Here is a 115,891-nt window from a genome sequence, read left to right as displayed (position 1 = left end):
AATGTCAAAATACACAATGTCAACACATGTACACACAGTAACTAATGGCTTTATAAACAGTCAATAAATAGTTAATCGTTATTGTTCATAAATCATTTAAAAAAGCATAAATAAGAGCAAGTTTCTGGTTGCTATGTTGTGAAGAAACCCCTCTGGTTTGTGTTTATCCTTTCTGTTTGGCAATAATGCAGTTATAAATGTCTGTGTAGCATTAATGGGTTTCAGTAAGTCATTAATAAAATGTTATTGTTTTTTTTTTTTGTTTTGTTGTTTTTTATACAGAAATCCATCTTTCAAAAGACAATGCAGAATGTTTTGTTATCCTGGGGGGAGAATAAACATCACCAAAAGGGATTTTTAACAACTTGGCAACCCTAAAGTTGTTCTTCTTAGGAGCTCATAAATCATTAGAAAATGATTCAGTAACCGTTAGTTAAGTAATTAGCTGTAACTTGAAAACTGTTTATAATATATATTTATGCCTGTTGATCCTGAAAAACACAAGCAGATGATTTTCCAAGAGGCATGTCCAGCTGTAATTTATGAAGGAGTTATTATGAAACTACACACACACACACACACACACACACTACACTCCACAAACATCAAATTCTGTGCGACGTAACTCAAGATTTCAAAGCAGGGAATTTCCTGTTTTCTGCATATTTTTTATAGGCTCTACGCAATGAATTTCATCGCCCACTGCTGCTGTAACCTTGATGTAAACAAGGTTAATCTGCAGTAGTGTTTTTATCAGTCAACAGTGTGACTACACCACTCCTGTAGCCAGTTTTGTGTAGTTTAACATGGCTCCAGTGCAGCCCAGCAGGACTCCCCCTCTCCCTCATGACTGTGTGTAAAGCCGTGGGAGAGGACTGGGAACATTAATCCCTTCAAAGGAACAGATCTAATTCAAAATCTGCCGCTCCAAACTAGTTGAGAGGACAGTGATTGTTTCTGCAGGGAAGCCAGATAAAGATCAGAGAGTTGATATAGAAAACTACAACTTCCATTTCCACTGCTCTGACACAAAAGTTTGGATATTATCTTAGGAAAACAGCATACTTTTGCCTTCATTAAATGTTCTGAAACAAAAAAGGGACAAAATATGATATTATATGACAGTTTAGCCTTTGTGTTAAAGTTCTCTTACCTTACAAATACCTCTTTGTATAGTTTGGATGCTGAGATCCTGCTTTTTTCTGAATGTGCGTCTCCTTACAGACATGACAGGTTTATAAGGAAAACATAATAGAGACATCAGCATTTCAAGGTACCACTTAATTTAAATGAGAGGTTCTTTTTGCCTTTTGTGTCATATTAGTAACATGTTGGAATTTGAATGAGCTGCTGTGAATGTCAAAGCTGACATTTTCATGCTTGACAAAGACAGAAAGGGAAAAAAAACTCAATTAGAAGCAAGGTTCTGATAAAACGAATGAAAAAAGTAAAGGAGAAACGTGTATTTTAATTTTTCAGAGAGAGCATGAGCTGGATAAATATCAGAGTCGACACAGAAAACTACAACTTCAGTTTCCACTGCTCTGACACAGAAGTTTGGATATTATCTCAGGAAAACTGCACACTTTTGCCTTCAGTAAATGCTCCGAAACAAAAAAAAAAAAAAAAAAGGAGAAAATATGATATTATATGACAGTTTAGCCTTTGTGTTGAAGTTCCTTTGATATTATAAATAGCAGGGGTGGCCAAAGTACACACATTCTTTACTCGTGTACAAGTACAGATACTTGAGTAAAATAAAGGACTGGTAAAAGTATAAGTACTGCTTTAACTTTTGAAGGCTCTGAAAGTTTAAAAGTAAAAAGTTGTCCACTGAGGGACATTTCTACCAGCTGTTTCTGTGCAAAGCTAACTGAACCTCACCTTTTCTCCATGGTCGAGTCTTCCTCTCTGTGTTTTTTCTTTTACATTGGTTTTCTTACATCATTTTCATTTTGTTCACATCTTTTATGATGATTTCGTCTGGTTACATCTTTCACATCTTGTTACGATGTTTTTTTCTTGTTGCATCTTTTATGTCGTTTTCATCTTGCTATTTGTTATTGTTCCATCCATTTAGGTTGAAATCAGGATGATGTTGTTGCAAAGATGCAAAATAGAAATAATCAATAATTCCCCTCAGAGTAGAAGAAGAAAGTGTGTTAAAATGTTGGGAGAAAAAGTAAAAAGTTGTAAGAAAAATAGACACTCAAGTAAAGCACAGATACCTGAAAACACTACTTTAGTACATTAACAAAGTATTTGTACTTAACTACTTCCTACCTTTGTGAAATACCTCTCTGATCCTTGTGATTTTCCTGAATGTGAACCTCCTCACAAGTTTACAAAGGAAACATAATTGAGACATCAGTATCTTGAGTTGCTCTTGTCACCTGATTTAAAACAGAGGTTTTGCTCTTTTGTGTCATGTTTAAACAACATGTTATAATTTGAATCAGCTGCTGGGAATTCATCCTGCGTCTGTAAAAGCTTAAATTTTGATCCTCAGAAAAGAAGGAAAGGGGGGAAAAAATTAGGCGTGAGGATCTGAATGGACAAATGAGCGAAGGAGAAACTACAACTTCCATTTTGACTGCTCTGTCACAAAAGCTGGGATATTATTTTAGGAAAACTGCATATTTCTGCTTTTATTGAATGTTCTGAAACTAAAACCAGACAAAATGTGACATTATAACAGTTAAGCCTTTGTCTTGAAGTTCCTTTACATTATAAATACCTCGCTGTTCAGTTTCTTGCCTTCATTAAATGTTCTAGAACAAAAATGGCACAAAATATTGAATTATATGCCTGTTTAGCCTTTGTGTCGAACTTTCCTTATATGATAAATACCTCCCTGTTCAGTTTGGATGCTTTTCCTCAGCTCTTTCCTCAGACATATTGACATGACAGTTTACAGGGATTGAGACATCAGCTGCTCTTGTCACCTGATTTAAAACAGAGTTTTTTCCCCCGTTTGTGTCATGTTAAGTAAGGTGTTATAATTTGAATTAGCTACTGGGAATTCACCCTGCGGCTGTAAAACCTTACATTTTGATGCTCGACAAAGAATAACGGGGAGAAAAAAAAAACTAAATTAGGAGTAAGGTTCTGATAAAACAAATGAATGAAGGAGAAATAAGTATTTAAATAATTCAGAGAGGGCATAATTAAGTGTTTAATGCTGTGTTGTACAGTTCAAAGCCACAACAAAGAATTTTTTAATTCAAATTAGAAATGTAAAAGAGATTCTTCAGAGATGAGAACTTTGTGTCGAGTCACTTGATTTGGTCTCTTTTCCTCCATCAAACAGTCAAGCAACGCTCTTGGAGATCTCCAGAGATAACAATGTCACATTGTCACATAGGGTTCTGCTACAAATCCTTAATTACAAAAAGAGGATCAGATGACTACAGCATCCAATACCGGGGTCTCCAGGCGGCATGGGGGTCTTTGATCAAGAAAATCCAATTATTTGTGTATATACATTTCCCACATAGTGATTACTTCATTAATTGTCCCGCCTTTATCTCCTCCCTTCCCATCCCCCCTAATAATCAGCTCCTTTATCCAGACCAACAAACACACCATAGGAGCTTTGTGGATTCAAAGGATTTGCTTTCCCCTCTCAAAGAGCCGCTATTCTTTGATGATTGGGCAGCGGCAAACTTCAAAGTAATAAATCTTATTTCTGACTGGCTGGCGGCCCACCAAAGTCCTTATCAAATTCTAAGAAGTGATCCCTCACTCTTCAGATAGACCAAGGATATCTCGGAGAGAGGAAGCACTGAGGAGTGGAGACCTGCAGCTCGACGCGATATTTTCACAGCGAATGCACATATTTTATCTAAATTAGTGCTTTTTTTTTTATTTTTATTTGTTTCCATCGAGAGGGAGGAGGACGTTTACCATGGCAGCAGTGGCTGTACTGCGGAATGAAACACTCCAGGCTTTTCTGCAGGTTTGTGCGCAAGTTTCTGTTTACTTTGACGACTTTAATAACTTCTAAACTCACTCATGCGAGCTGATTTACGCTTGCTTTACGAGTCTTTTATATCTAACAAAGATTAAAAGTCCAGTGTCACATAATTTAATTGCTATCGCTAATTGTTTTGCGCGTTAATGACTTTTGTTGCAACGTAACGCCAACTTTTTGGGGGGGATCGATTTTACGCACGTGAAATTTAGAGCATTTCATAATTGTTTGGATATTAAAATATCTCATTGTTTGTGTTTTTATCTGGTAAAAGGTGTGTTAGAAAATGATTGTAATACAGAACATGTGTGTCTATGCAGGATCGCACTCCAAACTCTTCTCCAGAGAACTGTAAGCACTCTCCGCTGGCTCTCTTGGCTGCCACTTGTAACCGGATCGGGCACCACCACGGATCAAACCCGACAGATTTCCTCCAGGTTCCCTACGACCCCACTCTGGGCTCCCCTTCGCGCTTGTTTCACCCGTGGACTAACGAGGGCAACCCTCAGAGCAGCCTGGCCAGCAACTCCACTTTCGGACTATCCTCCAAGCCCCAGCTGTCTGCGCACATCCAGAGCTCGTTCAGCTCGCATCACGAACTGCCCCTCACCCCTCCGGCGGACCCCTCTTACCCCTATGACTTCTCCCCTGTGAAGATGCTACCTTGCTCCATGCAGTCTCTGCAGTCTACCTGCCCTCCCACCTACGTCCCCGCCGTCAGTTACGCAGCCCCAACTCCCATCCCGCCCGCGATGCCAAGTTTTGTCACGGGACCGTCCGGCCTTGTGCACCAGCAGCAGAGACAGTTGTCCCCAAACCCTGGGGAGGATATTCCGTGGTGGAGCCTGCAGCAGGGGAACCATGTCAGCCACTCTTCCTCGCTCGGTCCCCATCGCTTCCAGCTGCAGAGGGGCTTGGTGCTGGGACACACGGACTTTGCGCAATACCAGACGCAAATCGCGGCTCTGCTGCACACCAAGTCTCCTCTCGCAACCGCGCGGCGGTGCAGGAGGTGCAGGTGTCCGAACTGCCAGTCCTCCACGTCCAGCGACGAGCCGGGCAAGAAGAAGCAGCATATTTGTCACATACCGGGTTGCGGGAAAGTTTACGGGAAAACTTCTCACCTCAAGGCGCACCTGCGGTGGCACTCTGGAGAGCGGCCGTTTGTGTGCAACTGGCTGTTCTGTGGGAAGAGTTTCACCAGGTCGGACGAGCTGCAGAGACACCTGAGGACTCACACGGGCGAGAAGCGCTTTGTTTGCCCGGACTGCTGCAAGAGGTTCATGAGGAGTGACCACTTGGCAAAACATGTCAAAACTCACCAGAACAAAAAGAGCAAGTGCCACGACAAGACACTTGACCACGTCAAAAGGGAGGACACGAGGAATATGTTGTAACACACCTTGTAGTCGTTTTAAAACAGTAGAAATCACTAGTGCAATACAGTCAGTCCTAGTTAAAGTACACAGTGAGCTGCATTTTTTATAGGCTATTTTCTTTATTCTGTTGGTTGATTTCTTACATCCTGACAAGTTTCTAACATTGCTGGTCTGTGTAGCACATTTTTGTATATATATAAAGTTTCATAAGTTAATTTGGGACCATGGAGAAGTTATAAATCTCATGAGTTTGAATTCACTGTCTATATCATATCAAGAAGACAAGTTTTCAACTTGTGTTTTGATCATTGTCTTCGGTGGAAGATTTCACTCCCCTGTAAATTATATTTAATAGCTTTTGTTGAATGAAAGTGTCCGTTTTTTGCTCCTTATGGGGTGTTTTTAAAGCATGCTCTTGAAAAGATCTGCTATTGTTGATATGACCCAAATACTGTGTGAGAAGAATAAAGATTATAACATTTTCCTCAACTCAGAATAATTCATTTAATATCCCTCAGTTATACATGAGTGATGAGACAATCAGGTTTCATGTGTAAAGGAATAGATTCGGTGCTTCCTGGATTAGTGTGCCCTGTGAATTCTTGTTAAAGTTAATAATTTCCAAATATTTTGTAAAATCTAGAACTTTATGTGTTTTGAGAACCTGCAGGAAAAAATGTGCTAATATTTAGTTTCCAGCTGTTGGTGATGGTCAGAAATGCAAAATCCAACCAAAATAGAACAAGGTTAAATATTACTGTGGCTGCACTGAAGATGAAAGAGATGTCTCAGATTTTTTTTATTATTTCAGTTTCTTTCCCTGCTACTTTACTGCTGTTGTTGTTGTGAAGCAAAATTTAAGTAACGTGCAGGTGACAGAAGTTGAAAAATGTCTGAATTGTAATTGAAAATCTTGGCAGAAATAGGCCTGCAGAGTCTAAACATTTACAATAGAGTGTTGAACAGTGAAATATAGCCGAGTGAGTCCTGAAATTTGACCGCCAACTGAGTAAAAACTGACGTATAAAGCGTGCACGAGATTCCTCTCCATCATATGTAGACCTGAGCGCTTCAGTTGTGCATACAGGTGCTAATATTCTGAAACATAATTTAATTAAACTCCAAACTTCCAAATTAACCTAAGTAAATTATGAGGAGAGAGGTTTTTCTAAAAACGCAAACAGCCCTCAAAATTAATAAAAATGTATCTGACATTAACTTGCTTGGAGAAAACCACACATTTTCTCTGCAGTTGATGTTAATTTTTCTGCCATAAGATTCTGCTCTAATTTGTTGATGCACTCTGATGGATGTGGTGTGTTTGTTTTGTGCGTTTTACATTTCAGTCTGAGGACTTTGCAGTGACACCGTGGGCTGGGATGAGACATTAACAGACAAACACTTTTAGCTGGAACATCACTGGATTCATATTACAGTCAGGATGTGCAGCAGGTTTAATGTCTCCTACCTGTCTGACTGAGTTACTCGTTGTCTTGGTGGACACTTGACGACGGTCCTTCTTTTTTTTGACCAAACAAACTGGCTAAGACCTCAGTGTTTTTGTGCAACACAGCGAGGAAATAACAGCAGTTGTAGGACAGGTTGCACACTTATAACACACTAACACCTACACTAAGTGTCGTGTAGTATTGAGCAGTGCTCCACAGCAGCCTTACTCAAAGTGCAGTAGATTATCTGCTACTTGCTGATTTTATATTGATGTCCTCCATTCAAATTGTCCCATGTTTGATTTAAAGTGACCTTATAAAAGAAAAAAAAATAGCTTGATTTTCTAACTTTAAAGAAACTATTTAAATATAAACTCATCAACAAAGAAAAGTGATCAGCGTTTCAGGATCTAATATCCAGTTCTTAACTTGGAGTAGTGTTGCTTTCCAGCAGGGACACTGTCCCTCCTGTCTGTCTTCTGAGGGATCACTGGAAATGTCACTGTGAAGACAACAACCGCTGCCATTCATTGGTATTTTGAACTGTCAGTTTTCTGCCTCAACAGCGCCCCCTTTTGTAAGTTGCCTCAGTGGTTCCTGAGAGCAGACAAATATTATTCTGACCAATGTAACGGATTACTGTTGAGGTCCACGCTTTACAGACATTTAAAATCTGACAGGGATATGTTTTTTCCCACTTTTTTCCATCTTACATGTTGACGCACATTTTGTCCTGGAAGAGTCAACATGTCTGAGTCCATTTGTATTCAACTGTATTATTACTCTTATTGTTCAACCGTTATCTAACAATGCAAACACAATTTATTTTGGTTTCCTTGTTGTATCGTTGTAGGTTTTACTGCAATAACAGCCAGAAACAACAACCAGACAGTTTTGTCTATTTGAAATCCAGTTAATAATACATCATAATCATGCAAGACACGCTATTGTTCAAAAGTTTGGAATCGCTACAATACCAACCAGACCGTTTTGTCTACTTGACATCCAGTTTAGTTTATTTTAGTTATCACGATACAACTTATTTCATCTGGTAACTTAAAGCTGCAGTTTAAAATCCAAATATTCTGTAAACATTGTGGCTGCTGCCACACTAAAACTCAAAATGTAGTGTTTGCGCCTGCTCACTCCAAACTGGGTCAAAACAACCCATTAGTACTGGATACAGTAAACCCAGTGTTGCACTGAACAGTGATTTTTAGTTGGCAGATGATGAATGACTGACAGTGTAATAATATAATAATATATCATGATCATACAAAATACACTACCGTTCAAAAGTTTGGAATTGCTGCAATAATAAACAGAACGTTTTGTTGATCTGAAATCCAGTTTAGTTTAGAGAGTTATATCTCATACACAAGTTATTATGTTCTCTCAAGGTGGTTCCCAGCCTTTTTCCTTAAGGTTCCCATTTTCTATCGTTGAGTAAACTGACTGAGAGACATATTTTCTGAATATTTTATATTTTAATCAATGCATAACAATAACAATAACTCAAATGGTCAATGCAATAACTGCAGGAAATTTGCAAGAAATTTGTGATTTGGATGAATTATTTCCTGTGAATATTACATCAGAGATGAGTTTATATGATTTATATATGAGATGGAATTTTTAGGAACTTTTAATACAATTCTCTTTATGAATTTTGCATGTTTTTTTATTTTTAAGAATCATCCACACATAAAAGTACCCCCCCCTTTTTTTTTTTTTTTTGACAGTTTCAGTGTTTTCTTTCCTTTCTTCTTCTTGACACTTGGCCAGTGCTTCTTTGAACTGTGTACCTGTTTAATGCAGGACAAGGCTGTTTAGCAGAGAGTCAGAGAGTGAAGGAATATAGCTTGTTTTCAGGTCTTCACTGGGCACTTATCTTATACATTTATAACAGAAATAATTATCAAAACTTTAAAAATAATTTTATTCTTACACACACACACACACACACACACACACACACACACACACACACACACACACACACACACACACACATATATATACACAGACACACACACTTTTTTTTCTTAAACCCCTTTTAGGAGAAAGCTGTAATATATTTACTGTAATTTATTATATAATTAAAATGATATGTCATCAGAGATTAAGTTGAAACACTCGCTACCTGACAGCAATTCTATGGCCGTTGTCTCCTCCTCCTTTCTATTTAATTAATAATTTCTATTGCAGGCTGTAATAACTGTTTTTGTTTGCCCATTTCACATTAACTTGAGTTCAAATTAATGCTGAATGTTTGCTGAATGAATATGCACCTGGTTATGAGTGTTAAGAAATCATTAATAATCTTTTAGATGGAGAAGATCTATATAACGGTTAAATTGAGCAATATGTTAATGGAGTCTGGTAAGCAGTGAGACAGTGAGTCACTTAACTCAAACTCCCACCCCACCAGCCCCTGTGAAGCTTTAGCGACCCCTCATGGTTCCCTGGCTGGGAATCAATGCTTTACGTCAATAATATGTCTAAATAGCAGCAAATCAGATCTTTATTTTTAATGATCATCAACTTCAACTACATACAGCATTAATATCTGTAATTTATAGAGTCAAAAATTACTGACTGAACCTTTAACACAAACAAACCTTTGTTTACTCCAGTTTTCTGTTATATTTATCAGCTGTAGTATTTGATAAATTTGACATATAATACTGCACTGTACTGTAGTATATCTATATATACGGCGTACATGTACTGCTGTATGCACTGGGTAGTGGGTGTGTATGTGGGACTGTGAAAGTTGTATCCATTTCTACCAAATACCAAGAATGAACAATCTGCATTCATTCATCACAAAAAGAGGAAGACGCTACAGTAATATGATGAGATGTGACCATTTGAACTGTCAAGTCTTTATCCAAATTTTATGATCCTATTATAAAATGATGCCTATGGACGGATATGTTGAAAGCAGCAGACTGGCTCGGCACAAAGGCATTGTTCAGCTCTGATTCTTTAACACTGCAGGAGGCCATAATGCTTAATTGTTCATAGAAAGGATGTCATATGTTGTGGCTTAAGTTTATTTTCTGAAAATGAATGAAAGATTTAAGAACTTCAAATATTCCTATTACAAATTCCTGTCCATGTAGGATTTAAAATTATTTAATCTCAACTGTCCGACAGAAAGAAAAGCATCATTAATATTATTAGTATTAGCATTATTGCAGATGATGAAATGCTCACTCCTAATTATCTCATCTGGTTTGCTGGGTTGCACTTTTGCGACCCTGTAAAGAGCATGAATAAGCTGATCAATGATTAATAACAGATCATAATGTAGCATAGGAAGATATACATTTTTAAATGTTTATTAATACTAATAATAATAATGCAAATAACTATAACTCCTGTGAAGCATCTAAAACTGGTGTATACACACAAGAATCGTGGGGTCAAAATGGACCATTATGGTAAATATTGCACCAATGCAATAATGCACTGACTTCATCCAGTACCATCGGTACAAATACACCGAAATAATGAGCAGTTTTGACCCAGTAGTATTATTTTTCTTTTATTACTTTTAGGTTATTTACTGTTATGAACTGTTATGATCAACACTAGCTCTTTTTAAACTTATTATTAATAACTTATATATACAGTTTGGAATATCATATGTAAATAATTATATACAACTAACAATATGTTTTTTGACAGTGTCAGGGTAAAATGTGAGCTTGTTGTTACGCACTGGGTCAATAACAGTAAACACCAACACTAATACTGGGTCAAAACAACCCATTGGTGCTGAGTAAAGTTAAAGCAGTATTGCATTTGGTGCAACCTGTCTATCTTCAACTGTCTAATCCATTAAAGACAATAACCCCCTCAAATAAATAAATAAATAAATAAATGAGCTGTGAACTGAAGCTGGACTGTCTGAAAAACATCTTTGTAATTTTTGTCAGTGCTTCTGTGCCTCTGAAGCTACTGAAAACATGTCATGTCAAATCTTAAAGGTATAATCTGGAACATTGTCCTACAAGAAAAAAATGTATAGACTCATAAATTATATAATTCCTTGCACTCATCACCTATGACCCTCTGGAAGTGTGCGGCAGTGTTGGCTGAATCTGCAGAGCTCTGCCTTCTGTCTGTAATTTTGCATTTTTTCTCATTATTTTGCTGCGCTGGGTTTCATCAACCCAAAACGTGGGTATTTGACATTCTGATGCATTTAAGAATGGCTTGGACAAATGCTACTAACTCTACCTGTAAGTATTTCAGTGGTAAATCCTGAGTATCTGAATATTTATCATTATAATTAACCTCACCAGGGGAAGATGCAATTGCTTGCGTCTGTGTGAGTAATCAGTGGACCTGCATCTTGTCCCACACCAGCAGCAGCTGTAGCCTGAAGTATTATATTTTCAGGTCACTCCATTTTTGTGACCGCGATATCTCAAAAACACCTTGAAGAAATTTTGGTCAGCTTGGTGCAAATGACCACTTCGACCCAAGAATGAAATGAGGTCAAAGGCCAAGGTCACTCATGTTCCTCCTGTTCTCATGAAGGCAAATATTTCAAAATTCTTGGATGGAATTTTTTCAGACTCGGTACAAGCGTCAACTTGGACTCAAGAATGAACTGTTCACAATAAACTGATTGCGAAAATGTTTCCAGGGCGTTTAAGGAAAATATGACAGTGTTGGTGAAACATCAGTTCAAAAGGAACTGAAAAGTCTGTCATTATCTACTTACCCTCATGCCAATTGAAGGTCGGGTTTAGTTTTCTAGTCCACAAAACAGTGCTGGAGTTTCACAGGATAATAGCGTTGCATAGTCTCTCAAACAATTTAAGTGATGAACACTGGTGGTGTAAGTCCTGCCATTAGTTGCTTGCTCCAAGCAGCCTGGTGGCGTTTGTGTCTATGTTTTCAAAGTCCCCGTGAAACAACAAAAAACTTTTGAGCTGCAACCTAGACACTGAAAACGTCAAATTAGCGCCTGGGACGCTAATGGTATAGAGGTAAACATGCTAACAGCTGTTACTGGTGATGTAGTCATTTTAATGCCAGAACTTTCCTCCTGATGTTCAAATGCTCCACCAAAACAGGTTTTCTTCTTGACGGCAGCAGCGTCACTGCCTCCTGGGGTGAGATGTTTCGGTTTCATTTTATCCCCTATAGCAGAATGCGTATGTGTGGCGCCAGACCTTTCGCCAGCACTAATGGTTTTCAAACAAAAAACAACAGAAAAAAAACATAAAATACCCCCACACTACTCTTCTGATGTCATCCCAGCCTCCTAAAGTCACAGCATGCTGTTCACTTGTGTTTGCACACCGTCACACAACACACACACGGTTCAGACGGTGTGCAAGCGCATGTGAACGTGGCTCCAAGCTAAGGATCTTCAGTGAAGATTTAGGCTAAAAACAAGGTTTTTCGGTTTGAAAAACCGGTCGACATTGTTTGGGAGATTCTGCAACTCTGTTTTCCTGTGAAACTCCAGCAGTGTTTTGTGAAGTAAAAGACTAAACCTGACCTTCAATCAGCTTGAGGGTGAGAAGATAACGACTGAATCATCATTTTTGGGCAAAATGTACTTTGAAGATCAGAGTTTCCCCATGTTCACCTCAGAATTTAGCTGAGAAAAGGCAGAAAGTATAAATGTATCTATAATTTTGGGCTGACGAGGGTCTAAAATGGCAAGCAAAAGACTAAACTGAGAGCACAAGTAGAGCAAAATGTTTATTTGTCATTTTTGATCATATAGCCGGTACTTAAACCTCTGTGCAAATATTTACACATTCATGCATGATGAACAGGCTGAGTGAAGAACATTTCATTTCATTTATGTTTGTTGCATTCACACCTGGAGTTAATATAATATTCAGCTAATTTTGCTTCTAAACAGCTCACTTTGTGGATTTGAGGTTTATTTTGTTGTATAACTCGTTATTCTTTGCTGGGAACTGTGATGTCTGTGCTGTGACTCATATCAAAGAGGACAGATCAGGACTATTTCTGGAGCCCGTCTTATAACCAGCAGAGTGAGGCCTGGTGGTTTTGTGACAAACCTGAAGCAGCTTGATAAACCTGCCTGCTTAGTAGAAATGTTTTGTCGTGTTGACGCAAAAAGGGGCATTTTAATGAGGGAAAAAAAATTGGCTCTCTATCAGGCTTTGGGCAAAAAAATGTACAAACAAATCTTTTAAAACGAAATTTTCAGACTGGACTGATTCATTACCCTCAGTGACTGAATCAGCAGCTTTTAGCAGAGGAGCTCCCCTCACTGGTGACTGAGAGCACCGGTGCCTTTATGTTACCTCCTTGTTAAACATAAATGTTAAAACCCTCTGCATATGGGTCAGGATGGACGGATGGATCAATACAACATAACCACCATCGTTACTATGACGACAAAGGGCCCCTAACCCCTGTGGAGTAGTTATTTTAATCAAACCACATTGTTTCCCTAAACCTTAAAGTACTCATTTTAACCTTCCCTCAAGACATTTTTGTGCCTAAATGTTAACAATTGTGTTGTCACATCATGAAACTGATTTACTTTTTAACAGTGATTTATAAAGGTTTTGGAAGGAACTGATCTCTATCTCAGATAGGATTTTCCCCACTTTGGTATTAAATAATCCCAAATAATTTGTAGGAATTCTATCATGTCTTACTTCAGGCTATAATGTCTGGTTAGGAAATCTGAAATACTCAATCCATTTCAACATCGCTTATCAACTTTTATGTCTGTTACCTAGCAACCGACACTACTTTTCTCATCTTGCAGAGCTAAACTTTGTGACTGTTGATTTTTCTTAGAGGTATTGGTAACATCTGTTGTGAAATCCAAAGTTGTTCTTTTTGGGAAATTTACTTCAACACTAACTCTGGAGATAAAAGAAAGTATTAGTCTAAGAAAGCAGATTCAGCCTCCTCCATATCCGAAATCCATTGTGTAAAAGCAATAAAAAAGCAGCCATACAGATTAAACAAGTTAGCTAATGCTCCCATTACTGTTTGCAAACAGTACCATTAGCAATTGCCACCTAACACTACCATTAACTACTGTTAGCTAACACTGCCGTTACCTACAGTTAGAGAACAGTACAATTAGCTACTGCCAACTAATACTGCCATTAGCAACTGTTAGCTAACACTACTGGCAACTAACACTACTGTGAGCTACTGTTAGTAAATAGTACTGTTAACTGCTGTTAACTAATGCTGCCATTAACTACTGTTAGCTAACATTACCCTCAACTACTGTTAACTAACGCTACTGCTGACTACTGTTAGCAAACACTACCGTTAACTACTGTTAACTAATACTACCATTAGCAACTATTAGCTAACACTACTGGTACTGTTGGATAAGACTACTGAGAGCTTCCAACAGAGCTTCTGTTAGCAGGCACTTCTATTAACTGCTGCTAACTAACACTATCATTAACTACAGTTAGCTAATACTACTATGAGCTACTGTTACTGAACACTACCATTAGTTACTGTTAGCTACCACTACTCTTACCTACTGTTAGATAAGACTACTATGACCTACTGTTAGTGAACAATACAGTTAGTTACTGTTAGCTAACACTACTGTTAACTACAGTTAGGTGTGAGCTACTGTTAGTGAACAGTAGAGTTAGTTACTGTTAGCTAACACATCTGTTAACTACAGTTAAATAAGACTTCCATGAGCTACTGTTAGTGATCGTATTACTTACTGTTAGCTAACACTAACTACTGTTAACTACACTTAGGTGTGACCTACTGTTAGTGAACAGTACTATTATAGCTAACACTACTGTTAACTACAGTTAGGTGTGACCTACTCTTAGTGAACAGTACTGTTAGCTCCTACTAGCTAACACTACTGTTAACTACAGTTAGATGTGGCCTACTGTTAGTGAACAGTACCGTTAGCTCCTGTTAGCTAACACTACCAGTAACTACTGTCAGATAACACAACTATGAGCTATTGTTAGTGAATTATGGGAGGTCAAGATGCTAATGTACGACACTTTACCTATCTAGGTTAGGATCTTGTGTTTTTTTTCTTGTGTGTTGAAGTGAACTGAACAAAACTATTTGAATCAGCCAAGTGATTCATATTTTTGACCTCTACCCTGGACAGATTCTCTTTAAAGTGGACTATAAGATTCAAGTTCAGCTCTTCTGTGTGCTCACACAAGAGCTTTAAGGTGTCTCTAGCGGTGAGAAGCTGATAAAGGATTTTTTTTTTTATGCCACACAGGAGACTCATTTAAACTCCACTAAGTGGTCAGGGCAACACAACAGACTCATTCAGTCAAAGACACTAAACCTTGTTTTGCTGTATAACCAAGATGACCCAACACTGCAACTCATCCCATCTGGAAAACACAACAACAGAAGAGTCCCGGTTGTTCTTTAGTTTATTGAATGTGTTATCTTAGACAGAGATGTCATTGCTTTATACTTTCATGGAGACATTTAGACATTTATTTTCCATTGTTGAATAATTTCTTTGATTGTAGGTAGCCATTTTGAGTCATTTACATTTTTATGAGAAAATTAAAGGATTGTACTTTTGCATATTTTAATTGGCTTTTAAGGGGGAAAGGGGGGTATTGGATATTTAAACCATGAAAAATTGTTAAATTAGATTCTAACTTTGACTTGTTATATTCTAGACATATAAAACTGTTGTGATAAAGAGCAAATTTCATGCCAGTTCTAATTAAAGTGGTGACTCTTGAACAGAGCTTTATGTGTAAGAGGTCAACAGTCAGTCTCATGCTGAGCTCCATGTATTAAACATGAGTGCACAGTGATTAAAATGTAATTAAAACATGTTATTTTCCTTCATAACTGATTTTCATCTCTTTATTGAATACATAAGTATGTTTAGATGCAGATAAACATTTACATAGCTTCACAGTGTACGCACAATGATACAACACAGTGCAGGCACTTGAACCATCTACTCCCCGTGGATGTGTTTTTATTCAGGATCCAACATCATTTACACGCCGACAGTCCTTGACCCGCTTAGAGCTTTAACCTTATTCAAGCGGTTGGGGGTTTTAGCAACCTAGATGAGTTTACATTTTACAATTAAAGGAAATATTCACTCACTAGTAAACATTTTATGATTTGATTATTTAATCAGAACAAAAGTGCTGGTTAGTGTGAGCTAAGCTAACCTGCTGCTACCAGCTTACCATACAGATATTTCCCAAAATGTATAACTTTTCCTGCAAGAACTTACATATACTGGGTATTTTATGCGCTCAAAATATTTAAGTTGTCTCGTCAGATCGAGAATTAGGTGCCTAATTATCTTGGAATGACAAAGTGTTTTTCCTAAGCAAACTATTTAAATAAATTATCAAACAATACATATTTATGATTTTTTGAAAATAGTATTTGTGAGTCACGTTATATATGTCATCATTGGTGAAAACATGAGAAAAGACAGAGAACTATGTAGTACTGAGAAGTTAGACCGTTAAACTGTTATTCATGATTTCTGTGTTCAGGATTTTTAGGTGGACCTGAAACTCTCACCTTCCCTAAAAGTCAGTTATGAACGTGCCTGAGACCTGATTTTATATACTTTTCTTTTTTTTTTTAATCATTCAGATTTGGTTGAGTGGTTAATATCGACTAAGTTACAAGTTGCAACTTAGCTGAATTTGCAAGATCTCGTGAGAATCCATCCTGCCAGGCTTCAAGTTATCTGTTTGTGTCCTAAAAGTTTGACCCAAATTAACGCAACTGAAGGTTAAGTCTGAACTATCTGGGTGAGCTGACAAACTCCTGAGCTGAGCGTGCTGCTCAAAGAAAGATTCTCTTCCAGATAATTTGGTTTTATAGCGAGTTTTCCTGCGAGAGTTTCCGCCATCGATTCAAGGTCTCAGTGATGGAACGTGCATGTGCAGCTGCACTGGCAGAGCAACCAACAGATTGGTTTAAGTCTACCGTCACAGGCCAGATTTCCTAAAGCCTGAAAACAGAGCCAAGAGGAGGTAGAGCAGTCTAGTTTTCTCTCAGACTACTTTGTTTACAATATTCTGAAAGGTTATCATGGAATTATTGCTCATTGATGCCAAAAAAAATGTTGCCTACCACAGCTTTAAGTGACTCTTTTGGCCCAGCAGTTACTGCTCACTTCAGTTTCAACAACCAGACGCTAAAGAAAAGAATTACTATCCTGTTGCAGTTTGAGAGGAACAAAATAATTCTCAGGTAGGCCACTGTGCTGTGGTTCTAGTGGCTCAAACGTGTCTGTACAAGTCCAATAAAGCTGCTCAAGTGGGCATCCATCAGGTTGAAGAGGTATTTGACACCAGAGAAAGATAGTTGATTCAGAGCAGAGGAAAATACTCATTTTTCATGATTTTGAGACTTAATATTATATATTTTATAATTCAAATTTGGCTGAGTAGTTAATAACACTTTTCTCTGTGGTTTGACAAACATTTATTATTGCGTTACATGGACTTTAATGACAAACTACAAACAGCAGGACCAGTTTGTTCAGTTCACTTGTTTACTGCACCTCCCAGTGGTGAAACTTTATATTTTCTCTCAGCATTGTCATGTGACTCTGTCATGTGATATCTACAGGAAGTAGGTGTTGTAAATGCCAGGTAGGTCTGTCTGTGGAAGCACCGAATCACTGCTGCTCAGCCACACCAAGATGTCTGTCTACAATCCATCTGTTCCTGCTCGCATCCTTCGTCCTGTGGTGGCATCATCTGTATGTACTGGACTATTTTCATCACATCTATTTCTCTAGAAGAGTATTTTAGTAAAATATGCTACTTTTTTGAGATTTGTATTGGTATTGGCTCAAATGTTTAATGCTGTCTTACTTCTTTTTGTAAACGGGGATGGACTTTGTGTTTCACCCTTTTCTAACTGTGTGGATAAAAGACGATCTGTTAGTGAAGTTAGTGAAAGAAAGGCGTTTATCTGACTGTCAAAGCACATGGTTTGTGTGAAGGACGGTACAATGATTGATGTGTAGTAGTGAGGGATCAGCACTAACTCTACTTTACCTGTGGAAGCCCAACAAGAAAAGGTAATATTTAAGCACCATCAAGTAGAAATTAATGAGTTGTTATGTCTTGTGCTGCACATCAGGTGATTCAGAGGTAACCATGAATGATGATGTATACACATCTTTAAATTAATCTTTAAAGAACAGTGGTGTAAGAAGTAATCAGATACTACAAAAATCAAAATTACTACACTGAAAGAATACTTAATTACCAGTAAAACTCTTGTATTTATAATCCTACTTTAGTCAAAGTACCGAAGTATCATCAGATGAAATTGCAGAGTTCATTTGCAGAAAATCAGCCCCTGTGACTGACACAATAAATTACATCATTGCACTGATGCAACAGTGTGTAAGTAGCATTTTACTCTTGCAGCTTGTCAAGGTGGAGGAAGTTTTTATTACTTTATGCACAGATAAGTAGTTTAGTAAAGTGTAGGGCTGCACGATTTAAGTAAAAAAAAGTCACATTGCGATTATTTTGACTGAAATTGCGATATGCAATACAATTAATGGAAATGAACAGTTTTGCATTACAATTTTGATGTTCCCTGAGAAAAGCTATTAAAATTGTGCTGATGTGATATTAATCAAGGACTGTACAAACAAACATGTTTTCTCTCACCTTGAGAACAAGATTTTTAGGTCAGGTCATCTCTGCAGTGCATCGTTATGTTGTTTTCTCATACATTTTTCCATTTTCCAAAAAAATGTGATTTGGTTCTGGTTCTGCCATATGGATATTGCACTTGGCCATAATGTGATTTTATTGCAATTGTGACAAACTTTGCAGCACTAGTACAGTCATTCCCAAGCTAAGATAAATCAGAGGGGTCATGAGATGATTAATGGGGTCAGAAAGAAGAGAAAAAAGAAAGCTCTGATTCATAAATTTGGATTAATTTTTCAGACTTTTTTGTGACATATTGAAGAGTTTTACTTCTGTTGGCATTTTTTTTTTTTCCTTGTTGGTCTACTTGCCCAAACTCAATTTCCACTTGCCCCTGTACAAATTCTTTTATTTATCAAATAACAACAAAGACAAAAGTTTAATCTAGGGCTGCAACATCTGTAAAATGTAAGAAAATAGTGAAAAATGTCCATCCAAGTTTCTTTAAGTCCAGAGTTATGTCCTTAAATGTTTAGTGTTGTCTGTCTAGAACCACAAAGATATTCAATTTAATATGACAATAAACAAAGAAAAACAGGAAATCTCCATATTTGATGCCATTTTTGCATGAACATTTAGGTTAACCATTAACTGATTATCAAACTAGTGGCCAGCCAGATAAGTGAGCTGCTAGATTTTCTGGCCAGACGTGACATTTTACTTGCCCCGGGCAAGTGATCAATCCATATTGCTGATAGGTCCAACCATGTTGTTGGTTTTAGCTGTTCAGCGGTTATTAGGTTGTCTGATTTGTCCCTTACTAGCCTCTTTTACACAGCTTGTTCAAGGTGGGAATGTTGTGCTGTTGTTCCGCTTCACTGTTCTGTGTAAAAGGTATGAACACGCAATAGGGATCAGAGTTGTGGAAGTTCACACTTAAAAAGAGCGAGCTCAAAGTTCAGTTCAGTCAGATTAAAATGAACTAGTTCATAGTTCTCATAGTTCATCTCTTCTGTTTTTTTTTTTTTAATCTGATTTCATGCAGAGCCTCCTCCTACCTTGGATGCTGGAGTCTTTCTGTATATTGTTATCATACTAAGAGGTTCATGATATTCATGTTTTAATTTGAAGTACCAGCATTAATCATATCTATACTTATTAACGACAATTTACAACAATTTTAGAACATTTTACGCTACAGTAAATGTGAACACCAACATACTGTTGAAATTTCCAACTTTACAGAGCAAATTGAACGCCCCATAACACAGGAGAACTGCAAGGAGATGAAGAGGTGGACGAGACAGAGAAGAGCAATATTTAACGCAGAGCTATCTGACTGTTTGTTGCTGTAACACAGTCTCCAGTCTTCAGTGTAGTTCACACACTTCATGCTGCATGATCAACCAAAGTTTTTTTTGCCACGCCAACATTTCTGTTCCCATTTGCACGTTTTTCTCTCTGCTCAGTAGTGAACGTCGCTCACTGTCACGTTCATTTATTGTGAACTGATCCATTCAGTTCACCATTCGCAAGAAATGTGAGCACGTTCATGCACAACATGGGTGCTGTTATTCTACCTCTGAAGAAGGGGTTAACGGCACTGTTGTGTTACACATTACATTTATTTCCACATATGTGTTAATAGTATCTAAACGGAGCGAGAGAGATGAGCAGTCATTATGTCATTAATTCACCAGGTTATCAGCACCACAGGTGATGGACTGAAGGCACCAGCTCATCTAAAATTCTGGCTGCGGCCCTGAAACAGTCCCAGATGATGGCTGCTGATGTTATCACAGCTTCACCTGCTTTAACAGGTTTTAGATCAAAAGGGGCTTTTCACACGCTGCAGCGTTAGCCAATTTTAACCTTAATCCTCCGTGCTGAGCTCTGGGTTAAGAGTCAAACGTCACCAGCATGCGTCTTCTCTCAGCAGGTGACTCTTTGAGTTTTAGACTAGCTGTCTAGACTGATTATTGGAATGTAACTTTTATAAAACTGTGCCACCTTAATCAAACTTTTTTTGGGGGTAAATTGTCACATACAGTTCTTTATTTATCTCTTTATTTTTTAAACATAATCACTTTCCTTGACTCTTTATAGACTCATAAAGTCAGATTTGTTTGCGGGTGCTTCTTGAGTTGAAGACGGGTGAAGAAAAAGTTTATAAGACGAGGGAGACAGTGAGTGACAGTTGGGTAAATTTCACTGAGGGCTGCAGAAGAGAAAAAAGAACAGGAGATGAGATGAGATGAGACTTCTAATTTTTGTTACTAGTTTATTTTCAGTCCCTGGTAATTCAGAGAACGACTTGTTTAAGTCAGATTTCGCTCACAGAGTGTAGTGAAAATAATCAGAAATACAGTAAGACAGTCTGTCTCACTGACACCCCCTCCTCTCTCTGTTTTTCTCACTCTCTACATTTGGATTATGCCCCATCTTGTGGACAGTTTTATACAGCTCCTGGTTGAAAGCAACCCCACCCCTTTTTCCCTTTGGTTTGTACATCTTTTGTTGTGTTTTTTTTTTTGCAGCTGACAAGCAAAAAATAGAAAAACCTTCTTGTGTGTCATTGCCACTGTAGGGTGGCCACGTGACGAGGTATTGTCAGAGGACAGGTACACAATAGATGTGTTACAGGGAGAAATTCACTCGTTGTAAAGAGCATTGATTGTACACAAACCTGGACTATCAAACAGACAAAGTGGGAAACCGTCCCCTAAGGACCAAAGACCCTCAGGGGCCCCAGAACCCTGGGTTCTGTGCGTACTGTGTGACTATTAGTTTGTGATAATCTCACTGTAAACTGAAATGATAAAGGCCTTTAAGGGAATAATTTAATACAACATGCTCATGTTCACTGAAAGAGTTATTTGTCTCCGTAATGATTTTTTTTTGTCCACACATTCTGTGAAAAGATTCATTCATAATCTGAAATCAATGTGAGAACTGGGAGGAAGAAAATACAGAGTTCTGAATTTGTGCGAAAATGTAGAGCTGCAACAATTAGTCAATCAATTGATTAGTTGATCAAAAGAAAATCAATTAATTGCTTTGGTAATTTTTAAAGCACAAATGTCAAACATTTATTGGCTCCAGCTTTTTAAATGTCTTTGGGTTTTGAACTGTTGGTTGGACAAAAGAAGCAATTGGAAGATGTTGCTTCGGCCTCTGGGAAATTGTGGTGAACATTTTCACATTTTTTTGACATTTTATACAATAACCAATTGATTAATTGCAAAAATAATTGGCAGATTAATTTATAGTAAAAATAATCATTAGTTGCAGCCCAAGAAAAATGCATATTTATGTTCTGCTGATGCTAATATGAGTCTTCAGTGTGGATATCTTTTAAATTTATGATATTTTTAGTATTAAGTTCCCTCTTTGTGTTTCCAATCAACATGTTTCTTTGCAAAGCAGTGGTGTAGGAACAGTAACAAAAAGGGAATTTCATGTTAAAAAGACAGGAGCAAGTAACCCTTTCAAGGTACATATGTGCATGTGAATATTGTTTTCAAATTAAAGGTACAGTTTGGATTATTTGAAGTGGGGTTGTGTTAACTGCTTATCCATAGTCAGTGTATTACCAACAGCAGATGGCGGTTGACATGCATCCAGTTGGGAGAAGCAGCAGGAGTCCCAGTGTAGGAAGCAAAACAGTGTACTGCTATGGACAGACGGTAAACCGCTGTTATATAAGACAAATATCACTCTTGAAAACAACCAGACTCCACTGGCAAAATCAGCTCTGATTGAGTTAATGTGTGAAAAAAGTTTCTATGCTGAGTTCAGTTACAATAAAAATCAGTTATCAATAAATAAAAGCATTAATATCTCTGTCCCCTCTGACCCCGTGACCTCTGACCTCTGTGACCCTCAGGGGACGTGGACGGCTCGGTGGCCCTCACAGAACACAGGAGTTCCTGGTTTCCCGCTGCCTCGACCTGTTTGTTTGTGTTAAGGTGTGACTTCTTTGTTTTTAAGGGTTAGTTTGGAATCACCAAAGTGACAAAATAACACAAACAAACTAACAGATTGAGGCAGTGGTAGATCAACAACCCCCATGCTCAGCAAGGTAAAATTATTGATTTGCTAATGGAGTCTGGTTGCTTTGGAGAGAGTTATATTTGGCTTGTATAACTGCAGTTTCACATCAGAAAAGGCTGTCTGATGGCCTGAATATAGCATACACTTAATGTGATATAGATTTTTGACTTCATTTAGTGACTAACATATCTTATGCTGCTGGCCTTGTCTACACCACAAAAAAAAAAAAAAAAACTGTCAGCCTTTCATTTAAGGCAGGGGGCTCTAAAGTTTTTCAGGCCGTGAAACCCTTAGCTGTTAGAGAGATCATGTAGGAATCCGTACTACATATACTGCGTTTGCATTTTCACGTCTTCTCTTGTTTGTATTTACCCATATCCACTAAGTCATTTTTTTTTAAATGAAAAGGCTAATTATTTTTGCTCATTTGCATCTAGTCTTTATTACTTATTTTATCAGTCAGTATAGTGCATATTCCTAAATTAATATATATTTAGTGAAATTACCAAATCCTAACTGGTACACAGCAACTCTGGAGGCTTCTAGAAGGAGGAACCATGGAAACTGAAAAACAGGGAATGTTTATTACATTATGAACCGAAGCTCTAATGGTCTTCTTTGTGTCAGACTTCAATGTGAGTTCTATTATTATGAGAAATGTATGGAGAAACACACAAAAACACAACATATCTGCGTCATGTGACCTTTGCTGAAAAAATGCCTCTAAAAACATGAAAGCACGCACTTATGAAAACAGCATGCTGAGTAGTTTTACAAAAGTGCACGTTAGTTTATTTATTTTTGGTCTCCAAATAGTATCCAAATATATTTTGCAGGGCTCATGCTGAGTCATATTAAAATGCTCACCATAGCATTTTTTTTTACTTTTTTTTTTTTTGAGTTGCAAGTTAAGCGTCCCTTGAAAATGTTGAGTTTAGGATAAAGACAATGATTGACAGAGCGATTAATAGCTCATAGTATATACAATATACAATGTGCCTTTTGTTTTAAGGGTTAGTATAAATCCTATCAAGGCACAATTAATTATCAGAGGAGACTTGTGAAAGGTTTTCATTAGAAAATAACAAAGCTATTTTTAGCCCTGTCAATCAAAGCGGCCTCTGGGTCCAAATAAATGGAGGAGAGTAGGAACGATACAGATTTTCCCATGGTGAGCATTTTTAATTTGACTCGACATAAGTCCTTCATCATCCTTGGATGCTATTTTGATACTAACATTTGAAATAACAGTCAGTATGTTATTCTCTGAAGTGTGTTCTTTCATTTTTTTTACAGCCGTTTCTTCATCAAAGCTCAGATGACGTAGACATGTTGGGATTTAGTGCGCTTCTCCATGCATCTCCCATAGGCTTCAATGGAAACGGCACCAAGCAGAGCAGAAAATGTTGGTTAATGATGAAGTGACCTTTCCTTCATTTTCAGTTTCCTTGGGAGGAACCAGGAAGTCGAGGGGGGCCCAAAGCTCAATTTTGCCTCTAATCCACCCCTGAGAACTTTTAGAGGAGTCATGGAGAGTCAGTGGAGCTGTCCAGTGCTGAAAATACTTCACACTCAGATATTGTCCTGCAACATGCAGTTTTGGGCCACACTATTAAGATGCAACAGTCCTTACTTTGCATCAGAATAGATGTTAACAATTAATATGTTAGTTATTAGACAGTATTAGATTACTGGACTTTCTTGGAGGTCAATTTAGGACACATTACAGCAGAAACTAAAGTGAAATCACAAATCTGCTACTTTGCTATTTAAAAATAATATGTGAACCAGATCTACCAAGTAAAGACCAAAGTTAAAGAGGCAGAGGAATGTTTTGGCTATTCTTGACGTCACAGACTTAATGTAATACTGTAAGCAGATAATGTGATTTGATCAAGGATGTACACATCGGTCTCTGCTACTCTGCCAGTTGTAGGGAACCAGACAAAGATGTTTCTCCAGTACCCTCATTTATGTTGTCATGTGTCCCTAAATGCCCTCTAATAAAGTCTACTAAGAATCTAATAAAGGGTCTAATACTCTCTAATACAGAACATATTTCTAATTTTATCCATTTTAACACAAAGTACATGTTGTTGCGTCTTATTTGTGTGATGTAAAATAAAGTGTGACCCAGTTTTGTGTTTAATATCAGCAGTGTTACAACATGACAAAATGACCTTTAATCAGATCCATGATATAAGAGATAACACATCTCCTCATGACGTATGGGTGGTTGCTCGTGATTGGCTGTTTAATGTGTGTCCCGGTGTTCATGTATGATGGACACGTGTTCCAGATTAATGACTCGGTTTATAATTAGATCCATGAAGTATTTCTGGAATGGCCCATTTGTGCTCTGCTCCTGCAGGAGTCATTCTTGGTTTCTCACTGCCACCTTGTGGATTTCGGAGGTGTTGGTCCTTTCAGTGTGACATGATGTCGTAGGTTACATCTTCACCATTCAAACAGCGTCCTGTCTGCACAAAAAAGTGGAAAAAATAACGTTTATTCTCCAGATGTAAAGCAAAGGAGCTTTAAAAATCAACTGCAGATGTTTCTTATTGATCTCAGTTAATAACGCAGAGATAGAAAAACAGTTATGGTATTTAAAAGGGTAGAAATAAATAAATAAAATCAATTAAATGAGTGTTTAGGCTCGTGATTGTTCTTCACTGTTGTCCTCTTGTTTTTTTCCACAAGAACAAAAACCAGAGATCTCTCCCCCCTCCTCCCTTCCTTGATCCTGATCCCTCCTCACGTAATGTGTTGCTCATATCATCAAACTTCAAGTCCATGTCCGTGACCAGGATTCAAACCAGAGCTATATAGATCCCGAGACAATCAGCACTTCCAAAAAAAAAAAAAAGAAAAAAGTCACACTTTAGGGGCCGAAAGCGGCGCCATTCAGTGTCCAACCTGCAGACAGCCTGCAGACGCAAACATGCAGCATGCACCGGTGGAGGTATAGAGGGCTACTCGCCGTGACTCATTCGTATACGCAATGACAATAAACAGACAAGGCTTGCTTTAAATATCAGCAAATCAAACCCACTTCAACAAAAGCAAGGTCACCTTGTAGCCTGTGGGATCTAGCGGAGAACTGAAGCTCAGGTCTGTTTTTTCTTTCTTTCTTTTTTCTCTCGGAGTGTACCAAAAAAAAAAAAAAAAAAAAAAAGGCGCAGCAGGCTCTCCTCCAGGACTTAATTTGGTGGTAAATTCACTTTCTTTTTTTTTTTTTTTCTTTTGGACTGCACCTGTTCACCTGGACCCACATAATCACGGTGAGTATTTTCATTCATTTCATTTGTCGGGAGTCTAAACAAGTAATAAGAACTCTTCTTTATTGTCACTGGAGATGCTCTAACAGGTGTTTTATACGGTTTACTCCCTGCAGAAATGCAAGGTTTAAGTGACAGTATCGGCCTGTAGTTTGTGCGTGAATTGCATGTGTGTAGAAGCTGTTGATGTTGCACAGGAAAAAAAAAATCTAATTTAGCTGTAAATAATGCAGAAAGGGATGCATGGCGTCTTTGTCTTTTCTGTGGATGACTTTAACCTGCATCACGGTCAACAATGCAACCTTGAGCTGATATTTGTCATGCAAGTTTGTGCAGCTAAAGCCGAGACACTTATGACCACACAGGCCATATTATGATTTTTTTTAAAGTAAAAAAAATAATAATCTGCTCTTTGTAGGCTTTTTTATGCATTTTTTTTTTTGCACCTCCAAATATTCAATGTGAGGAGCAGTTTTGATGTGACAGCTGTGTTTGTCAGAGAACAATTAGGGATGTGCTGTTTTATGATGACAAACATGAAGCCATCATCCATCCTGAGCAGGATGAAGATATGATATGATGCTGTCAGTGGCTATCAAATGGTTAAAACAGGTGCACAGGCTGATTTTTCTTTTTCTGTTATAACAATTTTTCTTCTTGGAAAATGGTCCGACTAATTGAATCTCAACTTGTAAGACAGACCTTGTCCTTGTCTTGGCGTCTACAGGTCTGTGTCGCCAAGTTGAGCATCTCTTTTTTTTTTTTAATGTTAAAGAGCAAGAGGCTCATATTTAAAATTCTGCACACTCTATTATAAGGGATGTGTCTTCTTTCCCCGCCTGTGAGCCTTTACTTTCTCATCTTTCATAGCGCAAAGAGGGATTTTGGGGGCATTTAAGGAAAGAGGAAAAAAAAAAAGTGACCAGGCTTTTTGAGGTGAGGACTTTGGCACAGGGTCTCTCTCTCGGGAGTGATGGCGGCGTCTGCACCCTCCTCCTCTGGCGGCGAAGCGGATCCCAACTCGACAAATTTACGACCACCGGGCTCAAGTAGGTCCATCACAGATAAAATGCTATTTCACGTGTGCTATTTACTTTGTGGGCAATGCCATTAATCATTTTTCATCGAGAGGAGAGGGGAGAGAAGAGAAGAGGGGGTGGTGGGGGGGGGAGCAAAGGGAAAAAAAAAAAAAATCCGCTGCCATTTGAGAGAAAGCTTCCTTCGCCACAAATCACCGCTGCGTTTCATTCAGCATACGGACCTCCCGGCATGTGCGTGACAGACAGACTGAATGCTGCTGTCAAAACCTGATGTCCTCTGCTAACATTACACTGAAGGCAATTAGCCTGCAAAACAAGCCCGAGGCTGCACCACCCGAGCAGAACAGAAACAATTAAAATACATCAATATTTATTAGCTAAATTATTATTGTTATTATTATTATTATTATTATTATTATTATTATTATTATTATTATTATTATTATTATTGGTGGTGCTGTGTTAATGCATTCACCTGTTTTTCCCTCCTGTTTTTTTTTTTTTTTTTTTACCAAATGTGTTCTGGCTGAATAAAGTGGCTGCATGGAAAAAAGCATGGAAAATTGCCCCTGAAGTGGCTGGTTAATTCAGCCACACTAAATTGCCCCTAATGGCACACTTAAGCATTGTAGCTTTCCCAAGAAGGGGGCACTGTAGAAACCATGCAGCCACCACAGCCCCTTTCATTGTCAGATGGTAGCAACAATAAGCCTGATCCTCCCCATGAATACAGGTCTAAAATCACGTTACAGGTGTAGCTGTGCTCCTGACACACACAAAAAAACAAGCAGATTATTGCTGAATTTTAAAAGAAAAATCTCATGCATTTGCATTTCTGTACAATGCAGACATAAGCCATCTTCTTGTTAAGATTTTATTTTCATATTGGAACACATTTGCATGTGTGTGTCTGATGAAAAGCAGTGGTGATATGTTGCAAAAATAAATAATTGAAAGTCTGTCAACTAGGGCTGCAACAATTCTTTTCATTGTTGATTAATCTCCTGATTACATTCTCAATTAACCGATTAGTCGTTTAGTCTATAAAATGTCCAAAAACAAAAGTCCAATCCATTTAAGAAGCTGAAACCAGCAGATGTTTGAAATTTTGGCTCAAAAGATAAATGAGATGAGTAATTGATTGTAAAAGTAGTTGGTAAAATTTCCTTTTGACTGACTAACTGATTAATTGACTAATCATTGTGGCACTATTGCCAACTATTAAATTAAACTACTATATCAACTATTTTTTATGATCAGTGGATTGTTTTGAGCCATTTTTAAGGAAAAATGTCAAAATTCTCTGATTTCAGCTTCTTAAATGTGAATATTTTCTGGTTCCTTTACTCCTCTATCACAGTAAACTAAATATCTTTGTGTTGTGGACAAAACAAGACATTTGAGTGAACCACCTTGGGCTTTAATCAATATTTTTCACAATTTTGTAAAAACATTTTATAGGTTCTCCCCATGAATAGAGGTCTAAAATCATGTATGGCACAAGAAACATACAGATAATGGTGAATTTTAAAAATAAATGCACTTAAATTTCTGTACTGTGCAAACATGAGCAGTCTCTTCTCATGAATATTTGTTTTAATATTGGAATGGTTTATTATCATATTTTTAGAACTGCAACAATGCATCAAATAGTGTAGAATTGTATCATTTTTAAGAGGAAATGTCCAAAGTCTTTGATTTCAGCTTCTCAAATGTGAATATTTTCTGGTCTCTCTACTCCTCTCTGACAGTAAACTGAATTTATTTGACAAAAGAACACCATTCAGACACCACCTTGGGGTTTGATGGGCATTTTCTGACATTTTATGGCCCAAACAACTGATTGATTAATTGAGAAAATGACTGACAGCTCAGTCGATAATGAAAATAATCTTTGGTTGCAGCCCTGTGTATTACATTATTAGGCCCACGCAGCCTCATGCCTTCAAGCAGCACCTCTGCAAATGTGTAGTCTGGTGTGAATGCAACGTGTCAGCACATCTCCTCTTGTTTCTTTCCTTCTCTTTTCTCTCTCTTTGTATTTTTTTTTTTATTTATTTTTTTCAGTTTTACTCTCTTTGTTGCCCATCTCATCTCCTCTGGCTCGGAGAAAATCATTGTGAGGGCTGACTTAAAGTGCGTCCAATGAGCTGAGCAGGGCAATGATTTATCTAATGATCCAAAGCAAGGGTTAAATTGGGATGTGGGAATGGGACTGCCACCCCCCCTCTCCATCCTCCATCCTCCTCCTCCTCCCTCTCTCACCCCTCCTCCCCTCCCCTAAATTGCCGCTTTTGAGGATTTCGTCTATATGCTTCACCCATCCAAGGTGCCCCGCCACCATCCCCTCCTCTCTGGCTGGAAGCCCTTGATAACGCAGTAATTCTCTATCTGTCACCGGCCAGCCGCTTCATGTCTACTGATGGCTCTCGCATTTTAACCAGCATCTTTTCACTCAATTAGATCTTTAGGCTGGCGTGGATCCAAACGGCTAATTAATTTTAAGTCCTCGCCTAGGTCATGAACGGTGACATACAGTGTGGAAATAGGCTAATACAGATTCAGCCAGGGGCCCGGGGAGGAATGTTTAAATAATCCCAAGACACACAAACGATGGCTATTTTTGTTGCATCGTCCGACCTCTTACACCTCTCCATTTATTCTCACCATTTAAGATAAAAACGTGACAGTGAAATTGATTTTTTTTTTTTTTTTTTTTTTTATTCTTAGGCCTCTAATTTGGTTTGTTAAAATTATTTCAGGCTATGATGCTTGGTGTGGAGTTGCTCATGGATGTACTAGAAAACTGGGAATGAAGATATGTGGTAAGTGCGTGTTTTTGCTCTATTTTTAATAGAATTGTGCACAAAAGAAAAGAAAAGAAAAGAAAAAAAAGTCAGAGATAGAGTGAGATATGGGTTTTTAGTGTCTGAGGCATGACTGAAGGCTGTGGCCTGCATCGTTTCACCCGCGGCTCAATGGAAAATAACGGATTTCTGGACGAAATAAAATCGAAACAAGGGTTAACCAAAAAAAAAAAAAAAAAAAAAAGATTATTTGGATTAACCAATATTGTCATCACGTCTGATTTTGGTAATTTGATCTAAATAAATAAATAAATAAATAAATAAATGAAATAATACAAGGAACTTCACCTGCTAAAACAAACCAATATATGATTTAAATTTTGAATTAAAGGGGAAATTATGTCTACACTGTAAAAAAAAAAAAACAACTGTATTTTTGTAGTGGTAGTAATTGAAGTAATGTTTTGAAAGAGTCCCATTCAGCGTGGTGCTTTAGTGTATTTAGGAGGAGATTATAACAACCTGAAATTACATCCCTTCCTTTAACCTGTCAGTCTAAATATAGTACGTCTGACGTCATGACGTCCTAGTCTTTCCCAGATGTTTCCCCCCTGCACTTGAGTCACTACTTTTTCTTCTGACTTATAAATAAGGACAAATCAATTGTAAGACCAAAAACTGTTTGTGATCAAATTGTGTGGTATGTTAGATATAAAATAGCAGCTGAATAAGTTAAATTGTGTTGTTCAAGTTCTCTAAAGGTATGTTTAAGTCCGGCTAATGTTAAGTCATGCTAACATTAGCTATTATATTCATAATATTTAACAAACTGAAATGACACACTAACACTTTACTGAAACCATACTATTAGGTTGTCAATGGGTAGTATTTTACTTTTGTAGTTTTTTTTTTTTTTTTTAAGTTGGTTAAATAGCTCAGTTTTGTCAGTGTATTTCAGTCTCATGCCACACTAACCAAAGACAGACTGACATCTACCATAATGGTGAATGTCACGCTTCAGTGCTCAGTACAATTTTCTGGTATTTTTGACCGACACGTTCTGCTGGTTTCATTATGAGGCCATTTAATTACCCATAAAGGACCACAAAGCTGCAAAACACAACGGGGGAAAAAAAAAATCTATATTTTTATAGCCTATATATAATTCTGTATTCTGGTTGGGTTACTATAAAACAGAGGACTAGGTTTAATGCATCAAATTGATCAAAAACAGTAGATTTAATGTATCAAAATTCTCAAAAATGTAAATATAGCGCGCTGCACAAAATTCCTATGAGATTTCTGTAAATTTTACTCTTGGACTACATTTGCCCCATGCAGCAGGCTTTACTGATGAATTCACGTCTATTATCTAATGTGTCTTTGTGCTGTGTCGTTATCGGCTACTTGTGCTGTTTGCTCCTCACACGGTCGGAGGAGATTTAATAAGAATTTACAGCCGCTTCAACATGACAGCGATTTGTTTTTGCTTGGCTGGAGTTTGATGCTGATGTCACCGAGCTCAACCTCCCACAGGGCCCTCCGCCCATAAATAGGACTCCCCCCTGTGCAGGATGGGACCTTTTTCTCATAGAAAAAAAAACGCGTACACACACAGAGAGAGAAAGTACAGTGTAGATCTCCGGAGAAAGACAGAGAGAGAAGATAAAAATCAGACATGGGAGAGGAGAATTATTAGTTGGCCTGTTTGTTAGAGTACAATAATAAAAAAGAAGCTGCTCAACATGTATGGGAAATGTAATCACGCCGCGGACTCCTCTTCTTCTTGTAAACGTTTAGGGTTTTTGCAGAAGAACAACAGCCTGGAGGAGAGGAGCAGGATTGTGAGTTCCCTGAAGGAGCGCGCAGCTAAGAACCTGCTGTCCTGCGATAACGCCAGCGGAGGAGGAGGAGGAGGAGGAGGAGGAGGAGGAGGAGCGCGCTTCAGCCGCACGGAGACCGATTTCTCCAACCTGTTCGCCAGAGGTAGGCTGCGGAAGTAACTCAAAGCTGTTGAGTTGTACTTTGATATTAAACTTGCACATCTGGATTGTAATAACCAAACATGCAAGTATAATGCCATGAAAATAAATAAAAGTAACGACAACGATTAATAGATTATTAATCAACTATAAAATTAATCACCAGCTATTTTAATAATTAATGAATCGTTTAGAGTCATTTTTTAATAAAAAAGTGTCCAAATGACTGATTTCAGCTTCTTAAATATGAATATTTTCTGAGTTCCTTACTTTTCTATGACAGTAAACTGAATATTTTTGAGCTGATGGCAAAACATTTGACATTTGAGGATGTCATCTTGGATTCTGGAAAACAGTGAGCAACATTTTTCACTATTTTCTGACATTTTATGGACCGAACAATAATACATTAATCAGGGTTGCAGCCTTAATATGCTGCCGAATCAGCCAGTGCCAGATAATACCAAAATAATTCTCTAGATCAGGGGTGTAAAACTCATTTTAATTTACAGTCTATTGATCTCATGTGGGCCAGACCAGTAGAGCCATTGCATAATTGGCTACAAATAACAACAACTGGAAATTTTTCCATTTTTTTTAGTGTAAAGAAGTGACAGTATATTCTGAAAATGTCCAGAGATGTCAAGAAAAGTAAGTGCAGTTTCAAGAATGTCTCGTTTTTTTTTTCCATGTTCATTACAACATACAGATAACAGTGGATCTACAAATACACAAAACATTTATGCATTTTAGAACTGAGCGAAAGTATAGATTTTATTTCTTTATGATTCAAACAACTTGTTGAGATGTAGAAATTATTTTAATTTTGGTGCATCAGCACATTAAAACCAACTAAAGTGGAGGCTAATGAAGAAGAATGTTAGGGCTGGGGAATATACTGATATTATATGAATATCGTGATATGAAACTAGATATCACCTTATAATATGACATGAGTTTTTTTCTTGGTTTTTAAGGGTGCATTACAGTGAAGTGATGTAATTTTCTGAACTTATAAGACTGTTTTAGCTGTTCTGTTATTTGCTGCTTAGTCATTACTGATGATCATTCATCAAATATCTCACTGTGTTAGTATTTTGTGAAATCACCAATCTCTACAATATTGGTGCAGCATCAGTAAATATCAGTATTGAGGTATTTGGTCAAAAATATTGTGATATTTGATTTTGTCCACATCGTCCAGCTCTAATCCCCTGATTTACAATCCATTTACTAATCTAAAGTTTTGGCAGTGTTTTAAGATAAAAGTCTGAATAATATCTTTAAATACGAATACAATAAATATTTGATGTTTTATGGAATTAATGACTGCTCTGCAGTTTTTTACACTATTTAAAGATGTCCAGTGGGCCTGATTGGACCTCTCTGGTCCATATGTTTGATACGCCTGCTCTAGATGGTTATAATGAAACAAATTCTGTTCAGACTACCTTTATTGCATTTGTTCGTAGATGACAAGTCCTCAGGGGCGTTTAAACCCACCTTTTGAAGAATTAGCTCAAAATAAATGAGTCAACTTGCTGAGGTCACAAAAAAATTCGACAGTAAATCGTAAAAACGACCTTTGGAAGTTCTCAGCATGTCACGAACCAGAAGAGAAACAAACAAAACATTGTTTTAATGGTAGAATCCATCTCTGCAGATACAGACGCCATGTTTATGTGGGTCTATACATTTTTTTTTTTTAATAGAAAAATATTGCATATTATGCCTGTCAGCACTTTATTTGGAGGGTCACAATCATGAGGAAGTCATGAAGAAGTAATGCTTTATTAATCATGATTACAACACTTGGAATTCAACACAATACATGAGCATTTTTGTCCTGTCCCTTTAAATGCAGATTCGTCTATGAAGAAGACATAAACATCATTAATAACTCATAAACCATGATGACCGAAATACCTCAGTTGTTGCATTAATTAACTTATTGTTCTTGCATTAATGATGCATGAGATACTGTTAATCCCTCTACATGATTGATAGTTCATGAAGTTCTTCATGAATGAATTCAAGCTTTTCATAGATAAAGTCATAATTATTCATCTATTCTTACCATAAAGTGTAAATTAATGCCAAAATGATTGTCTAGATGATTATGTTCAAACTACCTTTATTGCATTTGTTGATGGACGTTAATTCCTAAATGTTGTTTTAACCGATCTTTGGAAGAATTTCTACAAAATAAGTGAGTCACCATCCTGAGGTCACGGGAAATTCAACAGCAAAGCGTGAAAATGACCTGTAGTCAAATTCTTAGTCATGTCAGGTCTTTGGATTTAAGTTAACCCGGAGAGACACAAACAAAACATTGTTATAATGCAGCGGTTTCCCCAAACATTTTCATGTCAAGGACACCTACAATAGCTGCACAGAGCCCCAATTTGAGAGGACTTCGTCTAAAGGAATCCTTTCTGAGTCATTTTTAGGTTTAAAGATAAAGTCTTTATAGTCCAGTAATGATCAAATTAGGATCCCCAGCTGAATATCCCTATATCCCTTACAAAAAATGTGCTAAAAGTCCAAATATTTTATTCCTCCTTTTGCTGGGGACCCCCTACAACTCACTCAAGGACCCCTATTCATCCCCAGACCACAGTTTGAAATCCACTGATTTAATGGTTGCATTTTATTTTGTAGATCTGTTACCTGCCAAAAATGGAGAGGAGCAGACCATACAGTTCCTGCTGGAGGTCGTGGACATCCTCACCAACTACGTCCGGAAGACGTTCGACAGATCCACCAAGGTGCTGGACTTCCACCACCCTCACCAGCTGCTGGAGGGCATGGAGGGCTTCAACCTGGAGCTCTCCGACCAGCCCGAGTCTCTGGAGCAGATCCTGGTGGACTGCAGGGACACCCTGAAATATGGAGTGAGAACAGGTGAGAACAAAGAGGCCTGAAGGCGCTGCTGCGATCAATAACTCTCATTAGCTTACATGCCAGTGTAATGATTACAGATAAGCCATTTTCTCCTGCAGACTCTCACATGATTAATTGTTTTCTGGGAATTATGTTGCTTTGTTGTCTCTTTATCAATCACAGGTCACCCCAGGTTCTTTAACCAGCTGTCCACTGGATTAGACATCGTCGGGTTGGCAGGAGAGTGGCTTACCTCCACAGCCAACACCAACATGTGAGTCCTGTCATCAAGGCTGGAACAGTTACTTCAAAAATGTATTCTGATACAGTTACTAATTAAACAATGTAGTCAGTAACATAATCCAAACACAATATTTAAGTAACATAGCTTAGATTACCTCAATATCAAATAATGTTTCATGTTTGTTGTAGGTTTAGTAGTAGTTTGTGCAGCTGTTCCTTCCATTGTAATGCCTGAATATATATTTACATTAACAGTGATAATTAAACACATTTAAATATACTTTGTTAAGTAGCTATTCACTCTTCACACTCAAAGTAAACTGCCATTAACCTATTCTGGGTCTTACAGTATGTTTTTACCCTCACACCAGCTTAATATTGTTCAGTAGTAGCAGCAGTGGTAGTATTGACAGGTCAGCTAGCTAGCTGGATTTCTGTTTAGCTACCATTAGCAATTGGTCTTTGTAGCTACTGTTAGCAATTGTTTTTGCATCTAATGTTAGCGGTTGGTCTGTGTAGCTAACATTAGCGGTTGATCTGTGTGGCTAATGTTAGCGGTTGATCTGTGTAGCTAACATTAGCGGTTGATCTGTGTAGCTAACGTTAGCGGTTGATCTGTGTAGCTAACGTTAGCGGTTGATCTGTGTAGCCGATGTTCGTGGTTGGTCTTTGCTGCAAATGTTTCTTTAAATTAGACGTTGAGTTCTTGGATTATGACATAATTTTCACAGGTGAAGGCAGAACGGTCACTGTACTGTGATGTTGTTCCTCTTTTCTGATTTAAAGACAAAATAATGTTGAAATTTCCACCCAGTGAAGCATTTTTCACTAGAGGCCATGAGAATGAACAGACTGTAAGATTAGTTGGTTTCACTGAGACCGGAGTGATGTTGTGAGACTTGGGCTGCACTGCATATGGTAGTTCTTTATTTTAAAATGTTTTTAGTTACCTTTTTTTTTTATTATTATAGTGTAACCCCCTTACATGTAATCTGTTTCTCCCCAAGCCTGCCTGTGATTCATTGATCCGTTAAATTCTTCAACTGTCTTTGCAGTCCACAAACACAGTCATGCAGATAATGACTGGGATACAAGAATTAGATCTAGTTTGGAAGTCATTAGGTTCACTTTATTCTACTTTTTAAAAGCTTTTTTGTTTTTAAATGGCCCTTATAGAAGTGAGAGGCTCTCAGTTAGAGGAATACTTGAAGTGACATACAGTAATTACTGTCTTTGGCTGAAGAATCCCCTGCACGCTCTAATAGATTGTCAATCAAGCAAGAAAATAAAAAGCACAAAAGAAGACATTTGTAGAGCGACTCCCTGCAGTATTGTCAATGTTGGCCTGTTCTCAGGCTGTGGTCACATAATTCAGCCTTGCAGGCAAACTAAATTGCATATTGATTCACATTCACAGCTTACATGCTGTCTTTGTTTCATGTAATGCTAGTTCCTGTGACATAACAGTGCCAGGAGGGGACATGACATGCCCCATGGACCATCTGTGCACAATATGGACGCAGGGACGCAGCAATGAGTTTTTACCATTACTGTAAATCTTTTGTTTTTCACAAGAGATGTTCCTGCCTCTCTGTCATCATTCTGGAGGATGAAATTGGCCGTGGCATTGTGTCCCTTCATGTATGTAAATTGAGTTGAATAAATCATATTTCATAGGGTGATTTTATATGATTTCATTTAACTGTACTAGTGAATCTTAGAGCTCAATGTATGATGATTAACTTAAGAGAAAAAACTTGGCCCGTCCTGGTGGAATAGTGGTCCAAGATACATACCGTCTGTCCCAGTCCATTTTCCTCTCAAGTTCAGTCAGAGACACGTCACAAATCATATCCCTTTCTCTCCCACCACGTTTTCAATTTCCATTGACGTATCATGGTCATTTAATTATGATTATACAACACAGGGTTGCTCAATAAAATTAAAGGTGTAGTCCCATCGTGCTACACAAACAGAACAGAACGAATTTGCAATAAGACTAACACAAATGACTTATAAATGGTTTATAATTATTAAACAGACCTGCACAGCTAAACAACAATTATTTACAAGTGATAGCACAGTTTCTATTTGGCAAGGTCCAGTTACTGCTGACTACAAATTAATCTTTCACATTTGTTGATGACAACGATTGGGTCATCAGTACACCAAATAAATGAGATTATAAACTGTGCCACATGATATGCCAAATGAAATTGTTTGACTGTTAAGCTACGGTGACGGTAATTAAATGCTAGTAACCTATTAAATGATTAAATATGTGATGAATCTGATGGGTATAAAGGCTGGTGATGGAGAACTAAAGTAAGCAATGAGATTTGATCAGATAAATGTGAGCTCACTATTTGGCAAGCAACAGGTCACTACTGCTCTTTTTATCTAATGTGATTTTATTTTAGTTTTAGTTTATTAATGATTTATAAGGCTTATGTTTACAACTTGATATGTAACCTTATTATGAACCATTTAGAAATCATTAAAAGGGGTGGTCTTGTTGTAAATTGGTGCCCATAGAACACATAAACAGAAATTTAGAACAGAATAGGACAAAATACAAATACATTAAAATGAATTCATCTATACTAATTCTGTCGTGCATCTCTTGAATTTGCCTCAGGTTGAATGTGAACAGCAGCAGCCAGATGGTGATGGCAATATGGTCGACATCTTCCTTTCAAAAGTTCAATTCACTCGAGGTTTCTGCCTGTTAAAAGCACGTTTTTCCTCACCACAGTCACTTCAGTGCTTGCTCTTGGTGGGAACGAGTGGGTTTAGAAACAGTTTGGTCTATAACTTTTTTATGATTTGGCTCTATAGAAATAACTTTAATTGAACTGAATAAAACAATCTTGGTTTACAGTAAACTGATGCAATACTGGTTTAGTTTTTAAACAAACAAATTAGTGGGGTCATATGCATCTTCAGGGAACTTTTTACTGCTTGTTCCATAATAGTAGTTCCCTTTTTGATACTCACAAAAACACAAAATTCTATATACTAAATTGGTTGAATAGTAAGTCATAGAAATAAAAATCTAATGAAGTATTTTGCATGGTGAGTGCTGAGGATGAATTATGTCAGGCATGTCCAAACTAGTCCATAAACTATTCCATAAAGAGCCAAGTGGCTGCAAGTTTTTATTCCAGCCAATCAACAGCACACCTGGTTCGACTAATCAGCTGTTTGAAGACTGAAATCAGCTGATTAAATGAGTCGAGCCTGGTGTGCTCCGGCTTGGTCGGAGTGAAATCAGCAGTCTCATAGCCCTGAGGGAAGACGCTGCTCTCCAGTCTGGTGGTACAGCAGTGGACACTTCTGTGTCTCCTGCCAGGCTGGGGTGGGTATTGGCAGTGTTTAGAAAGTATCTAGTACATTTCTATCAAGTTTATGGAAAGTCCAAACACCAGAAAAGGGGAATTTGTCCATTTTATTTGCTTACTTAAAGGCTTACAATTGATATATAATACAGGACAAAATTCTTTACTTTACCATTAATAAAGTGAGAAGTTATAACTTCTAAACTCTTTGTAAAGGCTGCCATATTAGAAAGTGGTGCCATCATTTCTGCTGTGTGAGAGTGTAAGAGAGGTTTCAGGTGTCACACCAGTTTGAACCTTTATTACAAGGCTCTGCTACAAATCTTACACTTATACGACTCATATGAACATGTCTCCATAGCTTTTTTCAGCCATCAGTCTGTCTCTCTCAGCCCATCTCAAAGAAACACTGTAGTTAGCTTCTGTGTCTTATTGGCGACATCAGCGAAGATGACTTGAACCAGAGGGTGGAGGTTGCTTACATACTTGTAATTTACCTTTATTAATTACTCCATCAACCTTAATTACCCCTGGCAGATATTGACTGACACTAATAGACTGACAATCACATCCAGGTCTTACATAATCAGGACAAGTGAGCGTCGTCTGCATGAATGAATGCAGTGAAATTAATGTGCGACATCTGCGAAGTGGCATCTGACTTGTTTATTCTTTCCCCTCCACTTTACTGTATGCTGAAGATGCTGTGGGGCACAATGCGACATTCTGTAATGTTCCACTGATTCATTTACTTTCTTTGCATGAATAGACAGATACTTATGTAATTAGAAGAATATTGGTCAGGAGAAGATGGATGAGCCTGCCTGTGCTGTAATTCCAAATCGACTGTACTTTTCTCCGAGGCAGAGAGGTTTTTAATGTACTCTGATGATGTGGAAAAAATTATATAGGCTACTTGAGAGGATAAAACATGGAAAAACAATCCTGCAAAGAAAAAATTAAAGGCACCTGAAACAACTTTGTTTTGTCAGTGTACCAGCAGGCCAATGCTATTATGTCCAGTGTTTTTAATGATGCTAATAATCACATTAAAAGTACATTGTTCATGTTTTGAATGTTGCTGCACCAATGAGCCTGAGACTGTGTCATTGCACTGCAGCAAAAGACCATCTCTAAAACAACAAGATGGTGTTGTCACTGAGGTGTGACTGTGTACATAACTCTGTATCTGTTCCTTTTTTTGCTGCCGGAGCAGCATGCTCAGTAACCATGCTGTGCAATTAGAGTATACAAATGCATGTTGTTAAATATTATATTGATCCCATCAGTTCCTCCTGCAGTCTGTGGGTGAAATGGAATTTTACTCTAATAAAACTATTTATATACCACCCTTCAATTAACACACAACAACAACAAAAACAAATAAAAAGTCAAGATTATACTGTATGTTCAATCACGAATGAAAAGTGTCTTCACTTCACTGCTTTATTGCAGGTTTACCTATGAGATCGCCCCCGTCTTTGTGCTCATGGAGCAGCTGACGCTCAAAAAGATGAGGGAGATCATTGGCTGGCCAGATGGAGAGGGCGATGGAATATTTTCTCCAGGTGAGAGCCGAACCGGTGACTGAACAGGAGCTCAGTAGCTCTGAGCCATCATATCATGCTTCACCAGATAACAGCTGATGATCTAGTGCAGCTTTCTTCTGAATCTGTGGTTTTTCACTTCTAAAAGATTTCTGTATTCTAGTGGCTGAGATCTTTTGCTTAAAAGTGGCAACTTAAAGGTCCAGTTTGAAGGATTTATTTGTTCAGAAATTTCCCAGCAGAAATGGAAAATAATATTCATAGTTATATTTTCATTAGTGTATAATCACCTAAGAGTAAGAATCATTGTCTTTTTGTTACCTTGCACCACCATGTTTCTACAGTAGCCCAGGATGAACAAACCAAATTCTGGCTCTACATGCAGCTTTGCGCTTTGCACAAGTTTCACAGCCACTGCAGGGGCTTCTACACACTCGTAAGGGGCAAGTGAAACAAAGTGTTTGCAATCTGCCAGCTCACTGCTAGATCTCACTAAATCCGACACACTGGTCCTTTAACGATGTCGCATGTAAAGGTGGGACTAATTTTAACCATCTTACATACTGATGGGTAGTTTTGTCATCATGATGTGTTTGTTGATTACATTTTGTAGTAATAATGTAAAAAAAAGTGTAGTATAGTATAAGGTACCATAAAATAGAATTACCACCACCATAAAAACCACAAAATCTAACATAAAAATAAAATGATCTAAATAAAAAGCTTGTCCTGCTTCATTTTAACTGGCTAATGTTCTCCTCATATCAGTATTAAATTGAGACCATTTCAGAAAAACTTCTTGCAGTAGCTTTATGAATTTAAGTACAGTGTTTACTCTCTGCCACTGTTGGTTTCTGCAGGAGGAGCGATCTCCAACATGTACAGTGTAATGATCGCCAGATACAAGTTCTTCCCTGAAGTCAAGACCAAAGGCATGGCAGCTGCTCCTAGACTGGTCCTCTTCACCTCAGAGCACGTTAGTCTGCCTCTGTGTTACTGATTATTGTTATCTGACCCTTTAAGCACCTCTATCATCAAAATGTGACAATTAATATCAGTGTCATGAGTGTAAATCCGACCTGTGACGGAACAACATTTGTTCTTGCAGAGCCACTATTCCATCAAGAAAGCCAGTGCAGCTCTGGGCTTCGGGACAGAGAACCTGATCCTTCTGAACACAGATGAGAGGTTTGCTTTATATTTGACACACATGCAGATAGTCTAATAAAAAAAAAAAAAAATCAAATATCTGGATGACTTACTACTGTCTCCTTCTTTTCCAGAGGGAGAGTCATTCCTGCTGATTTGGAAGCCAAAGTAATAGAGGCTAAGCAAAAGGTGAATGTCAGCAACAAACTCTGACATCAACTTATTTATTTGCTTCTTAGTGACAGCACACAGTGAGAAACACTCGTCTGAGCCGTGGAGTTTACTTGTAGCAGAGGAAACACCAGAGCAGCGAGGTTATTTCAGTAAGGTTAATGCATCTGTCTGCTCACATGTGATGCTGCTCCGGTCTCTGAAGTACCTCTCCTGGAAGTGTTCCTTCAACAATAAAGTGATGTGCAGACTAGAAGAAATAGAAAAACAGCACGTACAGACGGCAGAGTGCATTATTTGAGAAAAGATGTTTTAGTGCATCTATTTTATGTCAACAATCAGAAGTGGAGAGTGAACATAATGCCTTGATTTCAGACCAGACCTGCAGCAAATATCTTTTTTTTTTTTCTCCCAATGTTCTTGTTTGCAGGGGTATGTTCCGATGTTTGTAAATGCCACTGCTGGTACCACCGTCTACGGAGCCTTTGATCCCATCAATGAAATTGCAGACATCTGTGAAAAGTACAACATATGGCTTCATGTGGATGTAAGAGAATATTGATCGTCTTCAGTACAAAAAAAAAAACAAAAAACATTTCAAGCTACAGTTATAGACATTATCATCCTCACTGTTGTATGTTGTCTCCTGTGCAGGGTGCGTGGGGAGGAGGGCTGCTAATGTCCAGGAAACACAGGCACAAGCTGAATGGAGTAGAAAGGTAAAAGAATGCAACACATTAACACATAAATGACAGTTAAAGCTTGGGTATGTAATGGATTTCAGAGCCATCCTGACACCAATTATTTAAATCAAATGGTCTGACATAAAAAAAAGGAAAAAAACTCAAATATCTGTGACTGTCACAGGGCTTTAATATGACCTTTAATAAACATTTTATTTGGCCTGAATGAAATTATTGGATGGTCTACCTGCCTACCTGCGCACAGGTGGAGGCAAATATATTGTTAAAGCTATAGTGAGTTGGTTGCATGGCAGAGAAAGTGCAGCCAAAATGCTAACATGCTACCTTGACAGATGTATTGAAAGCTGCCATGTTTGTAGTTGGATACGGTGAGCAACTCATCTTTCAGCTGTAGTCAGGCAGTGTGCGTTCATGTGTGTTGGTGAGGTGGCTTTGACGGCAAGGTGTGTCTTTTTTTTTTCTTTTTTTTTGGTTGGATACTTTCAAATTATAGTTTATTCTTGCTGGTTTACAGGAAAACATGTTTTTTAAAGGGGGACACCAATTTTTCTGCATCAAGTTCAGCACCTGTTGTGTAACAACATCTGTAAAGAGCTCTAATGACATCAACAAGCTATATTCTAACCCTGTCGAATACATGTTAGGACAAAAACCAATGTTAAATTGTGGGTGAGCATTTATCAGATCCATTTACGTCGGAGGTCAGGAACTGGAGTTCGAACTGGGAATGACATCACACCCGTTGACCACGGTCCAGTAAAACAAGTCAGAAAAACCTTGTTTGTGCTTGATAGGAACACATTCTGCAATATTTATCCGTACAAATACTGTAACACAGACTGATTTAAAAAGACACAACTGTTAATAAATAACTTTAAGCAGTCATATTGGATTTTGAGATCATCTTATCCTATCCTTTTTTTCCCTAGTCATTTTTTAGATTTACATTTTATTCTTTTATTATGTTGCAGACGGTAGATGGAGCAGAAGAGAGACAGATGGGGAATAACATAAAATGAAAGTCTGCGAGGATGGAACAGGTGGCTTTGTAGCTCATGGTTGGCACCTCAGCACTTTGGCTACAAGGCCACCCCAACTCCCCAGTCTTCATGGAAATACAATTCTTTTTTATACTGCTGCAGTCCTTCCTTTAAAGTCTGGACCACAATAATATACATGACCACAGATGTTTCAATCTATATCTTTGAAAAGATAAACATGCACAGTTATTTCATTAAAACAGAAAGGCTCAGTGTCTTCTTAGATTGCCACTTGTGTTCCTAGACACACACACACACACACACACACACACACACACAGTGGTGTTTACTGTTTCAATATCTGTGCAGGGCCAACTCAGTCACCTGGAACCCTCATAAAATGATGGGAGTGCCACTGCAGTGCTCAGCCATCCTGGTCAGAGAGAGGGTGAGACTGTGTTTTTCACTCGCCTGCTGCTCATGATAACACTCCTGCACATATAGATGGTTTTCTGCTGCTGTTTGGTTACCTCACTGTTTCCTTCACCGTGACTGTGTCCGCTGCAGGGGTTACTACAAGGCTGCAACTCCATGTGTGCTGGTTACCTCTTCCAGCCAGATAAACAGTATGACGTCACATACGACACAGGCGACAAGGCCATTCAGTGTGGACGCCACGTCGATATCTTCAAGTTCTGGCTTATGTGGAAGGCAAAGGTGTGCAGTTTATTTTCTTCTAAAGCCTCTAACAATCATGCTGTCATGTAATGCGATGGTAACAACTCTCTATTCTTTTCCTTTTTTCAATCTGCCCAAAAGGGAACAGTGGGATTTGAGCAGCATATTGACAAGTGCCTGGATCTGTCAGCGTACCTCTACAATAAGATAAAAAACAGAGACGGCTTTGAGATGGTGTTCAACGCAGAGGTGAGATCCTTATCGCCACATACAGCTGCTGCCTTTCAAATGGACAGCCAAATATTTCCCTTACTGAGTTATCAGTTGAATACAGGCTGTAGCTACCACTGAGGACAGTGATGTCATGTCCTTTGTATTTGTCCAGGGTCTTTTAAAAGTTTTAATATATATATTTCTTAAAATGTGAACTTAAAGTGGCAAAGTGCATCTCGCCAGCAGAGTTGAACAACCCTACATGTGGAACTTATTATATATTGCATATTACATTGGTATATATTTTATTAAAAGAGATTTAAGACAAGATAGGACATTTTACATTTTACATTTACATTACATTACTTTTTCGCTGTTATACCATGTGCAACTTTTAGATTATGGCTTATTGTTTGGATAAACTTGAATAATTAGGTTTAGAACACTTGAGAGGTAATTAAGGGCAAAACTCGAAAGATAGTGCAGTTTGTTTGACAGCCAAAGTGACTTCAGTGCAATAAAAAACTAAACTCAGGAAGTAATTTCAAAATTAGCCATATTTTTGACTGATCTTGTGTTGAAATCCAGTCCACTTTTCATCTATGTGTTGGCACTGACATCATTTCTTAGTGATTATTGTTTAAGGGCCCTCCACACCAAGAACTATAACTATAGCTATAAAAAAATATTGATCTAAAATCATTCTAACTCAATAGTTCTTGGTGTAGATGGGCCTTTAAAATGCATAGATTTAGACTATAATCTTCAGGAAATTCTCAGGGGGCATACCCTCGACTCCCCCTGGCATGGCTAGGATTCATGGCCTCAGTATTTCTAAAATTCTGGCTGCGGTCCTGGATGAATATAAACCAAAATTCATTCAATACTCAAGACAATCAGCTGCAGCAACACAGGCAAACTGTCTAAACACTTCTTATCTGGGCTTTTCTGCTTCACAGACAAACGACTGCAACAATTTATTTAATATCTTAACTCGGTTTCGGGATTGATTGAGCCATTTTGCATTGCTGACAAGTTGACAAGAAAAGCTGAAATTACAGAAGGCAGTTTTTTATCGGTGCTCATTACAAATGTTGTTCCCATTTTCTCTTATCAGCCGCAGCACACTAATGTGTGTTTCTGGTATTTTCCACCGAGCCTGCGCGGCCTGCCTGATGGTGAAGAGAGGCGGGAGAGGTTGCACAAGGTAATGACTCATCAATCTGCTCATTTCGAGTTCCTGTGCCCTCTTAGATTGATTCACATAGTGTCTACCAGCAGTGGAGGAAGTATTCAGATCCTTTAATTAAGTAAAATTGCTAATAACACCCTGTAAAAATACTCCATTACAAGTTAAAGTCCTATAATTAAAATGTTACTTAAAGCTACTACAAGGAGTTTTAACTGGTTATGAAACAGTCTTGGTCTAATACTGATGCCTCTGGAGGACCCATGTATGAAAATAAGACCATCCATGAGAGGATCAGCCATTTCTATATAGTCGTTCTTAATGACCACCACAAAGTCATACTGTCCTTGAAATCAGATGAAACAAGCCTGTGTTTACATGTGGCAAAGTCACAGTGAGTAGTTCATAAGCCAGGTAAAAGGAGGAAAGAGGAGATTATTTAAATAATTCTGTTTTGACAAAATATTTGTGTTTATGGCTGTGGAAACACTACCACTTTTTTCCACTGGGGTCTCCAAAATTAACAAAATATGAAAGTTTATTGTAGTAGCTTTAAGTAAAACTAAGTATAATCAGGAAAATGTGCTTCAAGTAATAAAAAGTAAAAGTACTCAATGCAGAAAAATGTTCCGTATGACTGTTGTACTATTATGTATGATATCATTAGATTATTATTATAAATAGTGAGAAAAGCCATCACAATTACCCAGAATCCAAACCTAACACTTTGACAATGGTCCAAACCACCACATTAATGAAATGATTAAAAGAAAAGCCACAAATCTTCACATTTTAGAAGCTGCAACCATGAAATGATTTCATATGAAAAATGACTTTCAAGCAAAAATCTGTCCAATTAATTTTCTGTCAAACCATTAACTGATTAATTGAGCCAATCATTTCTGCTCTTCTTGTATGTACTGATTTAATGGTACTGATGGTTAATTTAAAATGAAACATCATATGTTAGAAAACTTAGTGTGTTTTTTAGGCAAAAATAAAAAATGTAAAAGCAACTAAAGCTGTCAGATAAATGTGGTGATGTAAAAGGTACAATATTTCTCTCTGGATGGAAATTAAGTAGAAGTAGAAAAAGGCATGAAAAGAAAAGACTCAAGTTAAGTATAAGTACTTCAGATTTGTAAAAAGGGATAGCTGGGATTATTTGATAGACGCCCAGCACAACAAAAGGTCTAAAAAAAATCTAGTTTACACTGGTGTACACTATATGTAGAACATCTGATCCCACCTACAGCAAACTATCCTTTTTTAGTACAGTACTTGAGTGAATACATTCGGTTACACTTCACCTCTGGTGTGTACTTAGATTTAAAGATTCATACAGTAAAGTCAAGGACAATTGTGTGTGCATAGCTTGCAGAGTTTGGATGGTAACACTGTGTGTTTTCCACAACAGGTGGCCCCAAAGATCAAGGCGATGATGATGGAGTCTGGGACTACGATGGTGGGCTACCAGCCACAGGGAGACAAGGTCAACTTCTTCCGCATGGTCATCTCCAACCCCGCTGCTACCAGGTCAGACATCGACTTCCTGATCGAGGAGATCGAGCGACTGGGGAATGACTTGTAAGAGTCACACCTAAACCCCTTTTTTTGTCTCCCCAAACACTGGCCTTTTCCGACTCTGGAGAGCCTCAAGCTTGGCTTCGTGTCCCTTTTTGTCTCATAAAGACATTGAATTTTTTGCTTACAGGTCTTTTCTGGCAATGCACAACAAATAATATGCCATGTGTGTCTCTTCTCTGTCTCTTCTGTCTTTAGCAGCGATGACATATATTCAAAACATCTGCACACAAGGTTATCTGAGTAAAAAAGGACGTAAGTCAAAACATGAGAGAATCACAGAAGATACACTGGTGTTCTTGCTAAAATGTATGTTTAAGGGACAGTTCACCCCAAAATCAAAAATACATATTTTTCCCCTTACCAGTGGTGCTATTTATCCTTCTAGACTGTTTTGGTGTGAGCAAGCTTTAGACATGTGGGCCATACAGAGATGTCTGCTTTCTCTTGAATATAATGGCCAAAAAAATACATTTGAAAAAAAAAACTCTTTCCAGAAATCACAACACAGTTACTGAAAATAATTCACAGACCTTGTTGTGAGTAGTTTCATGTAGAAACTATTTTGTTTCTATTGAAAATCTAATAAAAAAGAAATGGGCAGAAATGGAATTTCATGCCTTGGTTGGTGGGGACTATAAACATGTCCCAGCTGCAGCTAAAACGACGGGGCAGTGGGTTGCATGGGGTGATTTCGTCTCATCACTACAAAGTCTGCTGCAACTGGGTTCTCTACCACCATACCTTGTTCTCCCTCTGTGGTCTGTTCTTCTGTTTCCCGTTGCCACTAAGTTTCAGAAGGACACAGACTCAGAGTGTCTTCATAAGCAAAGTAAAAGCTGTCAGTTTCTGGCACATGCTGCTGCCAGAGGAGTGCTGACTAAGATTACAGCACGGGAGTCAATTACAAAATAACAGATTTGTGTGTATCACATTTCCCCTAAATGACTCACTTTGTTACAAGCTGCTTACTTCATTTTGCTGCTGTCCAATGAAAACCACTTACTTCCAAAAATTTAAACTTTTCAGGAGCAAAGAAAACAGCCATGTTTTCAGCTTTGTCGCAATGCATTTTTCAGACGATCTAGTAGCTTTGTGAATGGTTTGTTTGGCTTCAGAAATAGGAGAATTGTCTCAACCCATAATGGAACTTTTCCTCCTTCAGTTTTATCAAAAAAAAACAACCATGAACCAAATAAATAACTAGAACTGGGACGTCCCAGTTTGACATGAATGAGTAGTTCCAACATGAAACTGTCTACAACAAGGTCTGTGGATTATCTTGAGCAACTCAGTCATGATTTCTGGAAAGAAACAGCAGTGTTGAATTTTTCAGATGTATCTTTTGGGCACTTTGAGCACCACAAAGTGAGTGCCATTTAGTCCCATTATATTGGAGAGAAAGCAGATATTAAAATCTACAGCAACTCACACCAAAACAATCTAAAAAGATAAATAGCACTACAGGTGAGAGGAGAAATATGCATTTTTGATTTTGGGGTGAACCATCCCTTTAAGTTAAAATAAACTTTAATAAAAATGTATGTAAATATGAAATGGCAAGAATATCTGATCCTTTGAATGATTCTTTCTATAGCAGCTATAAAAAAATGTCATTTTACTGTTGTACTATATGAAAATCAATGTTAAAAACAGAACAAGATCAAAATATTTTTTCACAAGAAACAGAGCACAATATAGAGAACCTTACTGCATTGACATAACTGGTATAAATGTAAAATATATACAGTATATATAAATATGATGTACTGACTGTTGGTGCTCCATGTCGTCTCTGTAATTTTCAAGCCAGATGCACCGCCACATTGTACCCTAGCTGTTCCCTTTGATATTACATAGGTGGAAATAAATATATAACACAGTCATTGTAACAAGTACTGTACTTGGTTGCTGTGTTTTTAGAGATTTTTGTGTAGATTGTGTATAGTATTGTCACATTGCCTTTGTGCCAAATGTGTCCTAGTTTTACAGTGAGAAAAACCTATATATGTAAATCAACCATACAGTATAGTATGTAATAGATTAATCACTTTATTTATATCCAGAGATTATTGATAATTGTTAATAGGTTATCTGCCGTTCTGTTCCATTTGTAATGTATTCTCCTTCCTATTCGGAAACTCTGCTGTACAATATCATAATGTTTTGATTAACATTGAAGTCTTTTAGTGTATTTGTGAACCAAAGAAGGGTCGAGTTACATTTATGAACATGTACATGGCCCTTATTCTCCCTTATGGATGGATTTATATAAGAATACTTAACTTGCCGCCCTTAACTTTAGTGCAATCTATGTTGTGTAACTGTGCAATGTCATTGTGATTCACTGACTGAATGTTGTGGAGACACTTGGCTATAATGTGGGAGGCATGACTGGCAGTGCGGCTGCAACTGCCGGTGCTTTGTTAATGATAAAAAGCACAATGCTAAACCATGATCATGGGGCAGCTTTTATTCTATATGGACATACGATTGTCTGTATTATAGCCGTGTTATTAAGTGGAGTAAAACTATAATATGCAAAATTTTGTTTGTCTTAACATGCTCACTGTAGGCACATGTTTATGTTGAGAAAAACAATGTTGATTGATTGATTGTTGATGATTATTTACTATCATTAAGACTCTTTGCTTGAACAATGAAATGCACAGTGTTTGCTACTGTAATAAGATTTAATGAACAAATGTACATTCCTGAATTAGTGGGGTGAAATAGCCCTTGTTAAATTCAATGTAGGCACTTTAACTTCATGCCATCATTTGCAGAGTATTACTGTTGTATCCACAGCACTAATAAAGACATGAGCTGTAGAACATCTGTGGGCACAATTTCTGAACTTTACGAATAAATATGTATGGCCACCATCACTGGAGAAGACTTACCTTAACTCATGTGTTTATTTGAGTTTAATCCTTCAAACAGTCTTTCCTTTTATTTTGCTTTTATCAAAGGACCAGAGGATTTAGTTGCATCTAGAAGTGAGCTTGCATCTTGCCTCACCCTCCCCTTCCAAACATGTAGGAGAACCTATGGGGTTTTTTTTATAGCTAATTCTAAGTAATATATCATTTTCTGTAGTGGACTTAATTAATGTCATTAGTTCAAAGTAATGTTTATGAGCAATTCTTATAAAAACTTAAGTATCAACATGATAACAATGTTAAGTACGTTTTTTGAACTAATAACAAGAGCCCGGTGTATGCAGCCCCATTACACACTAGGAAAGGTCTATAAAAGGACTGCTCTCAATTTAGGATAGAATTAAAACCTAACTAACTAACACTACTGTTAGCTACTGCTAGCTAACACTACTGTTAGCTGCTGTTAGCAAACACTAGGGTTAGCCACTGTTAGCTAACAGTGTCATTAGTTGCTGTTTGCAAACACTACTGTATAGGTACTGTTAGCTAACAATACCATTGGCCACTGCTAGCTAACACTACTGTTAGCTACTGTTATTACATGGCTTGATTAAATACTTGATTCTGATCAGTCAGTTATAGCATTTGAGGTCTGTTAGTTCTGTATAACAGGCCATTGTTATGAAGAATAGACCGTTGCTTTTGACACTACTTTTAACTGCTGTTTTGGCTGTTTTACCTTTAGCTACCGTTAGCTAACACTAGTATTAGGTACTGTTAGCTGACACTACCCTTACTGTTAGACAATACTACCATTAGCTACTGCTAACTAACACTACTATTAACTACTGTTCGCCAAAACTACTGTTAGCGAACACTGTTGTTAGCTACCATTAGCTAGTTCATAAGTTAGCAACTAATACAGATGGTAAAGTGAAAAATAGAACAGCCTAATGGCTATACTAAAGTTAGATGAGTTTATTTAAGATTTTGTGAAGTTTGGTTGCATATGTAATACACTTTTCTTGTCTTTAGTTAGGACAGGAACATCAACTTAGGAACTTTTCATGTATAGTGACATTTTTTCTAAATCAGGTCATAACCCTAATTACCGTGGTTACCAAACAGTAAAGGTAGGATCTGCACGTTAGGAAGTTTCTGTCATCCGACATCAGGACCACAAACAGAACATTATGGACATTCAAATCTGTGTCCATCACTCACTGCCAAAGACGGGTTGGTGTGAGGACATGAGGAAACTGTCTCTGCACTGGCATCCAACCAAAATAAGTAGAATTTATGGAGAAAAAAAATTCACAATGTAGTAGAATATATAAAATGCTATGTAAGATATAAGTTTGGATAAATGTGCTTTTTTTGCCTTTTTTTTTTTCTCATACATCTTTTCGATGCACCTGACTGTCACCAGCCATTGGTCAGATTAATCACCCTGGAGGGACTTTTTATTGGCTGATCATCTCACAGCTGAGATTTCACGAGCACCCCCTGCCAATTCCTTCACTCCTCTCATTACTCACACTTTTAAGATATTTATCATAAAACGCATTAGACTGTGCTCTCTTAACATTTTTTTTCTGAGGCGCCTATTTCAAGGCTCTGCCTGGCTGCGTTTTATTTCGACACAGCACATAGAGGGACTGGCTGTCTCAGTGGCTCCCCTCCCCATCCTCCACCAGGCAGGCAGACGCTGCTGCTTTGTTTCATGCTTCAGTGCAGCGATCATTACAGACCCCCGGTGTCACTGGCTGCTTTGTAAAGTTACAGGGAACAGAGGATTAGAGGAATAACTACTCATATAATGGGGTAATAGAAATAATAACCCCTGACTTCTTGCCACATCTAAAGGGAGAGGGATTTTTTTGGGAGGGGTGGTTTTAGCTCAAAGGACGGCATTGAAGGTTAAATGTGCCAAAAGCGTAATGACAGGACTAATTTGGCAGCAGGTGTTGGAGAATCTCACAATGATTGAATGCAAATTTAGCTCCTATAGTTTGTCACAGTAACTCGCAGGACATCAATGAATGGCAACTCAGCGTAAGGAACAAAATCACTGAACCGATCAGTTTATACAAATATCAGTCAGTCTATTCAGTAGGGATGTAACAAAATATTTAATATCGTGATATCAGAGTGAAAAAAACACAACATATTTTTATTTTATTTTATAAAAGAGCAGCTACTGACTGCTGCTTTGTTTTCATTTTGCGATTGCACGAACATAATTCAAACATTCATTATCAAAGACAATTCATGCCAGGTTTTTGCACCTGCTTAGATCATAGCTACTTCTGTTTTATTTTATTAAAGGAAGGAAAGCAAAAGTACTTCAAGTTAAAAGCAAAAGCAAATTTTCTACGAAAAAAAAAAATTGTACTCTGATTTATTATTTAATCAGTCCCTTATCTTGGAAAAGTTAAAATGCCTAATTTCACAGCAGCTCTTCTGAAAAAAAAAATTGCGATGCATGTTGCATTGTTTGTAGGCATTTTTGCAAATTGCATTGTTTTTCTTTGTATAATTCATTGAAATTAAAGGGAAGCTTTCTAAGTGTTCTAAGTAGCCTCACCAAAAAGCCCCAGGATTACAAAATTTTTAACAAAATGCCAAGTCAATAACAATAATGAACATTATGTTTTTTTCAGTACCCATGGCAAAATTGGCAAAATAAAGATGAAAAAGAAAAAAGCGAATAATAAAACACAAAGTCGGTTCATTGAGATGTACATGAATGACTTTTGTTTTGGGGGGATGTTGTGGGACTAAATTGAAATGTCATGCATGGAGATTGGTTGAATTTGCATTAATTGTTGCGATTGCAACATCAGAAGTTCCCAGAGTTTTTCATAGCGTTATTTTTCTTTGTATCGTGGACTCTTTAGTGTGGTATTATCATACCTTGAGGTTTTGGTATCATTACACTTCTACTCTCTAATATACTGCTAAATGTTTCAGAGAAGTATTTAGATTTGGTACATAACAAGGTTCTGATAGTTAGGTAAAACTAGATGTGGGAAAAAACATTTTAATCAGTGGAAATAAAAAAAAACAACAACTAGACTTTAGACAAAAGGAGAAAACTGAAATGACTGCGTTCTTACAAAACTTTCTTTGTCAGTTTGGTCAAATTTGTCAGCACAACAAGCATGAAGAGGCAGTGATGAGTATGTTTGTTGACAGTCAGACGTCTCCGTGATTGTGAGTCACTTGCCTTCACAAAGTGTTATGTTTGTATTGTAATATTTATTCTGAACTTCTTAAATCTTTACCCTGACAAATACCCCCACATCATAATTAGAAATTGAAATTAACACTGAAACCAATAAAAAATAAACTAAAACAAAACACTTTTAAATAATAAAAGCTAAACTGAGACAAGCAAACCCACTCTACTCAACTCAGTAGATAATGTACAGTGAGCAGGTCATTATTGAGAAATAAATCCTTTCTTGAAATTGCCTGAAGAGTTTATTTCACAATAACGAACTTATATTAAAACTTATATTGTTACTACCACCCCCAAAAAAACCAACAAAAAATGACAAAAAATATCAATTCTAAAATGATTTTATGAATTAAAAATGAATTTTTATTGCTCCAGAGTCTATGATTAGAACTGTGTCCATAGCAACGCCTGTTCCTCATACCAACGGTCTGTTATACATAGCGATGGTCTGCTATACAGACATAACAGACCTTAGAATGCTGTAATTGACCAATCAGAATTGAGGATTTAACAAAGCCATGTAATAAAAGTCAATAAAACTAATGATTAATGCAAAACTATAATAACTCAGGTATATAACGGTAAATAAAGTATGGAAAGAACATCCATCAGTATCTCCATCAATTCTAATTACAAGCATTATTAAACTTTGATCAGGAGGAGATCGGGCCGGTGTAATAATAAGGTGCAGGAGCAGTTCTGTTTTTGCAGTAGCCTCGGTCTCTGGAGGGTGGGTGGGCTGGGTCTGAACACCAGACTGTGAAACACTTAATGTCTGTCTCTGCACTAGTCTGTTCACCCTCCATTTCACACCTGGCACTCACGCACAAAGGATTCAGCACCCATTAGAATACAGCAAATGAAACAAAGGCCATCAGCTATATGGGGTTCATTGCATTGCACTTCTCTGCTTGTGTGTTAATTGTATTTGTACAGCGGACACTTTTTCTTTTGAGGTAAGAAAAGTTCCCTCTCACGCAGACACGCACATCTATTCTCTCTCAGCTGTGTTACTCCTCTCTCTTATATATCCATGAATCTTGTCAGTGGTTTCCTGATGTGCCAAATATATCTCCCGCCCCTGGGAATCACTGCCACATTAGCTTCCTGATAGATACTGACGTTCCCATTGTGTAAGGCAAGTCTAATGAAATGATGATGATGATATTGACTGCGGGCTGCTTGCCAGCCCTCCCCCCGCTCCCCTCGTCTCCACACATGCAGCGGCTATGGCCACAATTTAGCCTGAAAACTATTTCTTTCTTTTGTTTTTGTTTAACCTTTTCAACTTCATTTACCAAAAAGGTAGGATATGCAGGATTTGTCAGTTGCTATTTGTAAAAGACAGGGTGTCGAATACAGATGCTTTCGGTTGGTTAAGTGTCCCGAACACTGGGCTTGTTACTTTAGTTTTAATGTAATTTGAGAGGAATTATTGAATGTTTTTATTGTGCGTCATTGCACGCTGCTTTCCCAACATCAGGACCGATATCAGCCTAAGTGGATGGGACAATAACACGTACAAACGATGATTCCTTGGTGTGTCCATCAGTGTATATCACTCCTGACTGACTGGACAACAAAAACTAAATGAAAAGATGAAAAAGAGGTAACGACAAAAAACAGTGCAAAAGACTTAACAAGACGAACGACAACATAAAAGACATTACGAGACAAATAAGATGTAATAAAATGAAAAAAAAAAAAAATACGTTAAAGATATTACAAGACAGAAAAAAAACAACATAAAAGACATTACAAGACCTAAAAGAAGTAACAAGATGGACAACAGTGTAAAAGATGTATCATGACGAAAAGCAACGTGAAAGACATGAAAAACAAAAAAGACATAACAAGACAAACAATAACATAAAAGACAAATCAAGAAAAAAATGACGTGAAAGACATTACAAAACAAAAAAGACATAACAAGACAAACAACAATGTAAAAGATGTAACCAGATGAAAAACAAAGACATTACAAGACAAAAAAGATGTGAGTCCTTTGACTTGAAATGATGAGTTGAATCCTGTACAGAGTTTAAATCAACTCAAATCAAATTTCTGAAGACACGTGATCAGCAGACTTCTCAGCATGCATTGTTTGTGAAAATCTGTCCTTATTTTTTATAGTTATTTGATGAAAACTTTCTGCTTGTCTCTAATGCACTTTATGATAAGTATTAGAGCCATCTCAAGCAATTAAAGTAGTTTTGGCAGCACCTAGTGGTGGTTTTTGGTGCTTAACCAAGAGCACAGCGTCATGTGACCTCACAGCCACAGGAACCACTAAATGAAGGCAGGTGTGGTCTAATCAATGACTGACACCACATGGATACAGTCTTCAGATGTCAGGGTTTTGGGTTATTTTTTTTGTTTGGTGAATTACTTTATCACCCACCAAGTTTTTTGCACAGGCCTGTTTATTTTGGGCTGATGATTGTTAAAGGTTTTTAATTAATTTACAACGCAACAGCCAGCAGCAACTGTCAATACATGACTGAACAGGCGTCAGACCACCCGGACCACTGTGGATCATCTGACAGTAAGTAATAACCAAAAGTCTGTGCACTGAAAGTTATTGAATTCAGTTGTTTGTAATGTTTGTGTGACTGAAGAGTTGTTGGTTCAGCTTAATATCTTAAGCCTTGTCTCTTTCCACTGACACTTACATTTGTCCAAAGTACGGCAGCTGTGAGGAGAGGGAGTTTGCCTCTCTATACATTGTTTTTTTTAGGAAAATCCTGCTTAGTATACCTTTAACAACACAAGCAGCATTTTGTCCTGTATAGCTGTTCAATTTAAGGGTCAATAATGATGTGTTCTCATGCTTTAAAAAGGTGTTTATGTGCCTCCAAAATCTGTCCATTTTGGTCTGAAATTCAAGCCAAATAGCAGGCGTGCTTGACATTAAAAAACAGTGATAAAAGAATCAATTGCAACACCTTAAGGCCTCTGACTTCTAAAGTAATTATAATGGGTTGCACTTATCTAAATAGCCTCCTCTTATTGACTGCGTGTCCACGGCTTGATTAATCTTGGCAGAAAGTACATTTTAAGCAAGAGATTAATAGTCCAGAGACTGTAACTTGCCTGTCTTCATGGCTGGGGAGTGTAAACCTAATGTGGCGCTTGTTAAAGTTGAAAGGCTGCTAGTAAATGTCTCTGTTGGACATCTTCTAAAGGAATAAGCATGAGCCCAGGAGCAATTATGTTGCAGCTAACCAAGTCTGTGTGTGGTGATTGCTATCACGCATGCTAAATGAACAAAACAACCTCGAGCACGTGGCAGTAATCTGGTGCTCTATAGACTCTCAAGTATGGTCTGCTGTTTTCTGCTGGATGACTAACATGACAGTTTTTTTCTTCTCTGACTACAAACTACACTCTTATGAATAAGGGTTCCAAAATGGTTCTTCCTGAAGGGTTTAGGTTCTACCCAGAACCATGTCTTTTTTTTTTTTTTTTTTTTTTTTGCTTTTTAAAATAACAAGGGTTTGTCAAGGGTTCTTTGTAAGACCAAGGGTTCCGTTAAGAACCATTTTCATCCAAAGAACACTTTCTGGAAGACAGACTTCTTTAAAGATTGTTGAAAACCTTGAATAAGTCTTTTGACAAAGGTTCTTTGTACCATAATAAAAAGGTTCTTGGTAGAGCCCCCTTATTGGGTTCTACATAAAACCCTTGGAACGTAAAAGGGTTCTTAGTAGAACACCCTGCATGGGTTCTGGATAAAAACCATGGAATATTTAAAGGGTCTTGTAGAACATCCGGAGTGGGTTCTAGATAAAAACCCTTGGAATATAAAATGGTACTTGGCAGAACCCTCTGGGCAAGTGCTGGATAAAAAAAAAACTTGGTATATAAAAAAGTTCTAATATAGTTGTAGTATTGTTAAGTTCTATAGTATAGTTCTAGTATGAGTTCTAGGTAAAACCCCTGGAATAAAAAAAAGGTTCTCAGTAGATCCCCCTGGTTGGCTTCAAGATAAAACCCTTGGCATATAAAAAAGTTCTTGCAGAACCCCATGGGTGGGTTCTAGCTAAAACTATTGAAATATAAAAGGGTTCTTGGTAGATCCTTCGAGTGGCTTCGAAGATAAAACCCTTGGAATTTTAATGGTTCTTGTAGAACCGTTAAAAGTTTTAGATAACACCATTGAAATATATTGTAAAATCTTTAAATTCCCCTGAGAATGTTTTGGATAAAACCCTTGAAATATAAAAAAGGTTCTCATAGAATATTCTGCTTGGGTTCCAGATAAAACCCTTGAAAAATAAAAAAGGTTTGTGGTAGACTCCCCTGGCTGGGTTCTAGATAAAACCATTGGAATATAAAAAGGTACTAGGAAGAAGCCCCTGGATGGGTTCTTGTGAGCACCTTTGAACCATTGTACCAAAAAAGTTTTCTCATGGGGGGTTCTATGTATAACCCTTTGTGTTGGGTTCCAGATGGAACCTTTAGAAAAAGTTCTAGAAACCAAAAAGGCTTCTGTTCTGGGGACAAGCCAAAGAACCCTTTATGGTTCTAGTTAGTTTGTTCATTTGTCAGTGTGTGACAGGACAGGAAACCTTGTGTTTGATGTCGGCGAAATTAAAATGATCAATAACAACAATAGTGACGCGATAACCGCTTGTACAGCTGTTTGGTTCTGCTGCTCTGTCATCTTAACGCCGGCTTCACTAATTCATTTAGCATTTTATCTCTGCGTCCCAGCACCACACAGGACGTTATGTCAGCACAGAGCGTGTATTTATCAGAGAACCCTTTCATCCTGCGAGAAATGACCTCTCACAGACACGACATTAAGCAACTAACCCTGACAGTAACAGCTTATGATGTCTGTCGCTGAGACTTTGCTTACTGTGTGGAAACGCAGCGCACGTGCGGGACCCGCTGGTATTCATCAAATCATGGACATTTTAATTTCTGACCGCTTCTTTGTTAATGTCTTCCTCGTCTCCTGCTCAGACCTGGTATCTGTGGCGCAAAACGCCTGAAATAGAGTCCAGTGCTTTGCAGCTTTAGTTGTAAATTCCTCGGAGGACTGAAGACGTATAAATCTGAGGGAGCGATCCACAGCAGTGATCGCAGAGTTTTAAGGCGTCAGCAAGCTTCTGCTGAAATACAGAGTTTATTTATCTGCTTCTTCGAGGAGCAAGTGTCACCATGTAACGTATATTTCTCACTGATGGTAAATAATGGCTATGAAAATCTGTTACAGTACAGAACGATGAGTGACTCAAGTTTTTATGATAATGATAATGATAATAGGGAGGCAACTAATGATTGTTTTTTATTATTGATTAATCTGCTTATTATTTTCTTGACAACTCATTCTATATAAAACATTAGAATACAGAGGGAAATGCCCATCTTCATTCCAGTGATGGAAAAAAAGTACTGTTACATTGCTAAAATATTACTCAATTACAAGTAAAAGTACAAAATATTTGTTGCAAAACCTACTCAGAGTAATAGTCACTGTTAACTGTTGATGTCACAGACACCTCTCTGAATTAGGGTGCGTTTTCCTGAATGAAAACACTAACAGTTGATTAATCGTTAATAATTTATAAGTTGCAAAACACATTTTTCCCCTCATTTTCAACAAATGGCTCCGTCAGACAAAACAATATCAAATAAGGTGCAAATTACCGCCATGTTTATTGATTAAATATCAATGAGTACATTTTTAATTGGTTAAATTCTTAACAGGAATTAAATGTTAATGATTAACATCCTTACTCCAAATATGTGCTGCTGCAAGTGTTTTGTTTTGTTTTTCTTCCACATGTCCTGTTTTCATTGGCCTGTTTGTGATCAGATCACCTGATTGGCTACTAAAATGCAGATCAAAGGTTTAAATAAAAGAATATTAATTGAAATTGTATTCAGTGCTCAACTATGGTTTTAAAAAGTAACTAAGTAGATTACATCTTGTAATGCATACTTAAGTGCGAATAAAAGTGCATACTTGAAAATCTACTCATAAAAGTACAAGTACACCTAAAAACTATGTACTTGTAGTAATTTGAGTATTTGTAATTAGTTACTTCTAACCCTGCTTAATTCCCATCAAAGGTTTAGTATTTTTATAAAGATGACATAAATTATCATCACATTAGTTGACAATTTTCTAATCAATTAATCAACTTATCGCTTCAGTTCTATTTACATGATATACTGTATATGTGTGTGTATGTGTGTGTGTGTGTGTGTGTGTGTGTGTGTGTGTGTGTGTGTGTGTGTTTTAATAGTTTTTTTTTATTTATCACTCACTGTTTTTCAGCCTCTACTTTTGATCCTCATGCTGCTGTAACAAATGAATTTCCCCGATGTGGGATCAATGAAGTTTATTTTATTTTATCTTTATCTTGAGCTCCTCACAGCAGCTCATGTTTCTAGTGTCTCGTGAAGCTGAAACATAAATATGTGTCGCTGCATCAGTGTCTCCAGAGATGTTGTTGCAATTTTGTGGTGAATTATTGAGGTTTTAGTGTTGATGCAGGAACTTCGATACTGCTTGTCTGTCATGATCCAAGTCTCATAAAGCCCCGACATGCTGTTTGCACGCCGTCGCACCACACACACCCAGTTCAGACAGTGTGCACGTGCAAGTGAATGTGAATGTGGCTCCAAGCTAAGGATCTACTGTGAAGATTCAGGCTAAAAACATGGTGTAGATAACATTTTAGTCAATGTGGCATGTGGCAAATTTGTGGAAAATTTCCTTTCCTGTGAAACTCCAGCAGTGTTTTGCAGACTAAAAAACTAAACCTGACCTTCTATTGGCATGAGGGTGAATACATAATGACTGAATTTTCATTTTTGGGTGAACTATCCCTTTAAGAAATGTGTAATTTTGAAAAGTCATATCAATGTGGTGACTTTTAGACATATTTAGATAATAGTCACATGAATAGGAATTGCCTTTTTTACCTGTCACTGTTTGCACATTTTAAACAGAAGACAAAGGGTAAAATAATAATACTCATTATTCTAAAGTGATAATATGAATCACAGTGTTGGTTCAGGCTGCAATATCAAGAATAAAATCTACTTGTCAGGATATGTCACACCAGTGCCTGATCTCCTCTCTTGAAATTAGCATTTTAAGCCTGAAGCAGCAGCCTGCAGACAGATGAAATCAAGGTGAGCTAATAGACTGACAGGATAACTGATGATTGATGAGGAGAATCACAATGCTGAGCTGGTTTATTTCAAATTATTTGATAAGAGCCGCTGCACTACAGAGATATTCAGCTACATATACATTAATCTACTCCTTGAGCCCATGATCTTTATAGCACTGATGTCCCTTACTATCACATTTTGATCCAAGAGACAATTTTGTTCTCTCACGTCTTCCCTGGCTCCCGTTCCTGCTCTGACGTGATTACATGATCCAATCAAAAGCAGGTGGGATCTGAATAATAAAACTTTGGTTATCTGAGATTGCTCTGCTATGTTAATGGTTACAGATGGTGACAGGATGTTACTGGCTGAGAGGCTCGTTCCTCATCTTCCAGAAAGTTTAAGAGAAGGTGTCGTTTTTCTACATCAGCAAAACTGAAGTAGTTATTATGAAGAATACCACATTATGAATTATTGATGCATTTTGACATTTCAGTGTTTTATCCGGTGCTAAGTCAAACTGTATATTGAGTATTATCATCATCATCATCATCATGTTTTGAATAAGCTGTTATCTTCAAAGTAATGATGCCTATAAAAAACAATCAATTAGAAGGAAAAAGTAAAATGTTTTCTGCAAAAATTTACTCCTGGCGAAGTTTCCATTGCACACGGCAGATCAGAGGCCACCAGGTTTTCTGCAAGATTTTTTTACGGTAAATTTGTTAAAGACACATTTCTTTAAGAATATGCAACATTTGAACACAATATAGCCTGAAATAATTATGGTCCAACCCTAGATTTTGACATAAGCCCACAATCAGGCCAATTTCTAATTAAAATTGTATTTTTTTTTTCAACAGTAGAAAGTAATTAAGTGCATTATATATATATATACATACACATACATATATTTGATGCTGCAACACTACCCAATGTTGTGGGACTAATAAATGAATATCTTATGTAAATAATCTAATGATATAATATATAATAGTATACCAGTGACAGGGGACATTTTTATGCATTGATTACTTTTAATTTTAATACTTTATGTACATTTTCCTGATTATACTTACATACTTTTACTTAAGTATCCCTTTTAATGCATGACTTTTGATTCTAATGGAGTACAGTATGGTATTTGTGCCCAACTTTTACTTAATTAGGGGATCTGAATACTTTTTCTATCACTGGTATTTTGAGGAATTTCCATGCAAATATCCAATATGAAATGCAAGCAGATATGAAGTGCACTTGGGGCATTTGGGGAGCCTGAAGCAGCCTTACAATTTGCAAAATCCTTTCTAATTTATAAACCTGGGTGATGATCAACGTGCTTTAAAGCAGGTGAGCCTTGCAGCAGACATCTGTGTAGTCATCAGAGGGTTACACCTCCGCGGAAGTGCGCGGAAACAGGAACCGCAGGAAAACACAGCACTGATGGTCGGCTGGAGAATCACCTGCTAACCAAAAAAAAGACAGCTAGCCCACCCTGACCGACACATTCAGGGAGACATGGGAGGGTCTCAGAGCGTCGAGATACCGGGTGGAGGAACTGAAGGCTACCACGTCCTCAGAGTAAGAGCAGTTTTCATGCGTGAGCCGGAGAGACGCAGCGTTTTTACTGTGAAGTCTGTCTGTGAGAAAGAGGCACAGACCTGCTGTTAGCTGCAGCTAGCTAACGTTTCACTCACCAAGTTCTGCAGCTAAATACTGACACTTATATTCATTGAATGACAGTTATTTGATTGCGTTTTTGTATGGTGTTGCTAAGCTGTATGAATTACACGACTTGACATGGCTGAATAATATTCAATCGCGCGCTGTCATTGACGCTATCAGGTGAGTTGTCTGTTGTCGGAGCTGTCAGTGAACGCCTCTCCCAGGATATGAATTAGTGTCCACACTAGAATAACCGGTGTGGTTAGTAACGTGTTCCTAGTGAAGATCCGCGTGTAATCTTTATTTTTAAATAACACGGACCCCAGGAACAGAAGCTAAGCAATGAATAAATGTCACCTTTTTCACCCCTTTGCCATGTGGCTAAAGGATAATGTCCAGTGAGCAGGTCATTATTGTGAAATAAAACCTGACAGGATGATGCAAGATGGTCTTAAATCATCCTGAAGGAGTTTATTTCACAATAATGGAAAAAAAAAGTAAGTAATGTGAAACAAAATATTAATTTTAAAATGATTTTATGGCTTTGTTTTGCATTTGTGACCTTCTCACTGTGCACTGTGATTATGAACCAAAAAAAATTAACAATTTAACACAAAATATTAATTTTAAAATGATTTGAGAGATTTAACAATGACCTTTTTGTTCCTCCAGAGTCTGTGTGCTCAGAACTGTGTCCATAGCAACGGTCTGTTCTTCATAGCAACAGTTTATTTATTATTAGTTATAAAGAAATAACAGACCTTTGAATGTTGGAATTGACCAATCGGAGTTAAGCATTTTAAAAAGCCATGCAATGATGTCATAGTTGATTATTTTGGCTGTATGTGAAAGATTACTTTCCTCATAGGTTAAAGCAGTGAGACTCAACTTACAGCTCTGAGGCCAAGACAGGCTCTTTTTCTGAAAGTCTGTACTTAAAGGAATAGTTCACCCAAAAATGTACTCACCCTCATGCAGATTGAAGGTTTTAGTTTTTTAGTTCACCGGAAAACAGCGTTGCAGAATCTCCCAAACAATTTAAATGAAGGGTGACCAGTTTTCAAACGGAAAACCAACCAAACAAAACACAGAATGGCTTCATACTGCTCATCTGGTGTAATCCAGGTCTCCTAAAGCCCCGACATGCTGTTAGGGCTGGGCAACAAATCGATATTATATGGTATCATGATATAAGAGTAGATGTTGCTATGAATTTTGGGTATTGTTATATTGTGATATGACTGTAAGACTGATAAGACTGTATTACAGTAAAGTGGTGAAATTGTCTGAACTTACCAGACTGTTGTATTATTTGACTACCCAATTAATCATTATATCAACATCACTGCTGTTTATTTATAAAAAAAAAAAATCTGATTGTGTTAATATTTTGTGAATGTCACCAATAGTTATCCCTACAATATTTTGGTGATATCAATATTGATGTATTTGGTAAAAATGGTAACAGTACACTTTGTCATGATACAGTATTTTGTTCTGTAAATTCAATCAATAATGGTTTAAAATAACCATAATTTACCATAGTTCATCTCTTTTGATTGTTTTCTTCTTTTTTTTGAATTTCTATACAAACAAAAAATGCCTCACATTTTAGCTGAGGCATTTCACTCGAGTTAAAAATAAAAAACACACAGTAGTAGTAGTAGTAGTAGTAGTAGTAATGAAGATCAGAAAAATCATTCAAGTGTTACAGTTTCTCTGTATTTACAATTTCAGAAGGATGACCAATACTTAATTTATTGAGCTGAAATTGAAACAGATTCATAAAGTGCTCATCAATTAAAGATAAAATTAAAAGATACTTATCACTGGAAAATGATGGCTGAAATATAGGCCTAAACAAAAAGAAATATGAAATTGGTCTGAAGCATGCATGAGCTGCGTACATTCACATTGCACCTTCTTTTCTAAATATGTTTTTTTTTTTCAGCTATAGTTTATAAATGTGGCCCCTGGTGACTGTTGAGGCTTGTGGATGCATGTTGCAACAGAAATTGAGATTCGTTTGGCCAGGTGATGTTTTTCCCGTCTTTTACTGTCTGTTGTCTTATCTTTTTGATGCTGTATTTTTTACAGGTGCAGGAGAATTCCCCCGGTCACCGTGCAGGACTGGAGCCCTTCTTTGATTTCATCATATCCATTTGTGACACAAGACTGGTAAGTTTACTAGAATGTCAATAATAAAACTTGCTGCAGCCTTTGGATCTACTTTAGTTAGTCTCAGTGATTTTAACGTTTTGACCCCTGATAGAACAGGGACAATGACACCCTAAAAGAGATACTGAAGATGAACGTGGAGAGGCCCGTCAAGATGCTGTTGTACAGCAGCAAAAGTCTGGCAGTGAGGGAGACAACCGTCATACCCAGCAACATGTGGGGCGGCCAGGGGCTTCTGGGGGTCAGCATTCGCTTCTGCAGCTTCGAAGGAGCCAATGAAAATGTCTGGCACGTCTTGGTGAGTGTGTTTTGGATGTTTAATCAGCTCCGCTCAAAAGTAACAGCGCAAGACGTGTAAAATAATAAGCTTGTTTAAGAGGTTAATGCTCTCACCTGATGTGTTTATACATGTTGTGTGAGTCCAGGAGGTGGAGCCAAACTCTCCTGCAGCTGTGGCTGGTTTGAGGGCCCACGCTGACTACATCATAGGAGCCGACACCGTCATGAACGAGGTATTTGCTTTGCAGTAATGCTGACTGGGGGTGTAGTATGGTGTACTTATTCATAGTCGGTGTATTACAGTACATGGCTGTCGATATGCCCGCAGTTTGGAGAAGCAGCAGGAGAACCATATAGGAAGCTAAGCAATGACCTCCTGTGGACAGGGTCAGCAGAAAAATGAATTTTAGTTTTTTAATTGCATTACTTTTGTAATAAATCTCTATCTGACAAATTGACAATTTGTCAGTCTGTCCTAGAATTCTACTGTGAAACATAATTTTGGTTGTTTTAGCAAAATTAACATCTGAATTAGGGCTGCAACTAATGATTATTTTCATTATTGATTAATCTGTTGGTTATTTTCTCGATTAATTCATTAGTTGTTGTTACTGTCACAGAGGAGAAAAAGAAACCAGAAAATGTTCACAGTTAAGAAGCTGAAATCAGAGAATTTAGACATTTTTTTCAGAATTTGGACAGGACTCAAACCAATTAATTGATTAATTGAATAATAGAATAATTAATAGTTGGTGATTAATTTAATAGTCAAATACTAAATGATTCACTGTTGTAGCTCCAATCTGATTTAATGTGATGAAGGCTAATCATTTTGAGAATACACTATATATATAAATTTAAAGGCCTGATTTAAGGTACTGGAAAACCCTTAAAATGCACCTTGAAAATGCCTGAAAAAGTGAATTTGAATTTGACGAGGGAAAAGGTGTCAGAACCCTGACAGTAGTTTAACCTTGAAGAAAATGGGAGTTGTTAATCTACCGCTGTCTCGATCAGTTAGTTTGTTTGTGTTATTGTGTCACTTCTGTGTTTTAAAAGGACATTTGAGTTTCACTGAAGTCCCACAAAAACAGAAACAAACAAACAGATCGAGGCAGCTGTGCACCAAGAACTCTGGTGGTCTGCAAGGTCCAATTATTGTTTTTGCCAGGGGAGTCTGGTTGCTATGGAGAGAGCGATATTTGTCTTTCACAACAGCTGTTTCCCGTCAGAAAAAGCTATTTGACTGCATGGTAAAGCGTTAAAAATATTCAAAATATAGCACACAACTAAACTGACATAGATTTTGTTTTTAGGCGAGTCCACAGCAGCACATTGCTTAGCTTCTCACACTGGTATTTTTACTGCTTTTCCAAACTGGCTGTGTGCCAAACTTACCTCATACAACCCCGCTTCAGATAATTTGAACTATCCCTTTAAAGATGTCGACAAGTTGACTTGCTGTGTGTCTCTGCTCTTTGAACAGAGTGAAGATCTTTTCTCCATTGTCGAAACCTATGAAGGGAAGGAGCTGAAGCTTTATGTTTACAACACAGATACAGACAACTGCCGCGAGGTGGTCATCACTCCAAACTGTGACTGGGGAGGAGAGGGCAGGTATGACATCATCACCATGAATTTTGGTATGACCTGGTTTTCGATTAGTTAGAAAACTGTATAGTCTGTTCTGGGACACACAGTCCAATTAAACCACAATGTCCACATACAAATCTGGCCCTCAACCTTTTCTGTGTGACTAATCCACACCTCCTTAACATAATCTTTAAATGTAAAAACAACAAGAAAACGTAATTTAACAATAAATGCCCCTTGATTTTAATTAATAATTGATAAAATTGTCAGATGTTGGTCAGGACCATTGGCTGTAAAATAAAGATGGACGACTTCTCTCCACTTCCTCCAACTGTACAAAATTAGAAGCCAAAATATCCCCGATACGAGCGCTGCCATCTTGCGCTGGTGACATCATATGGAGCCACAGTCTGAACAGTAGCGATCAGAGTTGGAGCTGCGGTATCGAGTTCCCGCCCACACAGCCGACTGACTCAACCGTGAGCAGAGCTCAGCTGTCAATCAGGGTGTGAAACCCGCTTTTTATAGCACCAAAATAAAAAAAAATGACCACTTTAACAAACATCAGCTTGATAAGAACTACCTAAAATGACAGAAACAGTCTTTGGGAAAATTTTGTTTAACGTGGACTTTGATCTCCCATCAGCTGACATTGAGGAGGCATTAGAGATGATCTTACTTTTGGGGACCTCGCATTAGGGATTTTTCTGACTGATATTGCAGCTGTGATATGATTTGCAGTATTAGAGGTGAAAAAAAATTATTATCTTATTTTGAAAAACATGTTAAAATGACTGTGGTGACTTTTTTTTTTTTTTGCAGGAATCTATACGAAATGATTTTTTTAAAGAGGTGGTTCACCCAAAAATGAAAATTTAATAAGTAACATTAGTCATTACAGTTTATAACATAAGGTATGATTTTAACCAGAGAACCAACATACGTGACACAAAATGGTGACAACAAATCCACGCTTCAGTGCCTGGATTCCAGTTGTTTCTGTGAATTGCAGCGATCCATTTGCTTCTTTTCTTTTTGCTCTGATTTCTTCTTGAATCTATTTGCAGTCAATCACACAACAGCTCTTTCTCATTGTAGATGTGTGTTTTGTGTTTTCATGGCTTTCAAACTGAACTCAGTCGTCTTTTTTTCCACTCAGTAGGTGTAACCACAGCGACTCCAGCTAATCACAAGCAAACCTTCTATTGACATAAATTTATATTCATTTATTTAAAAAATGAAAACCTCAAAATAGAAAATAGAGACAGTCATTTTGTTTTATTTTGCTGGATTTATACAAACTAGCCTCGTTTTTCCAGTTTCAGTGAGTAAATGTTAAATGGAAACTTGCTGTTGAGTCCAGCTGTGTAATGACAACAACAACAGCATTTTGTGTAAAACAGTCGCTGACTGGACAGGTTTTTAAATTGTTGCCTGCTGTCGCAGCTATCACACCACATGATTTCCTACAGCAGATTTTATTTTGAAGTCATGTAATCTTTTTTTGAACATTTTCCCTCACGGTGTTTACTGTCTCTTCAGTCTAGGATGTGGCATCGGTTACGGCTACCTGCACAGGATACCTACACTGCCGTTTGCTGAGGGCAAGAAGAGCCGTTTCTCTGCACAGACTGCCAGTGAAGCAGCTCCTCCACCTAAAGACGGCTTCACAGAGGTAAGTTGGCACGTAAAATAAAGTCATCTAGACCCAAAACATTATTTTGAAGTCGTCTTGGTTCCAGATCTTGGGAGTGTTTATTGAGACGAGGTCATTTTGGTTATCAGGTCCATCTCTCTGCTGTCATTCCAACCGTTCCAGTTGCTGTGTCGTCTTCTGCATCAACTGGATTAGAGCCGTCTCTCGCTGCTTTATCAGTCAGCTCTAACCCGACTGCTGTTGTTAGCAATCTGCAGACAGGTACATTATCATCTCTGACTCTTAAAAACATCCTGTTCCCATCCTGAGTTGATGTGAGGTTGGCAAAGATATAAAATCTGTAGATGATGCGATATACAGAAGATTGTATTTTCCCATTAGACATCAATATGTTGCATGAAGAACTAAAAAAAAAAGTACAACAGTACATTTAAATACCTCTGCTCATGGTTGTTCTGTTAATTTACAACATATCAATAACAGTTCTGTTAAAAATTCTTCCAGGAGTTCCTACTGTCCCACTGACCAGTGAAGTCCCCTCCTCACACAGCGTCCCCCTGTCTGTCAATCCTGCTGCTACACTACCAGGTTAGTACACATAATTTTGGGAGGTGTGGTGCCAAAACCAGGGGGCTGTACTACAAAGCAAGCTCAACATTGTCAGGCTTTCTTTGCGTTAGCTGGTTTTACAAAACATACAACCCCTGTTAAAGCTATCAGGTATCACCACAATGGTTATCAGCATTCTTTAGCTGCGTTTGCACCCAGAGTAGTTGGAATTTATAATCCCAGGAACTAAAAGGTTCCTTTAGTCAAATCACACTGAGCTCAAAACAAACTGTTTTCAGCTGCTGATTTTTAAAAACGGTGGCTGAAATAAAATGCCGCGAGCACTCGGCCAAGCAGAAACGTTCAGTGCTGCGAGCCCCGCCTCCATACTTCCTGTACCTGTACTTTTGGAAAAAAGTAATCCCCGAGCAGGGACTACCAGGGGGTAAAATAATGTCCCCACAACTTAATTTAGACCCTGATCGCTGCAGAGGAAATGTACCAAGTTCCTCCAAAGATTCACAGCTTTTTTTAACCCAGGTTTCTGTCATCAGGCTCTGTGCGTGTTCCCAGAAAAGGGGGCGTTTAGTGCATCATTTGACTTTTCTTCCACATAAAATGGGCTGATCACATGCCACCTACTTCAGTCAAGAGGAGTAGGTTGTTATAAGAGAGAGCTGTGAGTATCAAATGCTTTTTTCTAAATGGCAAAAAGCAACACTGTTGCTGCAAATAAGAGGAATGCTGGCAGAAAATTACTAATTGTGTAAATTTGTAAGCTAATATATTTATGGTACCACTTAATGCACTCTCGATGCCTGCTGTTACAGCTGCACATTAGAACTCTTAAACTTAGATTTGAAATAGCATATTTATACATTATACTCAAAAAGTGCATTTAGGACACCGTCCCAAAATGAAGGGCATGTGGAAGCCACGTCAGCTTTTGGCCAAATCAAAGTTAGAAAACTGATCCGTCTGTTGGTATCTATCACACAGAATATTCAATCAAAATTATTTTAATGTTTTCTATTAGCTGTAACACCAGCAGTGTAAAATGGACTTGGCAGAAAATCAGGACCAAGCATTAAAATAAATACGCATTTTCTACATCACTAACTGTTCCCATGGTGACATCATTTTACTAATAATATAAAACATCGTCCCTCATCTGAGAATTTATCTCTCTCATAAAGAGCACAGTCAGGAAAGAAATTAGAAATTATTAATTAAACTATGAACTTAACGTCCTCCGGAGCAGGTTATGTGCGCAGCATTGGTTACCATGGTGATATAGCCAGTTTAAAAACCAGGTTAATCTCGCTTCGTAGTACACCCCTCTGCTGCTCTGAAAGCCTAACTGATGTGACACTCACCTGCAAACTTGGCAGCGTCTAATCTATGTGACGTTTGTTGCACAGGTTTGACGTCCTTACCTGGATTTCTTCCACCTTTTCCTAATTTACCAAATCTAAATATCACCTTGCCAGACATGAGCAAAGTGCTGCCACCTGGAGCTGCTGGATTACAGCCTGCAGGTATGGTTTTGTTCTCTGGAGTGTGCTTGAGTTAGTAGTAAATCATCTTCATGGATAAAGAGCCGTTCACACCAAGAACTACAACTTTAACTCAAGTGGATGTCTGGACTCCACCACATACTTGCGTCAGACCAATTTTAACTATAAACATACCATTTTAAAAACTGAAGTTCTTCTTGTAAACGGCCTTTTCGTCTGCTGTTATTCTGTAATTTTCCTTTTTGTCCACAAATCCCATTAAATCTATTTAAAATACACCAGTGTGTAGCACAGGGTGACATTTCATGGAGATGTAGATGAGCACTACAGATTAATTTGATTTAATCTCATACACACCACTGTGCTGCTGTAAATACTGAGGAATTTAAAATCTGCTTTTTACAACAGTTCAATCCACCATTTGCTCTTGTTTGAGTAACATTTGATAAAAAACTACAGTACCCAGCTGTTACAGACAATGTTGTTTAAATTAAATATTCCTTCAAGGTATAACTTTATATGGAACAAATGGATTCACAGTCAGGTGTTTCAGACAGGCTGGGAAAGTTTAGGGGTGTCACGATTCTCAAAACGATCTGATTTGATTTTTGACTTTAAGATCACGATTCGTTTTTTTTTTTTTCTCAGCACTGACAGCTGTACCATATCAAGTCTTTCTTTGTTAAGAGCAACAGATCATTGTTCTTATGCAATGACAGCTCTTATTTACATTTACAAATTCTTCTTAAATTAAAAAGAGAAGCTTCATGGTATCATTTGTGATGTAACCGCCTTATCTTTTTTGGGACAAAACTAAGGAGATGTGGTAAAAATTTAAATAATGTCTTGAAAATGCAGTAAAAGTAACTCATTTCACCACCACTTTGATTTAGAATTGAAATCATCACACCTATGATGCGTAGTTGGTTTTTGGTTTTCTGTGGGAATTTTTTATTACAGTAATATAAATACAGATTATCTCCAGCTCCTCACTAGGCTTGTAGAAACAAATGTATAAATTAAAGGTGAGACAATTTCAAAATTAAATCAAATTGAGCAAAATCAAAGGCAAAATTGCAATTCTGACAGATTTTTCTTTTTCTCTCCACCCCTGCCTGTAGCTTACCGGCGGTAATATCACACCTGCTAACATACAAATGCTTTTTAAGGAAGAATTTGAAAATGTAAATGACAGTCGTCAGGGCATAAAAACAATAATCAAAACTTGACAGTGTAACAGCAGGGTACATATCAGTGCTAAAAAAAAAGGAAAGGAAAAATCTTGTAGCGCTCAAGAGATTGAAGCAATGAGGAAAAAAAGGAATTTTAAATATATTTTTTTTTCCCACCACATCTGAACAAAGAAAAGTCAGCAAAATGACACAATGTCTTACTCTACTTTGGGTAATGACTTACATTAGTAGGTAACAGTTTTTGTTTGTGTTGTGCTCCACAGGTCTGCCACCTCTCAACCTGCCGGGTGCGTTTCCCGCTGCAACTCTGCCCCCGTCTGACTTTGTTCTTCCCCCAATCACTGGTAACGCAGCTCCTGCTGTCACACATCACACGTTTCCCTCCTCCACTATCCAGATGAACAGTACGCTGACTAACAGCCCCATCCCGCCATCAGTGACCACCTGTGAATCAATAAATATCACAATGACTGCAGACTCATCTTAGCAGAGAACACTGTTTAAAGGTCGTCAGCTCGCTCTTATGTCTTAACAAAATATAGCCAGTCTATTAGCTGCACCAGTCAAACTGCTCCTACACACCGTTCAGACTGATGTACGAATCTCGAGGATACTGAACTACATGCAGCAAGTTTTTCCCGTGAAACTGAGTCCAGCAGCAGCCGTTTGTTTGTTGAGAACAGGAAAATTAAGACAATAATTTAAACCTTCCAGAATTCAAATATACACATAGCACAACGACATTTCTTAAATAGTTCACAACTCAATCATAGTAATTGGTGTTTTAACAGAAACTCTGGGGGTTTCTTATAGTTGGCTCAAAAAATTGTCAAATATGTGGGAAAGGGGTTACTTTTAAGTGTACAAGTCAGTATGTTTGTATCTTTCTTTAGTGGCCAAACTACTACAGAGCCCCTGAAGGGTCATGGTGGGGATTTTAACTGAACTTCTTTTACATTTCCTTGCAGTATTTTCTGCATTCCTCGGAGCCATAGAACAGTTAGTGTGTTTGTCTACTCCAGTTCACTTATAATTTACTCTCGGTTTAGGGAAATATTCTGCAGACGCTGCAAAATTAGAGATGATTTGACCCTCAGGTTGGCTTCATGTGGTGATACTTTCATGCAACTAGTCGCAGGTTGCAAAGTGCATGAAACAGTTTCCGTCCAACTTGACAGTTACATAAGGAAATGCAAAAATAACCAAAGTCAGTGCTCATGTTCTAATTTCTTTTCAGTGTAGTCTGTGAGAGAGGTTAGGTTAACTAATTATCTTTACTGCAGTAATTTTCTAAATTAACTGATTAGTTGTTTAGTCCATAAAATGTCACAAACTATTGATTACAGTTTCCAAAATACTAAGGTGATGTCTTCAAATGTCTGTTTATTCAATTTGCTGTCAGAGGGAATTAGAAAATATTTATATTTAAGAAGCTGAAATCAGAATTTGGATATATTTTGTGGGGAAAAAAACAAAACAATTAATCAATTAATCTAATTGTTGCAGCTCTAAGGGACATAGTTCCCATTTAAGAAATCAGAATATTGATGTTTTTCATGAGAAAAAACACTCAACTGATTATGAAAAACAGTTAGTGATTAATTTAATAGTTGACAACTAATCAGTCAATCTATTGGATTCTTTTTGGGAAAAGTAGCATGATCAATCAACAAACGAATTAGCGATTAACAGTCAACAACTAACTGATTAATCATTGCAGCGCTGGAGAAAATATTACAAATTAAGAAGCCGAGATCAGAAATTGGATATTATTTGTTAAAAACAACAAAAAAACATTGATTATCAAAATAGTGGTAACTGATTCAATCAATCATCTAATTGTTGCAACTCTACTACAGGTTAACTATCGGTTCCACTGCAATGCTGCAGATTTGTACCTGAGCCGCCCACAGCTGAGGCTGCGTCTACATGCTGTGGTCACAACCAGCAGCAGTCTATTACATGATAAGTAAAACTACGTCATAATACAGCTCAGCCTGTTTTCTATGGATCAGAGGGAATGTAAAACTCACTGAGGTGAGGCAAAAGTATTTCAGAAACAAAAAAATTCCCACTGTGACCTTTTAGGGACTCGATAATCTACTGAAGGTCTTCACAGGAAGACAGGGCAGTAACTTTATGTATACTACTGGGGATTTTCCTTTAGAGAAGCAGGTTTGCCTTTGACAGTCATTAAATATATAAGACGGTTTTGGTTTTGTACAATGTATAATTTGTAAAGTGAGATATTGTTACCTTGATTAAACTGATGTATTTTCACTATCCCAGCCTCTGGTATCTGCTTTGTATTTTTGCGCTCATCTCTGAAGTGGTCCAGCATCCTTTGGTCCACCCTGAAACACTGCAGTACCAAACACAGCCACCGGGTGCCAGTATAATCTTTAAAAAAAAAAATGGAGAACAAATGGTGGTAGATTGCACCCTAAATTTTATAGAGTGTATTATTAGTATGGATGTTAACTTTAAAATGACCAGGCTGATATATTCTTCATTCACTGGGAGAGAAAAACGTTTCCTGGCATTTATTATTCACTCTTTGCGGAACTGTACAATTTGTACCCGAAGTGGAACATACAGCCCTTGAAACAGTAAGAGCAACAAAGCAGCAAAACGAAACACTCCAGGAGACTAAGTTTTACATGGGGAAATTTTAACTTTGTACACATTACTGCTGCAGTTCAAAATTTGAAAATTCATCTGTACAGCATATACAGTTTCCAATTTTATCTGTTAATTAATATTCCTGCATAGGATTTTATACATTGTCATTTTTCTACATTTGGTTACTTTGTGCATTAAACGTAAGTACGCTGCCCCCAACCTACATGTCACTAGTTGCCACTTGTATGCTACACATTACATTCTCATGGCTAAATAACTCAAATTAAAGCCTAACATTTGTGAAAAACAAAAACATTTAGCCAAATCAATAGTGAAATCTTTGTAGTTCTATATAATGACTGTCCTCTCCTCCTCCTCCTCACAGTAAATTAACTTCTAGCAGCTGAATCATTTGCACCCTGGCAGGACCATGTTATTTCATCTAAACGGCAGGCTGCCAAGTCTCCCTTCGGCCCTTTAAGGCTTTATCCATCCACGACATCTGAACACACCGTCCAGTCACATTTTCTTCAAGGTACGATGTCAGTTTCAGTGCTTTTTGTCGGACCGTCAGAAGATCCTTTTAAAAACATCCCTTCACTGTCCCTCCTCTGCTGATCGAGCCCTGGTAAACAAGTAGAAAAAGCCTGGCACAGGCCAGGAGGCCAGGTGAGATCTCCCCACCGGTGTCCTGCTCCTCCTCCTGTCGCTGGCTGTTCCTTCTCCCACGAGCCCGGAGCTCTGCAGGTGGGGAGCGACTTGGTCAGTTTGCCTTTTGTTTTTTTTTCTTCCTTTTGTCACAGTACGAGGCTGTCAGTATGAGATGATACTGGAGGAGGCGAGTCCTGAGCCAGCAGCGCTCATCTGCAGGTTTCCAGAGGAGCTCGATCTCCGCATGTGAGGGAGCAGGTAGGGGTCGCTTCCCATCTGGTGAACGTCAATGCGGTCCTCCTTCCTGTATGCCAGACAACGCCGTATGAAGGCCTAGAGGAACAGTATCAAAAATTTAATTTGTGTTCAGCATTTTTCTTTGATAATATGAGACTTAACAAAAAGACTCCATCCCTCTCTGTTAACACCTTCAATGGTGGTGTCTCACTCTTTAGGACAAGATTTAGATAAAACCATATTTTGAAGGGCTTTTCACTCAGCTGTGCTGCAAAATATATTTTAAAAGATCAAACTCTTGGCTATTAAACCACGTTATGCCAACCTCTTAAGTTATTGTTTGTATTAAATGTAAACAACTGCATCAGATGAAAAAACTGATGTTACATTTTTTTAAATTTCATAGGATAGTCATAGTGAGTAGCCATTTTTATTTAAGTTGCTAACAATTTGTAACAATTTGTATGTATGTTCATTAGGTATATTAAACAAAATCAAGTCACAAAATGTCAAGAAATCCAACAGTCTCAGATCTATTTTCCTTATTAAACAGAGAAATACAACCGATCACCTGAATTCAAGCATCTCTCTTTTACTTAACTAAGACGAGATTAATTGACTTGTTAATTCCTCATAAAACACATTTCATTTAAACTCAGCAGAAAAGCAGGTAAAACTCACCAAACCCGTCTTTGTTAGTCTTCCCACTGTCCCAACAATCACCAGCTCTGGTTTGACTAAAATGAATCCTTAACTGACCCTTCGCTGAGCTCCGCCCTCCTTAGTTACTGTTGCTACGCCTGCCAAACTGTCCATTCTCGCACTGCATTTATGCAGTTTACGGTGATAACAGTGGCAGATTTAACTTCGAAACTGGAAGTAATTGTTGAAACATGAGGTCTTTGATTCCTTACAGAAGCAAACAAGAGCAGCTTCGGTGGATTTTGTCAGCTAAAATAATGATTCACAAGCAGATTTCATAAGTGTAGTTGGCTGATGTAAGATACTGCTAACTCGATTTGAATCGGCTGAGAAATCACCAGCTGACACATCATTCCCATCTGACACGTTTTAAAACAAGAACCCTGTTAAAGTCACCTGACAGATGTGTGCATGATATAACGTTAATGCTAACAGACTGAGGCTAAAGCTAGCTTACATCTGAGTGAACACTGGTTGGATAGTGAAATATCAAACTTATATCTACATGATAAATGACAGAAATACACTCATTAAAGTGGGGAAAAACAAGGGCAGGGACAAGATTAGAGCAGTGGACTTTGAGATGGGTCGCCCAGCCAGACCACGATTGCAGAAGAGTGCTGGGATAAGAGCTAAGCTAACTCACTTTAGACCTGAGACAGTGAGTCAGAGTGAGATGCATCGTTGTTGACCCACTTTGATTCTGCACCAGCCCACATCCTCCTCCTCAGACCACCACAGAGCAAATGTAAGTGCAGTGGTATCTAACAAGTTTGTCTGGTGGTAAAGTTACTGCCACCCTCCAGACTCATGAAACACAGACTATCACTCTCCTCAGTCTCATGAATACCTTCAACATGCAGTGAAATGGAAAGCTTGACAGCACTAGTTATGGTTGCTAAGCTATGATTGGACAGTTGCGGTTTGGAGGCGGGGCTTGGTGAAGGGTCAGTTCACCAGTGTTAGATATTTAAAAACTTGGGCTCTAAAGATTGTTATGCTCTCACTCCTCACCTAGTTCAGAGCACTCAGCAGTGGCTGAATCGATGTGTACTGTGCTGCTGGATGAGACGGTCACATAGCAGCGCCTGTCACTCTGCAGACCGTTAGATTAGCAAAATAAAATAACAACTATCGGCCCAATGAAAATTACCCCAAAAAAACATCTGGTGATGGAATCACGAACTCAACATAGAACTTTGCTGCCTTCTAGGTCAGGTGACCATTGAAAGAGATCTAATCGGAACTGTTTTTACCCTGATAAATAAGGGTTAAATAAATAAATAAATAATTTACCAAGTTTTCATTAGTCAGTCGCAGAAAAAATAAACAAGCAAAACTGAGTTGCCAAAAACACTACCTACAACCACTTTACTCTCATTATATAACACAGCTGTGTGGAGTATTTCTCTTTTACTTTGAAAACGTAGGATTATTTAGTGAAGGATCTTTTGTTGTCAGACTGAGAGAGAAATGTGGATCACACTTGTTATCAAAATTCACCTTAAGTTACTTTCCTTGCCTTGCAGTCTGATTAATGATTGCTAATTTATTGCATCATACCTATTTACAGCAGTTTCAAGGCTACTTTTTGTTTTGTCTGGTGTTTTTTGAAATATGCTGAATCAAATTAAAAGGAAATTGTTTTTACTAAAAATAAAACTGTAGTTTGCTTATTTCTTTTTTGAGATGAAGCTGTGTGTTTGGATTGGAGAAGAAAATGCTTGTTTAAGTGAGGATTCTTAGTGACAGTCTATAATTATTGAGGTCTAGACAGATAATTAGATTTAATATCATAAACGTACAATGACTTGTTGACTAATGGCCTGAATTAATGACTACTGGTCAACCTTGCAAAATCTTTAGGCGGGGCAGTCCTACTTTTTATGCAAGTTCACCTACCTTTGCTTCATTACTGGCCACAGGCTTGACAGGGAACTGAACATCGGTAGCTTTCAATATGGTGTTCTCCTGCAGGATGTCCTGTTGCGACTGATTGTGGCCAAAAGGCTGAAAAAAAAGAGGAGCAGAACTCAATCATAACGCAATAAATGACAGAAACAAGGATTAAAAAAACGTACTGCACTCCTTACCTTCCTTCCGTACAGACACTGAAAAAAGATGATGCCCACGGACCACACGTCCACCTTATTGGAGATCTTTGGAGGCTCTTTACCAACCACAAAACATTCAGGAGGCAAGTACCTGGATAGAATATATTAAAAGAAAAATTGTTTAGTGTCTGTACTAGTCGTCTGCTAAACACTTTGATGTCCAGGAGTGGAATATAGCCAAGTACATTTACTCAAGTACTGCGTTGTAAGTTTGACTGAGGTACTCGTACTTTACTTGACAATTTCATTTTGTGCTACTTTGTATTTTTTACTCCACTACATTTATACTGTATGACAAGTTACTAATTTCTTTTTGATTTAAAACATTTGATTAATTTAGAAAACATGATTGAGATCAGAAACTTTTTTTGATAGCCAATACAGATACAGACACAGACCAAATATTCCAGAAGTCACATAGAACCACATAGAACAACTGCCAGAAATATTTAGCCGATAGATGTAGTGTTGTTTTAGTGTGTATGTAAATGTTAGACTGACTTTATAAATAGTTTCGTCATGTTGAGAATATTACATGGCAGTCAGTCCAGATGAGCACTCTCTGTCTCGCTCTCTCCCTTTCTCTCTGCTGCAGCTTGCTGAAAAAACAACGCCTCTCACTGAAAAACGTGCGCTCTAACTGATCAGGGATATATGATTTTGTGATGATTAAATCCTCAAGCACTTTGAAAAAAATTGCAGTTTGCATTATGTGAATGCAATTATTCTATTTCTTCACTTTAAGAAAAATGTGGTAGACTGTCATTCTGGTTCTTTCCTTTAGCACTACACCTGGTGATGTAAAGCTCCTTTCTTTGTCTTTTCCTCATCTGGACAAGGGTCAGGCGACTGGACAAATATACTGTCGACGATGGGCTGCTTTTTTTTTTGGCCGATTTTTGGGGCAATATTTATCATCTTATTTTGCTGAGCGGGGTGAGAAGTGAGAGGTAAACAGCCTGCAGAGTTCGACTCTTCGCCCTCTTTTCATGAAGTGAATTAAGGATTTAATTCAGCCAAACCAGAGTTAACGTACATAACATAGTGAATTCGAATTGAGACTCGAGAGGACAGGAGGAGGTGGGAGGGGGGATGAAGACATCACCAATTGCAGATTGAGGGGCTGGCGATGGTTGTTTGGAAAATTTTAGCTTAAAGCCCAACCTGAATCAGGACACATTGGGGATTTCATCATATATAACAAAATCTCCCAACGCACCTTTCAGCATGGTAGATAGGCTCACAGACGTGTCCATTCTTGATAAGTCACAGTTTAATTCAGCTACATGTACAGCAAACTTGAATACCGAATGGAAAATGATCACAACTAATTCACCTAATTTCTTAAAATATGCTTTTTTTTATGCAACATATTTTATATGATCTATTCAGTATATTTCCCACCGGACATTTTGGTTTTTTATATTTTCAACTGCCAGATAACTACACATGCTAAGATGTCAACAAAAAACAAACCCTGATGCAGATACGACTTTAAATTACCCCAAAAAGTTGCTACAAGGAACTTACCACCATAACCACAAAAAAATAAAGTCAGAAATCAAATTATTTTTAAAAAAAATCTGCTTCTTTTTTTTTACTGGCTAGCAAACCACTCATTGTAACTTTGACTGGGAAAATGTAAAAACAGGCCTGTTTCATCTTATTTCAAGGAGAATCCCACCCTGTGACAGGAATTAAGAATAAGTATACAGAAACAGCCAATCTTCTCACAGACTTGTCTTGTTTGCTAATGAAGGTCTTTAGAGTGTAAAATCAACCAGTTAAAAACTTCTTATTGTACATTTGAATTAAAGAATGCTTTTTCCACCTTTGTCCATGTCTGTTTGCTGTATGTGATGTGTGTATGAGTGGGATATTTTTTCTCACCAATAGGTCCCTGCCCCCTGTGACGTCAGGTCCATCCCATCTACGCCGTAGTTGTCGTCATCCATGATTTTGGACAAACCAAAGTCAGTGATTTTGATTTCCCCGCAGGCTGTGCCGTCTACCAATAAGATATTACCTTGAAATTCAAGAAAAATAAGTCAGCATTAGAGGAAAAAAAAAATAGGACACACCAACATTTGGATGACTCCTCTAGCCCAGAAGATAATGACACACAATTGGCACAATTTGATTTAACGCAGAATAACTGATATTTTCTTGAATTGGTGTGATGAGAGCCATCAGCTGTCCAGCAGGGCATGCCTACCTGGCTTGAGGTCGTAATGGATGATGGGGGGTTTGATTTCGTTCAGGTATTTTAGTGCGTTCACAATCTGCATGACTATGGACCGTGCCTCCTTCTCAGACATCAGCTTATGCTGTTTCAAGTAGAAATCCAAGTCGTTGCCTTCGCAGTACTCCATGACAGTGCAAAAGCTATTGGATGGAAAAAAGACTTATTAAGAATTATGGCCAACACCAAAAAGAAATCAACTGAAAAGTTCTGGAAATGCACGAACGAGGATTTCTATGAGTGCACTAACGTGTCTGTGTCCAGTGAGAAGTAGTCATAAAGTTTCACGATTCGGGGGTGGTCCAGCTCCTTGTGTATTCTGTACTCTCGACAAGCGTGCCTGCGGAGAGGAAGGTAATTACGCTTCTATTAGCATCCAAAGCATGAAGGTGCAGGTGCTGTATTCTGCCTGGGACTGGAGTTTATGGAGAGGAATAACAAAACACTGAAAGCAAAGGGTATTGGAAAAACTTGTATGACATTTCAAACACTAATTATAGGAAACTGCAGGTGAGATTACATATTTCCAACATACTTGTGATAGTTCTCCTTTTTCTCTTCTCTCCAGTTCTTGTTAAGTTGGTGGATTTTCACAGCAGCATATCTTTGCTCAATCAAGTCAAAAGCCTGCACGACATACAAACAAACGGTAACAATAAGCAAAAATAAAAAGCAGCACCAGGAGTCTATTCCAGAAAGCAGGTTTAACAAACTGACTTGATGAACCCTGAGATGAGAAATTGTTCACTCTGCCTGACGAATGACAGATGCCATCGTCGATGGCTCCGATACTATGATTTAACACGACAATGGGTTAATATAGAACAGATTTTAATCCAGTGGATGTAGAGATCCTGCCTGATGCCTGTGTATTTTTAAGAAAAGCCTACACAATTAAGTTTTATTCACCGTTGTCCATTACTCAATTGTTTACAAGACTTACATTTCCTTAATAGATGATAAAGAGGGAAGAGACAGAAAGAAACTCAGTTTGTAGAAGAAAACCGGCCCTGCCAGGCAGTAGGTAGGTAGGTAGGCCGAGTTAGTTACTGTGGCCCAGTTTAACTTGCCTCCCTCTGTGTAACTGAAAACTCAAGAGTTTCCCTCATCTCAAGGTTAACAAAGTCATTAAGATACAGTTTTCTCTAAGGCTGCTCTCTGGAATACACACCGGCTACAAGTATTACTTCATTTTGAGATTGATAACATGAACATTTAATGTACCTTGTAAACTTCACTAAAGCCCCCTCTTCCTAGAAGGTGTAGGAGCAGATATCGTTCATTCAGCGTTGGGTGATCTTTAAATCTTTGGATGGAAAAAAAAAGACAGTTGACAATCAGACTTACAGATACAGACCTATGTGTCAATGACAAATTCTTCAGCAGTAGCTTAACTGTGCCAACACATGACCAACATGGAGAAAGACAAAGAGAGCTTTATGAAGCGGGCAGTTACTTAATATCACCATTATGGTTGAGGATACTGGCCCCGTGTGTCCATCACGTACCAATGTCAATGCAGTAACTGTCAAAGAAATTGATTCAGACTCACTGTGAGCTGTCTTCGTTATTTATTCTCTTCAGCTCCCGAATGTGAAGGTTGCGCACCCTCTCCAGACGCTCCAGCTCCGCCTGGATCTCAGCTTCTTCCTATAAATGATTCAAGCGCACAAACACACAAACGCACACAAGGAACTTCAGAGCTCTGACTACAAGGAGAGGAGCTCATCAAAACCCACTTGTACACAGCTGACTAGTTCTGTATTAAATATTAACGGTTGACTTGGTACGGAGTCTGTCAGGGGCTGCCTGTGATGCTTATTCATCAGGAAAACAATGAATACATCGACAAACTACAGGCTCACTGCATCCTTAGGGTAATTCACACAAAAGGAACAGTGGTTCAGCTCAGGAAACAGGAGAATCAGACTGAATATGTTCAATTATCCTCATCTAGAAGACAAAGATTTGCTATGTTTAATAATTTAAAGACGCCAATTAGGTTTTAACTTCTAAACTGTGTAAAAGCACCCTTTATTATACATTGTGTCCTTGAAAACTTAAGAAATGTATTAATACATAAAGTCATGTGTCTGTACTACACAGGAAGACATATTCCCCACTAGAGCTGCATAATTAAGCCAAAAAGAAACGTGGCCAAGTGCAATATCTAAACTGCAGAAGCTGCAATTTTTGATAAGGTAAAATGTGTTACAAAACAGCATTATAATGAAGAACTGCAATGCTGCAGAGATGTTTATACGGTAGAGACCAGGGCTGTGACGGTATGGACTTTTGCCCACGGGATGGTGGTTAACCGCAACTGCCTTAATAAATATATTGAAGCATACTGTCGTAGCACACAGGCGTAGTGTGTGCGGCATGCAAGTGGGGGAAAGTGAGTGGCAAACTGCTGGTGCTGCTCATAGTGGAGCAGAAACTTAAACTTAGGAGTAAATTGTCAGTGAGTCAGTAAATGTACAGTGCACGTGTGTCAGTTAATACACGCTACAGCTTCTCAGGACCAAGAAAAGTCTTGTTTGTTTTACCCGCAAACTGCTGGACAAGTGAAGGCGGTTAAGCAGAACGTTTAGCTGATGCTAACTTTAGCGTTGTACCTTTACAACACTGGCTCAGTGCAATCGAATTCTTTTCAGAAGTTCTTAGATTCAGCCCTGAAGTGCAGCATCTTTTTTTGAAGGCTAAAATGAATCCATAATGATAAATTCAACCCCCAATGTCTTCTGTAGTTATTTATTAATTTTCCATTCCTGAATATATATTTATATTCAGATTTGGCATTGGACAAACCTTCTTGAGATGTCCAAGTCGCAGTTTGAAGATCTCCTCCTGTTCATGGTACTCTGCTAGTGTCAGCCTTTGGATGATAAGAGAGAAAGAAAAACATTTGTTTCTGTTAACAGAGTCTCCATGTTTACTCAGATTAGCACATTCAGTTATTCATCTACTGTGCATGCAGTCCTGTTAAATTTGCTTTACAACAGCTGAGTATACACCTATAAAATCAAAATAAAATTACACTGCCTTTGCCTGTGGAATGGCTGCTCTGATATCTGTGATTTACTTCACTTACAGCTGAGGTAGGCTGGGTTTTAGAAAGGGATCACTTTCTGCTCCATTCACTGCCTTGGTTTTGCGTTGCTTTGGCTCAGAGTTTGTGGTTGGTGCTTGGGAGTTGCTGGAGGTTGGAGGTTTCCTCTTGGCTAGAAGTTTTCTCTGCCTCTCGATGTCTTCTCTCTGTTGGTTTATCCACTCTTGTTGTCTGCAGATGGAAATCAGTGCTTTTTGTTAGATGAGATTAGCTGCATTCCTGTGCTCTGCTACAACATCTTATGAAAGCTGTAACACTAGTGAGGTTGTGGAGGGGACCTCCACCCGACTACACTAGAGTTCAGCTTGTATGCAGAGAGGGTGCCAAACATTAAAAAATTCAGGGATAGACACTGATAAGCACTGTCTCACAGGAAAACAATCTCCTATATTTGGTAGCCCAAATATAAACTGTGCTTCCTGAAGGCATTGTTTCTGATGAAAAATGAGCTAGACTTCTTGGCCAGTTGAGGAAACTGACAGCACACAACATGGTTCATTACATCCTTAAACGTGCCGATTCCACACACTTAAACTTTCGCTCCCACATTTTAGTTGCCATTTCATTTTTTTCCAATTTTTTCTGTGGGGATTTTTTCTGTAGGCTTAGTAAACTCAGACTTTAGTTGTAATGAACTAAAAGGTACGAGGGGATCAGGATTTTCATGGAACTGAAACTTGTTGGCGAAGCTCACAGTATTGGGATAGAACCTGGTGGCTACGTACATGTGTTTTGTTTTGTTTTTTTGTGGATACTGGGCCATGGTTAGTGTCAAACCCTGCCTTTATCTGTGACGTGAACAGATTTCCAAACAGGCAAAAATAAAAAGTGTGTGTCCTAATCGCAGCTCAGTCATAAAATCAAAAAATGCTGTAGAACGCTTCTCCTGAAGGATTCCTGACAGCATTGTCAGCCGAGTGGCAATCACAAGACGACAGAGGAAGTGGGGCCGGAGTTCGGACTGGTTCAAGAGTAGCTGAGTTGAACTCATTCAGCAGTGGAGCCGACATGATCAGAGCAAGTAGGAATTATGAGCTGTTCACGCATACGGACTTGAAAGCTGGGAGTGTGATAGGCTGCTATTCATTTTGAATGGGACCTGGCATTGCAGCCCAGTGCCACCCGCTGAGCTCCAGACATTTAAAAAAGCTGTCCAGTTGCAGTACAGGGAAAGCTGAAAAAAACCTCAACTTTATGCAAATGTCCTCTGATGCAATGCGAGACCCAACCAGGCAAAGAGAGCTGCTTCTCTGAGGATGAATTACGGCTAAAAAAAAATGAAATAAAATAAATAAAACGACAAGAAAATATCAACACAATCAGTGAGACACAAACAATCTCATTAAAAGCCTCTTACTTCACAAGGTTTTGGAAGGCATAGCCATCGGTCCACTGCTCTGTGAATGAGGCTCCATGTCTCACTGTAGTGAAATGGCCTAAACGAAGTCTATCCTGCATGCTTTTCTCCCTACAGGCCTGCTTCTCCTGGGTGCTCTGAAGAACAAAACAAAACAGGTTTGAGTGTGGGTTTGCAAACACATATGAACATGTTGAACGATCATCAAGTGTTAAGGCAACCCTTACCTTTTCTATGAGCAGCTTCTTGCTCATGGTGATGCATTTATTCAAGCGTTCCTTGTACTTTTCAAGTAATTTTTGTTGTTCATCTATCTGTCTCCTGAGATCACAGTTTGCCTATGAAGCAGAAAAAAAACTGTAATCAGCAGCTGCACAAATTATATTACTCTCCCAATCCACCAATTACTTAAAATCTAAAAAAAAAAAAATGCACTTTATATGGTTGACAGACAATACAAATTAAAGTCTGTTTCAATGCCAAACATCTGCAAAGGTCTAATTTGTTTAGCACGAAAGTTAACATCAGACCAGTCAGACCTTTCTGTAAGGTAGTACACAGTAAGATCTTCTCCTTACCCTTAGCAAATCATCTATTCTCCCCTCCTTCTTCTCAAGGTCTAGATTCTTAGTGCTTTCAAGGGCAGCCAATTTCAACACTGTAAGGTCAGTCTGGAGTGGAAAACAACAGAAGAAGTTGTTTAAAAACTTGAGCAACAATCCAACACAAAACACATTTAAGAGCAACAGTGGCATCCAGACTTTCCACAGTCACCCCTGCCTCACCTGAACAAACTTGACTGCTAGTTGCTTTGGATGCGTCATGTGGTCCCCAAAAGACAGACTAGTAGGAGATGAGCTATTTTGTCTAACCTGCAACAGAGGAGAGAACAATACTTTAATTAATGACAGGGCAACACCAAATGCAGCAGCAAAGGACTTTTTTCTTTGCTTTAAGTCTTTTTATTGGTATTTAAAGCCATACAAGATGCAATTAATCATATATATAGTTGGATAGACACAATACATAACCCATGTTTCTGCTCCAACAGAGCCCCGACAGTATTACAGCTGGGTTCATAAACAATCATATTTATATTTATACTATATTATTTATATTTATAATATTATTTAAATAAATGCAACAATGAATTACAACTAAATAAGTTATAAATTATATGTTATCTGGGGCTAGCTGTATACAACTCCAATGTCAGCGGTGTCCATTATTTCTATACAGACTACAAAGGTTTTTCATATATAGAACAATGAATCTTCTCTAACACCGAATAAGATATACAATCTTTAATCCACGTCTTAAAGGTTGGAAGGAATTTCTCCCTCCATTTAAGGAGTAACAGTCATCTAAAGCTAGAAGAGATGCAAATGCTGTCATATTTTTTGCACAAAGAAGGTTCTGAGTACAAATTTTGGCTCGACTTACGGCTGTGCCCTGAGCGGAGTGGGAATGTGAGTTCTGGGGCGAACGAATCACAGGTGGGAGACCTCTCACTGGACTGGACCCATTTCCTCCCTGGAACTAAAATGTTACGAGAGGAAAAGTGAAATAACTGCCTAACATTTGATAACAGCAGACACACCGGTGGCTCCCTCTCTATCCCACATCTGTTATTTCAGAGACAGGAAATGGCTTACGCCTCAGATGTTGAAAGACTAATACAGCGCACAGTATTCGCTCAACACTTCCTTTCAATGTATGAAACATCAAATTGAAAACTTACATCGAAATAATCACTTATTTTGGGCCCTCGCACAAGTGATTTCCCTTCAAACAAAAGATGGAAAGAGTGTTATTAAAATATTTAGAGGAAACATGACAAGAGTCGAAATATAACAATTTTAACTCAAAGACATTCACCTTGGCTGCTCTCTGATTGGATCTCAGGTTTCCTTTTTCTGCCTCTGGTAGTTTCCGACTGTTTCTTCTCAGGGGTCTGAAAGCAAAATTTGATTTAACAAAACAATTACTACACAAAAAAGCTTTTTGACCTTTATCAAGAACTGCTGCTGCTTTAACTGCATCACAACACTGTGGTTGTGTCAAGCTACCTGTGGGGACAGTCTAAACAAATCCAAATTATTATTTTCTTACCAACTTGAAAATAAACTGAACACTGAATCAAATGACTCACTGTAATTTTCAGCAGTACTTTCAGATTTTAGCCACAACAATAACAGATTTCACTTTGACTTGTTGCTACTCTCATATCAGACTTGTTTTTGAGCAATAATCGGATTGTTTATTGACATTATTTCTACCTAGTCTACTAGATTTACAACTACAAAAAATATGTACACTTTAATTTACACATACTCTGAAAAGAAATAAATATGTGCTAATTAGAGGTGCAAATTTTATGCATTTTTCTCAAGCAACAGTTGAAAATGACACCAATCAATTAATCATTAATAATGAATAAGATACAAAGCATTCACCTTTTCTTTCCATTTTTTTTCTCCTTTTTTGGCATTTAAAGTTGTCGCAAAATTAACAATAGAATTGGTAGGATTTATCAGAGTGGTTCATAAACGCATCAAAAGATAGTTGATTGTTGAGTCTCATTCCCGTAGAGCAACATCTTGGGTTGAGAGTCTCAAACAGCAAAATAAATAAGAAAATATGAACATACAGGCAGGGGGCAGATACAGCCACCACTGCACACTTTAATTATGTAATTAATCAGACTATAACTTTTTTGACATGCACAAACTGGTTCCACCTGCTATGAAGAGTAATCTGCAGAAGAAGAAGTGGTTCTAGTTTACCCAGTGGCAGTAAATAAAGAAGAAAAAGTATTTTCTGCCTGGTAATTTTCATTTGTTAGAGGGAGCACTGACGATTGCAGTCTTGAGCCAAGTTAACCACAGCAATGGAAAATGCAAACATTCGAACCTTCATCATGTACCTACCGAATAAGCAGGAGAACTGCCTCTTTTCATGTCTGACCCCTATTAAATGAGAAAGAAGAGTTTCAGGCAAACATTATAAACAACAGGAGCAACATCTGGGTGTAACCAGTAGATTCTGCTTAAAGGATAGGTGAAGACCTTCAAGTTCATGTGCAGTTTAACCACGTGTACCACAATGATTCATCTGATAATTCTAGTCTATGCAAATCTTGTTATTGCCAATAGGTTAGTATACCTCTGACTCCTTGTCGCTTAAGGATCCCAGACTTCCAAAACTGTGATTTGAACATTCATTATTGGTCAAACCCTGAAGGAAACACGAAAAATTAGGATAAGACTTACTGTGGACACTAAAGACAATATTTTGACCAGTTAAGTACAAACAGAAACTCTTAATAATCACTCACTTTGGTTCCCCCGCTTGTGCTGCCAGTGCTGCCCCCTGTGTTGCCGCTGACCCCACCCATAAAGCGTGCCTCCAGCAGCTCTTGTCTCCGGGGGTCCAGGCTGTGCAGCTCCTCCATGGTGCCTGAAAAGATAAGCAACAATTCACAGCAAGTGTCAGAAATGCAACGTTCGGCTTAACTGAAGCCTCTACAAGGCCACTCAAGAGCAGATGACACAGTAACAAGCAGAGTTATGATAAACATAACTTATTTAGCTACATAAGTAGGAGTGTGCCATATCATATCATTCTTGGCACAAAAAAAAAATCATATTGTTATAATGGCGATATTGAGAGCTGCAATGATTAATCAATTATTAAATTAATCTGCAACTATTTTGATAATTCCAGTTTCTTAATGTGAATATTTTCTGGTTTCTTTACACTTCCTGACCAACTGAATATCTTTGGGTAAAACAAGACATCTGAAAACGTCATCTTAAATTCTGGCAAACACTGGTTGACATTTTTCACCATTTTCTGACATTTTAAAACAAGCAACTATTAATCAAGAAAATAATCGTCCACTTAATTGACTATAATAATCGTTAGCTGCAGCCCTTAGCAATAATATAATAAATTTATACAGCAATACTGGCAATATTACGATGGAGAAGTTAGTTCCATAAAGGGAAGTGACCTCGGTAGTGTGGAAGTGATTTGGTTTAAAAAGATCAGATGTACAACAAACAACTGTAATATACAATGCAAGAAAATTATAACAGTAAAAGGGGGTAATAAAACAAACTAAGTTCACCACCTGAAGCAGAAGCACCGGGTTACGTACTGGAGAGCCAAAATACCATGAGGAGAGCTCAACACCTATTGTGAGCTCTGAACCAAAAATATTTTTGAGTATTTAGTCATATTGTTAAAAATATAGTAATGGCAGATTACTCAGTACAGAATATTGCAATATTATTTTGGGCCTATATCGCCAACCCTATAAAAAAAAATCATATCAAACCCTGATGGATAACGATATTCTAGTCTAGACTAGATATATAGGCCAAGACCAAATTTATGCCCATTCCCTGGTGGCATATCCAAGACAGATTTCACTCTACATTTCTGTAGCACACAGGAGATAAGCAAGATTCATCATGTTTACTCCTTTTACCAATAACACAGCTACTAACAGCGGCTTACTACTACTACTACAAATAATTAAGTCACCAAAAAAAATGTATTACACCTCTTAATGAAGAGTAGAAGTCTGGAAGTACCAGACATTTCTGTGCTACAAACACTCCTCGGCGTCCAAGAGCAATGCTTTAACTGCAAGGCACTGATGAATACTGTGTGTGCTGCTGTGGGACTGTTACGTGAGCTCCCTGAGCTTCAGTGTTGCTGCAGACTCAGAGGGGTCTGCCCACTAAACCTGTGCTTTAATGAGACATCCATTTTGAATCTGAAAAGAATCCATTTGAGTGAAGGAAAACATGATACATTAAGAAATTCTTCCTAATAATAAAGCACAAAAACATAGCAGCTGAGGAAAGAGCCTACCTGTGGTTAAACAAACATTAGTCAAATGATGAATGTGCATCAAATATAGACAAACATACTAACTCTTAACATTCATTTAAAGCCACACAGATCAATCAATGATGACAGCAGCATATGGATGTAGTCTTCCCCTCCAAAAACTAACTGCACCATACCAGCAGGTGAATGAGAAATACAGAGGGTGAAATACACTAAACAGACTGGAGAAGGCATGTTATTATGGCTGCAGATGCAGATTAATCTCTAAACCATTTTTATGATTAATAGGTTAGTTGTAAAATGGTGAAAAATATGGTCAATGTTTCCGAAAACGCCCACGGTGACATCTTCAAATGTCTTGTTTTGTCCACAACCCAAAGATATTCAGTTTGCTGTATTAGAAGACAACAGACACCAGAAAATATTCACCTTTGAGAAGCTGAAGTCAGAGAATTTGGACATTTTATCTTAAAAGGTGACTCACCGATTCAATTTATCGATTATTGAAATAGTTGGTGATTAATTCAACACTTGACAACTAATCAGTTAATCAACTGACTTTTACAGCTCTATGTGTTATAATACCATCTAATACTAAATAAAGATACATGCCATTTCAGCAAAATGTGAGGCCATGACAGAAATGAGTAATAATGAAACAAAAACTTTATTGTAGACAGAAACAATACTTGTAAGTAAAATAAAGTGCCCAGACAACAACTTTCTAATAACAAAATGTTAATTATTACAAAAAAACACAGACTTAACAAAAAGTAGTATTCAGTAAGTGCAAGACGTAAAAAATTAAATACTACTTGTGTGTAATGGCAATTTCCTTTTTGACATATGCAAATAATAAATAAAACCGCACACACATAACTACCAAGTTTCACATCCCAAAACCATCTTCAACCATCTTAGATCTGGACTGAGTTTGGACTTAATTTAGCCTCAGAGTTGTAGTGTCCAACAGCTTGTGCATGATACAAAACAAGCCTTAGCAGGAAAAGCAAAACAAAAGGCCATTCATGATATCCTCCAAAACAAAAACATTGTCTGCTCTTAAGTTATGCATTACAATGCCGCCCAGGGCCAGCACACAGGCCCACTTCAGTGTGCTACATGAAGCCACTTGAGAAATGTGTTGTAACAGGTATGATGCAGCTGACGCACTAAATAAAATCGACTTGTGACTATTATTCAGATCAGCGCAAGCAAGATGATCAAGTAAGTACACAAAAGCACAAAAGGGCTCATGTCATTAAATGAAATGCCCTCCAGTCAATCAATGTCATCCAAATACCAGCTGCAAAACTAAGGGTTACAGCATTTTCCAATGAGTTCTTAAACAATTTCATTGAGTGTGTAAATGTGTGGATAACTAATGTAGTTATTACTTATAACTAAAAAGCAACAACAACATAAACTGCTGCCAGACACTCACTTGACAACTGTAAACAACAACAATTTAAACAGCAGCAGAGATGAAGAAAAGCCTCAATCATATTTAAACACCTCAAATAAAATGGTGATAGTTTTGGACAATCTCTAGATTAAGTTAAGGATTCTCTGACAAAATATTTAGCTGACTAACCTGTTGATCACTCAGCAATAACCTTCACAGAGCGGATGAAAACTACTGGCAAACTCAGCCACATTTATTGATACAGACATGATTACCAATGATCCTCTGTACAGCATACTGTATAAAGTAGTTCACTGAAATGTCAAGTCTATTACCAACACAGAAGCAAACGGCATGAAAGCCAAGTGCAGTACATAACTGACATTCAATTATCAGATGCATATATGTCTAAAGATAAGAAATATGCATCATAATTATGACCCACATGCAAGTTATTTTAACAACGTGGTTTACTCAAAGACATTTAACCATATTAAGGAACCTGATTTGTTTAGGGCTAGGGCTGTCTAGGGCTGTTCAATTTATCAAAATCACAAAATGGCCTACTGCAATTCTCAGATCACACAAGGCACAATGTTCATTATGAGCAAACTGTGCGTCAAAATATTGTCATGTTGCAGAGGCGTTCTGGCCTACAGCAGGCTAAAAATCCAACCGCCTGATAATTTTTATTCAAATAACCTGCTAACACTCTAAGTTTATGGGTGATCACAGTGTTTATTAGAAGATCACTATTTTATCTGTCTGCTGTTAAGTACAGAGATACTTATTATTCCAAAAAAGTTTTAACTCAGGCTGGTAAAGCAGAAGGAATTAAGGAGAGTCAAACTGAATGAAAAAAGATGTTAAATGCAACACTATGTTTATTAAAAGAACAAGCTTCTTCTAATCCAGGATTAAAAATGTGCATTATTTTTCCTCCTTAAATGGAGAAAAATAAATAAAAAGGTGCATCGATTTACACATTTAAATGACTAGCTTTACAGGTCAGACATGGAAACACCCATCCCCTTGGCACGGGCAAAACCCACACCTTAATCACTGATGTTTTGCAACAAAAATGAGAGCAATTATATAGACATGACTCCCATTAATATCATCATTTTGGCTGATATTGCAACTGCAATATCAGCCAAAATAATCACAATTAGACATTTTTTTTCAGAATCATTCAGCTCTAAATCATAACCCCCTTTTTAGTTAAGCACTTGCTACAGAAGCAAATGATCAAATTTTCAAGAGTTTGATTAAATTTTATTAGCATACTCTGCCCTGATAACAACTGAAGATCACATTAACAGCCACTGTTCTGCCTTATAGATACTTGCATAGTGTAAAGAAAATGTTATGGGACAAATCCTTGTAACAATCAGGAAAGAGGTCCATTTCTTCTTGCTAAAGCTTCTAATGGACAACAAAATAGCTTGTAACATTTCACATGATGGGTCTAAGACTTCTAATCAGACCTGCTTTAACTGAAGAAGTCATCTACCACATTTGTCTGTCTTATGTAACTACAGGATATCTGTGATTGCTGCATGTGGCATTTGCATCAACTTGAAAGCAAAGCAAAAAGTAGAAAAATTAGGCAAAAATCACATTTGTTTTGCATTGTCATGTGACTACCTAGCAAGCCTATTGTGCAACAAGTATATACAGCAGCACCAACTATTAAGCCATAACACCAAGACATACAGAGACAATTGTTCTCACTTTATCTCTATTCAAATGATTACTGTTCACCCCACTACAGTTTAACTGGCAACTACAACTCATGCAGTGAATAAATGATTAGTATGTTAAATGTTTGTGATACGATCATAACTTCAATATAAGCTCTGCACTATTCACCAGAAACCGTTGTCATAGGTCCTCAACCGACCCTGTTAATATTCTATGATTTTACCTATAAAAACCATATTTTTTATGAGAAGCTGCGGTTTTAAAAGCCTTCCCACTCCTGCTATTCAGATCAATCTTGGTCTTGCTGAGATGCTGAGTCCATAAACATATCTCTGCACTCAGAAAGTCCAGTTTCACATCATAAATACAAATCAGCTATGTAGCGCTTCTCAAGGATTTCCCTGTGTTTCAAACATGAAGGCCTCAGCGCATAACTATTATCTATATTCAAGCCCCTGGAGGAACAAGTGGTTGAACCCTTGCGACTCTTGCTGTGTGGATGTAATTTTGACTCCATGCTGCACAGTCAGCACAGTGACCACCTGTTTATGGCAGACACTTAAATCTTAAAAAGAAAAATATCCACCATGAACTGGCATGGGTTACTTCCACTTATGTTCACTCACTGCCAACTTAAACTAAAAAAAATAAATATACATAAGACAGAAAAGTCAATTTTCAATAGTTACAAGTATCACACTGCTGTGGGCAGCCATCACTAATTCATGGTGGTCAATGCATGCAACTCTGATGTAACAAAGAAATGGACGAGCTACCTCAGTGTCTGAAGTGGGGCTGCAACTAAATTTGGTCACCAAAATTGACCAAAAATGCATCAGTTAAGCTTAGGTGGTATCTATTTTCTCATACCTTCATACCTTCCTGACATTTCACTGGGGTATAAGGTATATGACGGTATTTGTGTAAAAATACAAACAACAAAGTAAAAACAGAGTTGCTGGTGATAGAAGTCACTGTAGCATGTATGACACTGTTTAGCCTACAATTCTGTGTCTTAATAAGAAATTAGTCTACACATAGATGTCATTCTGGGTTTAAAGACTAATGGCCCACAGAATAATGAATAAATAGGAAATCATGACATTTTGCTGCTGCATATAACAACATATAACAACACAAAGTAGAATGAACAGAGATTATATGAAACTGATGGTTGCAAACTGGCAACTGAATAAATCATGTGGTTAATTAACTTCTTTTGCAGTTGGAAGAAGAACATTATGTGGTAATATCCACAACTAGTCATTAAGCGATTAGCTAACATATCTTTAGAACAGTAATGATCAGCCAATCATTTCTTTTCTACCTGCAAATAATTACTCTTAAGTTCCCTGTTTTGATAAATTCATTTCATTTTATATTTTCATATTAAATATAAAATAACAGTTGCAATTAAGTGAGTAGCAAGCAAGTATATTATACATAACTTTACTCACAATGACGGTATTAAACAAAATCATACCTTCAGAATATCTTAATATCCTGGTATACCCCCAAACCTTGACACCGTCCAAGTCTACTACACAGCCCAAAGCAGCCTGTATCCCATGGGTGCTCCTTCATTTTGGTTGGGGCATCTTGCAGCTCTTTACTCCAAGTTAGTAGCACTAAAAGGTCAAACAAGGCTACATACCATCTGATGCAGTAGCATCTACGGCGAAGAGCCATCTTAAAGACCACTTCATGTTATAATGTCAGCTATTGTCATGTTTAAAGCCGACCTAAGACCCCTCTGTAACGTTTATATGATTATTAACGTCAGTTACACCGATATTGTGTGCAATGTTGGTGGAGAAACACCACAGACAACACACAAAGGGTTGCAAGCCTAACTTATGCATTGCGATATAACGTTAACCATCACCTACATTTGCTTGATTTCTATCCTTGCATTTACAGACCCCTTTTTTTTTAACATCTATCTGTAACTTGACCAGTGTTCGCTCTTATAACGGTAGCATGCTTACACACGGATGCACCGACTACAGCAGCAACCTTTCTGCTCTCTTTAAGGTTTATCGCCATTATTGCACGTATTTGTCTTTAGGTTACTGCACTGGCCTGAGCACAGACAGACGGTCGTGTGTCCTCAGTGCTACTAGCTAGCCAAACAGGCTCCATTGACTTTGGAGCTGACGCGTTACTGTAACGTTAGCTACTAGCAAGCAGGCTCTCGCCACCAACATTTGCTCCGTCAATTTAATACAATTCCCTTCCGCCTTCCACAAAATAACCCAAACGAGCAGGTAGAAAAGTCATATACGTGTTAAAACGTTTCACGATACCTTCCCGGGCCTTCACCCCTGCCGTGGTATGTTGCTGAAAACACAGTCCGTGTTGGGGACGTGGAGAGCTGGGACCAAAGATGGCGTCCCCTCCAAACTTCCACTACTTTGGACACTCATCAAGCTACTTTTCGGTGTGTTGGTACTGCAGCGCACACGGTTAATCTTTCCCACGGAGTGTGATATTAACCGACTGGCATCACACTGTGGTTTTTACATGGGAACCGTGACTGGCACAGAGTGAAAATGTCTAATTATTATCTGTTTTTTTTAGGGCACGAACCTCTTCACACACCTCAGCAGCACTGCGTCCTGACTCCGGGGCCACCTCTCCGTCTTCAAGTGGTTGCCTATGAAACGTCACGCATCGTGTGCAAAATTCTTATCGCGAGGGTGATGTGATAGGCCTACATGTGTCTTTACGTCAACAACATGACAACACGAGGGGAAAAATCCATAGACTTATTGGAAAAATCCAGACAGCAAAGATTAATTTCATTTAAAATGAGCTATAAGAAGATTATAATAAACTGTGCTCTGTTTCACAATTAAAACTTGTCTTAATTTAGTTAATCCAAGTTTAATGATGTAAACCTAAATTTTTTTGTCAGTATGGAAATGCTCGCACACCCAAATTAAAGTAAATAAATAAGGGTTGGAAATTGTGTGCCTTTCCCTTAGCTGATAGTTGAAAATGCTAATAACCAATTAATCATTCAAATCATTAATAATTAATAACAGACAATGATTTTCCCAACTCAGTTTAATTTTTTCTTATTTTATTCTCTTTATTTCTCATTGAAAGTTCAAGTTTAAGTTTCATTATTCAACATATAGCTCCATCAGAGAGAACAATGTCAAACTACATCCATTTACTGCCATTTCTATCAATTTGATATTGTTTAATGCATTTTAATTGGTTAAATTCTTAACAGCGATTAATCGATTTATGATTACTCATTAGAAGTATAAAATGGGTGGAACCATTAACTTTCGGCTGCTCTGAATTCCTTACCTTTGCAATGTTTGCTAGCTAGCTAAAAGAGAAGAACACAGATAATGTGATATTGTTTGTTAGCTCTCATAAAAGTGAAAAAAAACAAAAAACTGTATTATTGTTAAATAGTTAAATGTTGTATTGTTGGCTAGCTGAGGTAGCTAAAAAGTTAGTTAGCCTAGTTAGCCTACTCATGATGGCTCAGCAGAGACACTTTAAATTCTCCTCTTTAGATAAAAACTGGCCAAATTACCAACTGGAGTGAAAAACAGAAGAGACACATCATAAAACTCAACTGGGTTCAGTTTTACCCTTAACTTTCTGAGAGGAGTCCATCTCAAAAAAGTTAAACTTCCTCAACTGTGAGTTTGAAGTTAATACTGGATCACATTTCAAATGGAGTTTAAAATTTATCTAGATTTAGAGTAAAAATTAGAGTGGAGAGGTCTAATTTTATTCTTTCTCCATTTTAAGCTAGTTTAAAAGTTTTGTGCAACATTGCCTAATTTAAAGTAAAACCATGATTTAATCTGGTTGATGATGACACACACCACATACATGATCTATGCATAATCACGTTTTCATACAACTCAGTCTTTAATCACGGGAAATTCTGTTCATAACACAAAGAAATATCAGACGTTTTCCTTTAATAAGATTAAATAACTGTTTGTCATTATCAAAAAGTCATAGAAGCTCATGTTGCCATTTCAGCTAAGAAGTCAACTTTGACTTGGTATGTTAAAATTTTGAGATATCAAAAATAAGTCAATAATAAGTTAATACTAAGTCATTTTTAATATAGTATAATATATATTATAATATACTTATGTAAGTCATAAGCAATTATAAGCCATAATCATTTGGAAAAAAAAATACTGAATTAAAATTGTGAGGCACTACGTTAAACATATATAATGTCATAATTTTGACCAGTTTCATTACTTAGTAATTTATAGTTTTGACCTTCTAAGTCTGAATTTTGACTTACCCTCTCAGAAAATTTTAGGGATGCAGGATAAATATTGGGGCCAATAACCAGCTGATTTTCTATGCAGCTATATGGGTCTGCATCATGGATAAATATCAACTATACTAATAGCTCACTGGACAGATAGTCAAAGCAATACATCCTTAAGCAGAGCCAGAAGCCAAAGTATATTTGTGTCGTTTTTTTGATCGAGAAAAAAAAAATAAGAACTGTTTTTTTGTTTTTGTCGTAATAGTTACATCAGTTAGATTCGGCTTGTCAGAGCCGTGGAATATTAACTCAACTATCTTTGCTCACTATATCTTGTGCTCTTACCCTCAGGTGTGCATAAACTACAGGTTATATAAACTACTATTTATCTATCTTCTCAGTATCAGCCATGACAAGCAGGTAATGATTGGTTAATGGTATCAGCTTGTGTAGCCCTCATAATTTTGTCTTGTCATAAGTATCTTATCATGCAAAAACAGTCAGTGGTGGAATGTATCTAAATACATTTATTCAAGTACTATATTTTGGACAAATTCAAGGTACGTGTACATGTGTATTTCCATATTATACAACTTTACACATACCATATAGTAATCTGCTACATCTCAGAGACAAGTATTGTAGTTTTTACCCCACTACATTTATCTGACTGCTTTTACTGTAGATTAAACTACCCAACAGTATAGTATGTGAATAACTTAAAATTAGCTCTACCTTAAAGAACTACAGCACTGAAAGGCAACACACAAACTAATGCACCAGTAGTATTAATCCAAAAACATCATGTATGATAATAAACACTTACAGGGATCATTTTACTGCATGATGAGTACTTTTAGTTTTGATAGTACTTACATACTGTAGGTTTTGAATGCAGGCCCTGTACTTGCAGTGGAGTATTTGCACAGTGTAGTACTGCTACTTTTACTTGAGTAAAAGATCTGTATACTTTTTCCACCACTGAAAACTGTTGTTCCTCTCTGTAATATGTAGTCTAATTTAAAGATGAAAATAAGGAAATGTTTATTTTATTCCAGTCTTACTCATGTGCCATTTTCAAAGTCTAATTCATATTCACTGTACTTCTCCTCTGATCTAAATAATTCTCTTGATATTGTTAAAATACTCATTTTGTGGATAAAACCAGATAACCCCACAGGTTTGTTTGACATGTTTTTAAGTTTATTGCAGTTTGTTTTGTTGTACACATAGAAAACCATTATTTTTACAAATGAATAAATAAGTAGAAAAGATTAAAAAAAAAAGTCCCAGATCTCTAAAATAGCCTGTGCATGGTGGGGTGTTATAATGTTGACGGTGGATATATTTTCCTGTATTTGCTCTGCATCCAAACCCGATGCATTGCAACTTTCTTTCCTCTGTTCACTTGGAGCCGTCGGTCCTCCAGATTCTGAACTTCTTCCAGTCCAGCATTGGAAAATAAATCATGAACTTCTTCTGTAAAAATATACATAATAACACAGTCAGTGACCGAAGCTGTAGCCAGGATTTTTGAAATATCCAGATCATGAGTCCAAGCGCCCTCTTCCCCAGAAAAATGTGATCAGAACAGATTTTAGCATATTATTTATTTAGTTAAGTGTTCAGAAATGTTGTTTGTAGATTTTATTTCCCCACATGAAAGTCTAAGCCTTTTGCTCACTGCAAGAAGTAAAATTCTGCTGGAGACAATTATGAATCCTTTATTTATTTATTGGCCTAAAAATAGACCATCTTAAATACATCATCACGTTGACCCCCAAACACCCACCCATGTAGAATATAAACTTCCCTCAGGTTCAGAGAAAACCTAAAAATTCCCAGAAAAGAAAAAAAAAACACCAAGGACATAACCTCAGTGTCCTCAACAGCTACGGTCTTTTCAACAACTATTTACTCCATGTGGAAGAAAATGCAGATCTCAAGGTTCGGATTTACCTTTAGTGAAAAAGTACACGCAGGTTCCATCTCCACGTGTGTAGAAATTCTCCGATAAGCACTGCCCTGATAACAAAAGATTAAAAGATTAAAGTACAGAAAATTAAATATATTAAAGGAATAGTTCATATTATTTGATGTGGGGTTGTACAAGGTCCATAGTTAGTGCATTAGTTACAGTAGATGGCGGTCAATACCCTAAGCAATGTACTGCTGAGGACAGGGTCCGCAACCAAAGGTATCTTAGCCATTTAAAGAGGGTCCACCAAAAAGAATAAAAAGAAAAAAAAAGTAGTTTAAGTATATGGTGTATTTAGAATATTTTCACCACTTTACCAAGCCATCAGAAAGACTTTTCTAATAGGAATCCAATGTTACAACATATAAGCCAAATATCTTTCTCTCTAAAGCAACCAAACTCCATAGGCAAAGTCAGTGTTTTTACCTCTCAGAACATGGGAGCTGCTGATATACTGGTTCTCTGATTTTTAGTTTATTTGTGCTATGGTGTGACTTTTGTGAATCTGCACTATCCTTTTAAAACACCAAAGTCATACAATAAGACAAACAAACCCACCAGTTGAGGCGGCAGAGGACCAGCAACTTCTGTGTTCTGTGAGGTAAAATGACAGATTTTGCTTGTGGAGTTTGGTTGGTTTGTGAGTGACATTTGAGAGAGTGATATTTGGCAAAGTAAAGCAGTGAAAACATTCAAAATATTACAGAAATGTAAACAGATATAGATTTTTTTTAGGTGGACCCTTTTCAAGTAGCTAAACCCTCACCTTTTGTTACTGACCCTTTCCACAACAGTGCATTGCGTTGCTTCCCCCTCACTGGGGCCTGCCGATCGCCATCTGCTGTAGATAATACACTGACTATGGACTATGTACCTCATACAAGCCTACATCAAATAATCTAAATGATCCCTTTGAACTGTCAAAAAACAGTGCACACACAGAGAGAGAAGAAAATATACAGAATATACAACAAATTGGGTGAAGTAGATCAAATGGCTGTGTTCAGGTGCATGTTACTAGTTGGAGACTCACCCTTCTTAAACCGGAGTTGTGAGAAGTCATATCTCCCATAATCCCGGAAGAGGAATATCCCTCCATGTTTCAGGTGTGCAGATAGTCGGTTTACAACTCCTTGAATCCTGTCAATAAAAGATCAGTTAACACAACAATAATGTTGTATGATAGGATTGCAGCTAATGGAAATCCAACATGGACAATTTTAGGCTATATGGGAATACGTTATTAGTATTACCTTAAATCTCTTATATGGACAGTGCTAAAGTGTCACTAGGAATGCATTTGGTCATACTACAGCCTGAAAATCTAAATATATATCCAGTCATCTCTTAATACTCAAATTTCTGTGCAGTTCATGTATTGTACTCAGTGACACATTCAGTGATTTATTTGGGTTTCATAATGACATTCAGACAAAGCCTGGGGAAAACGAAGGTGGGCTGGGGTTGTGGAGGGGGGTTCTGGCAGGTGAGAAATGACGTCGGGCTCTCCTTTGTCTTGTAACCTTCGCCTACCGGTCTGGATGAATGGAGGATAGCACAAAGACTGCCAGAATAACATCCAGGCTCTGTGGAGGGAAGGGAAAGGAGGCCACCTCTTCACAAATGTCATGTACGAAGGCATGACACACTGAGTCATCGTAGTCTGGATGGTCCTAGAGGAGGGAAAATAAACTTTTATAGTCCCATAAACGTAATTTCCAAATGGCAGCTCAGACACAGAATCAGTAAACTGTTCAGTGTTTGTGTTACAACTACACTGAATACTATTTCATAAGTATTACAACAACTGATTTCCGTTTTCCTGCTTTCCATCACTCCTCTGTCATATTAAATGTGAAGGGTGCTGCCTGTTTGACCTTTGTAATCCTTATATGCATGGCTGCTTATAGGGAATTTATGTATAGTACAGTATAATTTTGCAGCTATGTTAAAGGACCACTCTGTAGGATTTAGTGGCATCTAGTAGATTGAAAACACTGCATCTCACCCTCCTCTTCCCAGCATGCAGTGCCCGTTTTCTAAACACGTGTGTGACTTGGTTTGACCCGGCAGATCAGCCCGGTATAGTACGGATTTGCATCTTAATTACACCAGGGCTATCCGCTTTAAGGTGTGTCTTTTAACTGAAAATTAGCTTAACTTCCTATTAATGCGTCACAATAAAAGTCCACTCATTATTTTGTTATCTAAAAGCTTTTATGATGAAGCAGCAAAATCAGGAAATGTTGGGGTTTCGTAAGGAGTAACGTAACACGACTCCTTTCCAACGCGCCTTGATGCTATTCAACAGATGGTCCATCTTGGGTGCGACTTGCCACTGCTTGGCACGTTAAAAGTGGTAATAAAAATACAAATTAACCGAACATGGTTTGACTGTGCAGGCAAAACTGCCAATAGAAAAATAGTTATTAATATTATTATATTCTGCCAATAATCTTACACCACTGGATCTTTAAGTCAGGTTAATATGTAAATATACAGTATCAATAATCCAATGAATATATTATTGTATAACAGGGTAAGAAAAGTTAAAAGCTGTGTGGTGTAGTATGTAATTTCAATCATACAAGCAAAATTTAGCTACAAATCTTTTTTGTGTCAATTATTACAAGGCACAATCAACTAGGTATTGCCAATTGCAGCTCACTAAAGAACTGAAAAAATACATATAAAGTTAATTTGTTGTTAATTTTGGTGCCAAGATAAAGTATATTTTAATTCTGAGGTCTTTTTATTTAATGCTTTTATGACACATGATGTTGTGATTTCTTGTGCCTGTGTCTTATTTGGAAACCAAATTTCACACACATGAATTTAAATGATTCTGACTGGAGTCCATTACCTCTAATAAGACACATCTATTATGATTGCTCTTTTGACATTTTGTCTTTATGCTCTTCCTCTGCAGAGAAATGACTTGTTAATGAAAAGAAATATATCCCATTATTTCAGGATACAAACATATTCAAAGAGATGAAGATGAGTTTAAAGAAGATGTCATTTGCCGAGCTTGAAATAAAAAGATGCTTTCCATTCAAGTCACAGTCAAAACCCGCGCAGAAATCTCATCTACAAATCACCAGATTTTCTTTTCAGCTTCTTCACATTTTAATTGATTGATTCAGCTGCAGCTGCTCTGCAGAGCTTTGAGTTATTCTGCAGTACTTTTAAGTATGCACATTGTGTGAGGGAACAATGGTCTGAACTATAAAATCTAATTTAAATCATTACTCTGGAAAGCTCTGAGATTGAAAGAAGCTTGACCAATAAATTAAATGTATTACTACATCAAATGTTAATGTAATCTGTCTAAATATTTTAGCAGTCTATGACACAGTGGACTCATAATAATCTGATAGGACTGTAGATACACTCTACATATTATCCCAGGGTTCATACACGTTTTACAAAGTCAGTGCAAGCATTTTTCAAGAATTTTCAAAGCTGTAATTGAAATACTTATATGCATCCTACTTATCTAACCTCGCTGAGGCAATATCTGAACTATTTAAACCTTTTTATTATAAAAAGCAAACTATTCGGACAGGTAGTGACTTGTGAAAATAATAATAATATGAAAATTTCAAACACTAGATTGAAACTCAAATGTTTTCAAGGATTTCCAGGACCCGTACGAACCCTACTGTCCATATGACCACACTGAGCACTGTAACTACACCGCTGCTGGATTAAACAGGTCTTTATACAGCTTGGTCATTTTAAACTATAACTGATATCAGTCAGCGCTGCTTTGAAGAAGCGTGTTAACCTTGAAACAGTTTATGTAGTACATGTTCAGGACAAGCAATATCATTATATAATATAATATAATATTTACCTTGACCATCTGAATGGCACACGGGGAGAAGTCACAACAGTATAAAAATGCATCCTTTTCTCTGTGAAACAAAACAGCCAATTTAATGACCCGTAAAATCATGACAGATACAGCTGTGTGATGATGAAGCACCAGGAGTCATTAGCTAAGGAAGTGCACAGGCTTTTTTCCAAGGAGGACGTGTTGACATGTCACAGTATATCAATGAAATTATTATACAGTTAATGATGGCTGAATTCCATTTAGCTGCTTGAGTTTTAGGGTCCTCATATTGTGCATGCTGGCTTCACTGACTGTGACACTTGATTAGAAGGGTGCCATCGTTACGGTTATTATTAACACCTCTGACTGTCCTACAACGACAAGTCAAACTGTCTTCTGTTAAAAAGGTCAACTAAAAACTCTTTTAGAATAACACAGCTTGTTTTTCAAATAGTCCACCTTCATGGCCGCCATACTGATAAAAAGTTGTGTATCAGTAGCAGTGTTACTACTCATATAAATTAAGGTTGTGTTCCAGTTGTTGTAGCAGAGTATTTGCAGCGAGCCAACATGCACCATAACAGCACCCTGACTCTGTTTGACCTGAATGAACCTGTACAACATATTATTTATGATGAGCCACCATTTTGTGCTAGTTTGGTATGTGGAGCTGCATAATGTCATGTTATATGCAATATAAACGATGAAATGGTAAATAATACAGCATTTTATTGGCCAATATTGGGTATACTTGAAATGTTTTACTTTTATAAACATATGTTGGACTGAAAATCTACACATGATGCACATCAATGACACAGAAATGGTTAATTTCAATGGAATTTATGGAAATATCTCAAAATATGTACTCACTTTATGGATTTAACGATGGGAAATACACTGTTACCAACCCCGCATCCAACCTGTGAAGAGACGATATATTTTGTTAATATTTCTGCAAGGTGAAACATAGCAAAGAAAATTTGTAAATGCTCTTATCCAACATTTTTTAACAATTTAAACAAACTTTTCAAACAAACATTAGGGACGTAACAATATCAAAAACCATTATAAAAAGTCCACGATCTGATTTTTATTGCAATATTTAAAAAAAAAAAAATCTCACAACTTAAAATGTCCTTTATTAAATAATAAATCTAATGTGTAGAGCATTTTTTGTTTGCATATTTTTTTTTATCTTTTAACTTAAAATGCCTCAGATTTCCTTCTTCAATAAAATAAAACAAAAGTATGTGCAACAAATTGGCATGAAGTGTGTTTGGCAATGAATGTTTCAACTCAATTGCAAATCATGCAGTAGTCAGTGGCAGTCCTTTTATTAAAAAAAATATAAATAATAAAATAATTAACCATGTTATATCACGGTAGATATCATCACAGTCCAGTATGGTGTCACGACATTTTTTATTGCAACATCAAGATATTCATTATGGTTACATCCCTAGTAACTATGCAACATTTTTATATATTAAAATATCAAATCATCAATACACGTGAACTGTTTTTAAAACCTCCAAGATCCTGAAAGATGCATGCTGTCCAGGGAAAACTGAAGTCTGTGCGACAGCGTCATCTTCTTCTACTGCTGCTCCCTGACAGGACTCCTGATGACTGGAGGCGTCTGTACGGCCGCTGTGTTGTTGGTGCCTGGTTTCCGTTTCCGTGCCGGATCCAACAGGTAGTTGGTCGGTCGCCTGCTGCTGATCATGCAGACAACTGTTTGTGTCTTGGCTTTTTGCACCTGAAGGCAGCAGTTCTGGGAATTCTAAAAACAGCCACTTGCGATCTTTAAAGAACTTATCCTGGTGCATCTCATAAAACTTGTCCCAGAATTTGCAAGCATCTGTGTCAAATTTACCTGTGTGGAGGAGATTTAAGAATATTATACTGCATGATATAATGCTTATTTGCCAAATGCTTTCTTCTTTTTTGCAGGAACACATTCTTGCCTTGTTCCTTTAAAGGAATTTGAATAGAGGAATTTTCTTCTGCCTTCTGCTGTGCATTTTCTTTATCCTCTTCTGTCCATTGTACATGATCCCTAAAATATAAAGCATGAATACATTCATTCAACTACAGTAGCTCACAAACTGTCAAATAAAAGAAAGTATAAAACTATAACATGAATCAACTGTTTCGTTTTGAAGTAGGGCTGCACAATTGATCGAAATATTATCAAAATAGTAATATGGCCATGTGCGATATCCAAGTTACAGGAGCTGCAAGTTTTTGATAAAGGAAGGATGTGTGATAAAACTGTTGTATAATGAAATACTGTAGTGCTGCAGAGACACTCCGGCTCACAAATCTTGTGGAAAAACCAACAAATGTCACATCTTCTTGATTTAATTTTTTTTTGTTTTTTTTGTTTTTCCAGTTAAAATTGTTTTGCAAAAATGATCATTCTCACTATCGCAATTGCAATATCTGTAAAAAAAAAAAACATTATATATTTTTTTTACCATATAATTTAGCCCTATTTTGAAGTTGAGCCGAAAGCTGCTGCCTTAAATTTCAGCTCTGTGTCAGTAAAAAAATCAAACATATATATTTTTCCTCTGGCCTGTAGTGCAATGTATCCATCTAGATTATTTTGGTGTGAGTGCCAATTTCAAAAACTCAACGGCAATATCTCTTTCCAGAAATCATAAACCAGGTGTTTGTTGTGAGCAGTTTTATGTAGGAACTATTTTCTCTCTGCAGTAAAGTCAACTGGGACTACTTTCTTTCCACTAGAAAAAAAAACTGTAGTTCTTACAAAACAAAAAATCTCATATAAGGTCTGAGGATTACTTTTAGGTCAGGATTTCTGGAAAGAAACACTGGTGTTAAATGTTTCATTTTTGGCATTTTGAGCACCACAAGCCTTCCACCATCTAGTCCCATTATATGTTTGAGAGAAGCTGATGTCTCAGCAACTCACACCAAAACTATCTAGATGGATAAATAGCACTACTTGTAAGAGGGAAAATGTATTATTTATTTTGAGATGAAGTGTCCCTTCAGAGTCTTAATACAGCACATTACTGACCACATGTTGTGCTTAAAGATGTCATCAGGGTTGGTCAGTATCCGTGAACCCAGGGGAGCTGAAGGTCTTCCTCCTGTACTCTTTAATCTTGAGGACAGTCTGCTGAAAACTTTGGCCAGTTCAACTACAGAGGAGCTCCGTAGTTTATGCATTTACTCTGTAAAAAAGCAGGAAGAGTTGAATAAATAAGTTTTATATATAAATATATAATATTTATTTTATTTTTAGAATTTCTCATTATTTTGAGATGTTCACTCATTATTTTGATAATAGTAAGTCATTATTTTAACTCAGTGGTTTTCAAACTGGGGTGCAGGCCCAGCGCTGGTCCATGTGTGGGTTGCAGGTGGTCCCCAGCAAAAGGAGGAATATAAAGTTGGAACAACTAAACAAATAAATAATAAAGAGGAGATTCCTTAAGATAAAAGTCACTCAAGTTGGGGCTTCATGATCTAATGTGCATCAATTGTGGGGACTCTTGACATGTAAAAGTTTGAGAACTCTGGCATTAACTCATTATTTTGAGAAACTAAGTTGCTATTTCGAAATACCGACTCATTATTTTCAGATATTAACTCATTTTGATGCCTTACAGCACTTTTTTTTTTTACCGAAATGGCCTTCCGTAGAATGTACATCCATGCTCCACAGTCAAAGTGCCAACGGTCGAGTCGTGTCCAGATGGCAACCCCAGATCCGCGAAAGATCTCGCGAGAATTGTCATTTTAACCCAGACCATTATGTTTTTCTAACCCTAACCAATAGTTTTTGTCCCGACGCCTATCCAGATCCTAAACACGGCGTTGTTACGTTATAACAAGTGATCAGTTTGTACAGTGTGGCCAATGAAGAAACAAATCTCGCGTGAGTTTCACAAAACACGGTTGCCTCAAACAGAGAGGAGGGCGCTAACGTACTACGCTGGATGCCGTCGTGTGCCCAGAAGAAGACGTGTGTAAAGACTACAAATATGGCGCGGGAGAAGGGAGCTAGCATTGACAGCTAACTAATGTCACACCGGTCTAAATACGATGTTATTGTCCACCAGTTTTTAATATCGCTGCTTTGTTTCTTAACCCTGGTTGACTGCCCAGTTAAACTAATGCCGCGTTATATATAACGAGCTAAGTACGACTTTTGAAGGCAGTAAACGAGATATCGAAGTGATCTACCGTGAGCTCAACTGCGCTAACTTTAGTTATAGATTACTAGCTGTAAACTTTTCGCATTAGTTTACTTTCAAGCGAGAGAAGCGGCTCGAGATGGAGGTCATTGAGGAGTTATAACGTTATCGAAACAATATCGTCCTTACCTGGCTGTGGCTGTGGTTTTGGGGGTAAGCTCAGGTTGTTGTCTCTTGCTATGCTACCACCACACAGTCCTCTTGTAAAGATAACCTAACCTTCACCTGCTGATGGCGCCGTACCGGAGAAGAAGACCCGTGAACGCCACTGAGCTGTTGGACCAGAGGAGCAGTGGTATCAGAGATGCTGGGACTATTGTCAGACACAATATGAAGATCCTCAGAGCTCTCATCTTCCAGGTGATACAACAGACCTTGCGTTTAGCTACTTACTGTAGCTTACTGGTTTCAATGAGAGTTTCACTAAAAGTTTCACTAAACTTTATTATTGCCATATTGCAGGACAACAGGAATTTCATTAAAGTATGGAGCAAGACCTCAAAATCCAAAATAATGCATGAAAATGGTAAAATCTACTTCGAAAATTACCAGAACTGCTACAGCTGGTGAGTATGAATAATTAACTTGAATTATGTATTGTTGTCAATTTTTTGTTTGACTCATAGTGATGTGTATTTTTACTATTGTTCAAGGTTGAATATAGTGTAAAAAAAAAACATGCACACCCTCACACACACACACACACACACACACACACTTACACAACACATGCTCACATTTTCTGTTTTTAAATAATGATTATTGTTGTTTTTTATTATGGTTGTTATCATACATATATTGTTACTATAAGTTTGCCACCACTTTTATTATTTTTGTATTATTTTATGTGCATTTTGAATTCTCAATAACCTTGTAAAATTTCAGCCTTATTTAGGTGGAGGCTTTATATAAGCCATCATGCATTATTTGTCATTTTAGCCTTTTAATTGTGCAAAAATAAAAATTCATCATCTACCAAATTGAAATTACCACTGTGTGATTAGAGTGCTGGCCCTTAAATGTTCTGGTATGTCCCCCTTCAGAAGCCAATAAAAGGTTACCCCCTTCTAGACATTTCTTATCAGTCATTGACAATGGATTGGAAAGCACCTGATAAAAAGCACTCATGTTGAATTGTCATGAAATAAAGGTCTGCATAAAAGCAGCAGCAAACTTGCTGTTTAATGTAAAATGTACATAATATTCAGGTGTAAAAAATTTAAACGCTGAAAAAAGAATGAAAATGTTTATACTCTGACACACAATGAGTGATCTAATCTTCTGGTTTCAGTGTTCATTCAGAGCCTCAAGTTCTGTATAAATTGCCAAAGAGGTCGAAACTGGAGAAATTTGAAGATGCCTTGCTGTGTCAAAGTCCACTTGTAAGTTGAAATAAACACCTTTTTTTGATTACTGGTGAAATTGCAATGACCAGATTTTAACAACCCAGGCTCAGATTTCATTTGTCTTGTCGACAGGACAAAACTTTAGCCTCCCCCTCTGATCATAAACCCAGCCTCCTGGCTTTGGCAGCCAATAACTGGTTATATCGCCTTAAAGCTGAAACAGGAGAAGTGCTGCAGAGAGTTTACCTCTCTTCAAACCTTAAGTTCAGGTATCACCAAGGCTCTGAGTTCTCTGTTCTTTGAGTGGAGTGGAGTGGAGTGGCACATTTATTTTCAGTTTTAGTTCAAAACCTGTGAACCTCACTCCGTGTTGTTTTGTTGTTAGGTATCTTGGCTGGGATGTTTCTCAAGAGATGTTTTATGTTAAATCTGTTCAAAACAAAGAAACATCTTTAGCACGACAGGTAAGGTAATTCTGTTTATTTTTATAAAAATTATGCCTTATTGTATAGTGACAGAAGAGCTGATTATGACTAATAAATCCCAGGCTCTTGTTGTAAATGGAAATTCTTCAGTTCATGAATTTTGACACTGGTATTGCATAAAGCAAGGAAAATACAAATCAGTGGAGGAATTTGGGTCTCACTACAAACAATCAACTACAATTAAGACAGATTAATTAATTGTTTAAAATTGTATAAATAATCTAAGCACCCTGGAGGGAAACAATTTATAAAGCCTTAACTATTTAGTGGCAGTTAAAAATATGCCTATGCATCAGAGCATAATGGTCACATGGTGCCCTATTTCATACACAGGATGCCAATTAATTGTTTGATCTATAGTATGCCAGAAAATAGTGGAAAATGCCTATTGCAATTTCTTGGTGCTCAAGTTGACATCTTCTAATCTCTTCTTTTGTCCAATCAACAGTCCTAAATTCAAAAATATTCACAATAACTAATAACAATTTACAATAATTAGAAAATCATCTTTACATTTTAGATGCTGTAAGCAGTGACAGTTTGGCACTCCTGCTCAAGAAATTACTAAATTGATGGATATTCTGTGGTCTGATTAATCAACTGCTCATTTTACTTCTTGTCCCAGGACAGGATCTCTGATGTGAGGAAGAGATGACAGAATCTGTTTTTTAAATTCACAGGCAGGTATCACTCAGAACACAGTGATGCACCTGGCCATCTTTCATGTTTTCCCCTTACAAATTGTGGGCATTTTGGAGATCAACAAAAAGGTATGCAGAATTTTTTTTATATATAATTCATCAAATATTTCATATGTGCCTGCAGGAGTGACATGATTACATCATTAAAGTGTAAATCTTATTCTTTCAGGTATTTGGAAGCGGTGTTACTGATGTTGTTGTGTCTCAAGGGTGCCTTGTGATGTCTTACAGCAACAAGTCAGTGAAGCTATACAGCTTTGAGCACATTGTCCAAAGGGTATGTATGATTTTTATCATGAGAGATTTCCCTGTGCAATATTGACCCTGCTGAATATTTCTATTTAATCAGAGTTTTAAGCATAGCATCAGAATTCTTTTGTTGAAAATGATATACCTGTGAATATTTACACATTCAGTGTTTTATTATCTGTCTGGCTCATCTTGCTGCTAACATCACTGTGTGTCTCTGTGTGTCTCATAAACATTTTATTTGTTTTCAGTACATGACAGAGAAGTTAATGCTTGGAAAGCAGAGTTCACTTCTTGGAGGGAAAACAGTGGGAGATGTCCCGTTTGGTATTCCAGTAAATATCCAGATCACAGGTGAGTCTCTTAGAGGGTTGCAAATTTTGTGCATTTTTTTTGTGCAGTAATTGTTGAAAATGTTCAGAATAAACTAATTAATACAATTTAAAAATGCAAGTTTTTTTTTTCCCTAATTTTCTTTTTTTTTTCTCATTTAAGTAGAAGTTTAAATGTTCTTATTGTCTCTGCCAGGCAGAACAAAGTCAAATGAGGCAGAATTACTGCAATTTCTATACTAGCGATTAATACATTTTAATTGGGTAATGATTAATCATTAACATATCTTGTTAAGACTTGTGGTATCTTTGTGTTAAAGACTTTAGTGGATGTACTTGTCCACTGTGAGCAATAATGTTTTCCATTACAAAGCAAAAATGGTATATTTTTTTCCTTATTCCACAGATTGCCCTCCAGTGCTTTTCCAGGTGTCATGCTCTAACAACAGTGTCCAGATTGGAGGGTACCCATGGCACTACATCTACACGCCACCACATAAAAATCACAAGGGGACTCACCACATCTGTTCCCTCAAAGACAGTACCATGGTAAATTTAAAGAATCCTCACTATAAACTGACATTTCAATAATTATTTTATTGTTTGAGTTCACACTGTAGCAGTTGCTTGGCTAATAATGGAGACATATCCCCAACTGCCACAAAATTGTTGAGAGCCTATTGAAAGTGTCATGGTAAGAAGGGCCACAGATGTTTGTGACAGTCTTTGTATTCAGCTGCTGGACAGAACAAACCTGTAATCACTATTCAGCACCCCAGAAAACAGTCCCAAACTACATTTGTGCAGATCATTGCTGAACATGCACCATGAGCTTCACTCTATTTTTTTCAAGATTATTCCACATGTAGTTTCTTTGATGACATTACTCATATTTATTTCTTACCAGAGGCAACTGTCAACATCAGAGGCTGCACAATAAATTGTGTGGAAAAACATTAAATCACATTTAAGCTGCCAGAGTTTCCTAAACACAATAAACTGCAGTTTTGTTTGCCCTGATCAACATGGTGTGCCTGAGATACTGATAAAAAAATACATAAGCTTACAGTGTAAAAGAGAAATACATTTGTAGCACTAACTCTACACCAGAAGCAGCATTTTACACAGCAACCTTAAATGTACATTGATTAAAGGGACAGTTAAGATTTTTTGAAGTGGGGTTGAATGAGGTACTCATCCATAGTCATTGTATTACCTACGTAGATGACAGTCACCTCACCTTCAGTTTGAAGAAGCAGCAGGAGTACAGAGGCTAAGCAATGAACTCCGGTGGACAGGGTCAGCAGCACAACATATTTTAGCCACCTAAAAAATCTAAAAATCAATATCAGTTTAAGTGTATGCTGTATTTACAATATTTCCTCCACTTTACTTTGCTGTCAGTTGGCCTCTTCTCACAGGAAGCAGCATTTATCTAAGCCAAATATTGCTTTTTTCAAAGCCACCAGATTTCTTTGGCAAAAACAGTCATTTTCGCTTGTAGAACAGAGCAGTTGCTGGCATTCTGCTGCCTTTATCGGTTAATCTGTCTTAAAGGGTCATTTCAGCTTGAAGTCATACAATAATAGTGATTAAGGTAGCAGTAGACCAGCAATTCCCATGTCCTTTAAAGTAAAATGACAGTTTTTGCTAATGGAGTCTGCTGCCTTTGGACAGAGCAATATTTGGTTTGCCTAATGGTGGATTTTCTGTCGGGAGAGGCTGTCTGACGAGGACAAGGTTAAGAAGTAAAACTTAAACTTAAACTGATTTATTTGGGTGGCCCTTTTTTAACGTGGCTAAAATATGTTTTGCTGCTGACCCTGTCCACAGCAGTACATTGCCTAGCTCCTGCTGCTGCTGCTTCTCCAAACAGGTGGCAGGACAACCACCATCTACTGTAGGCAATACACTGACTATGGACCATCAATCCAAGTTGCACATCACACAGAAAACTTACTAGATTAAAAGCAACAAAGTTTCATTATTTAATTTAGTTTTCTTTTTGAAGAACTGCAAGAAGAAGCCTTCAAATAATTGTGTGCTAATGGTACTATGTGTAGTTTGCTATGCAATTAATAAGTCACGTCTTAACTAATGAGTTAATTTTTGTCTTTTTTTTATGACATTAGGCAACAAATGGAATACAAAGCATCAACTGCTGCTCTCTAGAGAGCGATGAGATGTTCTTCCACCCCGATGACTCAGGACGCATCATACATGTTGGACCTACCATCATGAAGTGAGTCTCACAGGCACAAGACTGTGCAAGTAGTAAAATATCTGTAATGTGCATGACAAAGAAATTCTGAGACCTTCCTGTTGGATAAAATATTAGATCGCTGGTGCCTCTCACAATATGTAAGAACATCATTTACCTTGGAGTATATAGATCCAGTGTGATACATTTTCCTCCTTTTATTTTCTTATCATATTGGACATGTTCCACAAAAAAATTCTTCTTTTTTCTCCAAGTGTCCTAAAGATCGTTGGTGAACTGAACAGTGGGTTGCCATCAAAGGTAGTTGAGGATTTCTCTATGGCGACCCAGCGAAACAACACTGTAAGTGTCCTGCTTATTTATCTACTAGGCCTTTCTATGTGCTGTAGTCACTATAGACTTTGTCTACCTTGATCACGACTCAGCTTCATGTACATATCACCTGGTCGCTGTGACATTGGTGGGACATCAAGTGTGATAATTCAGTCCACTCACTAAACTACGATGTTTCTGCTTTCCATGTACTGCAGCCTGCCTCACAGGTCACAGTCACCTCATCAGGCCGCACAGTGAAGAGAAGATTTCATCAGCTGGATGATGACCCAGATCAAGAGGTACCAAAGTGATTACGCTTCAGTCATTGATCCAGTATCTCTGCAAAGAAAATACTTTTTTTTTTGTATGGTCTCAGCAAATTATCTAGTCATTTTATTTATTTATTTTGCATGCCGTGTTCATTCTGTTTAAACTCAGTATTTCTTCACAAGTTCAGATAAAGATAATTCCAGTAGTGGCTGATCCAAACACTTCCAATAACTCCAAGAGTTAAATTTTATTGCAGAAAGATACATATAATCATTTACAAAAATCACAACATGTTTTTATCTAATAAAATATTCTGCTTTAATCCGTATTTACTGGCATTTAGCTTTTAAAAGATAAGATTTTCACTGTGGTCAAACTGTTTGCTCTCCTGCTTGCTGCACACACCTGCATTATCCAGGTGGTAAAAAAGTTGTTTAATTAAAAAATAAAAAACAAACTAATCTGATCAATTGCTTTATTCAAATTGGGGATTGTGTTTGAGGATTTTTTTATGAAGATAATGATAATTCTCTTTGGGAGCCAGGCCATCAGTGTTGGGAGGGTTACTTTTAAAACATATTCCACTACAGATTACTGAATACATGCCCCAAAATGTTATTTCTAACATATTCAGTTAAATTGCTTGAGTTGAGTAACGTATGAAAGCACAGAGAGTTTGGCCTGACAGCTTAGTTTTGACAAAAAATTTAACTTCGTCAGAGGAAGTGTCTTCTTTTGGCCCCATCTGCACCTGTAACCATTTTCAACACTGATGTCAGAGCAGGGACCACAGGCCAGGTATACTCGTACATTCATTAGTGTAGCGAGGTGAAGTTCAGCCACAAAAGGTCAGTGAATCGAGAATGACAGTAAGTAGCAGGATGCAGTGCTTGTGTAGGTATGCTGGCCTATGCATCTCTACATATATATACATGTACCTCTGCACAGCTGCACAGTTTACAACAAAGAGCCTTTTAATTTCACAGACTTTCCGTATGGTGGAGTATGAGGATGAGCTGGACCTGTTGGCAGTCGTGGTGACTAATGGTGAGGAGGGAGAGGGAAGAGCCCACATCCAGCTGCATGACAACCAGAGCGGACGGTTACTGCGGACAGTCGATCTGGTTGAACCTTGGGATGAGGTGAGTGACTCGATTTGACTGCGCCGACCTTACACTGAAGTGTCTGTCTGGTGTCTGAAGTGTGTATCTGGATTCATGTGTGTTCTTATCTTCTGTTACAGACTTATCGACACGAGTTGTTCTTTGACAAAGACACAATTGTTCATATTGAACAAAAGAACACCAACTTCTGCTGCCATGTTTACAAACTCAAGGCTGTCAGAAAATAAATGGTGCAAAGGTGAATTAACCTCCTGGAAAGGACTTACTTTTAAAGATTATGTAAATATTTGTTTCTAATTTGTGTTAACTGTTTTTTTCACATCTGGTTCACTGTATTATTATTTCTTCTGTTTGAAATACACTTGATAATCAGGTTTGTACTGTATTACTGTTAACAATGTTTTCTCTTATGCCTGTGAACATTTTTATAGTTTCTCTTCAATTAAAATGTTATATTTTTCCAAGTTACTCTGGATTTCTGCCTCCTTCTGTCTTTTCATAATGCTCATTCAAATATCAAGAGATTTGAAAGTAAGACTGCGTCTAACGATTATTTTCATTATCGATTAATCTGCCAATTAGTTTAACGATTAATCAATGAAATGTAAGTTTATATGATGTCAGAAATGTGAAAAATGCTCATTACAATTTTACACAGCCTCTTCAAATTGCCTCTTTTGTCCAACCAACAGTCCAAAACCCAAAGAAAAGCAGCAAGTCCTCACATTGAAGGAGCTGGACCCAGGAAATGTTTGACATTTTTATTTGAAAAATTACTGACACAATTAATGAATCATTATAATAGTTGGCAACTAATTTTCTTTTGATTAACTAATCGATCAGTTATTGCAGCTCTATTTGGAAGTTGCCTCATGTAATATGTGTGGGCTCAGAACTGTGCATAATGGGCTTTCTGCTCTCACATCCCACAGTTTTAAAATGTTAGCTCATTGCAGATTTTGTATCATTATATGATTTGTATTGAGCTACAATTGTACCCAACTGTAGTACATTAAATGCCCTGACAAAACATGTCTCAATAAGTTTTAACTATGAGTGACGGGGTCCAACATGAAGACAGTAATTTCTGCTAAAGTTGGAATAGTTTGGGTTATTTAAAAAAAAAAAAAAGATTCAGTCTGTTGCTGTTTTCTCCGAGCTGTGCTCACTGGCTGGGAGTGGGCGAGGCAGTTAAGTAATACTTGAGTCTTAATGTGAGGACGGTTATGTGGTTGTTTGCTTATGTTGCCAAGCAAATGTCATTAAACCACTCCTACACAGTTGTGATGAAGTAGGGCCTGTTTCTCAAAAGTGATTTACTATAACAATTTGTCTTGCAGGGCTTTTGCAGCATCATGCATGGGTCACAGTTGTGTTTGTTTTAATTAGTGAAAAGTGTCCAAGAGAGGTCACGAGAGGAAATTATGTTCTGTTGCAAATTACTGCTTGCATTTTGCACATTTAATGAAACTAAAAACTACTGATAAATATTTTTTTTCCTACCCATAAACCTATTAATAACTTTAATTTACACTCAAAACACAGAGTAACAGGAGCTCCTTGTTACAATGTGCTGAGTTTATCTCCTAAAGCTATTTACAGCTAAAAAGAAAGAAACAGTAACCATTACAGTGATGGGTATCAAGAACATCAAGTCATAATAATAGTTAAGACATGTAAGTAAATATTACTCAAAAGCATCACTGTGTTGGTCAAGAGCATCATTGCAGAAACTTGCACAGTAAAGATGAATCATGCACTTGAAGTGTTGCTGGTTTAGCCATAAGTATTTAAAGATCCTCTCAAGACTTGTTTTAATACATGTGAAAATACTGTGCTTGGGATAACAATGTGTGTCTGATGTGTTTTTTCCACAAAATTTTTAATTTAAAAAGTTTAACTGCTGGACACAAGATGTATCGTACTTTTTTCGGCTTCTGAAGGGAGGGAGCCTGCCAGAAAAAGTTTGGGAAACACTGAAATAAGCCAACTATTGCTCTCTCTCCAAAGCTCCTAAATTCTATTGTGAAAAAGATCAATTTTACCTTGCAGAACATGGGAATTTCTGGACTACTGCTGCCTTGATCATTTAGTCCAGCAATCCTGTGTTCTGCAGAGTAAAATTACTGTTTTTGCCAAAGGAGTTTGGTGGGTTGGGTTGGGTTTCTCGTCTGAAAAGGCTGAGTGGAAATGTTTTTTCTGGTGTTGGTAAAGACCATGAGCCAGTCATTTTTTTTTTTATTTGACTCTCTCTCTCTAGTGAGTTCCTGAAATAAGGCTAAAGTGGGCCATTGTGAAAACTCAATGGGGCATAGCAACATGGATCATGGGAACAATGGTGAATGAAAACCCCTTTTAATGAAACGTTCTGTAATTGGCAGTGTCAGATACCCAGAAACAGTGAAAGAGGGAAGAGCCCTTGGAAAGTAAAGAAGAATAAAACCAACAGTAGGAAGAGTCAGATTGAGTATATAAGAAGGATCCCTTCACTGATTCAGTGTGTTCTCCATGAATCAGCCCAGGGTTTACTGTATTTTCAGTTTTTGGACTTTAAGCTGACAGCAAAGTAAAGCTCTGAAAGTATTGTAAATGTAGAGTACACACAAACTGATTTTTTTTTAGGTGGCTAAAACACGTTTTACTACTGACTCTGACCACAGCAGTAGGCTACATTGCTACAGTGGTACTCCTGCTGCCTCCTAGTAACTTTATTCATTGTAACTGGCAATGGACAAGAATCTCATACAGCCCCACTTCAAAAAAAAAAAATAAAAAATAAAATAAATATCCATTTAAATAAAAATACTTTGAATATATATAGTATGTAACTTTTGGATTACTTTCAACGTTAGCGTTTTTTCTGTGTAGCTAATGGTACAAGTTGATCTATAAAGCTATCAGTCGACTTGTGTAGCAAACATTAGCTGTTGTTCTGTGTAGGTAACATCAGCAGTTGACCTGTGCAGCTAACGCTAGCTGTTGGTCTGTGTAGCTAACTCTAATGTTAGCAGTTGGTCTGTGTTGCTAAAGTTAGCATTTGGTCTGTGTAGGTAATGTTAGCTGTTGGTCGGCATATCTAATGTTAGTGTTTGGTCTGTGTAGCTACCGATTTGTCTGTGTTGCTAAAGTTAGCATTTGGTCTGTGTAGCTAACTTTAGCAGTTAGTTTTACCTGTAAATGTTTTTTAAATTAGTTAGATGTTGATAGAAGATATTGCCAAAATTTTCATCTAGTGGAAGCTTTTTTCCCCCAAGAGATATTGAATTGGCAACTGTTAGATTAGCTGGTTTTATTCAGATCAGAGGTGTTGAGATTTGTGAACTGTAAT

The 115,891-nt window shown here is 37.6% G+C and overlaps 6 protein-coding genes across 7 annotated transcripts; 4 read left to right on the top strand and 2 right to left on the bottom strand.

The window, feature by feature from the left end:
- The first annotated feature begins 3,319 nt into the window (after positions 1 to 3,319).
- On the top strand, positions 3,320 to 5,841 carry sp5a (Sp5 transcription factor a). Its single transcript, XM_084725164.1, has 2 exons — positions 3,320 to 3,958; positions 4,294 to 5,841. The coding sequence occupies exons 1-2, from the start codon at positions 3,908 to 3,910 to the stop codon at positions 5,368 to 5,370; spliced, it is 1,128 nt and encodes a 375-aa protein (XP_084581290.1). The 5' UTR covers positions 3,320 to 3,907; the 3' UTR covers positions 5,371 to 5,841.
- An 18,905-nt stretch (positions 5,842 to 24,746) lies between these two features.
- LOC146322986 (glutamate decarboxylase 1) lies at positions 24,747 to 46,772 on the top strand. Its single transcript, XM_084725163.1, has 17 exons — positions 24,747 to 25,624; positions 26,669 to 26,840; positions 29,594 to 29,656; positions 31,439 to 31,624; positions 34,282 to 34,524; positions 34,687 to 34,777; positions 39,540 to 39,652; positions 40,492 to 40,607; positions 40,740 to 40,819; positions 40,915 to 40,969; positions 41,382 to 41,498; positions 41,606 to 41,670; positions 43,005 to 43,083; positions 43,203 to 43,352; positions 43,455 to 43,562; positions 44,644 to 44,733; positions 46,133 to 46,772. Exons 2-17 carry the CDS (start codon positions 26,765 to 26,767, stop codon positions 46,304 to 46,306), a joined length of 1,806 nt encoding a protein of 601 aa, XP_084581289.1. The 5' UTR covers positions 24,747 to 25,624; positions 26,669 to 26,764; the 3' UTR covers positions 46,307 to 46,772.
- Positions 46,773 to 60,858: 14,086 nt separating this feature from the next.
- LOC146322985 (Golgi reassembly-stacking protein 2-like) lies at positions 60,859 to 70,999 on the top strand. Its single transcript, XM_084725161.1, has 10 exons — positions 60,859 to 61,143; positions 63,325 to 63,405; positions 63,500 to 63,703; positions 63,831 to 63,917; positions 65,171 to 65,301; positions 66,820 to 66,952; positions 67,063 to 67,195; positions 67,439 to 67,522; positions 68,905 to 69,021; positions 70,457 to 70,999. Exons 1-10 carry the CDS (start codon positions 61,081 to 61,083, stop codon positions 70,678 to 70,680), a joined length of 1,257 nt encoding a protein of 418 aa, XP_084581287.1. The 5' UTR covers positions 60,859 to 61,080; the 3' UTR covers positions 70,681 to 70,999.
- A 1,722-nt stretch (positions 71,000 to 72,721) lies between these two features.
- Positions 72,722 to 93,524, bottom strand: tlk1a (tousled-like kinase 1a). The gene is made up of 22 exons (XM_084725162.1): positions 93,509 to 93,524; positions 86,568 to 86,689; positions 86,396 to 86,467; positions 86,161 to 86,199; positions 85,109 to 85,184; positions 84,972 to 85,015; positions 84,674 to 84,769; positions 84,016 to 84,102; positions 83,809 to 83,901; positions 83,458 to 83,568; positions 83,231 to 83,367; positions 81,856 to 82,044; positions 81,573 to 81,639; positions 80,314 to 80,411; positions 79,986 to 80,067; positions 79,297 to 79,388; positions 79,012 to 79,101; positions 78,735 to 78,904; positions 78,410 to 78,545; positions 76,499 to 76,610; positions 76,308 to 76,415; positions 72,722 to 73,799 (listed from the first exon to the last, which is right to left on the bottom strand). Exons 2-22 carry the CDS (start codon positions 86,682 to 86,684, stop codon positions 73,629 to 73,631), a joined length of 2,187 nt encoding a protein of 728 aa, XP_084581288.1. The 5' UTR covers positions 86,685 to 86,689; positions 93,509 to 93,524; the 3' UTR covers positions 72,722 to 73,628.
- Positions 93,525 to 96,745: 3,221 nt separating this feature from the next.
- Positions 96,746 to 105,789, bottom strand: mettl8 (methyltransferase 8, methylcytidine). 2 transcript variants are annotated; one of them, XM_084725159.1, is made up of 10 exons: positions 105,650 to 105,789; positions 104,338 to 104,494; positions 103,256 to 103,347; positions 102,818 to 103,164; positions 102,159 to 102,208; positions 101,304 to 101,364; positions 98,978 to 99,117; positions 98,478 to 98,584; positions 97,426 to 97,491; positions 96,746 to 96,945 (listed from the first exon to the last, which is right to left on the bottom strand). In XM_084725159.1, exons 2-10 carry the CDS (start codon positions 104,487 to 104,489, stop codon positions 96,791 to 96,793), a joined length of 1,170 nt encoding a protein of 389 aa, XP_084581285.1. In that variant the 5' UTR covers positions 104,490 to 104,494; positions 105,650 to 105,789; the 3' UTR covers positions 96,746 to 96,790. The 2 variants fall into 2 exon arrangements, with proteins under 2 accessions (XP_084581285.1, XP_084581286.1); XM_084725160.1 differs by having other exon boundaries at positions 96,746 to 97,059; positions 97,427 to 97,491.
- On the top strand, positions 105,748 to 112,864 carry dcaf17 (ddb1 and cul4 associated factor 17). Its single transcript, XM_084725158.1, has 14 exons — positions 105,748 to 105,880; positions 105,983 to 106,086; positions 106,812 to 106,902; positions 106,999 to 107,135; positions 107,252 to 107,330; positions 108,032 to 108,121; positions 108,222 to 108,329; positions 108,553 to 108,655; positions 109,040 to 109,182; positions 110,766 to 110,875; positions 111,109 to 111,196; positions 111,385 to 111,468; positions 112,426 to 112,581; positions 112,683 to 112,864. The coding sequence occupies exons 1-14, from the start codon at positions 105,752 to 105,754 to the stop codon at positions 112,788 to 112,790; spliced, it is 1,530 nt and encodes a 509-aa protein (XP_084581284.1). The 5' UTR covers positions 105,748 to 105,751; the 3' UTR covers positions 112,791 to 112,864.
- Positions 112,865 to 115,891: the final 3,027 nt, after the last annotated feature.

The sequence above is a fragment of the Lutjanus erythropterus genome, chromosome 8, assembly GCF_056507025.1.
Source record: "Lutjanus erythropterus isolate fLutEry1 chromosome 8, fLutEry1.hap2, whole genome shotgun sequence".
NCBI lineage: Eukaryota > Metazoa > Chordata > Actinopteri > Lutjaniformes > Lutjanidae > Lutjanus > Lutjanus erythropterus.
The sequence above is the reverse complement of the archived record's forward strand: the minus strand, read 5'-3'. Positions and strand labels throughout refer to the sequence as shown.

Coding starts and splice junctions, on each gene's coding strand:
- mettl8 (XM_084725160.1), bottom strand. CDS start 104,489: ATGCATAAACTACGGAGCTCCTCTGTAGTTGAACTGGCCAAAGTTTTC. Junction 103,165..103,255: donor AATTCCTTTAAAGGAACAAG/GCAAGAATGTGT, acceptor TCCTCCACACAG/GTAAATTTGACACAGATGCT. Junction 98,585..98,977: donor TCCTCCATTCATCCAGACCG/GTAGGCGAAGGT, acceptor TTTTATTGACAG/GATTCAAGGAGTTGTAAACC.
- tlk1a (XM_084725162.1), bottom strand. CDS start 86,684: ATGGAGGAGCTGCACAGCCTGGACCCCCGGAGACAAGAGCTGCTGGAG. Junction 85,185..86,160: donor GCAGTTCTCCTGCTTATTCG/GTAGGTACATGA, acceptor TTTTGCTTTCAG/ACCCCTGAGAAGAAACAGTC. Junction 78,905..79,011: donor TTCTCACTGGACACAGACAC/GTTAGTGCACTC, acceptor TCCATCCAATAG/CTTTTGCACTGTCATGGAGT.
- sp5a (XM_084725164.1), top strand. CDS start 3,908: ATGGCAGCAGTGGCTGTACTGCGGAATGAAACACTCCAGGCTTTTCTG. Junction 3,959..4,293: donor CACTCCAGGCTTTTCTGCAG/GTTTGTGCGCAA, acceptor GTGTCTATGCAG/GATCGCACTCCAAACTCTTC.
- LOC146322986 (XM_084725163.1), top strand. CDS start 26,765: ATGGCGGCGTCTGCACCCTCCTCCTCTGGCGGCGAAGCGGATCCCAAC. Junction 29,657..31,438: donor ACTGGGAATGAAGATATGTG/GTAAGTGCGTGT, acceptor GTAAACGTTTAG/GGTTTTTGCAGAAGAACAAC. Junction 34,778..39,539: donor TCCACAGCCAACACCAACAT/GTGAGTCCTGTC, acceptor GCTTTATTGCAG/GTTTACCTATGAGATCGCCC.
- LOC146322985 (XM_084725161.1), top strand. CDS start 61,081: ATGGGAGGGTCTCAGAGCGTCGAGATACCGGGTGGAGGAACTGAAGGC. Junction 63,406..63,499: donor CCATTTGTGACACAAGACTG/GTAAGTTTACTA, acceptor GACCCCTGATAG/AACAGGGACAATGACACCCT. Junction 66,953..67,062: donor CTAAAGACGGCTTCACAGAG/GTAAGTTGGCAC, acceptor TTTGGTTATCAG/GTCCATCTCTCTGCTGTCAT.
- dcaf17 (XM_084725158.1), top strand. CDS start 105,752: ATGGCGCCGTACCGGAGAAGAAGACCCGTGAACGCCACTGAGCTGTTG. Junction 111,469..112,425: donor ATGATGACCCAGATCAAGAG/GTACCAAAGTGA, acceptor TTAATTTCACAG/ACTTTCCGTATGGTGGAGTA. Junction 112,582..112,682: donor TGGTTGAACCTTGGGATGAG/GTGAGTGACTCG, acceptor CTTCTGTTACAG/ACTTATCGACACGAGTTGTT.